Source organism: Amblyomma mixtum, chromosome 9, assembly GCF_055824585.1.
Source record: "Amblyomma mixtum isolate Tamu chromosome 9, ASM5582458v1, whole genome shotgun sequence".
Lineage (NCBI taxonomy): Eukaryota > Metazoa > Arthropoda > Arachnida > Ixodida > Ixodidae > Amblyomma > Amblyomma mixtum.
Window position 1 is genome coordinate 46,385,537 of NC_143020.1, and position 143,409 is coordinate 46,528,945.

Sequence of the window (143,409 nt, forward strand, 5' to 3'; positions counted from 1 at the left end):
GCCACCACGCGGTAAAAAGACCAATTTATACTCCGTTTCATATATTATGTGCATCGCTGTGAAGGTTACGGAAGCAGTCCGCAGAAAAAAAATAAAGAGAAATGTATCACTCCGCGCTGTTTTGTGGCCGTGGGGTCTAACGCGTCGCTCCGGGGAGTCGACAGGTAGTGGGGGTGCGCGGGTTCAAATCCCGGGTGGTGAAACTTTTCTTTTTCGCACTTTTTTTTTTCATCGCAAGTTGAATTTCGCGTGACTTGAATGAGAAAACTCGTTTTGTTCAGAATCGCTTGAATATTATGGCGTGTTCTGAAATGAACTGCATGCATATGTTCATTTGATACATACCGCGTTAATGTGAGCTGTCCGAAATTCGTTGTCAATGAGATCGCAGCGGCTTTTCGTCACCAGTAGCGGCTTTCTTTCGATTCTGCAGCATTGTGACTATACTTTTTAGATGCAAGCGAGAGGTTTGTGCGAAAGATGTTCATTCGTCGGGTTTAATTAATTAGCACAGTGCTGAGTGCTCCGCCGTGGCCCGATTAACAAGTGGCCATCTGTAACTTCCGGGTCAAATTATTTTCACACACACCATCTCGATATGGCCTGTTTTCCCGTGCAGTCAGGTAAAAAGAGTTCCAAGCTGTAGGAGCGTCAAGTAAGAATGCAGAAAAAGTTGTACAACGCTAGGTAAAAGTATTTCGAAAGAGCAAACAATAAATGAGACAGAACAATAAAAAATGCTGACCCCGCAGTGTTTGTGAGAAATGGTTTACTCTGGAAACAGCCAGTAGTGCTTTTTCGAGAGCCACGCTATGATATGTTGCATTGCCCATATTGACAATGCTATTGGCCGGAATGTTTGGCAAAAACTTGTCGGTGAATCACTTCTCAAAGTAGTTGCCATCCATCTCAGAGTGGTAGTGAGCGTGGTTTCCCTTTTTTGCTCTGAAGAAGTCAGCGGTGTCTTCCACGAATCCTGTTCCACTGCTCCCACCATGTACAAGAATCAAACGGGCCTATTTGCCCGAAGATGCAGCCAATAACGTTGTTAAACCTATCAGTAAGGCATCCTGAGATGACATTACACTCTTGTCCTGCCAGACGTATTCTTTTGTGTACCCTGCGTTGACCCAGGTTTCATCTCGGTAGACGATGCACCTGTAAATGCAAAACAACCGAGTACACGAGTCAATGCTTGTAAGTAAACAAACACGCTGCAGCATGTAAGTAGGCAATGCACTGCAACAAACGCACTGCTGACCCCTCTCTCACAAACAGCCGCTCAAAGACACTCGAGAAAAAGAATTATCTAAGCTTAATTTTTCCCTTGTTCGGGCTTATATTTCACGCCCAGGCGGCGTTTGGTAGCCAGTTTATATTCACAGTATGTTTGCATGGGGTACTTGACTAATTCGGCAACGTTTGAAATCTCTTCACTCGCGGCGACTGCGAACAAAAATTGCCAACGTTCGCAGTAGTAGCGCCAGTAACTCGCACCACCGGAGCAACTGGCAGTGTACAGTGGGTGTCCATTCGTTCCTACGGTGACGACGAGATGGCACTAGCCATTTCAGTGCTACATTTTTGGCAGTTTTGCTGTTTTTGCTTGTCGCACCAATTGGGATTTCGCGATTTAATCTGACCCACGCAGACACGTGCGCCACCGAAACGTAGCGCAAAGCTGGTCGTGAAACATCAACGCTACGCAAAAGGTCGGCAATACCAACGTGGTTTAGACGATTTCTTCTAAACGTGCTATCCTGAAGCAACACTCACTGTTCCGACTACGAGGTTGCAATGCTAACATCAAGCTCTATGTGAAGCCAGTTTAAACGTGCTGCGTAAGAAAATAAGCAAGGAACGACCCGTACCTGCCCTGTCGTCGGAATTCCTTGATCGCCCGCAGGTATCTGCGACGCCAGGCAATGATGTCACTTCGTTCGATCAGTGCAAGATTCCGTTTTCTTTTCTGAAATGTGAATCCGATGTCCTTCATCAACCTCCACAATGTGGTTTTCTTGAAGTTCGGCAGGTCATCGTCCTCATTGCCAGCCTTTAGCACACTGCCCAGTGCTGGGACTTCCCTCTTCGCGTACATACTGTGCACTTTCAGACGGATGGCATGGACTGTGAAGCTGTCATTCTTTACTATTCGCGAGCTTGAAATCTTCACGTCGCGAGGTCTTTTCGTCGGAGACGCCACAAGCCCGCACAGACGCTCCGCCTTGAGTTTGGCAACGCTACGGGGAGATACTCCGGTGTCCTCGCTCACAGCACTCAGTACTTCCCGAACAGACTTCTCCGGAAAACGGACCCTGGTGCGGCCGAACACATTCGCAATTACTTGCTTGGCGTGCACGAACCTTCAGGAAAATGCGTACAGGAGAGCTGGCCGCGGCCGCTCAGCTGGACGCCATTTTCTCAAAAGTGAAAGGGAGGCGGACGGAAAGAGTAAACACGGCGGCATGGCGGCATGCACGGCGGCCAGCGGGGACAGCGAAAAGGTGAAATGGAAAAAGACGACAAACGCAAAATACAAAATCACAGATCTCGACCGATTCGCTCGCAATATCATCGCTTTTTGTCACGCTGATGACAAATGTATTATCCACGAAGCCTATCGGCAATGCATTTGTTATTTGTCGCTCACCACAAGCAACGCACTATTTTCTGTCACGGATGCAGGCTGCGCAAAAAAGAGCGCTAGCTTTGACAGCGTTGCACCTGATGTATGAAACGGAGTATAAGGACAAAGATGATGCAACATGTTTAAAAACGGCGCGGTGGGGTTTGAAATTGGTGTTCGCATCCAATTTAGGGCTTAACGATCATCGTTGGGCGTGGTAGTGTAGTAGTATTGGCCTCAGATAATATCGCCAAAGTGTTAATATTTAATATATTATTCTGCTCCTAGCTCTTATTATTCTGCTGCTCCCACACCCTAGCTGCATTGTTAGCAGATGAACAACAGCTGCTATTACCTGGCAGCCACAGATGTTTTTAATGTGAATTCTCTCACTGAATTTAAGAAGATGACACATTTGAAAGGGAACAACCAGCTGAACAACCAGCGCCTTTCTTCCGGCATCAGTCTGAAATTTCTACTCACCATCCACTTTACCCCGGCCATTGGTCTCAAGCGTCGTATCAGCGCTGAAAGAGAACAGCGTGCCAGTTAGAAGCACAAGATTTTTTAACGAATAATTTACTGCCCCTTCTAAACTGTCATTGTTTACTTATTACAAAATGGCGTCGGATAAATGTGCTTATATATTAAATACTACACCGCTCAACTGAAATAAAAAATGAACTCGGAGTGATTGCTATCTGGTCCAAAATGTTTACCTAGATTTCTTCTGGTGGCACCAACTGGAAGAAAGAGTCTAAAGGCGAAGCGGTGTTCATGGCAATGCTAGTCTTTGGGTAGTAACCGAACACGGAATCACTTTAAAAGGCAATACAAATGCAATACCTGCTTAACACTGTTACATCCCATTGTGGACGAAGAGAGAGAGAGAAAATAATTTTAATGAGGGAAAGGTGGACAGGAACATGGCCGGTGGTAACACGGCCCTGGCATTAGTAGAGGCAGAAGTTGGTTGCCTCTCACTTGCGCGCTTGTACCGCTTTGGGACCGCCACATTTTTTCGGCTCTGCTTCGGTGGTTGTCCTTCGCGTTGTACGCTACAGTTTGAGGCGCTCAGTTCACTTCTCGAGCGGCGCACTCCATCCAGCACCAGTAAGCAACTCATAACGGTTCACCAGTGACCCAGCCGCCGTGTCCCCGGAGAGTCGCCTGAATTTGGTCCCCTTCCCGAGCCCACAAGGACGACACAGCCTGGGCCGCTGAGTCCAACAAACATAGCCACTGTTCTCCGCCGTGTTCTACAATATAGAGGGTGTTTCACCTGTGATTTTACACATTTTTTTAAGAATGGGCTTCTGCAGTTTCAAGACCGCGTTTTTGGCATAGCATTCTAAGCTGTGTATTACATCAGAATACAGCTAAGACGTGCTTACTAGCAGGCTGGTTAACTAATAATGAATGACTAACTTTTTAACTATTACCCATTGCCTTATTATTAATTGAGCAGCGAGTAGCCCACCATAAGTAACATCAATTTTAGTTTTCACAATTTGGCAAACGTGGGTACCCTCGGCGCTGTGGCCCAACAAAGTGTGAGAAAGTCAAATATGTTTCCTTCTTAAACAAATGTTAAAAGTCCACAGAATTCAATGTAAAGGCCCATCGCGATGGTTCAGTGGTTTTGATGGTAGGCTTCTACTCTCACGGTGGCAGGTTGTATCCTGGCCGGCCGCAGTGGCCGCATTTAGGCAGGTGTGATGTACAAAAATGACCACGTGCAGTGTGATGTCGGCGCACCGTAAGCACCACGAGGAGATCCGAATTAATCCAGGTCCCCCATTTGCGGCGTTCCCAACAGGCCATCTCTCGCTGTGCGACGGTTTTATCTAAGTATGGAGTTGTTGAAAGGTTGGGGAATCTGGAATGTTTGTCTCAGCCTTTAGATTGCGCGGCTACCGTACGTTCACTCGGCATCCTTTCGAAGGTTTTTCACAAAAGTGATCTTTTTTTTCTTATTCGAGATGTTTGCCATTAGCCATGATCAGAAAGGGAGAGAAAGTTCGAAGAAGGAATGTAAACAAGCTTCGCTTAAATAAAAAATTGGCGGAGGCTTAGCTTTAGTTAAGCCTGATAGGTTGCGAAAGCGAGAACAGCGCCTCTAACGGAAAGAACGCGGCGCGCCGCGTCTGATGAAGGAACGCAATGCGCCGCGTCTTCAGGTCACGCGTGGCTAAAAGCCGCCGCTGCGTGGCAACTCGACTTGGTGGCTCATCTCTCACCCTTGTATTACGTCACGCTATGATGTCACTAAGCATGACATGACGTCATAGGTCATTCTAAATGTCACGCGAGGTTACCGGCCGCCGCTCCGCGACGACTCGACTTGGTAGCCCATCTGTCACCCTTGTATGACGTCAGAGGTGATTCTAAAGGTTAATCGTGGCTACCGGCCGCCGCTACGCGCAAGGCCGTTCATGTGCGTAGTATTGCTATCGCAATAAAAGGGGCAAAAGTCCTCGATAAAGCGATTATCATGTCTCCACTTGCGATACCCTATCGAAAAATCTCATATATATGTGCAATATGTGTCTGGTTCATACGAGATTATGGAATATGTGTTATATGTGTGATATGTGACATATGTGTCATATGTGTGATATGTGTCATATGTGTCTGGTTTACAATTAGTGGGAAAGGAAAGGGAAGGGCTGGGGTGGAATTAAAAGGCAATTAACAATAAAAAAGCGTCCATTCAAGTTAGTGAACTAAAGAAAATAAAAAAAATTGGGCGCGCAAAAAAGACTACGGGTCGTCGCAGAATCAAACCATTGTTCTACAGATCTACAGCTCACTACACTAACCACTACACCACGGCTGACTTTTTTTTTCTTTATTGCATGGAAGAAATTCCGTAGAAAGGAGGAAAACTTCAATCAGACTGCTTCGCGTCTCAAGTTACCGGGCTGCTTAATAGGAGCCCGCCATAGCCCTAACTAAACACTACATCCCCATCAAAACATCAAAATTCAGGTAGGCACACACATGCATCTAGGCACGGTAGCCAGCTTGGAGGTTCTTCGCGTGCAGCATATACACTCCTAACCAAAGCACACTGTTCACGAAACACAGATTTGGACGATCTTGGTGGCTCGGCATGTCTGTCCATCATACGGCTTTCCAAAGACTGAATAGTCCCATCAACACAAACAGATCATAAGGCACAACAGAGTTTTTGCCAATAGGCAGAAATCTAATAGTGTATGGTGTAATTTCAATGTCCTTCTTAAGAGTTCGTTGTAGTATGTCCCAAAAGAACATGGCATCACGGCACAGGATGAAGCAATGATCAATTTTCTCAGGCACGTTACACAGACGGCAATTCACATTCCAGGGTAAAAATATCCCCTTGTCATTAAGAAATGTCTTGACAGGCAGCGTCGCTGAGTGTAGTTTGAAAAAGAACGTTTCAGCGGCTGCCTGAATGCACATCCGCCTAACACGCTTTAGAACACTGATGTCCAAAGACCCCAGATAAGGCTGCCGATACAATGGTGTAGGGAACAAAGACTCAGTGAGAGCCTGGGTCACCTGTTTTCTCGAGAGGCTATACAGGTAATCTAAAGAGAAGCGCACAGTGAGGAAATTGAAAGTGTCAGCAACCTCCTTACGGAATCCCCATAAAGTCCCCTCACGAGCCTGCACAGTCGGTGCGAAAAAGTAGGGCAAATGAAAACTAAGCCGCCTAATGAGCCCAGCTGCCAGAAACGGGTGGTTTGTCGATTTGAAAAAGAAAAAAACGGGAAACAAGTTCATGCACGAACAGGTGAACAAGGCCCACTCCACCACCCTCTAAGAAAAGGAACAAGTTGTCACGCCTCATGGGCTCCCATTGAGAGCGCCACACGAATGTTGCCAATATTCTGTGTATTGCTTGCACTTTCCTCCTCGCACAATGCAGGACTTCAAGGACATGCGCGTGCTTGCAAACAAAAATATGTTACAGACCTGTGCCCTCGCAAACACTGAGAGTTACCTACCCATCCAAGCCTGTGTTTGCCGCCGTAGAGTTACAATTTGTGAATCCCAGTAGGCTGTACTGTTGCGAACTTGGTGCAGCGGAACTCCTAGGTACTCAAGAGGGCTACAGTCCCAGCATATGCCACCGAACTGGCTTGGCCTAGTTCCCCAATAACCCAACCAAAAGCCTTTGGATTTCTCTAAATTAAGAGCCGCGCCTGATACATCGCAGAACTGTTTAGGCAAGTTTAAAGCCTCAAGTACACTCTTTTTATCAGAACAAAAGAGGGCGACATCAACAGCGTAGGCTAAAACTTTAACTTCACATTGAGCCAGAGAGAAACCGCGGATAGCTGCGCTGTTAATTATACTGAGACAGAGGGGTTCCAGATATAGGGCAAACAACAATGGAGACAGTGGACATCCTTGACGAACAGATGCTTCTAGTGGTATTGGTTTCGTTAGCTCCTGATTAACAATAACCCTTGTATAGGAGTTCTTATAGCACAGCCTTATGCCTTTGAGCAAGACGTCACCAATATTTGCATACCCCAAGACCGCGAACAAGAAATCGTGCCGAACTTCATCAAACGCCTTCGCCAAGTCAATTTGAATCAGAGCTACTTGGCCTGTCTCATCTTATACTGTCTCTAATACTGAACGTGCAATATGGATATGTGTTTGAATACTGCGGCCTATAATACCAGAGACCTGATGCGAACCTATCAAGTCCATAATGACGAGCTGCAGACGACTGGAAAGAACCTCGGCAAAAATTTTGTAATCAATATTGCAGAGGGAAATTGGACGATATCCCTCAACAGTTTTCAACCGATTAGTATCTTTGCTTTTGGGAATTAATATCGTGTACCCAGAATAGAAAGTGGGAGGCAGGACACCCACATCTAAGATGCTTGGAAAACTTACATCAAAACAGTCACTAGGAAAGGCGAAAATGTTTTATAGAATTCGCTAGTAATACCATCTGGCCCAGGAGATTTCTGGCTCTGCAGGGCAGAAATGGCTGATTGAATTTCATCCAAAGTGATAGGTCCCTTCACTATAGCACACTTCTCATCGTCAAGTCGAGGGAAGGTTCCGAGTAAGGAACTGTAATCGAAACCCTGATTTGGATCTTCGCAACTGCCAAACAACTTCCGATAATAGTCGAAGAAAACAGCAAGAATACCAGGCGCATCGCCGTATGTGCAATCACCATACTGAATTTCCAATATTTCCTTCGCAAGAGCATTCTCTCTTTCATCACTCAGGGCCCGACGAGAAGGTTGCTCGTCAAGAAACCTTCGGGACCTAGATCTTATCAAGGCCCCCTTATATCTTTCTGTCGAAAATTGTTGAAGCTCTGCTTTTACGTTATTAATCTCTTCGAAATAGGCACCCGGGCTAATCCTCTCTAGCTCATGTAGCTCCGTTAGGGTGCGCCAAAGCTCACGAAGGTGATGTCTCTTCAGGAAAGCGATTCTTGCTGAGGCCTCAATTGCCAAGATTTTGATCTTCTGTTTAAACAAGTTCCACTTTTGAAAAACGGACAGATCACGGCGTGACCATACGTCGTTCAAACAAGTAGGTACAGCACGCTGAAAGATTTCGTCTGAGAGCAGACAGTTATTCATCTTCCGCAACTCCCATCGAGGGTGAAGTACATGCCGAGTGTACCTCCCCATCTGAAGAGACACCGTACAGTGGTCACTGAAGAAGATGGGCCGCACCCAGTAGCCAAACACACTTGCTAACGCATCTACAGAAACGTAAATTCTGTCAAGGCGAGCATTAGAGGAAAACTGAAAATGAGTGAAATGTATACTGTCGCCTTTTTCCTGTCCCACATCAACAAGATTATATTCAGAAACCAAATCGGTAAGTAATGAAGCACTAGGGTCGTATCTCTTACATACCACTGGTCAGTCCTCATGCCTATAAACGCAATTAAAATCTCCCAACAATATAATTTTGCGGTCATTGCACAAATGTTCAACTAATGACAGAAAGAAAAGCCTTCTATCGCGCTGCTTTATGGGGGCGTAAGCACAAATAATCCGCCACTGTACACCTGAAATGGTGAGATCACAGCATATAAGTCGCCCCTCGTCATCTATGCAATAAGACATGGCTGTCATCTCGAGCGTGTTCGCCAGGAATAGCATACAACCTCCGGATAAGCCTGTCGCGTGGCTAACAATAATGCTGTATTCCGACAAAAAAGGCTCGAGAGCAGCTTCTGTCTCTTCATCAGAGGACAACTTTGTTTCCTGGATAGCGGCTACACGCACGCTCCATTTCTTTAAGAGATGCCGTACCTGCTGTTGCCTCCTACGATTACGCATACCCCTAACGTTAAGGGTGGCGACTTGATATGCTCGACGCTCGCCATTTTTGGTGCCAGTCTTAACAAACGCCACCCCCTTGAATGGGGTGGCCCGCCTCCAAATTGGCGGCCTCTCGGGCAGACATCGCCCTCCTCTTTGCCGCCGCCCTTCCCGTGGCCTCTACACATTGTGGCTTGTGGTCAGCGCCATCGATACACACCTCTTCAGCATCTGCTGGACGTTTCAAAGGTGCGGTGCTGTCCATGTCTTCCTCTGAGACAGCCAAGGCCTCGGCCCACGAACCCGAGGGGAGCAAATCACTCGCTGCCACAGTGACAGCCGACAGAAAACCGGACACGCCAGGGATCGACGCAACACACGGCTCACCGTTACCCTCCAACGACGAAGCAGAATCAGCAACAGAGGTGGATCGGCGAGCATTCACTGGCTGTATCGCCTCGACTGACTCCACAGGAGGCATATCCGGACGTTGTCCTGTGGCGACGAGGTGTTCCTGTGCAGCAAGCACAGCAGTCTCTGTAGCACTCACGGGGGGGCCCGGCTCCGGCGGTTTTCGATCTGGATGTGCGGATGCTAGATGGCCAGTCGCTTCCGATTCCGTGTTGATTTGAGGTGTTGAAGCCTTCTGCTCCCTATCTATTCGATGCTCACGACTTAGTTCTCCGGTCGCGTCGACAACCTCAGACACATCCATGATGTGTTCTGATGCCACGTCATCTTCCCGTGACCACTGGCCTTGACGCAGCCTGTCAGCGTAACTCAAGACGCAGTTCTCCACAGTATGGCCAAAGCGTCGGCACTGGGTGCATCGAGGCGTGCGACACTGGCGCCGCACATGTCCAACCCGGCTGCATCGGAGGCACAGTGTAGGCCTCCCTGTGATAAGGACTAATGCCTGCACGCCATAAACATTAAGTGTGTGTGGAATTGTGCTTGCTGACACTCCATCCTTGAGTGTGAGGGAGATTTCACGGTTCGCCGTTTCCATATGCTCCATCCCTGGGCACCGCCACTTTTCACGCTCCACACACTGAATCGTGCCATACGGCTCTAATGCTTCCATAATCCTCCGGTGCTCCATATAGCGGGGAAGCCAAAGGAGCTTAACCTTGACGTTCTTAGAATCCGGGTTGAACACCATGCACCTCAGTCCTTTTACAGGATACTCCGCTTTGTTAACAAGCTTCTGTTTGGAAGAACTACTCTCGCAGGTAACCATCCACACGTGGCTCATTTGGTATTGAGCAATGCACAAAATTTCCAGGAGATCCAATATCTGTGCGAGTGCGTCACGGAAGTCAGGTGCTCGGTACGGGCGACCCTTAAGGTCAGCATGCAGGAAAACGGTATTAAGGACAACATTACCGGTAGGCAATGGGGTAAGGACAACTTTGTACGAGTCCGTAGTGTCCTGAGACGTCGGAAGACCTCGGCCAACGGCCGATGCGCTGTTTCCAGCAAGGAGCATGTTGATGCACAGAACAGTAGCGGAGGCAGGATGTCTCCCACTAGAGGTGATTGCCGCCCAGGAAACTATGCGTACCCATCTCCGCCATGTCCTGCAAGGGAAGAAGCACTTCCTACACCGCGTCCATCTAACTCACAGCAACTCTAGCTTTGGCCAGGCAGTACAGCTTCTGCCCCTTCCTACTATTAATCAGCCACAGAAGCTACTACCTCTGGCCTTTCCTCCATGGACACTCTCTCCTCTAAAGGTGAAGAAGTCCGTTCCAGGTGTGAATGCAAAGAGCCGCATGCCACAGGCAGCGCTTCTGCAAACTACTCTCGCCTACTTATCGGAGGAATATATGCAGCACATCCATATCTTCACCGATGGTTCAACTACTAAAGAAACCTCTTCTTGTGGCCTTTATGTGCCCTCAACAGACCATGCCCTTTCTTACCGGCTGCAGCGGAGGACATCCTCTACGACAGCTGAGCTTCACGGCATTAAGGAAGCTGTTTCTTACATCCTGCGCCGAACCGCCGGCCGTTGGGTTATCTTCACCGATTCAAAAGCATCGCTGCAGATCCTGGCCAACCTGCTGAAGAAAACGAATCACCAGCCAGTTTCCCTCGACATCGGGTATATACATCATTTAGCTATTGCCGCAGGCCACTGCATAACATTTCAGTGGGTACCTGCTCACTGTGCCATTCTGGCTAATGAAAAAGCAGATGAAGCGGCTCGAAAGGGCCACCAACATCGGAGATACATTCGAACTTTTTTCACGAAATCGGATGCGTCCCAAATGGCTAAAAGTTTTGCTTACGAAGAAACGTATCGGCTTTGGAGTTTGCCGACACATCAGTACCAATTTCTTCACTCAATCGACCCACATCTTAGATCAAGACTCTCACCCAGAATTCCTCGACAACTGAAAACACTTTATCACGTCTGAATGCTGCATATACAAACCGCTTGCGATACCGTTTTGGACAAACGAACAGTCCGCATTGTGACAATTGTGCCTCGATAGAAACTGTGGAACATATCCTACTTGTGTGCCCTGCGTATGCTAACGAGCCTGCGTACTATGAACATTGCATGCAGAAGCTCTGCCCAGTGCCCCTAACAATGGACAAAGTTTTAGGTCCCTTAGCCTGCTTCAGGCAACAGAGACTTGCAATGCACTTTCTTTTTACATATTTAAAAGACATTGGACATCTAGATCAGCTCTAAATTCACTTGCACGTTACCTTCATGCATTCTTCATGCAGTGAACTTCGTCAGCCCATTTGTCGGACTATGCGCTCCATCACTGCATAGGTTACATCAATACTCGCCATTGCATCCTTAGTACCCACTTCATGGCCGCATTTTATCTTCGTTTTTTTTTCTTTTACCTCTTCCACGCTGCTCTCCTTCTGTCTTTTTCTCCCAAATTCCACTTCCTACGCAGAGTAGCATGCCAGCGATTTTTAAACGCCGGCTAAATTCTCTGCATTTCATTAAAGAGTCTCTCTCTCTCTCTCTCTCTCTCTCACAGCCGCACAGAACGGCTTCTTCCTCTTCACCATCACTACACCACGGCTGACACGGAGAACGGTTGCGTTATAGTTTGTTGACAAAACTTACGCTATGCTTCCCACTACTTAAGAATTCGACGGTTAGGTGCGAGGTCAAATGCTTATTTGTCAGGTTTAAGGAGCTGAACTACAGCCGATTGCACTTCCACTGATATTGTGAATCTTGATGTTCTCTGTGATAAGCCCTGAAAGATCTGATATTTGTATGTATTTTAACTTTTACAGCGCCTGCACCATTCATGGTAGTACTCTCATTGCGCACCTATTGTTTGCTACAGTCGGAGCTCTTGCATGAAACTACCTGGCGTTATTCGCTCAACAGCTCAACTAAGCCCAGAAGGCAAAATTTGCCTTCTAGCTGAGCGTTTGTCCAAGCCAAGGTGTTATGGTCCAAGCACATTGGAAACGCCTAACGTCATACTGCTTGGATAGGCGCCATTTACAACAAGAGGGCACAAGCAGAGGATCAAGGAGAAAAATATTTAAAACAGGCCAAGAGTTTTTTTTATGCGTTGGTTGGGCACTTGTTAATCGCTTGTTCATCCCTCTTTTGCCGCGTGCTTCAAACAGCAAGGCCCACTCTATAAGAGGCACTCATCAGCGGCTATCTGTTTCGCACGAGATTGATGTAAGCTTATACGATGCATATCAGAGCTCTTGTGTACGCACGAGTGTCGCGTGTCCGCTGAGGTGTGAAACATATGTAATAAGTCCATACAAGTCACATTTCCGTAGCGCGTGAACTACTATATACATGTATGCAGCACATGTGTTCATCCATGACATTTGTGACGCGTATGACCTATACGCGTTCATACGAGACACATTTGTGACACATATGAACTCGTATGAAGCATATGTGCTGATACGAGGCGCATTTGTCGACACATATGGCTTATATGATGCCTATATGAGTCCATACGAGGCACATATGTGGCACATATGAACTCGTATGAAGCCTATATGTCTTCATATGAGGCAGATATACTGACACATATAACACATATGGGCTGCATACGAGCTCATACGAGACACATATCTGACACATATAGCTCGTATGTAACACATATGGAATGTTACGAGACACATATGAATGCATATGAGATTTTTCGATAGGGTGGAGGTCCTTAGTTTGGGACCCCAGTGGCGGTACCAGCGGCAACAAGCCCGACCAAGGCTTGTTGGACATATAAGTGGCGGCCGCTGAGCAGGGTCGCCTTCCAGTCCTCCCGGGTTGGGTTAGGGATGTGGGAATAGCCGGGTTGGAGGGGCAGGCCCACACCATGTGATAGGTGTCAGAAGACATCGCTCTACAGTGCGGGCAGCTGCCGTTAAATAAGGGGTCAAAATTCTACTTCTACTTTGAATCCAAACTTTATTTCACAAATGTGCACATTCTTTAGAATGAGCCACAGGCCAAAAGCTAAAGAAAATAGCTTGAAAATGCCTGTGGCTCATCATGTTTTAGCGCTGCCAGGCACAACAGCGTATTGGTGAGAAGGCGGAGAAGGAGCCGCTCATCCTCCTTCTCGAGGCCTTTACATCGGTGAGGGTAAAGGCGATGAATATATTGATAGTAGGTTTAACATCTTTGAAGGTATAGACGGGATTAAAATCGGGTTCCTGATCGAGTGGGGAGGAGAAAACCGTCCTGTGAGAGAGCGCGCGGGCGGCTGCGTCTGCTGCCTCGTTTCCTGCCAACCCCTGATGAGCAGGGGCCCATATAAGGTAGCGGTGTGCGGGGTCCGTATCACGTATGCAGTTTTAGTAGATTTGATAGGCTAGGAAAGCAGTATAGCCTTGTTTGACGTTCCGAAAGGCCCCTCGTGTGTCGGTATATGTATTTTGAATCAGAATGTGAGGCCGGGAGAGCAGTCGTGACCTCTTCAGCCTGTGTTGCACTGCGGGCTCTGAAGGGGAGGCCGTTAACTGTTAACTTTTTTTTGGCAATTTTGGGGTGAAACGGTAGGCACTGTTTATAAAGCAGGCTTTTATACAGTGTTCAATATACACAGACAAAAGAGACGGTAGGCTACGGTTGCAACAGGCGTATTCACGCCTGAAACAAATCGGGAATTGGTATCCGAGTGAAAAAGTATTACATTTTCAGGGCCTTCTTATTCAAACTGGGGCACTTTAATGTACTAGAGATGCAGAAATAGGCACTAACAGCAAAACTACTCGCTTCAGGTGCTATAAAAACAGCATTAAGCATGTTGTCATGATCCATACGGGCTCATGCATGAAAATGTCGTTGATACGATAGGATACGTAGAAAAATGGGAATTTGCGTATATTCTGGTCTCTAGTATTGAGACAAGCATATTTTTGGATTTTGTTGAGAGGAAATAGTGGAGTAATTGTCTCGCTTCGCCGTGGACACCCCAACTCTCCATGAGGAAAAGAAAGAAGGTGAGAGCGAAAAAAGAAAGTAAGAAAAGTGCCGTAGTGAGGGCTCCGGCAGAATTTCGACCACCTGGGGATCATTAAGGCGCACTGGTTGGGCGCAGTGTAACGAATTCAAGCTGGGAGCTGCTAACGTGAGAGAGGACGCCGCTACTGTGCCAGTGCTGCGCCGCGCTGCCCTGCACCTGTGAGGAGCGTTCGTTCAGTGCGACAGTTTAGAAGCCTCGCACGATAAGGAAGCAATACTGCTCATTGTACTGTTAAGGGCACCCTAAGCGTTATGCAAGTTTATTTCCTCAGTATATCGCAAAATCAATCACGATAAATATTCCATTAAGGAGCGTCGTGATCGTGCTCATCAACAAACTTTCTTAAATGTTCCACTAACCTAAATAAGGCAAACATTAAACTAACGTCAACCACGTAAATTAAGTCAGCAGTTTATTTGGCATGCATGATCCTCCAGTACCTTCGGAATGACAATGAACTTAAATTTTCAGCAAGATCTACTATTTCCTTACCTCTCACTGGAGACGAAAGGGGCATAGATGCAAGCTTTTATGCCTTTTTCTCATGAAGAGAAAACAACGAATTTTTTTATCTATGTGACCTAAGGGCCAAAGAAATGACAGAGAAAAATTGGTTACATACAAAAAAAGCAACGAGTCAAATACAGTGAATATTATTGGACCTAATGTTAAAATTCGTCTGAATTTGCTAAGTTAGTGCACCGAGGAAACTTAGATTGCCATCATTGGCTGAGGTATCGACGGGATGGTGGTTCTATTCGATAGATGTTCGGGGAAAGTAGACTGAAAAAAAGCTTTGGTATGGCATTTAGCCGTGCCACCCTTGTGACTGTGTTCAGCTCGACGGAAAATGCATAAAAGTGACGAAATCTAACAGACGCGCGGGGTGAAGTGGTGAAATAAATTTAGGAATAAAGTTAAACGACAGGTTTTTCGGCGAGATTGAAAGGCTGGTAGAGAACAGTTATCCTTCATGGCTGTAATGCTTGTGATTAGGTTATAATAAAAAGGCTGAACCGAATGCAATTGTTTTAGATAAGATAGAGAAAGTTACACAGTTGCCATGTGCTCTGTCACACATAAATGCTGCGTATCGATGTTTAAGACATGAAGTGTTCTTGGTTTATAGGGGTTTAGCCTCCCTAAGCGGCTGAAGCTACAAGGGACACCGTAGTGAAGGGGTCCAGAAATTTCGACAACTGTGGTTCTTTAAGGCGCACTCACATCGCACAGTACATGATCGTGTAGATATGGCCTCCATTATAACTCGACCGCTGCGGCTGAGATCGAACTCGCCTCTTTCGAGTCTGCAGCAGAGCCCCATAAACACCGAATCCCCGCGGCGGCTTCCTAGCGTTCCATAAAGTAGAGATTTTAAGAATGACGGGAAGGAGGATAGTTGTGATGTCAACACTGTAACGTGCAATTAGCGCTATTAGTTAAGTATTCTACATGAGCAAATCATGTTAAAATTCCTTTGATATTGGGACGAAGACAACGAAGCTGGCAGTGGCGCGGGACGGAGCACTCGCGCTAGGCCAGCGGCCATTAAATCATCTCTTATCCATCCTTCACCACGCCTCATTCTTCGGCTGGTCGCCACGTTACATTAGATGTGAGTTGCTGGGTACCCTTCATCGCCATCCTGGTCCCGGAGCTTCGGTGTCCTGCGCCTGCCGTGGACGTCGGCCGTGAGTGCCTGGTCCGCGCCGCCCGGCAATGCCCCAGCCCGCCCGACCTGAACCGACCTCGCCGCTCACCCCAGCCCCGTCCCCCGCCCGGACCACAAGACACGACGACCCAAGACCCGACCGACCCGAGACCCGACCGACCCGATACCTACACGTGAAGACACCGCCCCCTGCCCCTGCCGTCCGGTGCGTCCACGGACATCGGCCGTCAGCTTCTGGCACCCTCCGGCCCGGATGCTTCGTGGACCGGGACTCATCCTTCGATCATCTCATCCACTGTGGCGGCCAGCACCTCACCACTTTCTCCTTTCCGTCCCACCATCCTCTCAAGCTCATCACCATTTTGCGCCTCTTTGTCACCGATCGGGACGATCGCTCGGTGGCCCCGGGATGTGTGACAAAGACGACGAAGCTGGCAGTGGCGCGGTACGGAGCGCTCGCGCTAGGCCAGCGGCCATTAAATCATCTCTTATCCATCGTTCACCACGCCTCATTCTTCGGCTGGCCTCCACGTTACAATATGCACGCTTAGATACTCTAATCTTGTGACAGAATCAAGCTTACCGCAATTCAGACAATATACTTAAACAATGTTAGATGTGCGGTAGATGGGCATGAACTTACACTTTAAGGTTTAATTCTATTTTTCATGTTTTGCACCATTTAGAGGCCAGATTAAGATCAGTCTGGAGAATGTCTGTGTTGTTCTGACTGATTTCGCGCAGAATTAGATTCGTTTTGAAAAATATGAACGGCAGCAGATACGGCAGAAAGAACATCATTAATATAAATTAAAAACTGTACTGATCTAGAGGTGAATCCTTGTGGTACACCAGAAATCTCGCTAGTAAGCAGTGAGGTAGTGCCATTAGTGAATACAAACTGCTAGTGGTTAAGAAGGAAACACTCAATCCAAGTGAAACGTTAAAATTGGAGATTCAACTCACCTAATTTATGAACTATTAGGTGGCACACTTTATTAAAGGCCTAAAAAGTCTATTAAAATTCAGTCTGAGCAAGATTTGTCAAGTATGCGATGAACATGATCAGTGAATGAAAATATCCTTGTTTCACATGAATATCTTTGACGCAAGCCTTGCTGCGCAGGCACAAAAGTAGAAATGTCATCTCGGGAGGCAACTATATTCTTACAGATTACATGCTGTTGTAATTTGTAGCATGTGCTAGTTAGGGAAATTCAAGGAAAATTTTGAGGCGAATGCTTACCACGGAACTTGCGAAGTGCAAAACCTTTCCGATTTTCAATCGTCATGGAGGCTTTATGAATATAGCTACTGCAGAAAAGGTTTGTTAGTATAATTGAACGATTATCTGCTGCACTCATCAAGAACGTACGGCTGTGTGATGAGATCCAGGAGAAGGATAATGTAATAAACATTGATTTATTTAGGAATGGCAGATCCAAGGACAGTAATAGATGAAAATGGAGAATGCGTGAAGTGGTATATCGGAAAGACAAACAGCTGAGCTAGAGGAAAAGATTTGAATGAAGGTGTACCTTAATGAATCACCACAAATATCATTTGGTATAAGGTTACCAAAGGTATCATGAAATATTATTAAAGGGTGATGTGCAGATTGTAAAACGTGCTAAAACTTTTTAAGGTTTGCTCGTGCGCGTATGCGTCTAGATATCCCTGCGGCCGCGTTTGTCTACCGTAGTTGGCAATCCCCGCCAGAAGAGAAGGTGACCACGGCATACCTTCCTGAAGATGACGTATTGTTGCTGCATAACCACCGCCTAAGCGGTGAGCAGCAATGAAGGAGGTGAAGAAGCAGGCCTAGAGGACTTCGGACTTTTAATGTCCTCGTATTCTCAACTGGCAATCTAATTAAATGACCCGTAAGCTTTTCGATTTTATACTTTTTCAATTTTTTAAGGTGTATGTTTTCTGTTTTATTATACACAAGGTATCAATCAGAATTTTTATTTGTTTTCGAACTCTGTTAATCCCGAAGCGTCCTGAATTCCGACTTCTGAATTTTGGTGTAACAGACATTTTTCTTTTATTTGTTGAAAATGGCTTGGAAATTGTGAGAAATTTTTATTTAAATGAAACAGCTAATGAGCAATTGCGGAAATGAAGCGTTGAGGTGACGTTATTAGCGAAGGATGTTTTGGTGCCAAAGACTGTTTGTCCTTGCAAGCTCCTCCTTGGAGCATCTTCTAAATATCGACAGGCACTGTGCGATGTCAGTGCACGTTAAAGAACCCCAGGTGGTCGAAATTTCCGGAGCTCTTCACTACGGCGTCCCTCATAGCCTGAGTCGCTTTGGGAAGTTAACCCCCCCTAAAAAAAGCCAAACAACTTTTGTGACTCCCCTGGCCGGAGAGGATGCAATGAGAGACCGCACGAAAAAGTGTCACGTGCCATAAGAGTGCCGAATCGTCCTTAGAGTAGGACTAGCGGGATATAGCAGTACCCACTAGGTCATTGTAGTCTAGGCATAGGCTGCGTGCTTCACAAGTAACTGTAGCACCTAGGGTTTGTCCAGAACTATTATTCGAAAAGTAGGCTCCTATCGAAATGCTTCCCTCTCTCACATCATTTCACTTAAGCTAGTTTCTGTAATTTGTTAGCCTAGTGGTAGCATTTTATAATTTATAAATTTTGTAAACATATTTTGTCAATTTGATTACAGTATTTTCGCCTCCTTCCTCATCAACGATTAATATCACTACGTTCAGAGAGCTCTCAGCGCCTCTGAAGACAACAACAAATATATTAGTAGCATGCCAGACAACACCAGACATCCTGAGGACGTCCTCAAATGGTCCAATTTTCCTCAAAGCTTTTAAAAAAATGCTCAATATTGTTACGGAACTTATGCCGGGCTGCTACGCAACTTACGCCGGGCCGCGCTTCGGAGCAAGTGAAGAAGACGAAGGGCGCAGCGGAAGAGAAGAGGACGACGAAGGGGCGCGTACTCGAGACTGGGACTGGCTCGACGCTGGCCGTTCACCGTTTCACTGTTTGCTCCCATATCCCCGTTCATCCTGTAAATAAACCCATTCCCTTCGTCACAATATGTCCTCATAATGTCCTAGGTGGGACTGTCCAGGAATCAACCTCAGAACGAAGTCCTCCGGTCATACGATTTGGCTCATGGTCGTCAAAATGTCATTTCGGGGACATATCTGCGAACACACATGCTTTAAAATTGCGGGTAAAATGATGCATGTAATTTGCATTCTATAATATAGTTCTATGCCGATCTAGTTTTTGAGATGCATTACTGCGAGGCGCTAGCCTTGAGTCTGAGTAGTTCCTCTCCCTTTGACAACCTCATGTAGAAAAGGTTTTTTTAGTTAACAGCAGCAAGCCTAGTCCGCAAATTGCTGCGCGCGGAAACAAGAATAACCCAGTAAGCTGAATGCAGCGCATTCATGCAGGCTCATTAGCGCAAAAACGTTCAACAGGAACAAAGAGCACGCTTGCTGCGTACGAAGTGCAAACGACACAGAGAAAAAAAAATTGTCTGTGGCTTAGCTTGGTTAAGCCTGGTAATTTCGAAGCAATACGTGGATATGCTATTGTGCCGCTTGTGGTGATGCTCTCGTTATGCTTATGCTAGTATGGCTATGGTGATACTCTTGGCTGTGCTATGTTTCTGCTATGTTTGGCATGGGTAAACACGCACAGACAAGAATGACGACACACACATGTTACTCGTTTTCATCTTTTATTCAAACCTATAAATACGCTTCGGTGATCTGTGAAGAAATGACTCTTGTTCTGCACATCAGCTCGTCGCTTGGAAAGCCGTTCTTCTCGTTCTTCTTCTGTCTCCGTAGCTCGCAGATGCTTTCTCTTTGCAACCTGCCGAAGCGTATAGGCTGGAGGCGGCATCTCATGGGCTTGACGAGAAGAGCGCAGTCAGGCCGCGGCCATGGCTGTGCGAAGCGCAAGGCAACGGCGTGAGATGGGGCCCCGTTTTTAAGCAGATGGTATGACGTCACATAGCACGCGGCGCCCCTGGTGAGATGAGCGGGAGTCAGGCCACGGCCGTGGCTATGCGCCGCGCAAGGCGACGGTGTGAGATGGGGCCCCGTTTTTACACAGATGGTACGACGTCACATAGCGCGCAGCGCCCCTGGTGAGAGGAGCGGGAGTCAGGCCGTGGCTATGCGCCGCGCAAGGCGGCGGCGTGAGATGGGGCCCCGTTTTTACACAGATGGTATGACGTCACACTGAGAGGTCACGCGAAAGGTCAAGCGTGGCTATGCGGCCGCGGCACGGCACGGGCTGAGGTGGTAGCGAAGTAGTATTTCTTCGCAATAAAAGTTTGGGGCCGGTCTGGTTCGGTCACGGGGTATGCAACGTCGTACTGAACCTTATGCTACTACCCGTATCGCTGCTGGTTCATGCCCTGAGAAAATCGATGAGCTCTGGTGTCTCGCAGTGGTGAATGCCGTTCTTTTATGCGATGATGCCATCGTGCTAATCATTTCTGCTTGTTGTCTCCTGCCCTCCATTATGTAAACAATGTCGCTAGCCATGCCGCTAGATTTTCCTTTGGCGAAAGAGCCCGAGCCACAGGCATGAATTCTGGGGGGTATGGGGAAGTCTGTGTGCTGCTAGGTAAACAAATTTTGATAAATAATTTGCATTTTGGCAATAAATAATTTATTTCTCATGTAGTGAATCGTTCCGTAATACTTATTGCCTCACAAAATCGCATACCGTCTGCATCCTCATCATAATTATGTGCGGCCAGTTTGCATTCAAGCCAAGCCAAAGTCTGGATCCGTATCGCGACTTTTGGAGACTCACGCAATAGTCAAGACGAGTGACTCGCACGTACGCGTTCGTGTGCGCAAATCATGAACACATGCAAACAAAAATGTGATTGATGCCTTTGTATATTTTTACGATGTCTGCTGCACAAGGAAACGACGCGGTGACGCTAGCCTGTGCTCGGTTGATGCAAATTAGCAGCAGCAAAGCAAAGCAAACAGCAGCAAAGTAACGGAGTTGAACCACCCATTTGCAATGTTGGGCCGATTACCTTTGTTGCTTGGAGCAGCGCACACAATACGTAGTTTTTCCTTAAAACAATTCCACTGCTCTTGCTCTCAGTTATTTATACACATATTTTTTATGTGTACTTTGACAACAATTTTTTTTTAACCGGAGGGCTACATGCTACATGACACTCCTCGTGTAGATTATGAAAGAGCTAAAACTCACTAATCCGCTGCGGTGGCTCAGTGGTTATGGTGCCCGGGTGCTGACCTGAAAGAGTCGTATTCGATTCTGGTCCCGCCGGTTGAATTTCGAAGGAGGCGAGATGCTACAGGTCTATGTACTGTGCGATATAAGTGCCAGTAAAGAAGCCCAAGCGGTCGAAGTTAACAGGAACCCTCTACTATTCCGTATCTTTGAGCCTGAGTCGCTTTGGGAAGTTGACCGTCATAAAAATCGTTCTCTTATTCGCAAAGCCGTTTCTGGTAAGCTTCTTTAACAGATATTCTCTGTCTTACAATCCAATTTTTTTTAGAAAAGACGTGCATATTTAAACACTTTTCTAGTAGTGCAAGCGAAAGCTTTGACGCTTCCTTGGAATACAGGGAAAGCAGCAGTTTATAGCGGCATTTGGTCTTTCCAACTTAATAATTATTGTGTCGAGTTTTCATTTGTCAGGATGTAACGTCCGTAAACATTTGCATTTACGATAATATGTTCATTTATTTAAATTTCCTGCAGCGCCGCGGCAGCATAACTGCAGGGGGGGGGGGGGGGGGGATACATGCGTACATACATGTCAAACAAACAACATGGGCTACCCAGTCAGTGATACACGGCAATAAAGAATAACACAGAAAGAAAGTAGCGGCATCAACTGTTTGTACACATGTCAGGTTTAGTGGTGGCACCAATGGAAGACACAGAAAAGGCGATAAAGTGCAAGTGAGCATTCACGCACACCGCAGGCTCGACAACAGTGGTCGAAATGCATTCCCAGACTAACCTTCAAGAAAAGCATGAGTCAGCTTATTCCGTTTATTGGTGGTATGCGCAAAGAAAGAGTGCTTGAAAGCACCACTGCGGAGTTGCGTCTCGCGTTTTTTCCATTGATGATCGTAAATAGGGTGGCAGCAAATATGTTTTAGGGTTTGTGGCAGTGTCATTAAAATAAATGTGGTAGAGAAATTGTAGTTTAATCTAATTTTAGGGAATTCCACTCCAAACCCTGCTTAATGTTGCTACTACGAACATCTAAACTATAGCTGTTAGTAACAAACCACGCTGCACGATTTTGAACTCGCTCCGGAATAGCACAATGAGTTCTGGTTTGAGGGTCACATACAGAACAGGCATACTCCATGATTTATCTGAAGTTACTAAGACATAAAAGCTCCTTAAGCTTTTGAGGAGCATCCCTAACATTTTTTTAAAAATTTAACACTCTCCACGCCTTTGTTGCTATGTATCCAACCCGTTGTCTCCAGGTAAGGTCAGCCGAAAAGTAAATACCAAGATATTTTTAATCCGACACTTTAGATAAAAGCTGCTCATTTAAAACATACTCCGAGTCAATAGAGGTGCGCCTGCGCGTAAGGGAAACACGGGTGCATTTAGCTTCATACAAAGCCATGCTCCATTTATCGCGCCATTGTTGAATGCGGTCTAGGTTTTGTTGAAGAGGATCTATGTCACATGACGCTTTAATTCAATGATACAAAACACAATCATCGGCGTACAACCACACCCGGCAATTAGCATTTTCTACTATATCATGGACATAAATTACAAACAGCAATGGCCCTAACACAAACCCTTGCGGAACTCCAGAAGTGAATGTCGCCATACCCGTTGTCAACTGTTTACCAAGACACCTGGCTTGCGCCCTTCAAGACAATTTTTAATCCATTTACATACATCTCTTGTTACGCAAAGAAAGGAGAGTTTATGGAGCAACATATGCTGACTATCTGCTCGTGGTAGTCGAAGGCACAGAAAATATATGGCTAAATTCAATTAACTATGTTGTGGATGAACGGCCAGCCCTAAAACAATGTTGGGAGTCTGTAAAGAATTTATTATATTCTAAGTGCTTAATGAGTGAGCTGTAGATCATGTGCGAAATTATTTTACAACAACTGCACGTGAGCAAGATAGGCATGTAATTCGCGACACTATTTCTTGAGTCACATTTGTGAATCGGGAGTACGTTCGCTAGTTTCCACCCATCAGGAACAACGCTTGTACTTAGAGATTGATTAAACAAAATTACCAAATAATGGCAAATCATATCGGAGCATGCCCGCAGGACGTAGGAAGAAATTCCATCATGCCCAAAGGCAGAGCCAGGTTTAATATCTTGGAGTTTTGCGACGCCATTGTGCGTAATAACCAGATCATGCATACGTGTGTTTAGCTACTTATGAACTATTGAACATCTTGGATTGCAACTCTGCAACGTCCTGACATCAGATTTTCAACTTCCAATCCGCCCCGGGCAAGTTCTTTTGTTTTGAGCAGTACATGTGTGTAAAACCGACATACGGCTCCACAATTCTCTGAAGCTATTTACATACACGTATATGGAGAAAATGAGAGAGCAAGAAACTCACAAGGGTTGTTTTCTGTAGCCTACTTTAATTTTTTTTATGCGGGCAACGTTGCAATCACAGAATTGCCTTCAATTTTTTTTTTTACTTTTTCTGTTGAAATGAAACTTCCACATAACAATAATGGTCTGCAGTTTATATATTCACGATGGGCGATAACTATTGCTCTTTAGAGGTCCTTTCGGCAGAGAAAAAAATGCTCATCGGTTAGTTACAGCGCTCATTGCGAAATATTGACAGAACACGTTGGCTAGGTACGAAGTGCCTCTTTCTTTTGTTTCTCATCAACAACACCTCGCAAAAACCCACCGTTCCGCATGAGACCCAATCGCCACCCTCGCGCAGTTTTGATCTTGATGTTGTAATGATGCGCAAGCAACTTGCTTGAGAAATGGAAAGCCACAGTTAGAGCTTCACTATCGCACAATGAAAGAAGAGATCCAGATGGCTGTGAAAGAAAAGTTCATCCGTTTAAGTGCTTCAGGTTAATTACGGCCACCAGAAATTCATTACTTGAACGGATAACGCATTGCAGACGGTCGTGGTTTGCATGGCCCCAAGGAACGCGGCCGCCGGTGACATGATTTTGGTCCCGCATGCATTAGCCCAGTCGCCAATCACTGTAACCACTGCGTCATTATGACAGTCCATGCAGGCGCAGTTTGCACTCCGACCGAGGGTCGGCAGCGGCAAGAGCGAAACGCTTAGCAGATGGGGCAATGTGCTATCACACCGTGCCTTGCAACTCCCCCGCACTCCTTTTGCCTAGTACATGTATCACAAGGCGATCCCCGCGATCACCGAGTAAAATCTTAAAAGGTACCAAACTTTCCACCGCGAAACATTTTATGTATGTTGTAGAATGCTTCAATAGCACATCCCAGTGTTGCCTCTGGCATCATGCGCTACAGACTATCATTGAAAAACAAATCTGAGCGGTGTCGTTAACAGCACGTCTCTGCGGCACAAAACGACACATGGCTGCCCCTGTGAGTCGCAGCCCTCTTCTGACTATTGTTCTGTGTAACTTCTCTCTGCCGGTGTTCTTTCGTTCTGCGACTAGGATACACTTTGCTGGAAGTTCTTGTGCGAGTAGTGCAAGCAGAAACAAAGTGCTCTTCGGGCGTATTTCTCTAAGACTGCCCCCATTTTGATGCTTAGAACTCGCAGGATAGGTGATTCTGCATTGCAACCTTTCACTACAAAAAACAAGCAAATGCTTGAAGCATGCGGGAATGAAGGCCTAATTCATCATTACAAACATTGCTTCGTGACTCGTTAGGACCGAAAAATTCCACAGCTGTTTGTCGAAGGTACCAGTGTGAATGCTCCTCATGGAGAGAGCTCAAAAAGAATGCCATGTAACAGACAGCAAGACAACTTTAGTAACAATAAAAAATAAAAAAAAAATGAATACCGAAAGTTTTAGCAAACAATAAGCACTAGTCGTCTAGCAGCACACGTATCACGTGCTACACACGTGGAAACCGTGCTGCACATGCGGTTCGTTGTTTGTAGAAAATGCTTCACTCATTCATCATGCAGAAAGGGATGCGCACAATCGTCACGCGGTGCGGTCATGTCCTGTGTTACTCTCTCTTCGAAGCTCTGAGCACCTTTGTAATTTCCTGCCATCAGTGGTGGAAAAATATACTTTGTCGAGTGGCTAAGCACGCCCTTGTGCTTGCCTGTTTGCCAACAGGACATCCGCAAGCGGGGAGAGGGGGCGAGCGGCTTTTATTTAAATAAATGACTGTTCTGAAGTCATGGTAATTGTCAGGGAGGCGAAACCCTGTGTAAAATTCAGGTTTATCGACTGATCACCAAGGGGTTATGGCTAGCGCCAAGTGCAGCTAATGTATTCTGTGTCACTGAACTAAGCTGAGATAACTTACTAAAATGCTGTGCGCCACTCGGAGAAATTGTTTCTTAATCTTACCTCTATTATTTTGATATTTTGTCCATTTGCTTAATTCGATGTGGAGAACACGTAAAACTCTACAGGCAGGTAGGAACAGTTAGGAACGCCCATTGTTCGGGTCATAAGATAGATAGATAGATAGATACAGAGAGAGGGAAAGGCTGGGATGCTAACCAGAAAGGATTCGGGTTGGCTGCCCGGCACAGGGGAAGGGAATAAGGGGAATTAAAGAGGAAGGAGAGCAGGAACGGGAAATAATCACAGTCTGTCAATCAAGGCAGTCTCTCTCAAAAAACAAAAGATTGTCTTGTAAGCCTTGATGGCAGTTGACTGTTGTGGCCACGGACCGAGGAGTTTGGTCTCTGTGAAAGGGCGATGATCCAGGCGGTCCAGAGCACAGCGCAGCTTATGTCTTGCGGCCACAAAGGCAGGGCACTCACACAAGAGATGAGTGATTGTCTCTTCACAGGCGCAGTTCGCACAAGAAGGGCTGTCGGCCATCGCGATCCGGAAAGCATACTTATTCGTGAAGGCAACACCAAGCCATAGACGACACAGTAATGTTGCTTCACGACGCGCTACATCACACGGAAGACGGAGGCGCAGTCCAGGGTCCAATGTCTTGAGGCGACGGTTGCACAACTCTCCAGTGTTCCACGCTGAAATTGTGAGCTCCAGCCTCAAGGAACGAAGCCCACACGCTGCGTCAGCTCTCGTCACGGGGATATTAACGGGGATTCCGTCATTGTGGGCAGAACGGGCAGCTTCGTCCGCCTGGTGATTGCCATGAATGCCGCAGTGGCCCGGCAGCCACTGGAAAACTATGTCACGTCCTTTCAATGTGGCGTCATGGTACAGCTGACGGATTTCGGCAACGAGTTGTTCGTGTGACCGATGGTGTAGTGCAGTTTGCACTACGCCGGAGTCAAATTAGTGTCCGTCAGTAGAAATTCTACAAAGTATAGGGCCCACCGATGGTTTAGAAATGAAAGCAGCAAAAGCTCTACCGTTGAACAGTTTCCTTCCGAGGACTGTTTCCCTAATGCATAAACCACAACATTAGGAGGCTGTGTCATGAATCATAAACATTTCAGATGCTCGCGTCTGTGTGAAGCTCTCTCATAGAAACGAAGCCAGGTGACGGGTGGTTTAGGCGCAGCGAGAGCTTTCCACCTACCACCTACTACAACTTCGGCTAGAGCAAACCGCTCGTTATAATGAAGACCGGCTGTTAAGAGACTCTGGCTACAACAAAGCACATTATTAATGAAACACTATCGATAGAAACTTGAAACGGGCATTTAATGACACTTGATAGAGATTGGGTTCTACTGATGATAGGCTCAGTTAAGTTACCAGTGGTTACAGTGGCCGTTGTGGTAAAATTCATGGTCTAGGTCGCTAATCTATAGCACATAGGTACATAAGATAGAGGAGAATTAGCTCAACTGATTGCCTCTCATGTATTTTGTTTCGACGATGCGCCAGCAGTTGGGCGTCCAATATCAATAGCTCCCGTGTGCATCAAAACCGAGAGTCGGTTGGTAATGGCAACAGCATGCTGATGCAGGTACGTTCGCCAGGTCTGAAGGGCTCTTGATGATAAGCTCCAGCTGTCTCTTCCAGAGTTAGCCGTTAGCTCACTTCATTTCCTGCAACAAAAGGGCATAGTTAGCAGCGGCTACTCGAGATAACCAGCATACCCTTCGTGGGCAAAGTTTCATATTGCGACACTATCTGCAGGCTAAAAAGCGCGCTGTTTTCTTTGCTTCATTGTGGTTGCAAATTCCCTGTTTAGCAGCCCCTCAAACGCTTCCGGGTGCAACAGGTAGACTTAACATTTAGCTGTCATTCGAACATAAGCTCTGATGGACCTTCCTGTATGAGTGCTTGGAAGAATATATCGCGGCAAAAGGAAGCGTGAGAGGCTCACTTCTACGTCATCTTCACTAACCGTTGTAGCGTCTTTGTCGTTTATTGAACACGCCAAATACATGACCTCACATTGGGTTCAAAGGTGCAATTCAAGCTTGAAAAATATTGTTGCGATAAAGAAAGAGCTTCAATTTATCAAACACGAAGTCGGGTTTGTTGTCAGAGAGCATCATGCGGTATTCTCCGAGCGGCAAAAATTCTTCTGAGCTCCTTCAAGGAAAGAACTGTGGAGGTTAATGATACGATGCGCACTTCGATCCATTTAGAGCCGCCCTGAATGAGGAGAAAGGTTGTCTTTCAACTCAACCAGCCACGTAGTTCTGTAGACTGAACAATGGATCTCGTGTTAGTTCGGAGGGGTGTACTGCCGGGCGTGATGGTGCATTCCGTTATTTTCAACCAGAAGTACTTGATTATCCATGCCTACCAAACATAGCCTGTTGCGAAAGCTTTCATCGAGCCTATTCCAGAATGCGTGAAGTGCATGAAGTATACCTCCACTAGTCTTAAGAGAAAGGGGGGGGGGGGGGGGGGGTAGCCGAATCTGTTGCACGACTGACCGCAGTAATAGCTGGAGCTTCACAAACTGTTGGCCGATTATACTTAACCTTTTCACCACTCATACATTGGTTTTTGTTAGATGCAGGAAGGGTTACGGAGTTGTCGATTCTGGTGAAACTCGCGAAGTCCAGTCAAGGGCTGCGAAGTCCCTACCTCCGAACGCAGGCCACGTGCGGAGAAGAGACACTTGCAGCTAGAAGGAATACCGTGCGTTGGTGGGAAATATCTAGGTTTCCCTTTTCCGCGCGCTCGCTCGCACTACTGCAACACATGAACAAGCGCCCTTGAATAGTGGAAGGTGCGGCGTCGGCAGCCTGTAGATATAACACACAGATGACACATAAACAACTCTTCGTAAGCACCGGCGCCGGCTGGGCTCTAGCAAGGGAACGCGGACGCTTGAGCGTGCGTATGTACAACTCTCTCGTGCTTTAACTGAATCATTCGTCGCGTTGAGAAGTAAAGCTCAACCAACCTAGCAACACGTTTTGCTAAATATGCTGGATAGAGCCCTCGCGCGTAGATTACAATCCTTCCCACATTCATGATTCAATTTTTTTTTTCTTGGAAATGCACAGAAAGGTATTTTTGCTGCTTTTTCCGAACTGAGTAAGGCTAGGTTGCATGTTGAGTGATAGAGCGTAAGCGGCTCTATCGTTTCTTCGATTGCGGGGCCGCTTAGTGAAGCACTAGACTGCAGGCGATTACACGGACAGTTGGCACAATGAAATTCAAGCGGTAAATTCCACGCGGTCTCCTCTGATTCACTTTAAAGAATGCCTGAAGGTCCTAAAGGTCTTTAATATAATCGAGCAGATTTCTGTACATGTCTAACATTGATGGTCAAAATTTTCGAAAAATTGAAAAACTTTAAAATAATAGCACAAGAATAGTTGAGGTAATAGTTGTTTCTTTCGGTATCTAACAAAATATTTCTTTTATTATGTGTCAATCGCACACATCCAGCAGTTAAGACTGTCATAGAAAAGAAATGGGGAACGCTTTTGACGAGAACAAGAACGTTAACAGCAAAAAAAAAAATTCAAGCCTGCACACGGCAGATCAGCGGATTTATTTATTCTTATGGTCAAAGGTTACAATATACGAAGAAATTGCGCTAATCTATTTTTCCCGCTCAAGAATGCTTTTATCCAGAATCGTTGGGTATGGTAAAATATTTCGATGAGTCATCTAGCAGCACAGGTCCATCAATTAATGTCAGGGATGAATATAATAAAAAAATTCAAGAGTGTAAACAGCACTTATAGCAGGCCTTGTGTAAATGATAAGTGAAGGAGAGCATTACATTACAAGGAATTCTAGTGAGGTCTTGGTAAACAATTGGCATAGTTGTAATGCCAGATATTTGAGTGTTTTTCCGTCGTCCAACCTTAAATCGTCAGTGCTGATGATTTCTTTAGCTCATAGGTTAGAAGCTTCAAAGTTAGAAGATCGCGCCAATTTATTGTAGAATTTTTATGTTGGGTAACAAGAAATATACCTCATCATCTTAAGAGTAAAGACTACGTAAGCGTCCATCTCATCTGAAGATTTTCTCACACAGACTCCTTGGGGGTGAACCTTTTTCCTCTTTCATTCTACAAGACAGTTGAGCAATAAAACTGCCATATCTTCTGAACAGCAACTGCTGTGTTATGTAAAATGAGTTCCGTTAGAAGCGCGACGCTCTTAACAGTCATGCAATATCACCGCATACACTAATCCATCGCTGAAAACGGCGACTGTAATATGTTGTCGAGATGTGCATTATGATGATAGTCCAAGTGTGGAAATGTTTCTTGCTAATTTGAGAGCCTCGCGTGCGAGACCTAAGGAATGGGGTGCACCGCATATGGCAGATTCTCTCAGATCAAGTATGGAAGTGTACCTATACACCTCAAGAGTAAAGTATACAACGGCTGTATCTTACAAGTACTCAGCTATAGGGTAGAAACCTATAGGCTAATGAAGAGGGTTCAGTTTAAGTTAAGGAAACGCGGCGAACGATGGAAAGCCCGCGTTTATTCTCGCGTGTGAGGGAACAAACGCGGGCTAATGACATCCTACTCGAAATCAAGAGCAACACATGCGCTTGGGAAGGGCATGTAATGCGAAGGCAAGATACCCGGTTGTCATTAATGGTAATTAAGTGGATTCCAGGAGAAGGCAAGCCAAGCGGGGGGAAGGGGACGGCAGAATGTTAGCTGAGCGAATGAGGTTAAGAAGTTTGCGGGGATAAGGGGTCCGCAACTGGAAAGGGACAGGTTTATTTGGAGAGACATGGGAGAAGCTTTTGCCCTGCAGTGGGCGTAGTCTGATGATGATGATGATAATAAGGAGTTGGTACACAGCCGATTTCGAAACCTGTGCCTTGAAGCCGAAAAACACCAGACGCAGCATGCTTCCCCGACTAAGTTGTGCGAGCCTTCCTGCATATGATTAAATCATGAATGCTTTTCCACCAATGCTGGTGACAGCAAGCAATACAATTCTCTCTCCTCCCACTAGTTTTAACGTACGCGAATTTTTAATCCAGAGAAGAGCTTGCCACGAGCCCGTATATTTGTTTACTTTTTGGTGGATATTCCATCATCAGTTGTCATTCTCAGCGCTCTGGCCTTTTTTCTGTGCTGGTCTCGTGTGACTTTAACAGATTGTCGGTTCCAGTTCTCGCGAAGAGAACAATAGACAATGCTTAAGTATTAAGTCTAGAACGACTCCTGCCTCTGATCAGATCTTGTATCCCTTTGGTATTTTCAGCCAAGCGAAATGTCACGTACAACGTCACACGTAAGTTCATGAAGTGAACAGATGATATTTACTTGCGCAAACACCTCGGCGCACAAACAGCTCCGCTAGTCCATGCGCTGGGTTTAATGCTACATGCACAGTGTGTATCCTTCACTACATAGGGCTTAAAGTAAAGCCTGAATTGGACATCCCATTAAAGTATCGGACGTAAAATATGCTTTTTTTTATTTTAAGATGTTATGTGGGCAAACTTTGCTTTTAAGTTAATCGTTTTCCTATTCGGCTGCTTACCCGAAAGACGCGGGTTCGAACCCGGCCGCGGCAGTTGAATTTCTTTGGAGGAGAAATTCCGTGGCAACGGAAGGAGATGGCAACGGAAGGAGTGCTCATAAAATTCGCACCAGCACTCCTTCCGTTGCCATCTCGTTGAAAGAGTACAACTACCTGATATCAAATGATTGATGTGCACTTGATACAGCTGCATGCGCATAGTGACTGGGTTTGAAACTTTCCGCTCTTCTCTGTCTCTTTTGTTTCTGCTGACGTGCTAAAGTGTATTTATATGCTGTTAGCATCCGCAATAAACATTTGTTTTCAGTTCAGCGCTGTGTTTGTCCCTTTCTTCCCTTGGTCCTGTGCCGTTGCGCTGCTTCACTAGATACGACGTGTCTGTGGGGTATGAGATCTACTTGTGGGGCCTCTAAGTACTGCTCTTAACTGCAATGGCGTCATTGCACGGATGTTCCTTTAAAGCAGAGACTCCATGACGCCATGCCCAGTGCAACCCCGCGTCAGGGGTCGGAAAGGGGCACCCATTTCAATGTGCCTCATTCTAGCTCCCTCCATGCTCGTGCCGTAGCGCTTGTTTAGTGAACTTCATGCTGGGAAGGGCAGCTAAGCTATCTGCAATCAGCTAAGACTCGTTCGGCGGAACTCAAAAGAGGCGCGCGTCTTCCGATTAGAGAGATTAGCATAGCGCAATAAGCGTCTGCGGTGAGCTGCTGCGCATGCGCATATCTCCTTGACAACGCCACAAGGCGGCGGTCAGCTGTTCGCACGCCTGCCTCGTTGAGACCAGTCAGCGTTTGCGCACTGGCGGCGCGCAGAATCGGGTCGTGCTATGCTAATTCTGTCTACTCAGGCCTGTTTCACACAAAACGTTGAGCACGGCCTTTATCACATGCACCAATCAGAACGTCTAGCTGCCAAATATGCCTACCTGGTAGGCATGCGCCTGGTATACTCTACCCTGTGGCGCCTCCAAATCCTCCTTTTGAGAAGGTCGAGGTAGATCTGTTTGGTCCTTTTCTCTAGTATCATACTTGCAACCACAGGAGAGTCGTTGGTATTCCTTATCATCATCGTTAGTGTTACGCAGCTGCTCTCCCATTGGCTATTGCATGTCTGGTCCCTATCTTCCTGCTGCCCTATGCTATCCTATGGCGTCGGCCTCCGCGAGTGTTCATTAGTGACCGAAGACCTGAGATCACCACATCGGATTTGAGATATTCTAGTCGCTATCATGAAGAAATGAATGGTTTGACACAGCATACCAACCAGACCATCAAAAAGATGCTTACCCGGTACTTCGCCTCTGGCCACAAGCACTGAGACTCCCATAGGCATACAGCACCGCCAGACAAGGAACAACAAGCGACAGTCCGGTCTTACTATTTGTCCGCTTTATTCTACACGAACTCGATGCCATTCTTCACTTCTTTGCCGAAAATATTCCTTGGAATGCTTATATTCTCTGCAATGCTGAAAGAGTACGCTGGATAGCTCGCCTGAGAACTCACGCCTCACAAGAACGCATCAAAGCATTCTACGATGACTTCCACCGCCAAGTCGCGTACCTTCCTGGCGAGTGGGTCGGCGTCCAGTAAGGAAGCGTGGCTGAAGCCAAAATTCTCGCGAATTGTATTGATCTCTACGTTATCTAAGAGAGGATCAGTCGCCTAACGAATCGAATTGCGGGCGTCACGAGAAGTAGTGACGACCGTAATCCGTGCGATGAAACCCTATCATTCTTGCAGAGATGCGTCACTCGCCCTGAAGGAGACGCCTGCGGGTAAGGGAGGAAGAGTTTCGCAGCCCTAGGCAGGGAAACGGAGATGAAGCAAACAAAAAAAAGATTAGGGTCTTCATCCGATTCGATGCTACTTTGCGGCACGTGTACCTGTCTGCTCGATACGTGTCCCTGGTGTGTCGAATGAACTAGAACGACTCGCTTCCACATTAGAGACGTTACTATATATACGTGAGATTTTCAAAATTTTGCCTTAGTGTACAGTAAAAATGGGCCATCTGTACGAATGAGCAGAAAATTTGCATTACCCGTTAACGTAACTGGCCAGCCAGTTTTCGTTTCCACCACTACAAGGCAGTATGCCCGCTTGCACGAGTAATTACCCTGCAAAAATAGAGAAGCACTAATACAGGAGCCCTAATGCCGGGGGCGCACGAGGAAATGTACACCTGTGTTGAGCAACACGGACGTAATCAAAAAATAAAATCTCTGACAGCAAGGGAGCTTTCCGAGGCGATGGCTATTAGGCTTAGGGGTCAGAGTTGCATCAGCAAACCATCTGTTAGATTGCTTGGAAGGGAAGTTGATTGTTTATTTCCGTAACGGCGTGGAAGTGGGCGTTCACTGGTGCATATGTTTCCGGGTCCCATTTTGTCATGTCTTGTACCACTTCCTTCCTTGTATATTTCGTGTAAAGCGGAATAAACAAAAATTGATAGTCAGCGCTGGTGGCCGGTTATTTCTTTTCTCTTGTAAGCTGCCCTGTGTAAAGCCCCTTCTAAGTATGTGCCAACTTGCCCACATCTCTGCCTTAACACATGTGTTGACTGCACATAAATCTCAACCCCATTTCGGTTTCACAAGTGGCATAGCATAGCATAGCACTGCGTAGGATGCCGTATTTTATGCATGTTCTGCTGGGTGCGATAACAATAAAAATAGAAAGCTACAATATATAAAGCGCTCTGAAGAGACGCGCTTCAATCAGTAGTGCGTAAGTTAAAGCCCTGGCGAGAGGCACAATGAAAATAGCTTTTCTCTTAGTGGCTACGCTTGATTGTCTAGCGATGGAGCTCAGTTCCGCTGAGTCGCTTTATTACTGCAATTTTTACTTGTGCTCATTGGATATAAACGTGGGAATTTCACAAAACAGGTTAGGTGTTCATCTTAGGGAACTTAGAACACTTTCAAATGTGTGTTAGGCGTCACTTATATTTCAGTAATTTGACTTTGGCTCAGGTATGTTTAAGAGAACATGCAGGCTTCTAAATCTGGAGCACTATTTTGAGAGGACCTTCGTGAACCCTGGGATCTCTGACTAACATCCACACCTTACGCGCCATCAGCACAATAACTATACACAGGACAGGACTGAGGCCACTGCCATGTTCCGCCATTTAAGCACTTTAGTCCCGCAAAGTCATAAAGCTCCTCCGATCCACTAACTTCAGCCCCCTGCTGCGCCCACCTTCTCTTGGAATTCAACCCTTTACCTTTAACCACCATCGGTTATCTTTCCTTCATATTACTTCGCCTGCCCACATCTTCCTGATATCTCCCAGAATATCAGTCGTTCGCCTTCACTCCTCTTACTCACTCACTTTAATTTCCCAGCCTTCCTTTTGCGAAAGAAGGTATTCATTATTTGCAACTGTTTCTTTTTACTAACCCAAAATTATCAGCTTCCTGCCCTTTCGGACCTGGTGGCATCCCCTGACACCACATCACAAACGTACCGCTCGTGCCTCAGTATCGGATAAAAAATCCGTTATTTTTACTAGTATAGTTTCTGGAGGAATCCTATTAGTACCGGAATCTCTGTTGTCTCATTTAAACACAAATGGGCGATCTAAGAAAAAAGCAGCAGCACTACGGTGAGCATCGCTGAAGAAGCCGAAATATGTCAAAGCACTTGCTAGTTTAAATGAGTAAAACTTCACGAATAAAAAAAATGAGTAAAATGCTTTTCCAAGCTCATGTCCGCATCTTAAATAGTACTAAATGCGTAGGGACTTCCTTGTACCACGATTATACATTAGCGATTTAGGCACTAACAGGGCTGAATGGTTGCAAGCCATTGCTATTAAGTGATGGGTAATCTTTCTAAAACTACACATATTTACGTTTTTTGCGGATGCTCTTAAACTGATTATTTTGCTGTACCGCTGACTTCAATATTTCCTGCGGCAATTAGAGGAATATTTACCTAGTTTTTTGACGCCCTGAAAAATGTAAATTTTCCCCATCGCAAGAGTTGAATGTTGGGATGGAGCCAGGCAGTCACAATGCAATCTTGGTGAAGAGCAACCGGAGCAAAGGAACAGTGAGAATAAATGGGCTCCTCACCTTGCAGTGCGATTGCTTTTCTTACCGCTCTCATCCGCCCGGGAAAATCGGCAGCGAGCAGCGAAAAGCTACCAAGGTGTGCTCACTGCAACTGGCGCTACACCATATACGAGCGCCTGTTAAAAACGGGGTCGTGGCAGTTGCCGCCATTTTCGGCTTGCGAATGATACGGGGGCGGCATTTGGAACAGGGCAGGGTTAATTCGAGAGACATGTGAGAGGTCTTTGCCCTGCAGTGGGCGTAGTCAGACTGATGATGATAATTACTATGATGTCGGGGTGTCATATGCACTCGACTTTGTGGTGGTGGGGGGATGGTCGGGTCTCAGAACTGGGGCGCTATGCCGGAAGGCCCGAGTTTGGCGCTCCCCCTAGTTTCGTCCGAGTTTGCGATGACGGCAGTCAGTGAACGAAGATAGCGCGGAACGTGCGCAGGCAGCGGAAATTAAAATGTAGAGATAAAGCCACGTAAAGGCGATACAAGCGCACCCTGCGCGCCTGTTTCACACTTCAAACACAATACACTGCGCAATACCAGGCCGCAGCGCTACCTGAAGTTATCAGCGCCATATCAGCAATCGGAAAATCGTGACTTCTCTGCTATCTATCTGCACACTCGCCGCTAGCTGTTTGACACGCCTTTTCGGGCGCGTCAAAGGCGTGTCTTCTCTTTCAGGCTCTATCTGTCTCTCCACTTCCGAAGACGAACAGTGCGCACTAGGTGCACTCTTGTATCAACCCTTTCTCTTCTCTCGAATACGTTAAAAGGCAACAGATAATATTATGAACATTGTGTTCATTTCCAAATGTATTTTAAAATCTGAATCCAATGAAGCGTTGTTGAAAAGCATAGCTTTAGGACATTAACAAAGATCTGACACTTTCTGCCGCTAGAGGCGATAGTGAGGCCATTGCTTGCAGCGTGGCTTGCATACGAACTAGAGCGGCAGCCCACCGTGTCGAAAACGAAAGAGCTCCTGCGCTGACACGCCGCCGGTAGCGCTGCCTTCGACTGGAAAGACTGGGAAACTACTACACGCTGAATCTGTCTTATTTTTCGGCCATTGCGATAATATATTTTATTGTGTCGTATATCAAAATATAACAGTCAGGCATCTTCTGGCTTGCATAATAAACAAAAGCAAAACACTGAACTTCACTGCACCCCCGCGTCACTGCTGCTCTCTGCAGTGACCTCAGGTGGAGCTCTCCGCTGCTACGGCCACTGCCGCCCCCCGCTATGGCCAACCATTGCTTTTAGTACGCTCTTGGCGAATCTGAGCGGTAGAAATTGGCCGTGCGAGCGGCTGTGATGCGGTGTAAGAAAAAAAAAATGCTGTTTGGCTGTATTCAATGATTCAGTACGTATGCCTGTTGTGTGTGACGCCTCTTTAGTGCACTGCGGATGCGAAGAGCGTGCTACCCAGCGACAAAACTCATCGTATGTCATCAGATGGTGACTAAAAGCTGTGAAGGGGGGTGGCGCGCGTATCTGCGTAGCGTGCTTCAAGGTTTTGCGGACTGGTTTAGTCACTAACGTGGATCGCCGTTGTATACCGCAGGGACATCGCATTAATATCATTCCTCAGGAGAGGGATCCTGTTTGTAACAATGGAATCTGACTTATAACAGAGAAAGGTGTTACGGTTGTGAAGTACGCAGTGCTTGCGTGCTGAAAATTACAAACACTTTATTGCACTGGGTCTGGAGCAGCGATCGTTTGTCGATCCCAGATGTGTTTGACACATTGATGCTAAGCTTTATCACCGATGAAAGGACGGCCAAGCCAAACACCTGTGATGCGATGTTGTTGGAGTAGGACGTGCTCCAAGCAGCGGTTAATCGTCGTGCTCCGTGTTTGACGCCTTGCCAGCAGGTGTGACGCGCTTTCAGCGTTGTGCTGTGTCTTAAGTGTTGCAACAGGCTATAGTGTTGTGCAATCTTGGTATGCGAGCGAAGAAATCGGCGGCTTTCGCCACGTTGCGTGTCCTTCGCAGAGGTGCTTAGATTTATCAGCGATGACGTCAGTTTTGCCTGTTATATTTCGATGGTCAACATCGTCGATGTCTGTCAGCAATCAGCACAGCCGCGCAGCATACCTGTAGCCGGCAGGGATGTTGGGAGTGGCCCACCCATAGCGCGTATGCCTATAATTTATGTACGGCACGCCGGGGGCGTGACCAATGGTTTTGATTGACAGGTGAACTCGGAGCTAAACTCGTGAACGGTGAAGTGCCCCGAATTCATCTCGGGACTGTCATGGCGGCAGCAGCAGCAGCCTGGGTAATCGCTTCCTCTGACGGCAAATGTCAGTACGGCCGGCTGGACCCGTTTACTGCCTTGGCCGACGACGAATTACAGCGACATTTTCACCTGTCCAAAAAATGGGTACGATGGTTGTGTAAATAGTTAGGCGACGACCCACGCCTGCGGAGAGTGCGCACCGGGCTTCATTCGCTTTCGGTCGAAGAGCAAGTCCTCTGCGCCCTCCGGTTCTTTGCGACCAGGAGCTTTCAGGGCAGCGTCGGCGCAGACCGCTTTATTGGACGCCAATAAAGCACTGTGAGCCGCTGTGTGAGGGACGTCCCCGACGCGCTTATCGACGCGGCTGTGCAGAAGCGGTGGCTCGCTTTGCCCACGACTGCGGCCGAGCGTGCTTATGTTGAGGAGCGTTTCCTTCTGCGCGGCGGCATCACAGACGTCGTGGGATTCGTCCACGGGATCTACATTGGCGTAAAGGCCCCTTCGAAGTCCAGCCCTGACATGGTGAAGGCCAACTATTTCACGAGGAAGGCACATTATGCATTGAACAATGCAATCAGTAAAAAATAATTGTTCTCGCCAAGTCCTTTGGGCTACTCTACAGCACAGTGCCAAAGTCGGTCCTATACTCTTTTGGCGAAGACTAGATCAGCGGCTAACCGGTTCCACAGAACAATTCATAACATGCCAGGTACCTTAAGAGAGGCCCACAAAAAAAAAGTGGGCTCCTCGGCGACGGCGAAATCGAAAGTTGCAGATGGTCACTTCTTAATCGGGCCACTGCAGAGCACTCACCACTGTGCTAATTAATTAAATCCGACGAATGAATGTCATCTTTCGCACAAACCTCTCACTTGCATCTAAAAAGTATAGTCACAATGCTGCAGAATCGGGAAGATAACCGCCACTGCTGACCAAAAGCCGGTGCGAGCTCATTGACAACGAATTTCGGAGAGCTCACATTAACGCGGTATGCATGAAATGAACAGATGCATGAAGTTCATTTCAGAACACGGCATAATATTCAAGCGATTCTGAACAAAACGAGTTTGCTCATTCAAGTCACGCGAAAATCAACTTGCGATGAAAAAAAAATGTGAGATAAAAAAGTTTCACCATGCGGGATTTGAACTCACGCGCTCCCATTGCCTGTCGACTCTCCGGAGCGACGCGTTAGACCAAACGGCCACTGAACAGCGCGGAGGGATACACCTCTCTTTATTTTTTTTTGCGGACTACTTCCGTAGCCTTCACAGCGTTGCACATGTTCCTCGTCGCCATTGGCGGTCAGCTGATGACGGGCGTTGGTAGCGTTCCCTCGCGGTACAAAGCAAAATTTAATAATGCATAAATCATTCCAAAGCGCTTTAAATCCAAATCTTGCACAATATAAAATGCTTATAAAGTGTATTAAGTGCATTATAAAATTCAACAAACCTCGTTTGTCTAATTGCACACGCAGTGCACTTGGTGGAGCGACACACAAATGAAAATTGCACCGGCGGTTGGCTCACGTGACCCGTTCTTTGTAGGCCGCCCAAGAAGCCGATGAGGTGGTGCCGATGTGATGATAAAGCACGGAATATATCCAGATAACCCAATGAAGTTGGAGGCGTGACGAGGGTGGGATTTTGTCTTGCTACCATTAGTTCACTCGTCTGAGGGCGTCGCCAGAGCTCGGGAAGATTCCGAGTTTCAGCAAACTCGGGCTTTCCAGCATAGCGCCCCTGATTTGTTCCACTGGACTTCGACTACTACTGAGCGCCTGAACACCTCTTTGTCCAAGGTCTCCACATATCACGAGCCGACCGGTTAGGTGCAAGTGCTGTGCAGCGAGTTCCTAGTGCTTGTTGACAGAACACAAAACCTGCTCGAAGGGCGATAAACACCGAGGGCCTGAACACCAAAGCAAAGGGTAAAATTTGTACATTGGTTTTTGAGGGAAAAAAATGCTCAGTATCTGTCTCACACCTTCCGGTGGACACTGAACCAGAGGGAAAGCGCATAACTGCCCTCTTGGAACAGCGGACACCTCAATCGTGCTTTAAGTTACCTGGCGGTAGTGAGAGATGTGCGCTGCATGCTTCAGCATTGACAACGTTGTGCTAGAAACGCTGCCACCCGCCAGGGTGGCAGGGTTGGTGACGACTTTGATGTAGATATAGAGACCAGCAGGAATTTCTTACAACATATGCTGGAGAACATCCCGTTCCTCTCGCTCGTAACGGCTCCCGCAGCTGTGACAACCTCGCGAAATACATGTGGAGACCTGATCTTTGAGAACCAGGCATTGGTGCAGCAAGTCGAGCATATATCCGTCTATTTTTCCGTCCACAAAGCGTCCTTCAGATCAATCAGGTACTGTTAGTGGAGTGTTTCTTGAAGAAGGAGTATGTGTAAAAAATAACAAGTAGTCTATAATTGTACATACATGTCTTGCTCGAATGCTTTGCCTCAATCTATCGAAAAGTTGAAACTGCTGATGGGCTGCGATCAAATTTCGCATTAGTCAGTAGCCTAATCCTCGGCAATATTTTTATAGACAGAACTATATGCTTAGCCCCTTGAAGGGTCAAGATATGTGGAGACCAGGGAATACATTTCCCGTCTCAGCGCGCCTGCTTCCATCGGGCGGAGAAGTAAACGGTACTGCTGCCGATGATACTTTCCCCTTCGAGTTCAATCTTTCCAATATTTGTCCACTGGTGAGTCATTTCTCTCAAAATACAAAAATGTCACCGCGTGGATGTTATTACCAAAAATCAGTGAAGAAACAACAGCGCAGCAGCCACCGCCAGTCTTTTTTTCCTTGTTCTAGGCCCCTTCTAATCTCTTGATGGATTCTATATTTCTCATAGGGTAGAGGTTTACCACTCCCGCATTTTTGTGGGAACTGCCTATCCAGCTCCGTAAGTGATCGCTCAAAATGCTACTGTTATGCGCATATGTTAGTCAGCTGCAGCATAACTGCTTGTGGTCACTGCTTGAGGAGATTGAAAGAGCACTTCGCCGTCAGTGGAGAGTTGTGATGGTATCTTTCCAAAACAGTAGAATTGCGTGGTTATTGTGTCGAGTTGTCATGTGTCATCAGCAGACCAGCCATAAATATTTGACTGAGCTAATCATTCAACACATTAGACTTACATGGGCACCACATGTTAAGTTTCGATTGCCAGATTGTGTGTAGAGATACTTTGTTATTTTGAGTGAACTTGAAGATGAACACTAAAATTAACTTGTGTCGCTATGAGGTCCCTTGCATTAGTGCATGCCAAATCGGTCGATACGCCTATTCAATAGTTAAAAATGTGGCATAGATCTTATATGCCTACCTGAAGGAAGCTCTCAAAGGCACTGCAAAGGTATCGATTGTGGCAGGCGTCCTCTGAGAATTTTTCGCTAGCACATCTCATCTCAGCATATGCAAGAGGGCTATGAAGGGTGCTGTAAATAATAAATTAACCCATAAGTAAACAATCATTCAAGAAAGCGATCGGCATGCGGGCGTTGTTCGCTTCACTAGAGCAATGTTATGATAGCAGATAATGTCCACAACATATTCACCGGCAGAAGGTACAGTTTGTATGATGCGTATAATTTGGCCTGTACACTGAAAGGCCTGTACACTGAACTTACGATCAGTGTAGCGTTAAGAGATCGCCTATGTGTAGCTACGCCAGGAGGCAGTTGGAATGCTGCTCCCGACATATCACTTTAGTGTGCCTTCAATATGCTCAGTTCTGCTCTTTAGGTTGGTTCTAAGCACACGAACCTCTTACTGAATAGCACCGAGAATGGTACCGCTGGTAAAAAAAAGCAGCAGAATACCATATGCATGTTCCTCCTCCGGATTCTGCTCATAGCTGTTCTCCTTTTACTCCTGAGGAGGTATCTTATCGAGTACCACGTTTAGCTGAAGCATCGCACTAAATCGACTGTCTTTCTACCGTCATCATCAATCTGACATCTCTATTGAAGACCCACTTAACAAATTTCTGTTAAAAAAAAAACAAAGCATTGACAGCGGCACGGGTCTGAGTCTGATTTGTTCAGTGCAAGAGTGTTATTCATAAAACTTCATTTGTTATCGCTCACCTAGAAAAACGCGCAAAGTCCGGCAGGGGAAGCGTCTTGATAGTTCAAGAAGCTAGCAGTGCTTTAACGCTGCACTTGAGGAGATGTAAGCGTGACACATAACAGTCAAAGTAATAAGGCAAAGTAATAAATCATAGCTTGAGGAGTTCACAGGAAAATTATCATGAATGGCCACGGGCTCATCCCATGACATAGATATGGCCACTATTCCTGTAGGCAGCAGGTTCGTCATTAGACACAAGGAGAAGTGACAGAAAGAAAATAAACAAAAGGCAGCGACACTCTCCTGCCGCAGCCTGCATTCTTTCATTCTTATTTCTTTTCTTTTGAAGTTTTCGAGGATCTGTCAGTCACCGCATTCGTCTTAGCCAATCCCCTCCAGTTGGTACGCGCCAGTATTTCCTTGAGAACAACAACAGCAACGACTGAGAGCGTTTCAGGGGTAGCGGTCGCGGCTGCCAGTTTCGTATTCGCAAACACCGTTTGATCAAACTGCGCTATCTCTGCACCCATTCACCGACATCCGAAAATTCGCAAAGCGTTGACACCAACCGCTCTCCTGTTCGCCGGCAACCGATTAACAGTTCGTTTCAAAAGCCTAAATGCATCTGTTGTACTGCTCTGTGTCACGTCTATTAAAAACTGCTCACCTTTCGAAAGGTTCTCCACATGCAGTTCCAAATTTTTTCTCGTTGGCTGATGCAGTAAGCCAAAGAAAACAGTGGAAGTCAATTCAAGTGCTTTTTTAGCTATACAGTAGTTTTTCCATCTTGACTATACATTCCAAAAAATAACTCAAACAGACACTTAAGATCCGCCTTAACGGTATGAAGCGATAGTGTAATGAGTAAATTCCCATATATGCAGCAGGCTACTCTGTTCCTTACACTCATTGATCCCTGGGAGTCCTCACAGGTCTCCAGGTGCAGTGGTGCATCAGTTAAGCGATGCTTCACTGCCCTGCGATGGCAGGTGCTCACCGCGGTGGGCCTTGTGCGGCCACCATTGCACTTCCAGAGCTGCCAATCAATAATTTATCTGCCACCTTCCATGTTGGCCGTTTGCACACAATCCGGTGGGCAGTTTGCGATAATTCCATAAGGTCACCTGACCTAGGTGCCCAGCAACCTCTCAGATTGCTCTGTGGGCATCATCTACCAAAGTTATGCTCGTGATTTCAACGCGATAACGTTAAGGCCGCCGTGTCACAGAAGAGCCGGTGTCGAGGTCGGCGGCGTTGTCCGTGAGCGAAAAATCCTGGAATCATTAATAAATAAAAGTCTTTCGGGTCGTAGCTTGGCTTAGCCAACAAGGTTTTAACTGATGTAGTGTATTGAGTACCAGGGCGCCCAAACTAGTCATGCAGGCCTTCGTCGGTACGGAAACGTTGCTGCCGCGTTCGCTGGTTGCCGGTGCAAGTTCCCGGCAGGGGGCGGAGAGGGGGGGGGGGAAGAGATCAGCCATACGAACTTCACACACAAAGAATTTATTGTGCACTGAAATAGCATGTCACTGAAGAGAAGTTTATTTGGACCCAGGAGCACGAAAGGGACAGCCGTCCCTCTACAAAAAAGAAAAACACATTACGGCGACAGACATCGCCCGATGCGCACACATCCAATCACAAGCAACGTAAGTGTCCAAAACACAAAGTGTCCAAAGTACAAGAGTTCAAGAGGGTCCATACGTGCGGGGGAAGCCCGCGGGAGGAAATCGCGCACCGATTGCGCGCACTGCACTGACGCGTGACACTACAGCCGCACCGTCACACGGCCCCAGCTTGCGACGATGAAGTGGGTGCTCCACCGCCGCAGGAACTCTTTTTCCGGCAGCGTCACCCTGTCTATGCACGCCTGCTAGAACAGCCGTGCTTGCACTCGCTGCAACATCGGGAACATGGCTCGCTGGAGTCGGCCCTGTAAGGAAGCGGCGCCTTTCTGGCCCCACAAAACAAAGGCGCCTACACACAGTAATAGCCGCACAAGCGTATCGCGCGGCCTGGTGCGGGCGTAAGCGTATCGAGCGACCTGGTGCGGGAGTCGAGAGAAACAAAAAACATACGCGACATAAGTCACCAAAACGTTCTTGCCACTACGCACTCAAACATGGCGTGCTCGAGAGTCTCGGTCTCGCCGCACTGCGGACACCGCGAAGAGGGTGCGATGCTCCACGCTGCGACGCGGACTCCCGTAGGCAAGACCCTGCAGCCTCGCAGCCAGCCGAAGTCGCGGATTTCTGGTGGAAGCGTGTGAGACGAAAAGTCTCGCCACCGCACCCGCCTGATCCACTCTAGCTGTTCAGGTGTAGCCTCCTGGATGGCAAGGAGCTCGCAAACGCGGGAGGCCTGCGTCTGAGAGACGTCTACGTCGGGCAGGGTAGCGGTGAGAGACTCGGCCGTCCGGCAGACGTACCGGAAGAACCCCGGCTGCTGTTCGACTGAAAGACCTGCATGGTGACCAAACAAGAGGCGCCGAGATGTCCCGAGGAGGTAGGCGAGAAGACCTCCCCCTGGGTAGTAAGTGGCGTTGACCAGGTGGTGGACGCCTCGGACAGCGAGCACGCTGCATATCGTGCGCAGGTTGGGCAGGCTAAACCCGCCCATGCGCGTGGGAAGGCGGAGGAGCGCGCGAGCGACGGTCTCCGTCTTTCCCGCCCAGAAAAAGCTGCCACAAAGTGTGGCCAACGAATAACTACGTGACGTTCCAGCGAGACCCCTCGTCGTGTCTTCTCGTACACAAGTCGTACACAGCCACCGAAATCGACCTCGATCTCAACATACCGTACTCGTACGCCATGGTAAGGATCCTTCCCCTTCGCCGATCGGATCCTCCACTGCACGTACTTAATGTATACTGCTCCTCGAAACTGAAGCGAGTGACCTTCGCGGACCTCTTTAGCCGTGCATTTAAAGAGGCGGGTCGCGACCCCCTGCTGATTGTGGGCTACTTCAACGCCCCTAGCCAGCTATGGGGCTATCGTAAGGAGGAAGTGCGCGGACGCCTGCTGGCGGAGTTGGCGTCCACACTGGGCCTCACCCTCCACACCGACCCGGCATTTCCTACACGCGTAGGTATCTCGGTGACCCGAGACACATGCCCGGACCTCATCTTCACTCGCAACATAGGACACGCAGACTGGATCAACACCGAGGATACCCTCGGCAGCGACCACTGCATCATCAACACCAGAGTTTATACACGCCCCCTAAAGCGCCCTACCACACTTGCACGCATCACCAATTCGACCACCTTTCGCCAAAATTTCCCGTCCGACACCAACACGAACATCACAGAGCAGGGATACGCAAACTGGTCCCGGTCAGTCATATCGCACCTTCGCTCCCACGAGAAGCAGATACAGCTCACCGAGGTGGTCACGGACGTGGACAACCACCTCCTCCACCTCTGGGAAGCGTGCCGCGGCCTCACGCGCCGCTGGAAGCGCCAGAAACACAACAAGAAGCTCAAAGCGCGCATTGCGGACCTCACCCGGCAGGCAGCAGAGTACGCGGCCCAACTCGCTGACTCAAACTGGGTAGACCGCTGCAACACGGCGGCGAGGCAGATGTCGAGCCGCAACACGTGGCGGCTCTTCCGAGCCCTCATCAACCCAACACATACCCGTACAGAAACGCAGAAGCAACTACACAAAGCCATGCACTCATTCCAAGGAAATACAACGCAGTTGGCACAGGCGCTCCGGGATCGCTACCTGTGCACAACTCAGGACGCCCGCAGATCGGCCTACTCCGTCGCTGGCAGAGAAAACTCGGAGTTGGATAAGCCTTTCTAGCTTCACGATCTGCGGGCGGGTCTGGCCAAAATGAAGAGGGGCACCACGCCGGGCCGGGACAAGGTCACCGTCAAACTTTTGGCGAACCTTCCTGATTCAGCATACCAGTGCCTTCTAGAATACATCAATGCGATATGGACGGGGGAAACCCCGCTCCCCATTGACTGGAAAACGGCCCTTGTCACCTTCATCCCGAAGGCCGGAAAACCGATCGACACGGACAACCTCCGCCCCATCTCTCTCACCTCGTGTGTGGGCAAATTGATGGAGACGATGGTGCGGGATCGGCTGTCCGAGTAGCTCGAACAACACAACACCTTTCCGGACAAAATGTTCGGATTTCGCCCACATAGATCCGCACAGGATGTCCTGCTCCAACTCGACCGCGAAATCTTGAACCCCATTACACACCCCCAAAACGACAAAATAGCCCTTGCGCTCGACCTTAAAAGAGCGTTCGATAACGTAACTCACGAGATCATACTCAAACATTTGAGTCAAACTCACTGCGGCACCAATACCTTCAATTACGTTAAACAATTTCTCACGGACAGACTATCCTACATCAGAATACAGGACGAAGAGCACGGACCTTTCCTGCTCGGCACGAGGGGGTCTCCACAAGGCGCGGTGCTGTCCCCTCTGCTATTCAACATTGCCATGATGCGCCTACTCGCCCTACTGGGTGCGGTCGAAGGGGTCCAGCACGCGCTGTACGCCGACGACATCACCATCTGGGCTACGCAAGGGCGCCTGGGGGATATGGAGACCAGCCTGCAAACGGCCGCCAGCATAGTGGACCGCTATGCTCGAGACTGTGGTCTGCAATGCTTCCCGCAGAAATCGGAATTGGTGCATTTGCGTCCCTCGCGCACATGCTCGACCCAAATCCATCTCTCGTTGCAAAGCGGTCCCATTCGCGAATCCAAGGAAATCAGAGTCCTCGGACTTTTCATACACAACCAGCGACGCTGCGACACAACACTCGCCAAGCTCCGGCAGGTGGGGGACCAGGTGGGCCGCATGGTCCGCCGGGTTTCCAACAAGCGCGGTGGGTTACGATGCAAAGACGCCCTGCGGCTGGCGAACGCATTCGTGACCAGTCGAATCTTGTATTCGACTCCCTATCTCCACCTGCGGAAACAGGAGGAGGATGCCCTCGAGGTCATCCTCCGCAAAATCATGAAACGAGCGCTGGACCTCCCGGTCTCTACCTCTACCAGCCGCCTTTTGGCAGTGGGGATGGTTAACACATTTAGGGAGCTTCGGGAGGCCCACCTCAACAACCAATACACTCGTCTCACAAAGACAGGGTCGGGTCGCCGCCTTTTAGCCCGAATTCACATCCAGCACACTCAATTCACAGAGGAGAGATGCCGCCTTCCCGTACACTGGAGACGCGCCCTCCACGTGCGGCCTCTCCCCACCAAATATGTCCAAAGATCATAATGGCAGGCGCCTGGCGCGGGCGGAAGCCTTGGACCGCCATTTTCGGAGCAAACCAGGAGTCTTCTACGTGGACGCGTCCGGCCCGGACCCCAGGGGATGGTACACGGCCGCGGTTGTCCACGAGGGTAAAACAGTAGACGCCCTTACTTTCAAGGCCCAGTCAGCAATTCACGCAGAAGAGGTTGCCATCGCTTTGGCAGCCTCTCACACCTCCTCCAAATACATAATCACCGACTCGCGAGGGGCTTGCCGTAAAGTCACGCAAGGGTGGGTTACTCCCCTAGCTTATCGCATTTACCAAAATTGTAGCCGAGACTCGGATCCCGCGCACCGATCTCTCGTTTGGGCTCCAGGTCACCAAGGCGTCCACGGAAATGAGGCAGCCGACGCCGCCGCCCGCGCGCTCTCTCTCCGGGCATTTCCCACGGGACCCGACGCCGACCAGGACACTGATTTCAATCCGATTTATACTTTTAAAGAAATATGCGAGTATTACAAATCCACGCACCAAACTCTTTCCACCCCGTGCAAAGGGCTGGGGAAGGTCAACGAGCGGGTACTCCTGCGCCTGCTCACCAACACGATGTTGTGCCCGGCAACTCTGCAACATTTCGATCCTCAATTCGACGGGCGGTGCTCACACTATGGGGAGGTGTCTGACACTTACCACATGGTGTGGGCCTGCCAGCAGAACCCATCCCTACCCCCTATCCCAAACCCCACCCGAGAGGACTGGGAGGCGACCCTGTCCGGTTGCTGCACCCTCGAGGCCCAAAGGGCCTTAACGCAGCACGCCCGGGCTGCGGCAAACGCCAATGGGGTACCTGTCTAGGCATCCCACCTAGTGGTTGTAAGGGCGTGACCCTTCAGGTCACGACCCCCAACACCTCTCCCTTTGATTTAATAAATGTTTTCACCACCACAACCACCAAGCGACACGTTAAAGTGCGCGGCAGGCATATGCAACGCGAGCGATGTAAAAAATCTCTGCCTCTCCCGTAACCGAGAGTTGAGTAAGCATGAAATGTTTACGGGCATAACGCGGCCCCATAATCATGGCGTTATCGGCCGGGGCGAGCAGTCTTTGGTGTGGCGTATCACTCGCAAAGCGATCGCATTCCGCAGGACGCTTCCTACCTCTCCTTTCATCCGGCTCCATTGCTCGGCTTACGCAGTTGTGACGGTGGCGGCATTCAAATGTAGGACAATGCAGAAGCGTACGCGGACACGACGAGACGCAGGCCTGACAAGAATGTATATGCAGCGCGTTCGAAACTGTCTAGAGTGCCTAGAGGCGAAAGCGTTTTCCGCACCACTTTGCCTATGTGACACTGGGGACGTCCTCACTGGGTTACGTCACAGATGATTGATGACGAAGTAATGACAAATTACTACTTAGTGACTACTTACTGATTAATGACTAAATACTAATTAACTGCTAATTAATGAAGCTTAAGCTTCACCTTTATGAGTGGAACGCGACAGCGTGTTGTAGCGCTGCCAGGCAGTCCACGGAGCACCACCACCCGTTCAGCGCGATGCCTTGCCCTTTGAACCCGACGCTTTTTGAGGAAAGGAAATTACGCAGTAATTCTCCGTCATCTCGGTGGACACCCAAACCGCACCGTACAGGAAGGGAGGAACGTCACCACCCATTCGGAGCGATGCCCTGCCCTTTGAACGCACGGCTTTTTGAGGAAAGTAAAAGGCGCAGTAATTCTCTGTCACGTCGGTGGACACAAGAACCGCAACGTAAAGGAAGGGAGGAACGCCACCACCCGGTCGGAGCGAAGCTAGCGGCGCTTGTATGCCGGTCCTGTAGGAGGGCTTTGAGAGTCTCGTTAAATCTCGTACGGTGCCGGATGCTTTTCTTTCAGCTCCCGGACGTGAGGAATTCCGGGCCCGGATAAGTGGTATTCAGAGCCCGGATGTTGGCTCTCGGTCTCGGCGTGACGTCACCATACTGCCGACAACGGGAGCTATAAGCATTTTATGCTTAAAATAGAGCTTCGCGCACACGGAAAATGTGATGATAAATGCCCGCTCCGACAGCGACAGGCGAAAAGGCGCTGCTAATGTCAGACGCTGCTCTGCGGTCGCTCTAAACTCTGTCCACGTTTCGCGGGCTACCTTCCCTGAGGAGAGGATTTCTCTGGAGGAGAAATTCTAGAGGCCCGTGTACTGTGCGATATCAGTACAAGTTAAAGAACTCCAGGTGGTCGAAATTTCCGGAGCCCTCCAGTACGGCGTCTCTCATAGCCTTAGTCGCTTTGCGACGTTAAACCGCGTAAACCAACCAACTACTCCTAGGGCCTTAACCGCAGAGACCCACTCTACATCGCCAAGCATGTCTGACGAAAAAGCCCCGAAGCACAGGGTTTGGCTCTTGGCCCTGTTAAGCATGGCACCTGAAAGCTCGCTGTATTTCGAAAAAAAGCCGTCAGAACGCTACGTAACTGTCCTCGTCCCGCAAAAACAGGGACACGTCGTGAACGTACGCGGAGACCTTCACCTGGCCTTGGCCCGGCAAAGGGAAACCGCGCACCGATGGACTAGCTGCTATGCGACGCAGGAGCGGGTCGAAACATACAACATACTAAAATGGCGACAGGGGACAGCCCTGTCCAATGCCGCGTTCTAAGCTGAAGGGGTCGCTCAACCAGCCGTTAAACAACGAACGAGCTGTAAGGCCAGAGTACAGCTGTTCTAGACGCTCCACGAACTCCAGCGGAAAGCCGAAAGCCCCGAGGATGCCGAAAAGGTAGCCGTGCTCGACACGATCCAAGGCTTTCGCTTGATTGAGTGAGACGAAGCAACCTGGTATTCCCCTTCTCGAAATGAACGTGAACAAGTCACGCGTCAGTGCGAAAGACGAGAAAATCGAGCGTCCGGGCACGCTCCAGGTCTGCGCAGGGCTTACGAGCACCGCTAAAACCTTGCTCAACCTTTTGGCCAGCAGTGACGCCGCGATCTTGTAATCTGCATTAAGCAGAGTGATCGGGCGCCACGCCTGCGGGTCAGATGGACACCCGCCTGGCTTCAAGATGAGCACTACACGACTGTCTCTAATATACTCCGGCCTTTCGCCTACCCCGACAAAGGCGTTTACCATCCGGAGGAGGTGTTCCTCCAGGATGGTGTAGAACCTTAGAAGCAGGTGGGAATGACGTCAGGGCCTGGAGCGGAGGCGGTGTTCAGAAACAAACAGTTGCGAAAAGTGAAGCGTAAAGGAGTCAGAAATCACAGTCGTACTGTTGCTTCTGGACCCGTCAGGCTCCAACGTTTAGAAAAAAGTTTATTTACATATGTACACATGCCAAGGTTACCAGGTTGTGAGGATCGTGGGAGATGATTGCAGGTCTTATTTTCAACAAACACCAAAGTACAAACAATAAACGAGGCGGCTTTTAACGGAAAGGAAACCAATTACAATATGAGCGAGAAGAAAGGAAAGGAACAAGAGAACAACGCAACAATACACGGGAAAAACACACGGGGGAACAGAACAAAGTGCTTATGATAAATGCAGGAAAAAGAGTCAAAGAGGAAAGTTCACACTACTTGTCTTATTCGAGCAACGAGCGGGGAGGACTGGCTGGGTGTCGGGCAGTCAAGGAGTCTCTTGGCGTTCCAACGTCGATGAAACGCTACCGCAGCGTCAGCGTTCGTGGGCTCCCGGCACGGTTCCCAGGTCTGGTATCCCGGAAAAAGGTCACGTAGGCGCCAGAGGCGGCCTGTGTGGAGCAGCTGACGGATGGACGGAGAAGAGTGGCGCCTGGGCCTGGTGGTTGAGGCTCTCGACGATGGATGTCCAGGTCTGGTGGCCCGGACGTCTGCGGCTAAGGCCCAAGCCCGGAACTCGGGGAGCCAGCAGAACTCGTCCACGTCCGTCGCCCACCGCGCTCTTCTCTTCTCTGCCACGTAATCCTCTTCGACCTGCCCCGCGTTCCCCTCCGCACGCGCTCCTCGTGCTTTGTCTTCTTCTCCTCACGAACGCCGCTGGGTGGCGCTATCTCCTTACAGAAGGCCCCCTCTTCGGAAGTTTTTTCCAAGGGAAAGAACTCAACTTCAGGAGAGCGACACCAGACGCGTTCGACGATCGCAACACAGAACACCGCACCACAGCGCGCACACTACACACCACACACAATACGACGGTCGTCAATGTTCGAAGCGTTCACAGACCTTCGCACACACAGCACAGAGAGCACATGGAAAGTCAACGTAAAGCGTCCATAGAGGGCGAAGAAACACGGAAAACATAAAAAGTAGATAGCCGACACTCAAAAACAAACATGAACAAACAAAAACAATTCCAACAATAGGTGTGGGCTACATTCTTCCGTATTCCATTGTTCCCATCAAACCACATCACCGTCGCGAGAACTTTTCCGGCTAATACTTCCGTTTTCCTTTGTGAAACCGTTTTCTCCACACCGACCTCAGTTTCCACCATGATTTTACATGTTCCCGTCCTATGATGTTATTCACTCTGTTCTCCCTTGCCTTCGACACAGTCTGCTGACACATGTCACACGATCTGACATAACTCTTAATGTCAGCCTGTACACCGGGCCAGTAAAACTCACTGAGCACCCTAGCTATTGTTTGCCGTATTCCATGATGGCCGGATAATGCACTCTTATGTGCCAACTTAAGAACTTGCGTGCGTAAGCCCTTCGGTACCACCGCTTGCTCAACGACTCGGCCAGGACACACTTGGTACGTTCGGAAAAGAACACCGTCAGCTGTGTCAAAAGAGTGGGTGGTCTGTTCCTTGCCATGAAATATTTGCCCCAACTTCCTGCGACACACCTCTAAGGTCGGGTCTTCTTCCTGTTTGAGGCGAAACTCCGGCCGTGACAAGTGGAGTGTGTTCAGAGTGGGGCTTTTACTATTCTCTGAAACCTTTGCTGTCACCATAAGGGAAGGAACATCGACCACACCCGTCATGGCAAGGGAAACTGCCTGATCAGTGAGAACTGGCGGGTCAACCGGGAATGGAGGTTTAGCCCCGGGGACATTGCCTATTATAATGTCGTATAAGGGTGTAGACAAGCAGCGCGCGATGGCCTTACCCGAGAAGTATGGAGAAGAAATCACCACCTCCGCTTCCGGAACTTCTACACGGGTCCCATTGGCCAAGAATAATGTAGCCTTTTTCCCTGTTAGTGCCGCTGGCGGTACAAGAGACTCACGCACAACAATACCGGTGCTGCCCGTATCCCGTAATACCGAACCAGGCTGGCCGAACACCTCACCGTGCCCCACGGGCATAGCAGTTGCCACCGGGTTGGAAGGACAGACCATCTCCCCCAACTGGCCCTCTACGCGCGTTACCACTGCAGTGCTATCGGGATGTGAATATCGAGGTGTCATGCAACAGGCGGACTCCTCACGGTCTCCTGGCCTCTTAGCCTTGCACGACTGGGCATCATGTCCTACCTCGCGGCACCAAGTGCAATACGATTGCTTCGGCTTCGTCCGACAATCCGCCGCCTTGTGCCCAGTCTTCTCGCAAAGAAAACACCGCAGGCGAGATTGTGAACCTGAAACCTCGTCCTTGGCTTTATTCATCGTATGCTCCCCCTGTTCTTTGAAGAACAACAAGTTATTTTGCCGCTGTGCTTCAAGAAAATGATCGGCAGCCTCCGCCAGCTTGGCAACTGTCTTGCCCTCCCGCTCACGTAAGAAAAGGGCTAAACGAGAATGACAGTTGTTCAGAAATTGTTCGCTCACGACCATCTCGCGAACCACCTCAAAAGTGCGGCCTGCTCCCCGCATCTCGACCCAACGGTCAAAGAAGCTAAACAACCTGGCAGCATATTGCGAGGCCGTTTCTCCATCCTGGGGCTTGCTCTGGCGAAACTTCTCTCGGTACCCTTCCGCGGTGAACCTAAACCTCTGAAGCAAGGCAAGCTTCGCTTTATCATAATCCACGGAATCCTCAGGCGAGAGCCGACCGAAGACCCTAAGTGCTTCGCCGCCAAGGCACAAGCTCAACGCCGTTGCCCACTTTTCTTTTGGCCAACCCTGCCCCGTGGCCACATGCTCAAATCTCTTTAAGTAGGCATCGAGGTCATCCCGCGCTTCATTGAACTGTGGTATGAGGCTGTGCGGGTTAATGGAGCTGGTCGATGAGACGCTACGCTCTCCACGGTCACTCGGAGGATTTGCGCCACCCTCCATGAGCCTTATTTGTAGCTGCAAGTTCCGCGCCTCTAACTCCAAGCGTTCCTTCGCAGCCTCTCGCTCCGTCTCTAAATTCCGTGCCTCTAAATCCAATTTCTGCTTCGCAGCTTCACGCTCAGCCTCTAAATTCCGTGCCTCTAATTCCAATTTCTGCTTCGCAGCTTCACGCTCAGCGGCTCTCTCTTCCCGTGCCTTACGAAGCTCGTCCTCCACCCACGCTCGTAACTCCGCGCCGCACAAGCCCATGCGCTCGCCTAAAGTAACCAAATCTGACGCGCTCATACTGTGCCTAAATTAGCACAACAGGCAAAGAAATAATAACCGACCTCGTCCTGTCGTAGTGGACGCCAAATTTGTGAGGACTCTGTGAGATGATTGCAGGTCTTATTTTCAACAAACACCAAAGTACAAACAATAAACGAGGCGGCTTTTAACGGAAAGGAAACCAATTACAATATGAGCGAGAAGAAAGGAAAGGAACAAGAGAACAACGCAACAATACACGGGAAAAACACACGGGGGAACAGAACAAAGTGCTTATGATAAATGCAGGAAAAAGAGTCAAAGAGGAAAGTTCACACTACTTGTCTTATTCGAGCAACGAGCGGGGAGGACTGGCTGGGTGTCGGGCAGTCAAGGAGTCTCTTGGCGTTCCAACGTCGATGAAACGCTACCGCAGCGTCAGCGTTCGTGGGCTCCCGGCACGGTTCCCAGGTCTGGTATCCCGGAAAAAGGTCACGTAGGCGCCAGAGGCGGCCTGTGTGCAGCAGCTGACGGATGGACGGAGAAGAGTGGCGCCTGGGCCTGGTGGTTGAGGCTCTCGACGATGGATGTCCAGGTCTGGTGGCCCGGACGTCTGCGGCTAAGGCCCAAGCCCGGAACTCGGGGAGCCAGCAGAACTCGTCCACGTCCGTCGCCCACCGCGCTCTTCTCTTCTCTGCCACGTAATCCTCTTCGACCTGCCCCGCGTTCCCCTCCGCACGCGCTCCTCGTGCTTTGTCTTCTTCTCCTCACGAACGCCGCTGGGTGGCGCTATCTCCTTACACAGGTACAGTGACATTTTCAAGAACACATGACAATAAGCATGTAAGGCGAGCCAATTAAGCAGCTACCATAAACATCTCTAACTAATAAGAATTGCTCGTGGGCGATGTAAAACAGGATAGAATACCAATTGACACAAGGGTGAAAAGGCAATAATTTGACATTGAAATATTTAAAAGGACACCTTAGCGCCAGTTTGGCCTAAAAACCAAGACAAGACGACTATTACTCACAGAAATGAATGGGCATGACCATTGCCAGAGGAACTCTTCCTCACCCAAGAAAAAGAGTTCCTCGGACAAAAAACTGATGAGCTCCCGTCGGAGACGGCCGAGAATCGGCCACACAGCGCGGCGTCGAAAGCCACCAGCGACCGCGGCTCATCGACAGCGCCATGAACTAGAAAGACCCGCAACAATTAACAGGCGAGCAAAACGGCCGCTGGGGAATCGGCCGCGGGAGACGAAGTACGAAATGCCCTGCCCACGGAATCCCGCATGAACCGCGCGCCAAAAGACACGCGCTACCACGCAGGTGACTGTAGCGTGGCGATTAGATTCCGGGAGCGGGCAATTCGGACAGGTACTGGAGCGTAAAACACCCCATCGCTCTAACCGATCACAAGTAGGGAGCGCTGCCCAGCCAAGTTTCCAGACAAAGTCGCGTAGATGGTCTGGGAGAGGTGTCGACGCTAAGCGCGCCCACTGAACGCGGCGCATAAGTGAGCGGCGAGCCGCCGGCACAACAGGCAACAATAGCGAGCCCATAATGTCCACCACACTGTCTGCGACGATGTTGACATCAGCTGCTACTGCTGTTACATGCCCCAACACCAACAAACCAGAACAAATATTGCTTCCACTAGTTGCTCTCACACACTCGCTTCCCTGCGCCATGATGTAAAACACGCGTGAGTGCCCCGGACATGTTTTAATTTCTACTTCTGATGCTCATCTACACCCTTGCGATCAAAGGCTAGCACTCCACGCTCGCGTGTGATGTCTCACAACCCACGCATCTCTTACTCTGGAGTTGAGGTTAAAGAAACAACAGTTGACATGGCGGTCACCACATGCGAAAGCAATATTCAACGACAGCTGTTAATCCGATATGTTTTGGCTGAGAACATGAGCGCGACCTCTTATCTGTGTTGCTCTGTGTCCATGTGCCACTCTTTTCAATATACAACACATGGTCGTGAACACACAAGCGTATACAGCTCATTCCGTCGAAAAGTTGTCGGCGTCGTAGTTGTCGTTGCCGGCACCACGCGTCGAAAAAAACATGCCAACCGCTTGCCACAGAATATTCGAGATGGTTAATACCATTCAGTGTTTCGAGCAGCGTAAACTTACTAGTTACACTAGAGAGCTCGCCGCAGCAATTCGAACCGGCGACCTATAATCAGAGCTGCGAGTGTCCACCGAGATTTGTGGGACAGTTACATCAACTTCCTTTCCTCAAGTCCAGTTTTCGTTTCCTTCACTACAGCACCTCTTTCTCTCTCTCTTCTTTCACTTCCATCTACCTCGCTTTCCTTACGGCGCGGTTCGGGTGTCCACCGAGATGTGAGACAATTACTGAGCCGTTTCCACCTATTAAATTGTCAGCTATAAGTACTCCGCCACACCTCAACTCTAAAAATGCATTGCGTTCAAAGCTGTTGAACTGTCAAGGCGTCGCCTTGAACGGGCAATGGCGTTTAATGGATTCCCTGGCAGCGCGGCAACGCTGTCGCGTCCCACTCGTAAAGGCGAAGCTTAAGCGCCTTCTAACTTGTTTCGCTCACAACGCTGAGAACGACGCCGCCGGATATTCTGGGTAGGGGGGCCTTTGACACGGTCGTGTTAATAAACGATATGCTGGTTGGTTTGGTTGCTTTATTGGGGTTTAATGTCCCAAAGCAACTCAGGCTATGAGGGACGCCGTAGTGAAGGGCTCCGGATATTTAGACCACCTGGGGTTCTTTAACGTGCACTGACATCGCACAGAACACGCGCCTTTAGAATTCCGCCTGCATCGAAATTCGGCCGCCGCGGTCGGCTTCGAACCCACGTCTTTCGGGCCAGCAGCCAAGCGCCGCAACCACTGAGCCACCGCGGCGGGTAAAACGGTATGCAGAAACTCAGGAATATCAGAAGCCTGTCGACAAGCAGTGACAACAAGTACAGAAAGGAGATGGCGAAGTCACTTTATGGGAAGTGCTCTTGAAAATTACGCAATCCGCTGTTACAGCTGCAGTATGCGCTGGTAGTGTGCGCTTTTGATTCTCGTCAAATGGGAAACGGATTAGTTTTATTAGGAAGAGATTTGAAGGGCTAAAACGAGCAAGAAGGCATGCTTGTCTAAACAACTGAGACGATGGACAATGATTTTGTTTTGACACCTTTTTTGCGTACGCTTATAGGGCCGCAGAAAATTTGGCAAAAAGCATTGCTAGCAAGAGATACCATTCAGGAAACACTCTGCACATAGTCTCAGTTGAGAAATTAGTGCAATATTGCGCGAATAATCCGTGTGCTCACACATTTCTGTGGAGGAAAATGCGGTCGATTTGCGCAATTAGGATAAATGCGAATTGGGCGCACTAGCGGAGCGCTGCTATTGCTTTGCATAGTTTATCTTGGATTTGAATTTTTTTATTCTTCTTACGCCTTGTTATCTATGGTGCTATGCGATTAAAGTGGCATTTCAAGTTTATTCACTGTGGTCTGGGAGTTTGCATGGCAAGGATGAAGCGCAGTAGACGCCATGTTTATTAGAACCCTTCTACGCATGCATATCGGTCACGGCTCCTGTACGGAAGAAAACGTGGGGTAATCGTTGGAGCTGTGTTGTGAACGGAAAAGCAGGTGGGTCGCCCGTCACCTAGGTCACGTATTCTTTTGACGTTATCACAAACCTGTGGACCGCGGCAGATGGCAAACACCTGTCTACTGCGTAGCAACAATGCTCTTGGGTGTAACCAGATGCAAATTAACCAACCTGTACTCTGCGATGTCAGTGCACGTTAAGAACCGCAGGTGGTCGAAATTTCCGGTGCCCTTCACTACGGCGTCCCTCATAGCCTGAGTTGCTTTGGGACGTTAAACACCAATAAAGCAAACCAAACCAAACACACGCGGTCGCGCGCGCACGCACACACACACACACGCGCACGCACACACACACACACACACACACTCACACACACACACACACACACACACACACACACACACACACACACACACACACACACACACGCGCGCGCGCGCACGCGCGCACGCACGCACGCTCGCACGCTCGCACACACACACACACACACACACACACACACACACGCACGCACGCACGCACGCACGCACGCACGCACGCGCCCGCAAAAAAGCTGTTATCCGGCTTAGGAGAGTGCGGACCGCTCGGTGCTTCTTGTGGACCACCGGGCACGACATTCGGAACTCGTAGGCTCGGATCCCACAAGCAGCATGTGGTTGCTTCTTCTTCTTATTTTTAATTAAGTTTCTTTTGCGGTAAAATAACTGTACTATTAGCCTCTCATTCAGCAGCGCCACAAATAAAAGAAAGAAAGGAAGCGTCCCATGCTTCTTGGTTTCGGTGCCTTTTGCTTCTTTTGCATGCGTGTCATAATGAACCCGTCATTCAGCTTTCGTTAGATCTGCTCAACTGCATAACGAGGCCTTTGGTTCCGGCACTCTTCATGCCAGATGTAGTATAAGAGGGTCCTCGCAAAGCTTGCGCACTCATCATTTGACAACGCTTTACCTCACACTGGCGGTGGTACGTCCACCTCTATGAACGAGTGTGGCGCTGGTGGACACTCTCAAAGTTAGGTTAACGGAGCATAAACACCCCCGAAAGTAGAATATTGGGAGGCGCACGCCTTAGCTGAGTTGGAAGAGCGTCGTGGGTTTGGATCCCACTGGTGGCATGTGGTTCTTTGCCTGCTTTCAAATTAATTATCTTTAAACGACAAAATAACTACTCTCTTAATCTCCCATTGATCAGTACCACAAAAAAGAAAAGAAATATCACACACGCTTCTTGGTTTTCAGGTCTGACGGCTTACCTGAGAAGTATATGCAGGGTGGTTATTTTTAAGCTTTGTTATCCGGTCTTTAAATTATGTTTGCCGGCAAAGCGTATCGAAATATAGCGCGTCGAAAATGCGCATTTGAAATCTAGAGGAGAAGGCTTTCTGCAATTGCAGATTGTGTAAAATGGCGTCTCTCGCACTTCTGCGGCATCGAATGCAGGCACAGTCAGTGCATTTGATGATGTAGAAGAAATTAAGTTCATTTTGGCAACGATAATGCGGTCTGCGACACGATTTATAATTAGGTAATGCATGAAAGGCAACTCAACAAGGTTTAAACAGGCGTATTTTAGACTTTTAGACTTTCGATGTTTCGAACCACACTGAAGATTAAGAAAATTTAAAAACAGGGGTAACCTTCAGTGCAAACAGCAGTTATTTCGATATATAATCGTGCCCTCTGAAATAAAAATAAAAGCTTTCTTGGTTTATTGAAGATAATTATTGGTTTAATCATTGATCCAAATGATGTACAGCCGGCCACATCTTTATCTAGCGTGCGTGACGGCCGCTATTACTGGGCGCCGGCGTGTTACGAAGAAGCAAACTTGTAGAAAGCTCAATATTAGCGCGGGCTTAGTGAGACTGTGCTTAGATTTGATATTTGATGTTTAGTTTTGATAGTTTTGATATATGAAGTTTTCTCCGTCTTAAGCTGCAGCAGCACGGAAAAAACGGCCTTCACGCACGCCAGCTAAAGATTTGGCCGGCTGTACAAAAGACCGCCTTGCTGTAAAATCTAGCTCAACAGACCGCACCAATGTATCTCTCGCAGGGTTTAAATTACATTCTGTAAACGGTTAAAAAAATGCATAGTATGTAATGGGGGATAATTATAAACTTTCCAGATATTTATTAAAAAAATACATTAAAAAAGTTCAAATAAGAACTTTTTTCGGCAGAGGAAAAAAGATGGTTTGGTGTATGGGGTGTTAACGTCCCAAAGCGACTAAGGCTATGAGAGACGCCGTAGTGGAGGGCTCCGGAAATTTCGACCACCTGGGGTTCTTTAACGTGCACTGACATCGCACAGTACACGGGCCTCTAGAATTTCTCCTCCAAAGAAATTCAACCGCCGCAGCCGGGATCGAACCCGCGTCTGATGTTCATCTGTTATTTGCAGCGCTCATAACGAAATAGTAAGATAGAACACGTTGGCTAGGCACGAAACCCTGCTTTCGTTTATTTCTGAACACCAGCCCCCTTAAAAGTCCAGCATTCCGCTAAACATCAAAGCGCCACCGCCGCATTGTTTTGGTCTTCATTGTGTAATGATGCCCAATCAACTTGCTGGAGAAATGAAAAGCCACCGTTAGGGCTTCACTATCGCACAGAGTGAAAGAAGGAATGCAGGAGGAAATGAAAGACAAGAGCGTCCAGTTAAGTGCTTCAGGTTAATTATAGCCATCTGAAATTCAATACGTGAACGGATAACGCTTTGCACTCGGTCATTCTTTACATGTACACCGTATAGAAATGTGGCCACCGGGGCCGCGATTTTGATCCCACGTACGTTAGTGCAGGAGCCAATCACTGTAACCACTGGGTCATTATGACAGGCCACGCACGCGCAGTTTGCACTACGACAGAGGGTTGGCAGTGGCAGAGGAAACACGCTTAGTAGATGGGGCAATGTGCTATCACACCATTCCTTGCAACTCCCCCATACCACTTCTGTCTATTACAAAAAGGGCAAGGTCATCCCGGCGATTTCCGAGTAAAAGTTAGAGGAAGTAAACTTTGCACAACAAAAGAATATATGTTGTAGCATACCTCACTATAACATCTCCCTTTTGCATCTGACATCATGCGCTGTGGACTATCATTTAAAAACAAATATGACCGGTGTCGTTAACAGCACTTCTTTGACGCACAAAACTACACACAGCTGTCCCCGTCAATCACAGCCCTGTTATGACTTTTGCTCTTTTTAACGTCTCTCTGCAGTTGTTATTTCGTTCTGCGACTGGGAAAGACATTGCTCGAAAAGCTTGTGCGAGTAGTGCAAGCTGGAACGCAGTGCTCTGGTGAAACAATTTAGATGTTGACAACTCGTACTGAATAAGAAATTCTGCATTCTACCTTTCATTACAAAAACAAGCATATGCGTGAAGCATGCCGGAATGAAGGCGAAATTCATCATTACAAACATTGCTCCGTGACTCACTACGACCCATGAATACCACAGCTGTTTGTTGAAGGTATCAGCGTGAATGCTCCTAGTGCAGAGATCACGGAGCTCAGGAAGAATGCCATGTCACAGACAACAAGACTTAACTTTCATTACAATGAAACTTAAAAATGAAAAACAAAAGCTTAAGAAACGACGACCTCTTCTCGCCTCGCAGCCCACATATCAGGTACTACTCACATGCTGCTCAATTGTAAAACGTGCCAAATATGCGGGTTATTGTTTCTAAAAAAGGCTCCACGCATTGATCATGCAGAGAAGGTTGGACACAATCGTCACGCGCAAGGCTCATGTCATGCGTTACTTTCTCTTCGAAGCTCTCAGCAACTGAGTTATTTCTTCTCATCGGCGTTTGCAAAATATGCTTTCCCGAGTGACTAGACACTCCCAGCTGCTTGCCTGTTTGCCAAAATTATTACACACAATCAAGAAGAGGGGTTGAGTGGCTTTCATTTAAATACCGTACTATTCTGAAGCCATCGAAACTGTAAGACAGGCGAAGGCCTGTATAAAAAAAACAGATTTCTCGACTGATCACCAATGGGTCATGACTAACGTCGAGTGTAGCTATCTAAGAACTAAGGCAACTAAGATGAGATAGCATTAAAATGCTGTGGGACACTTGGCGTAGCAGTTGCTGAATATTCCCAGTACTGTTTTGGCCACTTTGGCAAAATTCGATGCGGAGGACGGACAATATACTGCAGGCAGTTGCGAACTGTTAGGAACGCACATTTACGTGTGAAGAAAGATCAATCATATAAGTATGTCTGGAGGCTGGCCCTCTCGCACAGTGAACATCACACCTTATATTGCGCAGAGAACAATTTTTTTTTACACTATGACAAATGGAGCCAATTAAGGATCATCTAATACTCAAAGGAGAGCATCAGGAGGCTGGGTCATAAATGTCAAAATTTTCAGGCATTCACGGCTGTGCGAAGCCTCCTCATGGAAACGACGCCAGGTGACGCTTGGTTTAGACGGCGCGGCAGCTGTTCACCTTCCATCTACTACATCTTCCGCTAGAGCAAACCGCCCTCTATAATGAAATACCGGCTATCAGGAAACGTTTGCTACAGTAAAGCGCATTCTTACTGAAACACCGCCGATAAAAACACTAAAAGGCCACTTTACTGACAGGTGGTAGAGACTGGATTCTAGTGACGGCCGAGGCTTAGTGAAGTAATCAGTGGCTACAGTGTTCGTAGTGGTACAGCTCGTGGCTGCTGAACTACTGCATAGAGGTACAGGAGGCAAAGGAATCTTGTCTCGCATTTTCGATCGGTAGTCAAATTCATTGCTTATCATGTGTTTTTGTTTCGACGATACGTCAGCATTTGGATGACCATTATCGCTATTATAACTCCCGTATGCATCTAAACAGGGAGTCGGTTGGTAGTGGCGAGGGTATCCTGAAGCACGTAGGTTTTCCAGGTCCGAAGTGCTCTTCCTGATAAGTTCCACTTGTCTCTTCCAGAGTTAGCCGTTAGCTCTCTAGGTATCCTGTAACGAATGTGCACATATAGCAGCGCCTCCTCCAGATGACCAAAATTCATTTCGTAGGCATGTTTCTTAAGGCGACATCATATACAGGTTAAAATGCGCGCTGTTTTGTTTGCTGCGTTGATGTTGCAAATTGCCTGCTTAGTAGCCCCTCGAATTGATCTGGGCGCAGTGGATTGACTCCTGTTTAAGCTGACGTCCGAACATGAGCTTTCAGGGCCTTCTTCCTGTATCAGCACTTGGTATAATATTTTTTGGAAAAGTAAGCGTGCAAGGCTCATCTCTGTTTTCTTGGCTTAACTGTTGTAGCATCTATTTCGTTTAGTTTACAAGCCACTCTACTTGATCATCTAAAACTGGATTCAAAGCTGCAACTCAAGCTTGACGAATGTAGTTACGATCCAGAAACAGCTACAATTCTTCGAAAATGAAGTCGGGTCGCTTCTCAGAAAGCAACATCTGGCATTCTCTGAGTTGCAAAAATTGTTCTCACCTCCTTCAAGACAGCAGTAGTGAAGGTGAATGAAACGATGCGCACTTCAATCCATCTCGAGCAGCTGTAAATGACGAGAAGAAATGCTTTTCCATCAAATCGACCAGCCACCTAGTTGTGTAGACGGAACTATGTATTTTTTCTAGTTCCCAGGAATACACTGCGGGATGTGGTGGTGCATTTCGTTATTTTCAACACGCACCTCATTGACGGACTCGCTGTTAGAAGTATTTGATCATCCCTGACCACCAAATATAGCCTCTTGTCAATTCTGTCATCGGGATTCGTACAGATTAAGTGAAAATCAGGAAATGTACCACAGCTTGCCATAATAGAGGGATTACAGCAAATCTGTCGACAACTGGTCATAATCATTACACCAGGAGCTTCACAAACTGTTGGTCGACTAAAACTTAACATCTTCACCATTATGTCTTGGTTTTTATTAGACGTAAAACGCGTTACAGAGATGTCGTTCCCGGCGAAATGTGCGGTCTCCTGATAAGGGCTGGGAAGGCACCATCCGAGAATGCGAGCCACAGGCGGAGAGGGGATGCTTGCAGCAAGCGGGATTACCGTGCGTTGCGGGGAATACCAACGTCTTCCTTAGCAGCATGCACTCGCGCACCACTGCAACGCATGAACAAGCGCTCTTGAATCGTGGAAGCGGCGACGTCGGCAGCCTCTAGATATAACACACACATTACGCATACCCAACTATTGGTAAGCACCGGCGCCGGCTGGGCTCTAGCATGGGAACGCGGACGCTTCATCGTACTCATGACAACTGTTTCGTGCTTTAGCTGAATTATTTGTGTCGTTGAGAAGTAAAACCCAACCAACACGGCAACATATTTTGCTAAACATTCTGGATAGTGCCCTTGCGCATAGACTAGAATCGTTCTCACATTCACGATCCGAATTTGTTTCCTTGAAAATGCAGCGAAAAGATCATTTTGCTGCTTTTCCGTCATGAGTAGGGCTGGGGTGTGTGCTGAGTGATAACGCGTAAGCGGCTCCATCGTTTCTCTGCATGCGGGGACGCTTTGTGAAGCGCTGGACTAGAGGCCATTATACTTACAATCGGCAGAATGAAATTCAAGCCGCGAAATCTGCGCGGTCTCTTCAAATAGGCTGCAAAAAATTGTATGAAGCTCATAAAAGACATTGAAATAATGGAGCGGATTCCTGCTCATGTCCAATATTTGGGGTCAAAATTCTCGAAAATTGAAAAACTGTACAATAGTAGTATTGAAATATTGAAGGTATTTTTTCATTTTTTTATACGTTGCAAAATATTTTTTATTGCGTTTCCATTCTCGCATCGAGCAGTTAAGGCTGCCATAGAAAACCAGTGGGGAACACTTTTAACGATAGGAGAAATGTTAGTAGCAAACAAAAAAGCGCAAGCCTGCGGATAACAGATCTGCTGATTTATTGATTATTATAGTGAATCCTTAGAATATACGTAAAATGGCATTCATATACTTTTCTCCGCTCAAAAATGCTTTTGTACAGAATCGTTGTGTATGGTGAAATATTTTGATGAGTAATCTAACAACACAAGCCCATTAAATAATGTGAGTGATAAATAAGGGAGAGCTTGACCTTACAGGGAATTCGAGTAGTCTCTTGATAAACAATGGCAGATAAGGCAAGTCTCATATTAGATTTTTTTCCTTCGTCCAAATATAAATCGTCGGGGGTGATGATTTCTTTAGCTCATAGGGTACAAGCTTCCCATTTGGAAGATTGCGCCAGATTTTCGTAGAATTTTTTTGGGAGCAACGATAGATATAGCTGATCATTTAAGAAGCGAAGGTTGCGTAAGCCTCCATCACATTTGCAGATTTTTGCATACGGACTCAGTGGTGGGAACGTTTCCCTCTTTTGTTGTACACGATATCAGCAACAAATCTGCCACATCTGCACTGCCACTGCTCTGTTATGTGAAATGATTTCAGTTAGAAGCATGAACGTTCCTAATAGTTTTGCAATGTCACCACATACACTAAGCCATTAAAAACAACGACCCCGATAAGTTGCTGAGGTGTGTATTATAATGATAGCCTGAGTGTGGAAATGTTTGTTGCTAATTTGAGAACCTCGTGTGTAATATTCCTATTGCGTTCGTGTCATGAGTGTGTTATTGCGTGCAGTTCACGTATAATGTATTGGCTTACCATGTAATGTTTTAATTATTTCATTTCCACAATATATATGAAATTTACGCGCATTAGTTATAGATAATCCATATATAAAAATAAAACCACCTTACAATTCATCCCTGCGAACAGACGCTACAACTTACATCTTTCTCGTAACATTCCTGTGTGTCTTAAACAAGCAGATGCTTTTCAGCGGCAGCAATCATTCGTAACCTTAATCGCTGATTTAGTCGATAATAACTTTTTGGGGCAATAACGGCCTTTATTTAGCTAGTGCTTTTAATCGTTATCAGTGTACTGGTGTGACATAATTTATTACAACTTGTGCACGAAGGAAGAATGGCGTACGTTCGTATGAATTTTGGTAACCAGAAGCCTAGGGTAGAGGCGCACATTAACTTCTTTTCTGAGTATGGCCAGTACACAGTGTAAGAGAGAATTACTTTTTACCAGGTGCATAAAGTGGCGTTCCGACACCCTATTAAAGAGGCCCGCCCCGCCGTGTTCTCCGCCACATATTAGGACTGAACATTGCGAGCAGGGCTGATTATCATGAGTTCTTTTAGATCGTTAATATGGCCGGATCGCAGAGATGGTAGCGAGCCGATTTCGAAACCTGTGCAGTTAGTCATAATGACGCCGAGAAGGAACAGACAGATCATTCTTGCTGACTAAGTTGTGCGATCTTTTGCGCACGTGATCAGATCATGAATCCATTTCTGCGAATTCTGACGCCCCAAGCGATACAATTCTCTCTCCTCCCGCAAGTTTTAACGTATTCGAATGTTTGATCGAGAGAAGAGCTTGCTACGAGCCGGAAAGTTTATTGACTTTTTGATGTTTATTGTAACATCGATTGTCACTTTCAGTGCGTTGACATTTTTTTGCGTACTGATCACGTGTGACTTTAACAGGTTGTCGGCTCCAGTTCTCGCGAAGAGACAATAGACAATTCTTTAAGTAAAACGTCTAGAACTACGTTGCCAGGGATCAGCGCTTCTTTCTCTTTGGTATTTTAAGTCAAGTGAAATGTCACGTAGCACATCGCACATAATTCTATGAGCTACCGCGGTGGCTCAGTGTTTACAGTGATCGGCTGCTGACCCGAAAGACACGGATTTGATCGCGGCTGCGGCAGTTGAATTGCGATGGAGGTGAAATTCTAGAGGCCCATGTACTGTACGATGTCGGTGCACGTTAAAGAACCCCAGGTGGTCGAAATTTCTGGAGCCCTTCACTACAGCGACTCTGATAGCCTGAGTCGCTTTGGGACGTTAAACCGCAATAACGAAACCAAACCAAACCGTAATTCTATGAAGGGAACAGATGATATTTACTTATGAAAACACGTCGGTGCAGCAAGAGTTCCGTTGATCCATGCGCTGTGCGTAATGCTCCATGCCCAGTGTGCGTGCCTTACCAAATAGGTCTTTAAAGCAAAAGCTAAATTGTACATTACACTTAAGTATCGGATGTAAAATATGTGTTGTTTATTTTAATATGTTATGTGAGCTAGCTTTGTTTCCAATTTAATCGTTTTACTGTATAAAGACACTTTTTATACCTCTTTTGATTTTCTGCCTTGACAGTTTATAGCAATTAGGTAAAGTAAGCAAGGTACCTAGGTTGTGTTATTTTAACCCATTAGGGAGCAAGAAAAATGTAACAGAGGGATTTTCTTCATTTTTAGCATATAATACTCTCATATAAAGAAAAAGAGATTGCTGAAATTTCGTCACGATTGCTTTATTCCTTCCAGAGGTTACACAGGTGTACTTTTTATAGTACACTGGGTCTTCCCCATAGCACATGTGGCTACTTCACTGGATTCCTATTGGTGGCGTGAGTTTTGTTATTATGTCTGCGGTTTTTACGCAGGGGGATATAACACTTCTTGCAGGCCCTCATGAATAATTTCTGGCTATACTGCCACCGCAGTTATCCTACTTTGCACGGAAAGCTTTCTCCTTTTCAAAGAAGCATCAGATACGATTGAGCCAGAGTGTCTGAAAACCGCTGGATACTGCATGTCAAGGTGTAGATAATAATGAGTAACGTTCTTACCAAAGCAAAAATAGTCAGCAGGCTCGTCTCTAGCAATTTGGCAGATTGTTCAGGCTTTCACAATTGCAAAGTTGAGCTTTGGTGTCAACAACCACTACCACTTTTTGTCCCTGATGCTGATATACTGGCAGTAGATGGCTTGATGCGAAAGGTCAACACCTGCCATACCACTGTTGTAAAAGGAAAGGCATTTTGGGTTTAAAAAAATCTGTTTTTCTTGTGCTATAGGCAACCACCACTCTACAAAACACGTAGGCTCACTGCTGTTATAGTTGAAAGCCCTAGTTACTATACTGTTGATCGTAGACTTCAATAAAAGCGTGTAACCTATACTACTGAAGCAAGAATCGATGTTTCGTGGCTGCTTCTATTTCATCGCTTTCTTTGGCCCGAGTGGATACTTCCTAAACCCGTTTTGGCGAACGGTTCCTCTAGCCCTAAATTCCTCCTAGTGGAGCGTTACAAGAATGTCTTGAGAAGCAACAAAATTACAAAAAAAGATGAAATGGTCACTAAGCGTTGAAATCACCTCAGGTGACGACAGGACAACACTCGCTTCCAAAAGTTTCATTTCTGAACTCAAGTACTTTCCGCAGAGGGTGTGAATGGCATAACAGTATCTGTCTGCTCTGCAGAACCTTCAGTTCTTATAACCAAACTTTATCTTAAAATCATACCATCATAATACTCAAGACCGCTAGCGGCAAGTACAGCAGCCTCCGACACCTTGCCGAGCAGACAAAGTGATTTTTTCCGAAAAATTGGAAGGAACCATAAGATCTGTGAACTGGAATAAATAGGCGCCGTTCTGCACACAGGAAGGCCCAGTGTACTATGGAAAGTACAGCAGTTTATAAATCATCACAGAGCAAAAAACGCCAAAGGTGCGCGACATTCAAAGCATCCGTTGTTTACTTTCGTCTTTCGTGCTGCTCTGTACTTGAAACTAGCGTAATATGTACATAAATGCGGCCGTGAGAAAATTATAAGCAAGCAACTACCGGTGCAGTTCGTGGGAAACAAACATCCTGAAGTTTCACCACGGAAAGCTGACATACTGAGCAGAAGAAGTGCGCCAAATTAGTTAAGAGTGGTTGGCCAATCCCCTGTTGACCAAAGCATGCCCTACTTAAAAATAAAATTCCAGTCTTTGGTGGTGAAATTATAACAAAATTACCTGTACTTTCAAAAGTACGCTGGGCGCTAATGGGTTAAAGCGCAGCTCTTAGGTTCCCGTTCCTGGGTCGTCGTCGGCGGCGTAACAGGCCCCCTGACAGGTGGCGTGCGATGTTGCAGCATGTTGCAAAGCAGCAAGAGAGGGAAACGCCACCTGCGACAGCGAGAGCCGAGGAAAGGACACCCGAAAGTGGACACCCGAAAAACGTTTCAACTCATCGCGGGCGCGTCAAGTGACTGTGAAGTACATGGCGAATTGTGTCCACTGTGCAATTCACAAAGCCAATTAGTAGAAAATGCGAATAGTGGTTTTTTGGCCAGAAGCGAGTAGTAATTTTCTTCGAGTACTTTCCAAGCGAATATTTCCAACTCTTCAGGCAGACAAAAATAGAGAATGCCACAATGGCGATTTTCAAAATCATGTTTTTTTGCACATACATGGCCGGCACATCGAAAAAAAAGGCATAGAGAATGTTTAGTAATTGGAGTTAGTGCCAAATTACGTAGTTGTGCTACGTAGACGATTATGGGCGGGCAGTGCCCCGAGACGCAGTGCTTGTGATAGTCAGCCATAGGTTCAGCTGCGAACAGAGAAGGGAACAGACAGCGCACCATTTTGGTTTTAGTTGGTGCCAATAAGATTATTGTTTACGCGCTGTAACAGAGAATGCATTGAGGCTTTAGCAGGCTCACTGAAGCTGTATCGGCTTCGCGCAAAACTGGCCGTCAGGAACTGGAGGAGCCTACCTCTACGCGGTGCCGACTCGTCTGTAAGGTGTGAGGTGTTTATGTGGAGCCTCCGAGTACTGCTCCTAATTGTGACGGCGTCGGTGCACAACGGTTGCTTTTGCAGTGACTGCATGACACCTGCTACAAGTATACACCGTGTGTTAGTGCAATCACGCGTCAGGCGTCGGAAAGGGACACTTATCTCCATGAACTGTCAAAGTAGGCAAATTTGAGCTAGTTGGTGCATGGGAAGATTTAACAGCGCACACAGGACGAGGACACAGAATAGAAGCGACAAGACACGAGCGCTGACAGGGGTAACATGTATGTGTACAAAATAACAATCTGACAACGAAGTGCGCCTTTTCGCAAACAAGATCACTGACTTTAGGCAGCTTTGTCCAGATATGCGATTTCGCGGGGATGAATGATGACCGAAGCGGTGCTTACGCATGTGTCAGAATTCTTGTTAATGACGTACGCTTCTTTTAATTCTCTAGTTCATTTTTCTCTGTGCATGTACAAGGATGGGGCATCATTGAACAAAGGCATGCACGGAGAGTGTAAAGGGGGCTTGTGGCTGCATTGCATGGGAAGATTGAACAGCGCACACAGGACGAGGACACAGAATAGAAGCGACAAGACACGAGCGCTGACAGGGGTAACAAGTATGTGTACAAAATAACAATCTGACAACGAAGTGCGCCTTTTCGCAAACAAGATCACTGACTTTAGGCAGCTTTGTCCAGATATGCGTTTTCGCGGGGATGAATGATGACCGAAGCGGTGCTTACGCACGTGTCAGAATTCTTGTTAATGACGTACGCTTCTTTTAATTCTCTAGTTAATTTTTCTCTGTGCATGTACAAGGATGAGGGCATCATTGAACAAAGGCATGCACGGAGAGTGTAAAGGGGGCTTGTGGCTGCATTCCTTATAGTGTAGTGCTAGGTTCGAGGAGGGCACTTTTCCAAGGAGTTTTCACGTTCACGTAGCCTAATGTTGAGGCACCTTCCGGTTTTAGCGATATAATTTTTGCCACATGTGAACGGAACCCTGCACATAACCCTAGAGGTCGTGTCTTGTCGCTTCTTTCTCTGTGTCCTCGTTCTGTGTGCGCTCTTCAATCCTGCCTTATCTCCATGAGTCTCATGATCGCTACTTTCGTGGTTGTGCCGTCGCGCTTGTTTAGCAAATTTCACGCGTAAAGGGCAGCTGCGGAAGCTGCAACCAGCTCAGCTTCTTTATGCAAAACTCAGGAAAGGCGTGCGTCCTCCTATTAGAGAGATTTAGCACAGCGCGATCCGCTCAGCGGGAAGCTACTGCGCATTCGCAGGTCGTCTGAAAACGCCACAAGGCGCCTGCCAGCTGTCTGCACGCCTGCCGCCTCTGAACCGGTCACGTTTATACCATTAATACACTGGCGGCGCGCAGAAGCCGATCGTGCATAGAAATTTCTGTATGGATGCACGGCACCCTACCGGTTACAGCATGTACCGGTTGCAACGCTGCCGCAGAAGCGCGGCAGGTACAGATATGGTCTTCGCGCTTCCGTTTGCTCACGTTTGTTGCTGCGAGCATGAGCAGCCCGGTCTACGAGGCAATGAGGCCGCTGATGCGGCCGCCTGAGCGCTCACACACCGGGCTCCTCATCCTAGCTCTCCTGGCTCAGAAGCTCAAAAACCACTTCTGCGGATCCGCGAAATCCTAATTCATTATTGCGACAGCCACCGCCTCTACCCGGAACCTGCCAAAGGGCTGAGTAAGGCGGAGGAGCGAACTCTGCGGCGCCTGCAGGCAGGAACTCTTCTCTGTCCTGCCATAGCAAAACACTTCGACCCGAACACAGATGAGCGCTGCCCGCACTGTGGAGAGATCTGCGATATCTTTCACATGGTGTGGGCATGTACTCAGAATCCTCGCCTTCCCCCTCCCCCACCCCCACCCGAGAGGCATGGGAGGCTGCCCTCCTCAACTGCTCCACACTGGAGTCCCAAAGGGCTCTAGTAAAGCGGACGCGAGACGGGGCCTCGTCGTGCACTGTCCCGGACTAAGGATACCGACCATGTAGCGGGGTCTTGTGATACCCAAACTCTCTCTGAGTATTAAAAATGTTTTTCACCACCACCTCGGCATTCGCGAGGGAGCACAGTCAGGAGTCACACGCTGCGATGGCATCCCGAAAGAGGTACGCCGAACTAAAACCACACACAGCAAGTGTTCCACAAAAGTTATGTGTTCGAGAAGAATACTTAGGATTTTTGAATAGCAAGCCGAGTGATACAGACGCATGCTTAGGTGCTAGAGAGATTACGGGCGGTGACCGAGACCCTACGGGCTGATGACAGCGAGAGCGATGTTACTGCGGCAAAAAGATGAGTGATTTCTGTTAATATTTTTAAAGTAGAGTTTGCTTAGATTTAGGCTAGTTATGGGAAGTGCAGGCAAAAGGGTAAAATTTAGGTCAGGGACCTATGACGGCCGGGTCAATTCTGGCCGCCAGCCTTAGATTTGAGCGCTCATTTGTGAGTTGACTTCTTCATAAATGCAGTTATACCTTTTCTAGGTGATCGGCATTTGCGGTTAGCAGAATTTTATGTGAGCACTTGTTTGTGAGTGTTTTTTTGAGCCTGTATTTATTCTAGAACTTCGCGGTTGCAATAATCCAGTCCTGCTGAGATGGTGAAGCAAGTAAAGGTTATATGCAAGGAGTGCGTGGCGTCAGTAAATTTGAAGAAAACGTGGTTCGATTGGGTACAGGAGGCCGAAGGCTCGAATTTTTATCCGAAAATGTTGCGTATTAGGTACATGCCTCGGCAGGGCTAACAAGCGAGCACAAAACTGTGTGCCTGCTCTATAGAGACAGCTACAGGTAGAGAGGCTATTAGAAGGATTATTAGATGTATGACTCTGCGCACGTGTGCCCATTTTTGTAGGTAGAGAGAGCAGAGAAGGGCGAACTTCAAGAACAGCTTGGTCAGTTGGGAGCGAAAATGGCTGACACCGCCAAAGGAAGCCACGTTGGCGGACATTCTAGCGCCAGCCGCGTCGATATGGCTTGCACTTGCGTGGACAGCTATAAAAAATTAAGTCGGGTAGGTTCAGACAGGAACAGCTACGCACAGGTGGCATCTAGGAAGTCTGGAGGCGATGGAAAGAAGGGGCCCAAGCTAAACCCGAAGAATAAGGTTGCCGTCAATGATAAGAGGCAGACAGATAAGGAAGTTAGGAGGGAGGGAGAGAGTACCCCAGTGCTTATCGCTGGTGACTCAAACATGAGGAGCTGCAAAATTGTTATAATGGAGCGTGCAAAGAGTGATAGGCGGGTAGCCCTCCGAGTATTCTGGGCCGCCTAGGTGTCTCAGTGGTTATGGTGCTCGGCTGCTGACCCGAAAGACGCGGGATCGATACCGGCCGCGGCGGTGTAATTCCGATGGAGGGGAAATTCTGGAGGCCCGTGTACTGTAATATTTCAGCGCACGTTAAACAACCCCAGGTGGTAGAAATTTCTGCAGCCCATCAGTACGCCGTCTTTCATAGCTGAGTCGCTTTGGGACGTTAAATCCCATGAACCAACCAACCAGTAGGGGCATTCTCTGTGCAGAGAATGGATGCGGTGCTCAGATATACGAAAAGTTAACTTTCTGAGAACAATGCAGGGTCTAATTTAGTAGCAGCAGCGGTGGAGCTAAATGATGTCCTGAATGGTGACGCCACGCAAGTAGTGAAAACTTTAGCTAAGAGAGTTGACGATACAAGTGCGATAGCACACCAAGGGCAGATCGTGCTGTGCACTGTGCTGGAGCTGCAAAGGAGGAACGGAGAGGTCGCTAACGACGTTGTGACTCTCCATGAAGATATAAGGAAGTTAAACCTGGAGAAACGCTTTGGAGTGGCAGTCAAAAACAGGGAAGGGCACAAAGCAGGCTTTCGCAGAGGCTTTACACCAGATGGCACCCATTTTAGTGGACGGATAGGAGCAGAGATCGGCTGGCGCCTTACAGGCTGGGTGGTAGCTCTTTTAGGGTGTCCACAACGGCTCAGGGCGTAGGAGTAGGTAGAAGAGAAGTAGAAAGTGTAACAATGGCAGCTGATCCCAACAAAAGGGCACGAGGAGGCCCAGGAAGAAAGCTAGTAAAAAGAAATTTAATGCCAGGATCAGTTACATAAATATGCAAGGGGGTAGAAAGCGAGTGGAATGGCTAGAAATAGAACAGCGGTTAAAGGACGAAAAAGTGGGTGCGTGCGCTCTATGCAAAAAAAATATGAGGGATCTAGAAGATTCACCGTTAATTGATGGCGATTTCTGGGAAGGAGCAACAGAACGGTGAATAACAACGGTGAATAAGGAAAGAACGTAGGTATGCTGATACATCAAGGAACAAATTGCCAAAGAATAAAATCTTCATTCAAAAAGCCGATCTGGGTATCAGGTACAATTGCTGGTAAAAGGGGCAAATGTAGGTGTAGTTTGTTTAGGGACAGGGGAGAGAGGCAGGAAAGAAAACAAAGATCTTATTAAGTGTCTCAATCACGATATAAAGCAGTTTGGAGGCGGTGCCGATATTCTTCTGGTGGGTGACATGAATGGCCACATGGAGGATATTTATGGATACACAGATTGTAACGGGAAGTTACTGCTAGACTTCTGTGAGCGACACAAACTAGTTATTCTAAATAGAAAAACTAAATGTGGGTTACAAATCACGTGGAAAATCCGAAGAAGGCCTAATGTTGCTAATGTTGTTGAGACGAAGACGACAACGAAGTTCTGGCTGGGTTCTCGGTGCCGCTCACAGCTGCTCTCTTCGTCTGTGTAACAACTCCTGCCTAATGTTGCAGGGCATCTGTAGCAAGCTCACAATAATGAAAACAGACGAAGAGGTGAAGTACAGCTTGGGAACTGAAGTGATAAAAAAACACATTAGTCTGCAGTTGGGAGCCCTGATCAAAAGAGAATTGCAGAAAAGTAAAAAAAGAACACAAAATTAAACGATGAACAATAGCGCTTTTAGGAGCCGACATAGATGAAACAATGGAGAAACGCCCCATTTAAACATTATATTATAATCAGTTACAACTACTCATCAGTACAAAAATGAAACAAGTAAAAGGAGTAAACCACGGGAGAGGAAAGAGGAAGCCACGAAGCTGGTGGAATATTAAAACTAATGAGTACATCAAACAACGACGTGTGGCTTCTGGATAGCGCCTGGATAGCCCGCCAGAGAACTCATGCCTCACATGTATGCTCCATAACTCTCGACGATGACTACCACCACCAAGGTACCTACCTTCCTAGCCAGTTGGTCTGGCTTCGGCGTCCAGTAAGGAAGCGTGGCTGAAAACAAAATTCTTGCTAACTGTATTGGTCCCCATGTAATAGTAAAGAGGATCAGTGGCGTGACGAACCAGAATTGGTGACGTCCGCAATCCATGCGGATGACACCCTGTCCCAATCGCGCAGATGCCTCACTCGCCCAGAGGAATACGCCCGCGGTGGGGGAAGGTTTTCGGAGCCCTAAGCAGGACAGCGGAGAGGTAGCACAGAAGAGGAAGCTGACGGGTCTTCGCACAATTCGATCATGTTGAAGTGGGTAGACGACGACAACGACAATGAGCGATGGAACGAGCGGGAGGAGACGAAGACGACAACGAAGTTCTGGCTGGGTTCTCGGTGCCGCTCACAGCTGCTCTCTTCGTCAGTGTAAATATCTGTAAATATATTTTCCCCGCAATATATTTGGTGGAGGTGCGGATTGCCTTACGCCTACCGACGACGGAGCTCCGCAGCGGTCGTCAGCTGCCTTCGCTAACCATGAACCAAGACGCCTCCCAGCAAACATCAGCACCGGCCATACCATCTCTTGTCCTTTCTCTCCCTCGTGACCCTCTCTCCCTCGGATACACATGTACAAACACGTGAGTACCTACAACCGCTGGGATCCGACCGTTATGCTTGCAAATGTCATCTTCCTCCTAAAAGAGACCGCCCGAGTCTGGTATGATATCCACGAAGATGATTTGACCAGCTGGGACGTGTGCAACCAGAAACTACGTGAACTGCTCGGACGGCCGCTCGGCCTAACGCTTGCCGCCAAGAGGGACCTTGCCTCCCGAGCTCAAACTTCTACGGAGTCGTATGTTCCGTACATTCAGGACGCGTTGGCCCTCTGTCACAAGGTTGGCAGTAACATGCCCGAATCTGACAAAGTGAGCCAAGTGTTAAACGGGGTCGCCGACGATGCCTTCAACTTGCTCGCTTACAAGAACTGCACTACAGGAATGTCGACGCTTAGAGGAAGCCAAAAGCAGGCGCATTAGGCATCCATGTACACGCCTCCCCAACATGACTGTGGCTTCCTCATGTGCAGACCTGTGGCACCGGAAAACTCCAGCGCCTCCAAGAAATGCGACCTGCATCATTCGACGCGAACTCGAAGCTATGTCCCCTACCACCTGCGCCTACGTGATGGCGACAACCACTTGCCCACCATCTCTCTGGTACAAGCTGTGGTCCGTCAAGAGCTTGCAAACCTTGGTCTCCAGCCCGTCAGCCCCGTACGTCCTTCACCACCACCCGAAATCACTGCGATTGCTTCTGGACAACCTTCGTGCTTCACTCCAAGTCGACGAAACGCTCACTACAGGCGGAAAACTGACGATAGGCCCATTTATTTCCTCTGCCACCGCACTGGACACATCTCCCGTCACTGTCGCAATTATTGGTCCCGTCGTAGCACATACACACCTCTAAGCTCTCACTGCGACGACGAAGAGCCCAGCCACTACATGCCCCCTCCAGCCAGCACAGTGATACCGTCGACGGCCAGATTCCCCGCTCCAGCCGCTCCTCCTCCCCCCTACGCCAGCAGTCTCGCTCGCCCCAACGCCGTCGCTCCTCTCCTGGTCCCTGCGGATGCTCGCCAGCGGAAAACTAGACGCTGCAGTGTCTGGAGGTCATGGTTCAGTACAGCCCCAGTACCGAAATCCTCGCTTAGCTCTTTTCGCACACCAGAATTTGCTCGCCATACATGTCGATGGAGTCTATATGAGAGCCCTGGTCGATACGGGCGCGCATGCATCCGTCATGAGTTCAACCCTGCGACGCCACCTCAGAAAAGCACTGACCCCTGCACCAACAGCCGCTGTCCGCGCTGCTGACGGCAGAACGCCTCCTCTGGTTGGACTATGCATAGCCCGTGTGACAATATCCGGCTGCCATACATCCGATCTATTCTTTGTTCTGGACCAGTGCCCTCATGAAGTCTTTCTTGGCCACGACTTCCTGTCTGAGCATTCAGCCCTCATCAACTGCCCCGCAAGTGTTGTTCAGCTTGACCTTCCTCTTCCTGCTTAGTCTCCGTCCCCAGTTATACTTCGTCTTTGTGCTGTCGACTTTGTCCGTCTACCGCCTCAAGCCGCAACTTACACTTCTTTCTCATCTGTTCTCCCTGTCCCTGATTGGCGCTACGGAAGGTCGTCCTCACGCGAAACGTTGCGCTTGCGCACACTGTCTTTACTATGCTGGCGAACCGAGCGTTCGTTCCGGTCCAGAAGTTTGGCCTGTCCATCCAACCACTCCCGAAAGGCATCTCACTCGCCACGCTGTGCCCTGATGCCGAATGTCATATCAGTGGTGGACAGCTGCCTACCTTCCACTCATCAATGCCGGTTTGCTGCAGCCACATCAACAGAGAAACCAACGGACTGGTAAGCCGACATGATCGCTTCTGACCTACTGCCAATACCAGCTCACGATCTTTGTTGCCTCTTATCATCTTTTTGCGACATCTTCGAATTGGATCCCCGTATTTTGGCTCGTACCTCTGTGGTGACGCACCGCATAAACACCGGGGATGCTGCTCCTCTCCACAGACGTGCGTACCGAGTGTCCAGCAACGAACACACCATCATAAACCAAGAGGTGGACCACCGAGCCGCTGGTGCGGCGGCGCTGCTCAGGGAAATTCTGGAATAGTATTGCAAACAGCAAGGATTTTTCCCGCGGAGTAGTCGGCCAGGTAGCGTACGGACTGGAAACTGGCACTTCTAAGCAGATTTCTGCGCTGGCGTGTCGTTTGTTGCCGTCTTTTACCTGAGCTATCATCTATGATAATTTTAGGCACAGGAATGTATATTTATTGATTTGACTCAATGGTGTAGTAACTGGATAGGCGAGCTGCAGACTGAAGGTTGTCCCGACGAAGCGCGTGTTTTCGATCACCTCCTTGCGCTGAGCTTCCTATAGTTACCAATAAACACATTTCATGCACAGGACTGTAAGCACGATCGCTACCGATTTCAGTTGCTCTTTCCGCACGCATGTCATAAGAATAAAAGGGGGGGGGGGTATAGGGTTTACCGTAGTGTCTTTCTGCTTTTGCTATCTACCTTAATCATAGGAAAATATGCGCGATTTTAATACATTCATTCGCACTTAGCCAAACACCGACGTAACGCTGTCACAAGCGGCGAGAGCTACCGAATAAAATGAACGCGAATTCGGACCTCAGAATTCGTGAAAGCTGGATTCGCTGTTAATATCTATTCAAACTTTGATCATTTGAGCAAAAGTACGTTTTTATGCACCAGGTTGCATAAAACATGACAAATTTTTTTTTTGTTGGCGCTGCGACTGAGTTAAGCTCACAGCGGTAATTTGTTGATAAACTGGCGCATCACGCATGCGACAAGAAAGCCCTGTTTGTGGGTGGTACTTTATGGCCGAAGGATTAAGAGTGCATGAGAATTGGAACTGCATGCTAGCCGCACACCTAATACTTGATATTGAACAAAAAGTATTTTTTTCTTTTGCAGTGCAGCACCAAGACGGTAGCGATATAAGCACGAGCGCGTTCTCAGCGTCAGCACAATTCACGTGAATGTCAAACTAAATTTCATTAAAACGCATAATGTGCTCCCTTTGATAACGTTATACTTCCTGCAACACAGCCACGCTGCGGAAGTATGCTCGGCAATGTTTTTTTAGCACCCGCAGCGCGGCTATATGAAGGCGCGGCCGCGGAGCTGCCGCAGCCCCGCAGTCCCCGAAGAAACGCCCGCACCGCGGCGCACCAGTCGGCGGAAAATGGCCGCGCCCAGGAGCGGCTCTGGATTCTGGTCTATAGCCGTCACAAACTCGGTCAATGCAGGAAAAGCGGCGCTTCCATCACAATGTTTTTGAGAAAACACGACTGCCCAAAACTCGTGCAACGAGGTATCTTCGCTTGTAGGGATATCAGCGTTTCTTAAATATCGCCATTCGGTATCCAAAGATTGCAAGGCTTTGCCGGAGACTAAAAAAAGTAGCAGCTTTTGTTTTTGTTTCAGTAGAAAAGCAAGAAAATCAGTAGATTCAAGTCCTTTATCACTGAATCAGCAGAAAATTTTAAAACTCAGTAGATCTACTGATAAATCAGCAGCCGTGGCATCACTGCCACGCTCTCCGCTGGCTGCATTCACTAAAAATCCCACCGGTCGCCTTGGTCGCTGGGCTCTGTGCCTCAAAGAAAATTCATACTCCTTCGTGTACAAGTCAGAAAGTCATCACCAGGACACTTACTGTTGATCCCAATACCCTGTGGAGCCTCCTAACCTAGAAGACGATGAGACCCTGCCCTCCTTCTTAGCTATCCCTGATTTCACCGATATTGCCAACGAAGAGCGCTACAACTCATCTTTACGACCTATCATTGATGGTATCCTCTCTGCAAACCGATCTCCATCTCTGAACCTTTATGTGGTCCAGAATGGCATTTTGTATCGCCGCAATCTAAGCTCCGATGATCGTTCGCTGCTACTCGTCATACCCCACGTCTACGCTCTTCTTTCCTTGAAGAATTCCATGATTTCCGACAGCCGGCCATTTTTGCGTGGCCCGTGCGTACGCTCGGGTGCGGCACCGCTTCTTTTGGCCTGGTCTGTATCGTTCCGTCAAACGTTACATTGCCGCTTGCGACTTGCGTCAACGTCGAAAACGGCCCTCCACTTTTCCTGCCGGTATTCTACAACCCATAGACGTAACTCCAGAACCTTTTCACCGTGTTAGCCTCGACCTTCTTGGCCCTTTTCCCACGTCCCTTTCAGGCAACTAGTGGATCACTGTCGCAACTGATTATACGGCTAGGTACGCCATCACGTGTGCTTTGCCTACCAGCTGCGCGTCCGATGTCGCCGATTTTCTTCTACAAGATGACATTCTTCACCATGGCGTCCCTCGCGAACTGCTCCCCTACCGTGGTCGGTATATTCGGTTTAGAATAGTTCATGACATTTTTCGTTCGTGTTGCACGCAGCACCAGCTCGCGACAGCTTGCCATCCACAAACCAATGGGCTTACGAAAAGTTCAACCGCACGCTCACCGACATGTTATCCATGTACGTCTCGCCAGACCACCGAGACTGGGACGCCGCCTTGCCTTATGTGACGTTTGCGTATAACTCTTGCCTTCATGACATAACAGGCTATTGCCCTTCCTACCTTTTGTTTGGTAGGCATCTCACCTTGCCTTTGGACACACTCATGCTGCCTTCTTCAGTCCGCACCACTGCTTACGCTCTGGACGCCATTGCCCAGGCCACACTGGCGCGCCAACTAGTCCGTAGTCTGCTCCATTGCTCTCAAGCTTCCCAGAAGTCCGCTTACGACCACTGTAACCGGGCAGTCTAATATAACTCAGGATCACGGGTCCTTATCTGGACGCCGTCTTGCAGCATCGGTCTCTCCGGGAAGCTTCTTTTCCACTACCGTGGCCCTTACCGTGTGGTGCGCCGTGTCGCCGACGTGAACTATGAAATTGGTCCCCTTGCGTCCTCGCCATCGTCTTCTGGCCCCACCATCGACATCTTCCACGTATGCCGTCTTAAGCCTTATCACGAAGCTCATATGTCGCAACCTCAACGCCGAGGCGGTGTTTCAGCAGCCAGGGGTCCTGAAGCGGGTAGACGACGCCGACAATGAGCGATGGAACGAGTGGGAGGAGACGAAGACGACAACGAACTTCTGACTGTGTTCTCGGTGCCGCTCGCAGTTGTTCCCTTCGCTTGTATAAATATGTGTGAATAATTTTTTCCAGCAACAATGCCATGCGGCATCCATGTTCCTTCCTGCTGGCTGTGTACCGCTGGTCTGCCGATGTCACAAAATTCGGCGCAATTATGAAAACAAAGAAAGAAAAAACAGCGCCGCGCCGGCGCGAGCCGAACGGGGGAGAAGGAATCCCCCGCGGAGTGAATAGCGTGTGCGTGGCTCCCTCTCCCCTCCACCACCGCTCACCAAGACGGCGTGCGCGGAGGAATGAGTCAACCATGCCGAAGATTTCTCTCGAACGTCCGAGTAGCTTCTACTGCTAACCGGGGAAAAGGATGTAGCCTTGCGTGCGTTACATGTCCCCCTCCTGTGCGCTCGGACGTCGGTGAAGGCGCCATACCAGAACTAGCCCGAACCTTCGAGATGCGGGCCCCGACCTCTGACCAATGGGGACGCGCGGCCGTCGAGAGAAAGGGAGGGTGTCTGCACAGGCGACACGGCGTGTATGTGCGCACCTACTCTGGCGCGCAGAACAAACAGACGTGGAAGCGAGCCTATAAAGGAAGGACGTTGACCGCTGTCAGATTAGTCCGGACCGCCGTTTAAGCTTCGGAGAAGCGCGCCCGTTCGACTCCCGGGGAAAACACCACTCGGCCAGCCACGGACGAACGAGGCAACGTGCGCCAGTCTGCGGGACGGCATCGTCGTGGACCTCTGGTCGTCGGACTCGTCGGACCTCTGCCCGGCGAACTAATTGTGCTTGGTTTGTTTACCTCTCTCTCTTGTGTTAGCGCACTTTAGGTGCAATATTGCCTTTGTATTGTATTCTCTCTCGAGTTTAACTTTGCACGAGTTGCATTGTTTTGTTAATCACTTTGTATGTGTTTGTACTAGTGATTGTGAAATCCTCTGTATCGTCTCATTGCTGTATAAACTTTGTTTTGCTTGTGATCCTTTGGCTCCGACCCATTCTCTGGCTTGCGACCGGCGAAAGCTGGGCACCAAACACAAAAACCTCTTGTCACTTAGTAGCTGGACTCCGCTGAGCTTGCCACGCTGAGTCGAGGGCATCTCCTTTGAGTCCGAGACCACTGCCCCCACACGCTCTAAGGGTGTCTGTGAGCTTCACGCTTAACAGTGCGCGAAGTGTAGGTGACAGGCGAATTGACAAGAACGGCGCATCACTACGTTCGAGACTAATCTATATATGCCCGCATTTTTTGAAATATTGCCTCAGTGTGTCATAAAAATAAGCTCCTTGTACCACTGACAAGAAAAGTTGCATTACCAGTTATGTAACGGACCTCGGAGTTTTTTGTTTCCAACCATATCAGGCAGTATGTTCACTCTCCCGAAAAATTACCCTGCAACCGTATCGAAGCCAAAATGCAAGAGTTCACCGCACATAACATTCAACCCCGTTTGAACTGGGTTAAAGTTTATTTTTTGACTCCCTTTTTTTACACATGTACCAGGAGTCGTCTCTATTGAACAGATGTTTTGATTTGAAGGGTGCTTATGATGTATCGCATGCCAGTGCAATGCTTGCCGTATTCTTTATGCATCTTTTATTTGCGGCAATAAAAGAAAAGTAGAAAGCTACAATATATAAAGCCCACTGAAGAGACTCGCTTGACTGGGTAGTGTGCAGATTAAGGCCCTGGAGAGAGGCAGAATGAAAATAGCTTTTCTTTTAGTGGCCATGTTTGATATTCTAGCAGTGGAGTTTAGTACCGGTGAGTTGCTTTATTAGTGCAAATTTTTCTCGTGCTAACTTAGATAAAACGTAAAACGCTCACAAAACAGGCTAGGTCTTCATCTTAGGCAACTTCGGCAGCGTTCATAAGCGATTTAGACATCACTTGCATCTCAGTAAATGGTAGTTGGCTCAGTTATGTTTAAGGGAAAGTCCAGGTTTCTAAATCTGAAACCATATTCTGAGGGGGGGGGGGGGGGGCGGATCTTTTCCAACCTTGCAAATTTCTGAAAACGCCACCATCATACGCTAAATCACCGTAAGAACTATGCCCAGATCAGGATTGCTGCCTCTCGCATGTTCCGCCAATCAAGCATTTTAACGCCGCAAACTCCTTAGCTCCTCCGCGCCCCTTATTTCCGCCCCCTTCTACGCTGGCCTTCTCCTGGAAATCAAGCCCTTATCCTTGACCATCGGTTGTCTACATTTTCTAGCTAGATTTTCTTTCGCTCGCCTCCGCTTCTTTACCCACACTTTCCCTACCTCTTAACGTTACACCTTTCATTTTGTTTACACATCGCTGCACTGACCTCAATTTCAGTTCAACCCCTTTCATAGCATTTATGTTCAATGCCCCATACGTGAGCACTGGTAAGGAACAGCTGTCATGCACTTTCTTGTTAAGATATATTCGTAAACTGGTTTGGTTTATGGGTTTTAACGTCCCAAAGCAACTCCAGCTATGACAGACGCCGTAGTGAAGGGCTCCGAAAAGTTCGACCACCTGGGTCTTTAACGTGCACTGACATCACACTGTACTCAGGCCTCTAAACTTTCGCCTCGATCGGAATTCAACCTCCATCGAAATACCTTGTAGAAAAAAGACACTAAGCTGACCGATCTACAGTTTTTCACTCCCGGCACGTCCCTTTATTTATGGATTAGGACTACGTTAGTGTACCATTAGATTTTGATACATTTGACGCGATATCAGGCGGTACCTAAATGTCGGAACGAGCTTTGCGCATACCTTCCGCATTCGCAAATCTTTAGTGGCAATTTCATTAACTTGCCTTTACGGAATCTCCAACTCATCTGCAATAAGTGTTTATTAAAGCACGCACACATTCAACATTAGCGTCTTCGTTAGCATGATGATCATTAGTATCTTATACCATCTTCACATTCATCAGCAAAACCATGATATAATAGTTCATACCCTTCCTTTAGCACCCTGTATGCTTCATCTTCCCAATTAACCTCACTGATCTCTATCAGATCCGATTTATTTCGCGTTAGGTCATCGATACTGATCGCTTGCATTTATCGACCCCCATCTAGTGAAAGTGCCGAATTTATCAAGTTTGCGCGTGATCTTCTTGAATATGCTTGTATCATAAATATCCCTGTTGTTTTGGTTGGAGACTTTAACATTGATCTTTTGACAAACAGCTCCCCGCGACGTCTTTTTTGTGAAGCCATTGATGCATTTCTCTGCACCAATGTTATTCAGTCACCAACAAGAATAACCTTAGAGAGGGACTCATTATTAGATTTATGTGCTACAAATCATGAGTTATCAAGAGTGCTATCAGGTGTGCTTACATTTGATTTGAGCGACCATCTGCCTATATTCTGTTTTTTTCCTCGGGCGATAAAAAAAAAGGAAGCAAGTACCAACTCCCCAGATAGTATATCGCAGTTTCAATCAAGAAAACTTAGCTAGGTTTAGATCCATGATAGAAAGCACTGCCTGGAGCGAAGTTTACAATGAGTTAAATCCTAGTATAGCGTACAATATCTTTCTTAAGTTAGTAAAAAGCAAATATGATACCGCATTTCCTTTGACAGTGGGAAAAACTCACAAAAAGTCTCGAAAGCCGTGGGTTACGAGAGAGTTATATCGACGAATTCAAACCCGTGACAGGCTTTTTGACAAATTCATCCAATCAAAAGATCCAGTCATACTTAAGGAATACAAAAAACTTAGAAATAAGTTAGGCTCTGATATTAAAAAAGCTAAGAAACAGTATTATCAGAATAAATTTTCAGCAGTCTCCAATTGCCCTAAGAAAATATGGGATTGTTTGAGCGACCTCATGGGAAGGGCGACAACCCATATTCCCAGCACATTAACATTCAATGGTGTTGAATACAGTGGCGCTGCTTTGGCAGACAATTTTAATGCTCATTTCCTATCCTCTGGCGAATCATCTCAGAAGCAGGATAGAAATCATGAAATTGCTCAGTATATTGCCTCTCCAATTGGTAGTTCCATATTCTTGAATCCTTGCAGTGAACATGAAGTATTCACATTCCTTAGAAGCCTAGACAAATCCAGTGCGGCAGGCGCAGATGAAATTAAGGCCGAGCCTATTATTGCTGTTGCCGATCTAATTAGCTTGCCCTTGCAGCATATATGTAACAACGCGTTAGTTCAAGGTATTTTTCCTGATGGTATGAAAATTGCCAGAGTGGTTGTTTTACACAAAGGTGGCCCTTATGACAATATAAACAACTGTAGACCTATATCTGTACTCCCTTTGTTTTCTAAACTGCTGGAATATTTGATCAAAATCAGACTGTGTAAGTTCTTTGACGACAGACAAATTTTTGTTAACGAACAGTTCGGATTTCGTGAGAAGAAGTCAACAGAAATGGCATTGCTTAGTATAAAGGAAAAAATATTTTCTAATATGGATGACAAACAATTTACAGTTGGACTTTTTTTAGATTTTATGAAGGCATTTGATTCAGTTAAACATGATATTTTATTTAATAAGCTACCGTTTTATGGCATTCGAGGAGTTGCCTTAAATCTGATCCGTACTTATCTTTCCGGTCGCGTGCAGTATACATGTTTGAATGCATGGTCATCAATCACAACCTAGACAATTAATATACGGTGTTCCACAAGGGTCTATTTTGGGTCCAATATTTTTCATTCTTTATATCAATGATATAATAGCCATCCCTCGAACTCCCATAATAATTTTATATGCAGATGATGCCAGTGTATTTTTTTCTGGCATGCATCTTAGTAATATTCAGGCTGAGGCAAATGCATGGTTACAAGAATTGTCTTTATGGTTGAATATAAATAAACTACAGTTAAATGTTAATAAAACAAAGCTTATTGTATTTAAGGCACGTAACAAGCCTGATAACAGTGAAATCAAGCTTACATTCAAAAATAGCGTAATTGAGCGTGTTTCTTCCTACAAATTTTTAGGCATAATCTTTGACGAACACTTGAGCTGGACCCTGCATATTAATAAGATTCATGCCAGCATATCAAGGTCATTATGTGTATTATATAAACTTCGAGACCTTGTTCCGAAATGGCTGAAGTGGCAATTATATTATACCCTAATTCAATCACATCTTCATTATTGTTTACTTGTTTAGGGATCTACAACGAAAACTAACCTCACGAGGCTGATAACATTACAGAAAAAAGCAATACGATATGTCGAAAACCTTGCATACAATGATCATACAGGTTTGTACTTCTCTAAGCATTCTATTCTAAAAGTCAATGAATTGTTTGAGTTGAAACTGCTTTCTTGTGTGTTTAACTATTTCAAACATCATCCCACTAAATATGTTCAATTAAACTCTAGTAGTGACGCGCCTTATAAATTAAGACACGTCAGTTACAGAGTACCATTCGTAAGGACTAACTATGGAACCGAAATGCTTTCATATTTAATTCGCAGTCTTCTAAATAAACATACACAGGCCATAGAAATTATTCAGAAATCTGTTTCCCAAAAGTCTTTCAATAGAAATGCTAAAGCTTACCTCCTTTCTCGCCGGAATGATTAAAGGGTTGTTCACGCAGAAATTCTTGATGTCCCTGTGTTTTCGTCAACTCTGTGAATTCTCGTGTTTTTCTTGTTGTGATGTGCCTTGTAATTATTTACTTTAATTATGTAATTGCAAAAGTATGCACCTTCCTCCTACTTTTACCTTGTATAATTATGTTTTCTTTAATGTTCTTGCTTCTTGTAATGTTCTTGCTTGTAATGTAAGTTCATGCTTCGTTTGCCCCTTGTCCTGTACATTGTGTCGGGTGCTTGGGCCCCGTCAGGCAGAGTGCATCTGCCTTTTGCCCCTGTATCCGTGACCTTGTTGTCTGAAATAAAGATCTATATCCAGAACGTCACTGCTAGACCAGCCTCACTTGACATGGTTCCAGCGTGAAGCGCTGCCTGGTTCATTTTCTAATAGCTGCCTGTCTAGAACCAGAAATTCTTAGACCCCACCGCTACGTCACAAGCCTCATCGCCGCCTGGCTTGCTGCACAGCCGGTATGAAAAATGAAAATGGCGGGGGGGGGGGGGGGGCGGCATTTGCTATTTTCGTACAAGAGGTGGTGGCCAATTGCTTAAAAGGGTGGCCAAATCATGTTCTGTTAAGTGAGAGTGCTGGCGGCTGAGGTCAGCGAGTCAACAAGTGGATTTTTGTTCTTTTTTGTTCATGGGGAATTGTGCATGGTCTTCAGGCACGCAAGTTGAGTGTTCTGCCTCTAGGCTATCAATTAACATTAATCTCTAGTTCTTCCCAATCAAGTTTTCCGAATGCCTAATGTCAATACGGTGGGAAAGTACCACACCGACCACGTCTCCTTACCTCAAAACACATTTTATCAATATTTAATCACTCCCGTTGTGAAGGACAACGGCCGCTGGGCAACTATTGGCTCCACCCTGGCCACTGAAGGAAACTACAGATCTTTCGAATTACTGAAACGCTTCCTTATATTCAATGGAAACTGACCCAGCTGTTTCTCCTAAGAGTTCTGCAATTTATAAAAAATGGCTTGTTGAGTGTGATGAGTGCTCCTTTCGGCATGACGTTCTCAGTAGTGTAACTTGTCAGAAAGAATTTTGATAGATGCTAATTAGTTGGCTGGTTAAGTGCTATTGAATAGTTAACTTATTTCAATACTTTTGCTTTCATATTTATTGAAAGGCCTGCAGCTATAACAATATCGGTTTTTATAAATTCAACAACGAACTTATCCTTGGTTCTGTGTCACAATAAATTTTGGCTATTTCGATGAGTTACAAGCGCTCAAAGGGATGCCTCCCTTTCATGCTTTTCATCTGCGCATGTATTTTTGCCCAGTGCGTTCAAAATTTGTGGTTCTAAAACACGGAGGGTAAATACTTTTCGAAATTCTAATAACTGATAGGGGCATTACTTACGGTGGGGCACAAGCCTTACAACAAATAGATTTACAGTTAAAAAGTAAGGTATTCAATATTGCATAATCAACCGACTAGTTAGCAGCTCTTAGCAGTATTCTGATGTGCTACACGCTGGCAGTACTGGTCTAGATGGTTTAATGTCCCAAAGCAGCTCAGGTTATGAGGGACGCTGTAGTTAAGGACACCAGAAATTTCAACCACCTGGAGTTTTTAACCTCAGTTCACAGGGGACAGTACAAGGGCCTCTCGAATTTCACCTGCATCGAAATTCTACCGCCGCGGCCGGGATCGAACCCGCTTACATCGGGTCAGCCGAAATTCTAAGCCAAAGAAAGAGCTCTTCTAGCTCAATATGCCTATATCATCTTTCCTGGTGCATCATACGCCTTTGTTTGTTATATTCTTGGGTGTCTTAATGAAGTTAGGTGTCTGGTTGGTCTGTGGCTCGATTCTATTTACGGAATCAGATGCGGGACGAAAACCGCAGCTCTTTTCCCTTAGGAGGAGATTGTCGAAAAAAAGCTTAAAGCTGAACATTTGGAGCCGAATGACTTGTATTAATTTTGAGCGAGTGAGTGGAGTGGACTATAAAAAGTCTTCTCTTAAATCAAAGTGCATGTTTTGGAATTTATGGCCAAATGCAAGCATGCTTTCATTTACCTTGGAAGGGTCGATTTTGACTATTCTGACCGCTATTTTAGAACGGCCCAATGAGGTAACCAAGATGGTCGCGGTTGGTTGAAGCTATATGTCTAATTAATCTAAACAGAGCGCGATAAATTTTTTGCGATTAGTTTTGTTTTTTCGCAGGGATTTAAGGCAAGAAAAGCAGGTTTTCTGGTGCTTTGTGTTGTTCGCGTCAATACTGGAAGCCTTTTGCTCAAAAATATCCTGTTTAATTTAACTGGTGTCTATCGGACTTGTGTGTCAGGCCGTTCTTAAATCGTGTGATTCAAGAGCATCTACTCGGTTCGAATAGGTGGTCAGTAGTGTTTAATATCAAGCTTGGGTTGTTTTCGGTTGGTGAAACTAGCAACGCATGATTGCGTAACAGTCTACTAGTCGCTCAAGAGCATCGAGAAAGGAAAAAAATTAGTATGGTTCGAGCCCAGGCTTAGGCTGAACGTCTTTCTAAACCAATTGTATTACCTCAGAAGGTAGATGCGCGGCTAGCTCGTAACATGAAACCTGAAGCAGAGCACGTCATTTCATGTCGGAGGGGCACGACACCGCGAAAAGATAACGGCCACTTCTAGCCTCCTTAACAATGCAGGTAAATAACCTAAAAAGTCAGCACATTCTTGTAATCGGTGTTGTGCCCCGACGAGATGACGTCAGTGCGCGGGATAAATACTGCTTGTCCTGTTCATGTGATCGGAGATGTGGTTGAAGGCAGCCGTTTCTGGGCGACTGTATTGTCTGTGCGAAATTTCGCTGGTCTTCTTGATTTGGGGCTACAGATGACTTTTCGGGTGTCCACGAAGTTGAGCCCGGGTAAAGCAGTCTGGACGACGGAGAGAGACCTTGGAAGGGGCACGTACTAGGAAGGGGTAGCTGAACGTATGCTGATTTCGAAGTTAGTTTTTTTGTCCTGTGTCTCTTTCATGTTCTTTCTCGTGCGACGCCCCGCTACAGATTATAACATACTAACTAGCCCAAACTTCCAATTTCCTCAGGGCAATGAGATGTGGAACTGTCTTTGGCAGGCGTTTGGCCACCTACCCAAAATACGTGTTCCAGGCTCCTTTACATAGTTGCGCCCACTTTTCTTGAGGGGGTCGCGTGTACTGTGCGTCGCGTTTTCATCGGCAATTTCGCATCCTTTTCACCGCCCACACTATCGTCGCTGCCTTTACGCGATGGCAACAGAAAAACTGCAAAAGCCGCCTCTTTCGGCGAAACTCGGAATTAGCAAGCGAGTTGAATGATGTTATAAGAAATGCGAAGTCGCCGCAGAGCGTATGATTGGCAAACGCCCCGAGTGCTACTCTCAATAGCAAGTCTGACGTTCCGTCTGAACGGGATAACAATCCCGTCACTCGCAGCGCCAGACGTGTAGGCACTATTGCGTTTGAATATGTTGTATTTCTTTCGTGGGCGTTCGATCATAAAACATTCCCCTCTCCCGCCCCAAGACTGAGCAGCAAGCAAAGGAATTTGCTTTTGTTCTCAACAGACCCGAATTCCACAGCGGCTCCGGTTGGCTGCCACGCTTTACAGAACGTCATGAAATTGTCGGTGAGGCAATCACCTGCGGTAGCCCGGCAGCGGGCGTCAGCACCGTGAACAAGTGGATTGAAGAAACTTGGGGCGACATAAGAGCAAAGTAGCAACCGTATAATATTTTGATGCAAAAAAAACAACTTTAATCAAAGCACCCAGATTATACTGCTCTATTTTGACAAATGCTCTCAAAAAACTCGCAAGCATTTGGTGATTTCTAGTTCCTGACGCCGAAAATGAGCAGAACAAGAATATAAGTGTTGTTCACCATCTGCATGGACGGATAGATGAGGCTTCAACCATTCGGTATCAAAAGAAACAGGCCTATGCGATTGTTGCTGCGCCTAAGTATTCAGTGACATGCAGGTGCAGTTGAAAACCGTGGACCACATGCGAACTTTACCCCAAGTGGCTTAAACCCTGGAGCAAATATCGTGTAGGCCAAGATCGAAACCCCTGCCACCTCTAGACAACTGTTTTGCGCACTGCAGCCACACAGGTTTCTGGAGCGATTACTTTTGCTTCTTGCCGCCGAACGATACGTCGGTGGTTCAACCACTGGACTCGGGTGATAATCCGCGCGATAAAGGTTAGTTATAGAAAACGCTTGATTGAGGGTCTTTTACGTATCCTGAACAAAGATTGGGCACTAAAAATCCTACCTTTAGAGATTCCATCTGTGATGAGTGGATTGTTGAATGACGTCCAATATGAAACTATGAAGAATTATTTCCGACAATCTATCTTTTCCCAAAGAGACAATGCAAATTTGTTTTTGCGATTGCCTCGATGACGCCTTCGCTGATACTGATATTTTACAGAAACAGTTGTTAGAATCTCCAGCTGATATTGTGATAGTTAAACAGATGGTGAATTTTGTTTCTGTGAACAACTTAGAGACCACGAAGGTGCTTGCGAACGTCGCATCGTTGCCGCTGTTGCGGCCGACCAATACGATACTCAAGCGAAGTGTAACGAGTATTATACAGATCTTGTACTAACGGGCTTCGACGTGCATTGTGTGGTGATATGCTTCGAATCTACAACTCGGCGATAGAAGACAGCGGCCCCAGTTGATCGGAATCAATGAGAAACATAGAAAAATGTGTTCTCTCGGGTCAATGAAGATCAAGAGACATAAAAAAAAAGCCACGGCTGTTTTCCTGGGTAACCTGGACGCTGTGACTATCACAGAAATGCACTTTATGCATCTCAGTTTGCTTATATGCTGATAAACTGGTTGATTCATATAGAATTACACGTTACATGAAACCCGTAAGCTTATTTATTGCGCGTTCTATACAGTATATGTGAGTTCAATTGTGTGACGCCTGGCCGGAGCTTCCAGAGCCCTAATCGCACAAATTCCTTGCCCAACAGCCATACAGAGATAATGTGCGAAAGCCTCGGCACCGCGAATAGCCTATAAACAACCTAACCTGCCGCAACCTTCGCAGATATTATGGCACCTGGTACATAATCACTAATTCACCATGAACCACTTGCTCACCGAGGTGCGAAGTCAACTCTCACGGTACTATAATCAATACAGCAGCTCCATTGGCTATCTCGTGATCACCAGTTTCCTTCACAGATTATATGCGATTGTCTGCATTGCGAAATAACTTTATGTACATCTGTGGTGAGGCTTCTGGTGAATCAGTTATCTAATTTTATGCCAATTGTTTTGCAACGCTTGGTGGCGTAATCAAGCATATGCGTTTCCGGGTGTGTCTCATGGTCTGCATTGAAATTCGATGTACCTCTGAACCGACCAGACTTCTCCACGAATGTTCGAGGCCACAAAAGCCAGTGTTCGTGTAGACAAGCATGAGGTGTGGGCCACCTTGCTTTAGGAGCAGGGTTGCCGTTGGGAATTTTTCAAAAAGATCCAGAACTGAAGCTAAAAGTAGCCAAAAGTAGCCACGCCACCTGATCTTGGCGCCAAATTTGTAGCCAAGTAGAAAAGAACCATTATTATAAGCCACTTTTATTAATGAACAATAAGTAATATCATTTTGAATCAACACAAAAACACAGAGTAAATAAAGAACACGGAATTTTGGGCCTCTTGCTCGGCCTTTTTCCATTCTTCTCGAAACGTGCGCTTTGCTCTTGCATCTTATCCCATGGTAGACGCCGTTGTCGGCAAGCCGAAGGCACAAAAACAGAAGCTTTGTCGCCTTGCGGTACACAAGTGTTATTTCACCGGTACCGTGCTGCTCGTTCCTCTCCTGGTGTCATGCCGTTCACACGGCTGCACCTAAGCGCATGGTTTCGGATGCATGATCCTAACGGAGAAAGTACTCTAGATGAGCGTTATTTTCACCAGATGCCGCGCAACGTCCTTGGAAATAATTGTTCTTTGTTCTTGCTTACTATTGTATATGCAATTGCAAAAAAAAATGGCTAGTAAATGCGCCAAAATAGAAGTTCAAAGTAGCCGGAAAGTAGCCAAGGAGCCAACGTGAAATTTTCACCGCCAGACGGGGTCGAAAAGTAGCCAATTTGGCGCAAAGTAGCCACCAACGGCAACCCTGTTTAGGAGGCCGATTCCTTGCAAAATATACAGGCTTCATTGATTGCGCGTCTCCATCTATGAACAGTCATGATGTGAACGATGTTATCCGCTCGCGAAGGGCGGCGGTGCATGTTGACGTGCGTTAAGAGAATGCTTCCCTCTCCCCAAATAATTGGTGTGCTGTATTTACTCGCATATAGGTCGACCACGATTATAGGTCGACCCCTATACATTGGGCACTCCGAGAAATAAAAAAATATGCGAATATAAGTCGACCCATATAAGTCGACCCACTGAACTAGCCCTTTTGCAAGATTTTAACTGACGCAAATTTTTCATTTTTAATGTATGTGTTATGCGCGACTACGGTTTCGACATGCATGCCGGAGCTTTTGTTTTGATCACGACCCCTATATAATCTATAATACACTGCCTTTGGTACCTATTTAAGCGCCAAGATATGCTGCTTCCCAAGCTCTCTACCACGATAAGACCACAGAAATGAGCGAAAGAGCAATGCGGGTGCGCACAGCAAGTTGCTGTGCACATTTGCGAACACTAATGTTTCCACCGCCGCGATGGCTCAGTGGTTATGGTGCTCGGCTGCTGACCCGAAAGAAGCGGGGTCGATCCCGGCCGCAGTGGTTGAATTTCTTTGGAGGAGAAATTCTAGAGGCCCGTGTACTGTGCGATGTCAGGGCACGTTAAAGAACCCCAGGTTGTCAAAATTTCCGGAGCCCTTCACTACGGTGTCCCTCAAAGCCTGAGTCGCTTAGGGGCGTTAAACCCCCTAAAACCAAAAACCAAACTGATCTTTCCTTTATTTTTTATGTGTATATACTGCGACCATACAAAGTAAGTACCAGTGTAGCCGGCACTGCTTGTAAACGGTGGGTGTGACAACAGAACTCTATTATGATGAGGAAGTTAGAGCGCAAAAAAAAACAAAGTGGAGACGTGGACGGGACAAGCGCTAGCTTTCAACAACTGCTTTATTGAAGCGCGGGAAGGGAACCTAGCGGGGCCGCCGCGCATGCGCTAAACCTCTTGTCTCCCTAACTTGCTGTTGTTAAACACTGAGGCGAGTTTGCAGGAGGTGGTGAAGGCATACATGTTTTTTTTTTAGCGCTCTAACGTCCTCATCATGAACTACCAACAGGCCCCAATTTCTACTGTGCAGAACTCTATTAGATTGGTACTTTTGCTCTCTTTGGTCACGAATATAGCTCGAGGTTCTTTGGTCACGAATATATGTCGATAACTAATTATGGGCAACATTTCTGAAAAAAAAGGTCTACCTATATGCGAGTAAATACGGTACCTCATATTAGGAGGCGGTAACAGTATCTATCAACTGTAGCTCTCATGTATTACTACGTTAGGTAAGCCGCTGGCCATTCGTGTCAAGTCAACCTAGGCTGGATATTGTTACTGTCTTGGTGCTCAGGATTGGCTGCACGTGAGATCAGCATAGTTGCCCTCATTCTATGTCGCGACGTCCCTCTTCTAGCCCTTGGGATAGTACTGCTTCTCACGCCTTGGAGGAAGCGTTCCTCCTCCCGTTCAACTATTCCGGTTCAGTAGCGGATGCTATTGCACACAGTGTGGCATATGAGCTGGAGATTGTGTGGGGATGGGCTCTCATCATTGATTTGTGGCACTGGACCTCGATTCCTGAGCTCCTTAACACCGCTATTGCCCTAGGTCCTTACGCATCAGAGGCCCATCGGTTGTGTGCAAGCGCTGTGCAGCGAGATCTCAGTGCTTGTTGACTGCACACAAAACAAGCTCCAAAGGGCGAAAAACACCGACTAGGCAGACGTCGATTGACCATGCCCTAACATCGGCTTTGAAATCCTGTGGGACGCTCGGCGACAAGCACGATTTGCAGCTGTAAGGGAATCTGATTCCCCATACAAACTCACAGGTAAAACATCTCACTGCTTGGCCCGACGATCAGACGATACTCTCGCGGCGTAAAAGTCATGCTTTCTGCTAGAAATCCTCAAAAATAAATTTGAAGATGTGACAGTGCGGCTGTTAGGCGGCCGTTTCTGGGGTTGAGATTCGCGGTTTAGATAATAACATCTTCTCCACAATATTTATTCGTTATATGTGATGAAAAGCCTTCCCTAATTACGTTGACATCAAAGAAAAATGCCCCGGGCCAAGAAAACTCCGCAAAAATTATTGCTTGTTCTTATACAGGGGATAAAGAGTTCGTTGCTACTATCTTCTAAACATGATCTTACTTCATAAGCATCCACAAAAGCAAGATTTTGATAACACTGGAGTGAGATAGAGATTAAGGTGCGAAGAATGCGGATCTTGTCTGAAACAGAGGAAGTGCTGATAAAAATGTAACACGAGGACGTACCCTCGCCCTTTCTCTGGCGGTCGGACCCGCGTATTCCCCGTGGAAAGGCAGCACAGCCCGCGGTGCTGCAGCCAGGAAGAAATCTCGAGTCAAGCTTCCTCTAATGAACTGTTACCATTCATTGCGCTTTCCGGACACACAAACAGTTTGTTGTTAAGGCGGTCCTTCCCACCTCAACAAGATAAAAAGCGGAAGATATTGGATGCAGAAGAATTTTCACTCCTTGACTTGTTGAGTAGAGCAGGAATGCAACTTCAATTTTCCTTACTGCTGTGATCCCTTGAATGGATTAGTAACAGCTGCCGACAGTGGGCTTTTACTGCTAGCTTTTTTTTTGCACCATGCACATTATTATACGGTTTCTTAACTTAGTGGTTGCGGGAATGACAACAACGCCGTATCATGTCAGATAATCTGCTTGCAGTGGTGCCACATTGTTCCGAAAGGCAACATTTTCGGCTCCTGTAGGCCACGAGAGCATCTACTATAGATACTGGGCGTACAAAATATTGTGTAAGATCGATGTTTATAATCTACCTGTGCATACCAGATATCTAAGCAATCCATGTGATCTTGAAAAATTTAGCGCGACACACAAGGATCCATGTGAAATGCACTCACTACTGTAAACCGAATAGTGGTTGTCACCTCCGTAAACATAGACGCAGGCGTGAAGTTTCTCTTGGCGCTGCCATCACGACGGCAGACCCGTCCTCGCCCTGCATGTAAATGCCATGCCGGGTCTGCACGTTGCCGAGGCCCTGGCAAACGCGATACGCACAGGGAAGGAGCAGTCAAGCGGACATATGAGGTTGAAAATGGACGCATGGACGCAACGTAACACACAGTCGACGTGGCAGAAAAGGGCTTTAAAAATAAATTTCATACTAAAGACGATTTGAGTTTCGATGGCTCGTCACCGCCAAATTACTTTGCTTGTGGCGCCCCGTATGAGCCAATCCTGAAAGCCAGCACCGGCTCCTTCTTGTGCTGTCCATACAGAGGTGATGCAGCGGTTACTGCGCAGTGCTTGTGAACGCTTCCCGTCAGCTTGGTATTTTGCGGCGTTCCTGAACTGAGAATACGGTTGGTTTTGTCTAAGTAAGGCAACAAGCCAGGTAATCCGAGTAAGAGATCGTAAGTGCTGCATAGCGGTAGCGGTTGTAAGCTGCGGTAGCGTCCACAGCGACGCCGCGCTGCCTCCCCCGAGATGCCTCTAATGTATCTTTCGGCGAGCCCATATTTCAAGTTATGAATTGTAACTCGAACCGCAACTGTGCATGTGAGCAACTGCATGCGCAGCTACTGATCGCGCGATGCAGGTGTACTACCTCACTGCAGTACACCTCCATCGAGCACTGATCATCTCGCAGTGCGACCTGTTTCATGTAAATATCTAATGATGGTACCTGTCACCACTAAAAGTGGGCTACCTTCATATCGCATGAAAGAATTTGAAGTTAATCAGGTCAAGTACCATCCGCATCGTTTACTGCTTGTTTGGATTGCCATCATGTCCTGGTCCAACTAAAACCATACGTCGTGCCCTTTACTTCCTAGGCTATGCTGTGGCACTGGAGTGCTGATTTTCTTCATCCATCTAGAAGTACTGAGTGTGCGCTGACGGGTGTTCGTGCATCTCTTCCTGATCAAAGTCGGTAGTAGCGCTTAACGTCAGCAGCAGGAAGTCTCCCATTTAACGGACGTTGATCGGAAACAATCTGAGCATCGAGAGTTTGTACTGAAGTCACGCTACGAACATTTTAGTGTTCTACGGGAATGACCACTAGTGCCGAGATGATGCATGAGTTGTCTTCTATAGAAAGTTATTTCTATATTCACTGTATCATCACATTCTTTCATCACTTTTTACAGACGGCCCATCATGCAATCATCTTCTGAAAGTTGTCGAATTGGTGGATAACATCAAGGGGTGTCTAGAAATTTGCAGTGGGCATATTGCAATTGCAACGCACAAACGAGGTCGCGTTTACGGACGTGCACACAATGCATTAAAGTCTGGCACAGCGCCGCAATAACACCTCTGATAACCAGGTCAAACGGAACCAAAAACAGCGGTAAATTTACCATGGCTCTTACGACATGGTCTCAGTTTTTTTCATGGCATCAAATATAATTCATTAAACAATGCAGGACGCGATAAAAGTAGAAAATTCACGTGCCCTGCGCTTGTATACCAGGTACAACACCGGTAGCGGACTTTCTTCCGTGCGCCTACCATCCACGAAGTGCGTTGAACATCTCCGAGAGTTCGTAATTAGTGCGAAGGCTCTACCGTTTACGCAAGGCGTCTACTGAGAGCTTGATTCACGGTCGGTGGGAAAGCGGCGTGGAATAAACATATCGCAACCGCATTCGGACTGCCTTTGCATCATTCTCGCAAGAGCGCTCGGTGATCGCCTTCCGGTTTCTTGGATTATCTGTGCAGTCCCCGACCCCCTTGTAACCGAGAACGGCATTCATGACTGCAATGAAAATCTTTAAAACTGAAAAAAATCTAACAAAAAAGGCTGCCCTCCAATGCATAAAGCGCGCGTCAGTACAGCCCAGTTGAAACTGGCAGCAATGAGCAGACGGAAACGGAAATGGCTGTGCATGCCCAATGCCTGGGGTTAGAGATTGCTTTCCTCCTCTCCAGCTCGCGTTCAGTAAAATGATGCACACGTGAGTGCCACGCTGCCGCTGTCACTAGCACATACATTGAGTGATCATCTCGAAAATTTTCTAAGCTAAGCAACTCTGATGTCACATTTACAATGTCAGCCAACTCAGTGCGGTGTCGGTTAGCGTAATAACTGTTAGTAGCCAAAAGTCAAATAGACGAATTCCAAAGGCTGGCTGCACATCAATTTACTTGTAGGGAAATTTAATTTTCTTTTCTTAACAAAACCTCAAAATACACTACACGCATTTACAATTTCTTACCAAGCCCAGGCATTAGTGGAAGGAAGGGCACTGTTTCGATGAAGAGATCAGTTTATGGTGGTTTGTGCTTCCAGTGGCTAAGAATCTTCTCTAAGAGCTCATTTATCAATCTTCCAAGCTCAAAATACACCCCGAAGAGCAAACCCTAGCACTTGCTAGCCTAACCGCTAATGCTTCGAGCATGCGGCATTTGGTTTTCATCAGGCCAAACAATGAAAGCCGGTTGCAAGCTTCTTAGAAGCTTCTTAGTCTTAGCGACGCAGTATTTTATTCATCTCTGGAGTGTCGTTTTGTTTGCCGAAGCTGAAGCGCAAAACCCGCCTTCCTTCAATATTTTGTTCCCGTTTAGTGCAATGAAGAATACAATATTGTCACGTTGTAGTGACGGCTCTCCAGCGGTCAGGAAGACACCAGAAAGACTTGCAAACGAAGCTCTTTATTCGGGCAGACTTGCGCCCGCAAAAGAACTGAATCACTCGGTGGCGGCGTAAGCAACAAGCGTGCACGTCAATCTTCGAACTACGAATGTCCGCCGCTCGCGGCATCGCTCAATTTAAAGCCGGCAAGGAAACATCCAGATAGCAGGACAAGATCATCTACAGTAATCTGGAGAAGCCTAGATGCAGCCTTTCATGGCTGTGATCAGTCGAGATTAGACTGGTCGCTTCTCGCGTCACGAACAAATCTGATAACAGCCCTTTTCCTGCAGCCTTCAGCGTGAACGAACAAACACTACAATGATACGTGGCATTACCCCCCTTCCAAGGAAGCATCGTCTCGATGCTTTAAAATGAAAATAAACACGGAGAATGAAAACTTCGAGTCCTTTAGCGTTCATAATATGGCTTCAGGCGTACGACATGTACGACTTCCGGGCGTGGGCGGCGTCGCTGAGATGCTGCCGTGCCGTCGAGGATGACTTCATAGTCGAGGTCACCGATGCGACGGTGAACCCTGTACGGGCCAAAGTAGCGTCGCAGCAACTTTTCGCTCAACCCACGGCGGCGAACTGGCGTCCATGTCCAATCCCGATCACCTGGCTTGTAATGCGTGTCTCGTCTGCGCAGATTCTAGCGTCGGGCGTCGGTGTGCTGCTGGTCTTGAATGCGAAGCCGCGCAAGTCTTCGGGCTTCCTCGGCGCGATGAAGGTGGGCGGCGACGTCGAGGCGGCGACGTGCGGGAGCATTGCGTCGAGTATTGTCGTGGGCTTCCTGCCGTATACCAGCTGGAATGGAGTAAACCTGGTTGTCTCCTGGGCGGCAGTATTATAGGCGAAGATCACGTAGGGCAGAATAGAGTCCCACGTCTTGTGTTCGGCGTCGATGTACATGGAGAGCATGTCTGCGATGGTCTTGTTCAGACGCTCTGTGAGACCGTTGGTTTGCGGATGATAGGCAGTTGACCTCCGATGGCTTGTCTGGCTGTACTTTAAAATGGCTTGCGTCAGCTCCGCTGTAAATGCCGTCCCTCTGTCTGTGATGAGCACTTCGGGGGCACCGTGTCGCAGGAGAATTTGTTCGACAAAAAATGTTGCGACTTCTGTTGCGTTACCATTAGGCAACGATTTTGCTTCGGCGTATCGCGTCATGTAGTCGGTGGCCACGATGATCATTTGTTACCTGAAGATGAAGTCGGAAATGGGCCGAGGAGGTCCATTCCTATTTGCTGAAAGGGCTTAGTTGGAGGTGGTATGAAGTTCAGGAGTCCGGCTGGTCTAATCGGAGGCGTTTTGCGTCGCTGACACTCACGGCACGTTTTCACATAATGGGAAACATCGTCAGCTAGCCGCGGCCAATAGTACATCTCCTGGATGCGGTGCAACGTGCGAACAATCCCGAGATGCCCCGCAGTCGGCTCATCATGACATGCCTGCATAACTTCTTGCCTAAAATTCTTGGCCACGACAAGAAGATGTACTGTTTTGTTGGATGTGAAGTTCTTCTTTAGGAAGACATTATTGTGAACGACGAAGGACGAGAGTTGGCTCTTGAACCCTCGGGGAGGTGATGCGGTCTTGCCTTTCAAATAATCAACTATGCTTTGCAACTCAGGATCGGAGCGCTGCTGCTGCGAGAAACTGCTGGCGCTTCTTCTTCTTCTTCCTCACCATATAAAAATGGCACATACCCACGCGGGGGGATTGGCCAAGGTACGGTGGTGGCTCCTAAGAAAGCATCCTCGTCTTCTTCGCTTGCTGCGTCGACGGGGGCTCGCGACAAGCAGTCTGTGTCGGAATGCTTCCGGCCAGATTTGTAGACTACAGTTATGTAGAATTCTTGAAGACGCAGGCTCCAACGACAAGGCGGCCGGAGGGATCTTTCAAATTGGCTAGCCAGCACAGAGCATGGTGATCGCTCACAACCTTGAATGGTCGTCCGCACAGGTAGGGGCGAAATTTCGACGTGGCCCAAATAATGGCGAGACATTCTTTCTCGGTCGTCGAAGCTTCGGCTTTCGACAGTGAACGGCTAGCGTACGCGATAACTTTTTCCTCTCCACCATTTTTCTCAACGAGCACCGCTCCTAAGCCCACACTACTTGCATCGGTATGGATTTCGGTTTCGCCGTTTTCATCAAAGTGCCCGAGCACAGGAGGGGACTGTAAGCGGCGCTTTAGCTCTTTTAAAGCTTCCTTTTGCGGCATTTCCCATTTAAAAGGCACGTCCGCCTTGGTAAGTTGGGTGAAAGGCTCAGCGATGCTGAAAAGTTCTTGACGAATCGCCGGTAATAAGCGCACAATCCAAGAAATCTGCGTATAGCTTTCTTGTCATTAGGCTGTGGAAACTCTGCGATCGCAGCCGTCTTCTGAGCGTCTGGGCGAACTCCATCCTTGCTTACGACGTGACCAAGGAACAGCAGCTCCTCGTAGGCGAAGGGGCACTTCTCTGGTTTCAGTGTTAGGCCTGAAGACTTGATTGTTTGCAGCACGGTCCGAAGCCTTCTGAGGTGGTCTTCAAAGCGTGTGAAGAAGACAACAACGTCATCTAAGTAGACTAGACAAATTTGCCACTTCAAGCCTGCGACCACCGTATCCATTACTCGCTGGAACGTCGCTGGGGCAGAGCAGAGGCCGAATGGCATCACCTTGAACTCGAACAGTCCGTCTAGTGTGATGAAAGCAGTCTTTTCGCGATCTCTTTCGTCGACTTAAATTTGCCTGTAGCCGCTCTTCAGGTCCATCGATGAGAAGTACTTAGCGTTGCACAGCCGGTCTAGTGTATCGTCAATGCGGGGGAGGGGGTAGACATCCCTCTTCGTAATGCTGCTCAGGCGGCGGTAATCGACGCAAAAGCGAAGGGTGCCGTCTTTCTTTTTCACTAGGACGACTGGTGCTGCCCAGGGGCCCCTCGATGGCTGGATGACGTCGTCACGAAGCATTTCCTCAACTTGCTTGCGGATAGCTTGGCGTTCTAGCGGCGATATGCGGTAGGGGCTCTCTCGCAGTGGTCGGGCGTGTTCGTCTGTGACAATGCGGTGTTTGGCAAGCCGGGTTCATCGCACATTCGATGGTGATTAGAAGCAATCGCTGTACTTTTGAAGAAGAGCGCGTATTTGGTCTTATCTGCTCCGTGGTAATGCTGGGTTGATATCAAACGTTGGTTGATGGCGTTGGACAGATGGTTCTACGGGTTGGTCGGGTAGGGCAAATATGTCTCTGATGTCTGCCAGCTCGTCGAGGAAAGCGATCGTCGTACCTTTGTTTAGATGCTGGTATTCCTCGGTGAAGTTGGTTAGCAACACCTGGGCTTGGCCATGTCGGATTTCGGCGACTCCGCTTGCGACGCCCAATCCTCGATCCAGGAGTAACTGGGTGTTCCCCTCGATGACGCCTTAAGCATTTTCGATGTCTCCAGTACCTATGCAGGCGAGGACACTTGATGGGGGCGGCACGCTCAATGCTTCGTCGACGACGTTTAAGGCAACGTGATGAGTCGCGCTCGTCGCAACAGGTATGGCTTTGTCCGTGGAAAGCTTGATCGACTTAGATCGAAGGTCGATGATCGCTCGATGTTCATGCAGGAAGTCCACTCTCAAAATCACGTCTCGCGACCACTGCTGTAGGATCAGGAAGGTTGTCGCATAGGTTCTCCCGTTTACAGTAACTCTCGCGGTGCAGCGTCCTGACGGCGTAATCAGGTTGCCACCTGCGGTGCGGATCAGCGGGCCATCCCAAGTTGTTTTTACCTTCCTGAGTCGGACAGCGAGCGGCCCACTCATGACGGAGTAGTCAGCTCCGGTGTCCACCAAGGCAGTAACCGCGTGATCGTCGACCATAACTTCAAGGTCACTTGTTCGCGTTTTCTTATTGCACGTTGTCTTCGGTGCACGGTCTGGGCTTTGTCGGGCAGTGAGACTGCGGTGGGCGTATTCCGACGTTACTTCTCTGGGCGGTGGTATAAGGTTCAAGTCCGGCCGCGTCGTCGTCGTCGGCGTCGTTCGGTGTAGTCGTCGTAGTTGAGGCATGGTCTTGCGTTTTCGTCGATGGAGGATCTTTGTTCTTGCGCTCAGAAGCAACCTTACCTCCAGAGGCTGCTTTATTTAGTTTAACCTTCGGGTGCTGGGGGAGCGTCCACGCACTGCGTAGGCTCGGCTAGCAGATATATAGCGCGGTGACGATCGCGATGGAGAACGCGATAGGATGCTCGGCGATGAGTATCCTTCCCGACGCAAAAACTCCTCGATTTCGGCTGGTCGCTGGCCGGGTCGGGGTCGTGGAGCGTCGTAAGAGAACCCTCGGATGCCCAGTCTTCTGTATGGGCAGTGGCGGAGGACGTGGCCGGCTTCGCCACATTGGAAGCATAGTGGGCGGCGCTGGTCGGGAGTTCTCCACTCGTCGCATTTCCTCGGCTGTGTGCGATGCTCGTAGGACGGGCGGGTTGGGGCGAGAGGGCGGCGGTTCAGCGCAGCTGGATGAGGGCGATAGGGACGTGGGTCCCGTCGTCGAGGTGCAGGAGGGCGCACTGCTGCGGCGTAAGTCATGGCTGGGGGCTCCGCAGGCTGCGTGGTGGTCGGCGTCACACCCAAGGCCTGTTGAACCTCGTCCCGAATGACGTCAGTGAGGGATGTAAGCTGCGGTTGCGTTGCTGTTGGCAGCAATCGTCGGAGCTCTTCTCGCACAACTTCACGTATAACCTCCCGCAGGTTATCGCTGTTAGCGGTAGCGGTATCCAGGCTGCTTGCTGACAAAAAGCGCTGCTGGCGGTCAGACTGGCGGCCTCTGGCATCAAGTGTTTTTTCCATGGTAAATGCCTCTTCGACGAATTCCGCGATGGTTATCGGTGGGTTCCGTACGAGGCCCGCAAAGAGTTGGTCTTTAACTCCTCGCATAAGCAGCTTGACCTTTTCTTCTTCCTTCATGCTTGAGTCGGCACGCCGGAAGAGACGCTTCATCTCCTCAGTGTACACTGCAACGGTCTCGTTTGGGTGTTGTATGCGAGACTGTAGCAGCTGCTGGGCTCTCTCCTTTCTCACGACGTTCGTGAAAGTCTTGAGAAGCTGCTCCTTGAAGGTTTCCCAATCCGTAAGGCTACCTTCCTCATTCTCAAACCAGACTCTTGCTGGTCCCTCCAAGACAATGAAAACGTATCTAATTTTCATGGCATCGTCCCAGTTGTTAAAGACAGCCGCACGGTCGAACTGAACCAGCCATTCGTCGGGGTCGGCGCCAGGCGAAGCGTCGAAGGTTGGTGGCACCCGCTGCTGCAGCAGAATGATTGGAGTCGTCGTCTGGGGCAAGCTAATGGTGGTTGTTACTGCTGGCTTTCGCTTCCGGGTAGGGTCCGGCAGAGTCCCGAACTCAGGTGCGTCGCCTAGCAGACGTCGGCTTTCGCGGTGGACTGGAGTCAGGTCCTCCGGTGAATGACTCAGAGGGCTGGCGTCACGACTTTCTGGGGGTGTTCGGTACCTAGAAGGCTACCCCGCACCTCCAACAAATGTCACATTGTAGTGACGGCAGTCCAGCGGTCAGGAAGATACCAGAAAGATTTGCAAACGAAGCTCTTTATTTGGGCTGACTTGCGCCCGCAAAAGAACTGAATCACTCGGTGGCGGCTGAAGCAACAAGCGTGCTCGTCAATCTTCGAACTACGAATGTCCGCCGCTCGCGGCATCGCTCAATTTAAAGAAGGCAAGGAAACTTCCAGATAGCAGGACAAGATCATCTACAGTAATCTGGAAAAACCTAGATGCAGCCTTTCATGGCTGTGATCAATCGAGATTAGACTGGTCGCTTCTCGCGTCACGAACAAAAATGATAACAGTCCTTTCCTGCAGCCTTGAGCGTGAACGAACAAACACTACAATGATACGTGGCAATATCTGAGTCGTCAGGTTTACAACCATGAAAAAATTCGTCGAGGACTGTACCGGAAATGATATGCGTGAACAAATTAGCCTAATGCTACAGCCGGCTGCCACTCAGTCCTCAAGTCGCAAATTCCCGTCAGAAGCGGCTCTAAAGTAGTTGGTGTCGATCTACTGCCACGACATAGAGTGGTCCAGCAGGCGCAGGACTGTTATAGTAAAACAGTGTCATTGGCCGGACGGTTTTTCTGGCTGGTATTAGCCTCTTTGTTCTCGAGTGGTGTTCGCCTGTATGTAACATCGATAAATGTCGTCGCTGATGAAAAAAAACAATGTAACGCGTTTTTGCTTCCTGCGTGATTTTTTTTTCCTAAGAGAAAATCTCGGGCACGTGAGATTGCTGGAACTTCATGAAACTTTCATTTTTTTTTACGTCCCCAGGTGTCCTAGTATATCCGAAGATCCTGGAACCTAGCAGGGACGACAATACTCTACAGATGCATATTCACGACGGCCTGACCCTTAACCTGCAAAAAAGTTCCATCCTTGCGGAAGACTTCTACATCACTTCTTCAACTGGCACCGACTTTGACTCAATAGTCGTGAGTGCGGTTTAACACAGCTACAGCATTCACGTATACGTTTGAAATAAAAGCCTGGGAGTAATCAGTACTTTTGGCAGAGCAACAGAAAGAGCACATAAAAATATTATATAACACAAATATAGACTCACCATTTTTTTTCGCAAATTTTGTTTTCGAATTGGTTTTTCGCACGTTACAGTGGAAATCATTTATTATAACAATTTTTAGAGACGAGCCGTTTAGGGTTTACGCGGTCGCAGATTTCAATCAAACCGTTAAGTACGATTGCGCATGTAAGTGAAATTGAAGAAATTTCTTATGCTGCAGTGCTTTTAACGCATTTAAAAATCATACCTTCAATGCGCACGAGCCATGCACTTACACAGGTTTAGAACGTGGAAAATTTAGCACCCTGCATAAAGCGTCTTAGCTCATTTGTTGCAGCAAAAATGAATGCAGTACGATCGTTTAGGTATATTTTTTAACCGTTTTTCAAACGTCAACGCTCCCTCGACAGCAGTACAAGTGAAAAAAATTTCTTTCTCGCTATCTGTTCTGACGTGAAAGCAAAAGCAGCCATTGATGATGATGAGGAGATCATCATCAGCCTTACTAATCCCACTGCAGAGCAAATACCTTTCCGATGTGTATTGAAGAAACTCTGTTCTTTGCCAGCTGTGGTCCCTGCAAACTTCTTAATCTCATCTGCCAACCTAACTTGCTGCGGCTCCCTAATACGCTTGCTTTCTCTTTGAATCCTCTCGGTTACCCTCAAAAATCAGCGGTTATCTTCCTTTCGCAATGTATGCCACGCCCAAGCCCTTTTCTTCCTCTTGATTTTGACTAAAACATCATTAACCTGTGTTTTTTCTCTCATCCACTCCCCCGTTTCCGCTCTGTTAACGTTACTCCTTCCATTTTTCTTTCCATAGCTCGCTGCGCTGTCGTTAACGTAAGCTGAACCCTTTCATTGGCTTCCACGTGTCTGCCCAATAGGCTAGTACCGAAGAAATAGAGATGTTGCACATTTTTCTCTTGAGTGATATTGGTAAACTGTCATTCATGAGCTGAGAAAACTTACCATAACTGCCACCCTCTGGTTAACACTTTAGAATTTCTGTTTATTAATAACTATATTCTGATTGATGACGAATTGCACACCTAGTTCGCGTCTGTGCGCTAATTGACGATAGCCGGCCAATGATAGACTTGAGAATGATTGGTCAAACAAGGACTTACAAAATATGGTTGCTGGCATGAATGCCAGAGCTCCATACAATCAATCAGGATTTTATATTTACACGCTCGCTTCTTTATTCTTTTCATGAATTGTGCTGTAATTTATAATCATTTCAAATGCCGAGTATTTTATGGATTGTTTTGTAAATGCCAGTCATATTTTCAAAACAAATTTTGCACAATCCATGTCATTACTCTGGTGTTTTTCATGTCCACTGGGAAAGACTGTAAATATTGAAACCTCATGTGGCACGTCAGTCTACATGTTTACGCTCAGGTATTACCATTATGATTGTTAATTTCTTTCTGTGCTTTTCTCTGGTGGGCATTTTCGAAACAAATTTTCTGCATGACCTAACCAGCAGATAATTCATCTACAAATATTTATGGTTTGGTTTAGCAGTGTGAAGTGATTAAAAAATATTGGGAAGTATTTAAGGAAAATTGACGGATCGGTTGTTCTTTTTATTGCAATTTCAAGTTGTAACGTGCAATTTGCATTTGGAAGATGAAAAAGAATTTCAGAAGCAAATATACCAAGAGGCGCTTGCAAGCGTTTAACACTAGGCGCATACATGCAACTTGCTGATGTGTGCATCAGAGAAAGCACTCCTTTAATGAACCACAGTTCGCGTTTCTGTTACTTGTTTAAGTCAGTATTACTTTCTGGAATTCTTTCTGCAAATATATTTTATTTAGAAGCCGCATGGTGGCTCAGTGGATACGGCACTCGCCTGCCGACCCGAAAGACGCAGGTTCGATCTCGGCCGTGGCGGTCGCATTTCAGTAGAGGCGAAATGCCAGATGCCCATGTAATGTGCGAGCTTTAGTCGCTTTGTGGTGTTAAACCCCCTAAGCCATAAACGACAGATTCATTTGACACTACTTTCTCAGAAATTAATGAGATCAGCGAATGATTGTTAACAAGAACTTCAAATACACACGTCTGGCAAGCAATCATCAGCCTAAAAGCAATGAAATTTTAAAACAAAGCCGTCACATGAAATTTAATCTTGGTAGCCATAATGAATTGTTGTTTAAGGCAAAATTAGCAAAGCTGGCATACTGTCGTTGCCTTAAATTATGAAAATAATCGCGGTAAACTGCATCTTCGTCGTAACAATGCTCTCATGAGGCCAACAAGTGCTCCTGAATTCCTAACTTGGACAAGAAAACGGTGCGAAATGTTCATTGGAACATCAGAAGTGAATAGAATGTTCTAATAATGTTAAAAACAGCGGGAAATAAAGGACAAAGAAGAGAAACAACCCGCACAGCTGCGTTGTCTGTGCCGAGTTTCACTCTGATTTCGATATTCATCATGAACCAACTGGCCCAACAATTCTCCCTTTTGCGGTAGAATGTTCTGTTTTAACTACATTTCCAGCGCACATTTTGTTTAATTCGTGCAAGTCTTTGAATGACGAAAATAAAGTAACCATCTATGAAACGTAATATTGCACGACTTAGAATGACTAATGTTCGCAAATAATGGTGTACTGTACTCAACTGCCACATGAAGTAAGAAAACATTAAGGCCGGAAAGTTGACTCTGCCTTGTGATTGCGAGATGACAGGATTAAACTTTTTAAAAACGTAAGATTGCTACGATGTCAACCGTAAGCTTGGAAGTCACACGGAGACAGGAGTTTTTGTGTTAAAAGAAAAACAGGCCTTTTTTATACTACTTGAAGCAGGAGGAAAATATTTTCAGAGAAATGTGCTTGATGACCAAGTCCGCTTTTGGAGATCCCTTTAATTAAGTTTATTTATTGCTTACTGATATAAATTTACCACCATTTTTCACTAGCCTCCTCTGTAAAATGGTTGCTTCTAGAATTGTACTGAAAGAAAAGTTTTCACTGGTAGTATTTTGCCTTATTCTTTAACAGGTAAATGGAGCACTACTGGAAAAGAACTTATACCATGACAGCGAGCGGAAGGCATCTGTTTATATAAATCCACTGGAAGACGGCTTGGAAATCGTATGTATCTATTCTTCATCAGACGTGCAACATAATTAAACATTACTTTGTCATTTTTGTGGCACTAAGATCATAAGTAGCTTCCTTGCCAGAGATTTCCTTAGCAAAAACATGTCAAACACTCTCGAACAAAAGTTTTGAAAATTGTATTATTTTAAGATATTCTCATGGAAATGTTAAAGGCAATGGTTCATTCTTCTGATATGTAGCGAAATCTTAAAACCGTTTCCATCGATCGCATCGTACAATTAAGGCTGCCTAGAAAACCGATGGGGAATGCTTTTGATGACAGCAAGAACCGTAATAGAAAAAAAGTACAACACTTCTGTGCGGTGATCTACGAATATAATGATTGTTATGGTGAAATTTGATATGAAAAAATTTTGTTCATAAATGGCTTCCAGCTCAAAAATGCTTCCGTCCAGAATCGCGAGGTATGAGAAAAGGTACTTGCGCCTAGAATTGCTAAACAAAGGTGCCGAGGGCAATTGGTAGCTTCAGCTGTTTGTGCATTTCGGGCGATTTCAATTTCAAATTTCTACAAAACGCCAAGCGGAAAATACAGAATACGCCCTCTACGAGAATAAACGAGAGCGGAGGCGGATGAACCAGTTCAAGGTATAAATTTTGCTATGCTAACAACTAATAAGAGCGGCACATCAAACGAAGTTTAAGACATATTCCTAGCGCGAACTTCACTAGCTGAAAAAATTGGTTCTTAATGCCTGCTAGATGTTTCTGCCCCTTGTTTGTTTTGATTCTAAATTTCCGTACGAAGTTTTTACCATACAACTCTTTTAGATATTTGTTTTTTGTTGTTGTTGTAAGAAAACAAGATTACTGACATGTATGTAGTCACTCTCCTCATTAAGAAAAGAGCATTAACGTAAACGCCTGCTTACACATTATATAGAGGAGAACTTCAGGGACATTCCATTTCTTTATTTTTACTGCTATTTGATAAAGAGTGAAAACAAAAGAACTTTATTTGTTAAACCAGGTTTCTATCGCTAGAATGGGGTCTCCTGCTTGTTCACACCAACGCAAAAGTTTCCTAATGCCCTTTAGGTGTTCCTCAATGGAACTCTCACCCCTATTGAAAATATTGAGCGTGAATTCTGCGTGCCTATCTTTGCGTGTTTATTGCCACGCAAAATGCGACGATTGAACGAGGTCGCAGAACGCGAGACATATTTCACATAATTTGCGCAAGCTGAGCAAGCTCGCAAATGCGAGACATCTCTCACATAAGTGCGCAAGCCGCGTAAGGCTCGTACAGCAGGAGACATCCTCGCGTAATATGCGCAAGCCGGGTGAGGCTTCCAGAATGTCCGAGAGCCAAGGGTGAGTCCCAGAATGTTCAAGAGCCGAGTCTGGCTCACAGAGCACTAGACAGTGTCTAATGGAGTTACCATCATGATGCCGATAATACCTTGCATGGCTGCAAGGCTCCTACATCACTGCTCAACACGGTACGCTAATGTACTGCATTAAGGCCTCCTCATCTGTCTGTCACTGCCTCATTCAGCATGCATGTTGTGAGATAACAAACTTTGCAGAAACGGTGCTTCGTGGGATGGCTCTCATGTGTGTAGCATGCTTGCAAAAGGACATAGATAAGGTCACCTTAACTGGCTTTATTAATGCCACATCCCTCATGATGGGTGCCACACAGTGGCTAAACAATTTCTTCAGTTTCTCCAAGTCCAGCAGGTTGGAGTCTTGATACAGGTTCTCACTATGCAGCACCTGCGAAAAGGTAGGAGTATATGCAAAAAAATTCAGTTAATCTGTTTTCTGGAAATTCCAGAAAAGGGCACAAGTACTTCTTCCATTAATGAACTAACGATGATTTCGAAAAGTTTCAGGTTTGAAATACAGACACTGGAAAACCCGACTCAAGCACGCAGACTGCTCAGCATCAAACCTGCACAAAATCTAATAACCGTGTCACACAGGCATTTTGAAGGCTTTCAAATGGCTATTAACTCAGTGGCACTTGAATACAGCTAAATGGGCATTTCCAATAGCCACTGAGTCCCTAGAACAGTGTGAACATCTATTATTATTTTGAGGCTTTTCAGTGGTAGAAATTTGCACTCAGACATGGAGCACTCGCAACTATACACTAAGCAATAAAATCAAAGCAATTTAATCGCTGAAAGAATACTCAACATGAAATTTACAACTTATTTGACTAAAAAAAAGAAGGCTAGCCACAAAACACTGCAGCAAGCATATTATCACTGTTGCCAATAGCACAAAAACAATGAATACCACCTTTTCAAAACTGTGTGAGCGCTACAACAGCTTCCCAGCAAAATTATCAACTGTGACAGTGGCGCCACAGCAGCTTGGTGCGAGATGATGAAATATCTCTACGGCGATCAAGTATTCTGTGTAGCAGCGGCATAACTCCCGAGTTGAAGTGCAAATCTCAAAGCTCAATCTCCCACCTCAACTGTTATCTTTAAATACATATTTAAATTCATTGGAGCGTGCTGCAGAAGTAGGTCGTCAGATCCTTCGAGAGGATACCTGCAAGGTATCTCAGGAGACGAAAGGTCTGATGAAGAAACGCCAAAGCATGAGGACGTCTAACTTCAGAGATAGAATAGAACTAGGAGAGCTATCGAAGTTATTTATAAGTGCAAGGTAGCCAACATAAGAAAGTTTAACATGGAGAAAACCTAGCATGCTCTAAAGCATGGAGGTAGCCTAAAATCAGTGAAGAGAAAACTAATCACAGGTAAAAACCAGATGTATGCGCTAAAAGACAAAGAGGGCAATGTCATAAGCAATATGGATAAGATAGTTAAAGTAGCCGAAGAGTTCTGCACAAATCTCTACAGTAGTGAATGTAACCAGAACGTTACGGAGAGAGGCAGTAGAGCATAGCAATGGGACATCCCGCCAGTAACGAGGGAGGAAGTAAAGAAAACCTTAGGAGCAATGCAAAGGGGTAAAGCAGCTGGTGAGGATCAGATAACAGCAGATTTGTTGAAGGACGGAGGAGAGATTGTGCTAGAGAAACTAGCCACCCTGTACACGCTTGCCTCGTGACCACGAGCATATCAGGAGCTTGGAAGAATGCGAACATTATTTTAATTCATAAGAAAGAAGATGTCAAGGACTTGAAGATTTACAGACCGATCAGCTTACTATCCATTGTCTACAAGGTATTTACTAAGGTAATCACTAATAGAGTCAGGACAACCTTCAAATTCAGTCAACCAAATGATCAGGCAGGCTTTCGTAAAGGATACTCAACAAGAGACCACATTCATGCAATCAATCAGGTGATAGAGAAATGGGCAGAATACAACCAGCCCCTATATATAGCCTTCATTGACTACCAGACAGCAATTGACTCGGTGGAACCACAGCTGTCATGCAGGCATTGTGGAATCAGGGTGTAGAAGAATGTTATGTGAAAATATTGGAAGACATTTATAACGACTGCACAGCTACCATAGTTTTGATTGAGAGGACATAGTAGTAGCGCTTAAAAAACAAGGACGACAGGGTAGAGAAAGACGGCACAGTTGATGTCTAGCGTCTGTGCTGTCTTTCTCTACCCTGTCGTCCTTCTTTTTTAAGCGCTACTACTATGTCCTCTCAATCTAAACACCAACTAGCCCAGCTGTCTTCCTTAAATACCATAGTTCTCCATAAGGTCAGCAATAAAATTCCTCTATATTCCGAGTTTTCTAACACCACCATCATTTTTTGGCACCGTGACCATATCATACAAGAATGTGAGACCTACTGCATACCTAAAGAAAATATGTGTGTAAGCCAAGCATCAGCCGTTGTATGTAATAAGAAGTCTAAGTGAAAAAGATTCTATGTAAATTAGAGAAAGCCTTGCCATTTTTGTACTTCTGCTTCTATGACTGCTTGCTGGATTTTTTTCTTTAGTTGGAAGCATTCTTCCATCCCTTATCTCTATACACTATTCCTCTGCCAATTGACTGAGTAACCCAAATAGCAATTCCTCAGTAGGGAGGGGGCCTTCCACAGTGACCACACAGGGGCCTTCAAGTTCTTGCAGCAATCAAAACATCCCTTTGTAACACTGGCCTTGAATGCACCACTATACGTTTGTGGCAGGCCAAATACTTATACAATTTATGTTTTAAAACCACACAGAAATCCACAACTGCCATTATGAAAACAACCTAGTAATGTAACCATAAGCGTACCTGGCCAGCATGATCAGCATGGAAAGGCGCACAGCTTGTGTGCAGCTCCTAAAATGAAAGCAAATTCACATGATTAATTGCAATTTCCACAAAGACATTCTTGAAAAATCATGTTTTTGCACCACTCAGCCTCAAGCCTGCCTTGTTGCTCCAGCAGCAATGAGGCAAATCTGAGCACAGCTTGGGGTGAGCTGGTGGTATCACATTACGCACCTGACACTACATGCATCAATCCATTTGTATGATAGAATTTCAGAATGGCGAAAAGACACATACACAGGAAAAAATGGTGGGTGGATGAGATTAAGAAGTTTGTGGGGATACAGTGGCCGCAAGTGGCAAAGGACAGGGTTAGACATGGGAGAGTCCTTTGCCCTGCAGTGGGTGTAGTCAGGCTGCTGCTGCTGCTGATGATGATGATGACAGCCTGAGCACACCTACAAAGTAAAACTGTGATCTCGACCCAGCAGCACTTTACTGTGTTGAAAGAGAACAGGTACAATTGAATTACTGCATTACCTTGTTATTATCATTAAAAAGTACAGGGCTCTAAGGACTTCCTAATTTACATCGAAACGAATGGGTTACACTGAACTTTCACGGATTACACTAACAGGCACTGAAAATACAACACAGCTACCCAAGAGAATATTAGGCAGCCGCGCTAGCCTTCTTTTGCGCTATGCTACCTGATACCAGATTAAAATTCCAGAGCAATTTACTCATACTCTAGCACTGGGATACGTTATGCCCCAGACTGATGCAGCTGTCTTACTAAAGGCAGAGAAGCTTTCAGTGTGGGTCATGTGTGCTGTGGCGTGAACACATGCACAGCATCGCCTGCTACCATTCAAGTCCTCTGTGTACACAAATGCAGGTACAATAGAAAACCCACATCACAAATTTGGCTAGTCTGGTCGGCCAAGCATGGGCCAGCTGATAGCACGAAGCAGCAGGTGCGACACATACCATCATCATCAGCCTGACTAGGCCCACTGCAGGGCAAAGGACTCACCCATGTCTCCACATTAACCCTGTCCTTTGCTAGGTGTGGCCACCATATCCCCGCGAACTTCTTAATCTCATCCGCACATCTAACTTTCTGCCGCCCCCTGCTGTGCTTGCATTCTTTTGGAATCCACTCCGTTACCCTTAAGGACCAGCGGTTATGTTGCCTTCCCATTACAAGCCCCACCCAGGCCCATTTCTTCCTCTTAATTTCAAGTAGCATGTCATTAACCCGCGTTTGTTCCCTCACCCACTCCGCCCCCTTTTGGTCTCTTAATGTTAGACGTATCATTTTTCTTTCCATAGCTCACTTTGCTGTCCTTATCGTTTGGCACGTGTTTTTTTCTTTGTAATAAGGCATAAAGTATTATACACGGATTACCACACGGCATCCTCCTATGACCGCTAAATAATTTATAATCAAATTTCTTTCTCCTGCTGTATTTGTTTCGGTTTCGACAGCTGAATGATGGCTGTGACGTCAAAGCGAGGTTATTGGCCATGTGAGGCATGAAAAACTGCAATACAATTGGTACTTCTGGCTCTTAAGGAATGCTGGCGTACGCTGCAGCGAATTAAAATGATGAAGCAGCGATTATAAGTGCAGTTTTTCCACGCCTCACGTGACCTATAACCTCTCTTTGATGTCATAGCCATAGTCAAATTGTTCACCGAAACAGGATGGCAGAAAAAGTTGATTATAAATTATTTAGCGGTCTCACGCGAATACCAGATGGTGATTCATGCATAGTAGTGTCTTCCGCATCATTATAGAGAAGAAAACATGCCACCAAGATTAGGTGTCTATACTCTTTTAAGCTGAACTCTCTTCATTAGCCTCCACGTTTCTGCCCCAAAAGTGAGAAACATGCAGGCTAAAGAAAAGATTTCAGCTTAAGTACCAAAGTGGCTCTAATCACACGATGAAGCGGAAAAACTCTCGACACTTGAACAGAGAACAAATAGGAATTCCAACAAAATTTTAGATTCTAGTAAGGCTATCAAGCATTTCTGAATATTGTAAACTGCACTTTCACACATACAGTACGCATGTATGCCAAGCTCACATTCAGTAGCCCTGTTTACCGGCTGTAATTATCACGGTCTGAGCTCAGTTACAGATTTAAAACCAGCCAAAAGATGCAACACAGGAAAAGAGAAGAAAACAGGTTCGACTATCAATTGAATTTTTTGTGAAGGAAAAGAAGGCTCGCATAAAGATGCGCCACACATGACCCACACCAGCGAAAGGCAGGACAACAAATAACTGTCACTGATATACAAGCACGTCATCTAAAAGAGAAAATTCTTTCCGTTGAAGATTGACTAATGGCTTCGCTACTCATACAGCCGTTGCCTTGGAGATATGCATCAAACACCTTACAGATTTGTTTACCACTTCTATACACCACTGAAGTGTCACAGAAATCAGGCGTACACACTGATGGGTCATCTTATGATTTACACTCACGACATTGGCACTGTAGTGCCAGATTAGAAGCTGCCTTCCCCCTAACGAGTTAGTGCTCACTCAGGAACACATTAAAGACACCTGCACATATCCCTGAAGTAGTTTCTTGCACAAGCTAGCGGAATGTGATAAACCACTTCCTGCAAGTCCTGAACCTAGTTTTATGGGATACCATACTGCTATCCAGGTTTTTAACAGCAGCGCAAAGGCCATCAACACATTGATTGGCGCAAAAATTACATTTAAAAATTTTCCCGCCACTCGATTTGAACTCATGAAGTCTACACAAAGGACTCCATGATAACTGTTCTGAGGTGAATGGCAGTTCAGCCTAGCCTCTGGAATCTGCCAAAAAAAAACGGAGTCAGCGCATCGCAATTTGCTTCCGAAATCAGCCGGTGCTGATGAAAATTGTATGTTTTGCTTTCTCTGGCTTATAAAGCTCCACTTTCAGAAAAAGTGTCGTCTTTGTGGTTAGGATGCGGAACTTCATCATCACAGGTGAACTTCAGCTTGCCATCAGTGTCCCTTTAATGCCTCAAAGTTGAACAATAGCTCCATTCATGAGGAGGGCTGTGCATAAATTTCGACCACCAAAGATTCTTTAACATGCACTGACATTGCATAACACACGAGCAAATATGCATTTCGCCTTGTCGAAACGAAGCCACCACAATTCAATCCCGCGTCTTTGGGCTGTAGCCGAACACCAATGCAGTAGGCCACAGCAGCAGGTGAAAAACAAAAGAGAGCCCTTAATAGGCAACCTAACTTGGCAAAATCAACATAACGAGGGGTCACACAAGTAGCAGTGGACTAGGAAAATAAAAGCTACTTGTGTCGGAAGATGTCTTCAGTGTTTACCTCAAAAGCCTGCTTGCTTGCTGGGCATCCTAGCACCAAGTGAAAGGCTGGCACAGCTATACTGGACAGCTTGGAAGAGGCATTGCTGGTAAAGCTATGTGGAGATTGCTGCAAGGTAAAAAGACACATTTAACAGCAGCACAGTGCAAAAAATGGACTAGAATCAAGCATGTAAGGCAAAGTGCAAGGCACAAAAAGGAGCCGGTCGCAGAATGGAACACAACTGTTTAACCACATTTCGAAGTGGGCCAGGCAACAAGAAATTCATAACCACGGCAGTCATTCACAAGCTAGCCTCAGACGAGACATCACTTCCATATCGATATCCAGCATCGTTTCTACAATACATGCCACCATTCAAAAGAACAGACCCACAGCAGAACGATATTTTCAGTAGAAGGCTGGTTTGCTTCAAATTCTGCATGCGTCCCTCAATTTGAAATCTGGCATGATTAGCACTGATTTCACATTCTCACAGGTATGATGAATTAATAGTGCCAATTGCAGAAAAACCACACTTTTTCCTTTAACATCAAATAAGGTATTGGAGAGGTACCTCAGCATATTTAAGTCAAAGTCAGATTTATTTGCGCCATTGGTTATAATCATGAAACAATCAAGTTTATTCTTCGTACATATTAAAGGCTCAATTACCCTTAAATTTCACTGCAACTTCGGGATTTAGGGCAAATGGAGCTAGGGCACCTGTGTGCATTTTGCAATTGTTTGTACCTTTTCAGCTCCGAGCCAAAGTATGAAAAAGCGAATGCCAAAATAGAGGCGAAAAACTTCAGAGCAATTTGTTTTTATCTCACCGTTGTGCTATTCAAGGCTCGACTACACTGGCTAGGCTATAAGTACGAACGCAGCTGGATCATATGGAGCTTCGTACCTTAAATACACAATTTATAAAAGTACAAGTGAAATACAAGTGAAAGAGGAGGAAGCTCAATCCTAACGCATACAGCTGAATCGCAGTCTACGTAGTTAAACTGCTCGAGCGCTGTTACTTCAATTACAGCGTAACATGCGGCGAGAATGTAAAGCCCGGGCCGAAGATCTATTGGTGGGCACATATTCCATTCTCGGCGAGAGATGAATGGCAGTACGGCGGCAGTACGGCGGCAGTACGGCGCCGATATCGTGCACCCCACGATCGGATCAGCTGTGCATATTTGCATGGCATACTGACCATGACCGTGTGACCACTGACACTACACGCGCATTCATGCCCGTGTGCCGCCAGCAAACAACCTTTCAGCGCTGCGTGCTGCCGCGATAGGCACTGCGTCTTCGCGTCTCTGTACTAGCTGTGTTGACGTGGCCAGTTGTGCGCAAAGGCTTTGAAATAATGAACAGGTTCGAAGAAAATTAACTTACCCCCAAGATGCGAGATGTCACCCGGGTAGTGGTCTCCCACCAGCTGCTCCGCCATGGAGGAAATGAGCCCCACCGTCAGCATAGCGTTTCCAGTGAAGGCGCGCAAAGGACGACGCGCTATCCGTCGAGCCCGCTGACGCACGCTATAAACACAGGTTTACTCAGCACCTTACCACGTTTTCGTACATCGCACCAGCGAATTTCACTGCTGTCGGCACATCACATATCGGAAGAGTGACAAATGCTCATGCCAGCGATGGTTCATGCCCTCGGCACCACAAAGGACCATGAAAAACGTAGTAACGCTGACCGCCATGCTGTCCCTCCCCAGACGCTGCGTTCGTTGGCTAGCGCTTCGGCCAGTTCCGGCTTCCTTCGGCCCGTTTAGAAAGGCATCGCCTCCAGGCAATCCTCCAGGTCGTCTCTTTCGGGCTCTATGCTTTTGGGCAGTGCGATAGCAAAGGACTAAAACCAAATGAAACTTTCGTTACAAAAATAATTAAGTTCTTATGCACATATTAGCATTAAAAACTTGAGAAATTTGTGACGCATGGACGCATTAATATGCGTGTCGGTACATTCGTGCGTGCGTGCGTGCGTGCGTGCGTGTGTGCGTGCGTGAGTGGGCATGGTCTAGCGCGTTAAATCCAAAGCCTATCCGACATGCCAACGTTGCGACATGCTGCATGGTTTCTGAGATCACCGCCGTGAGCTTCGCTTGTTTTCTCGTGCTGCTGCTGGGCGGTCTTGCGCGCCGCTGTTACTGTGCTGGAATCGCAAAAGAAGAAGGATTACCGGTGTGTGCTGCCGGTGGGCGCGCTCTCATCCAAGAGTAGTAGCAGCTCCCAATTAAGCGATCCGTCGGGGCATATGTGCTATGGATGTCTGGTCGATAACGATAATGAGGTCAGCAGTGCGGTGCCGTCGTTTGATGAGTCGAACCTTTCGGCCTATTGCACTGCTAACTTCGTTGCAAAAATGCCTGGCTCATAAGCAGCGACAGTGGCCATTGTTTCTGTGGTGTGTTTCGATTACAAGACGGCGCCCTTCTACAGTGTGGCTTCCTTGGAAACTTAGTCGGCGGTGTGCCTGCAACGCCTGTCGCTGTCAGCTCAAACTGACCGCCTGCGAGCGCTGCCTTCTTTTGCGATGTGAACGGTGACGGGACACTTACTGCATGTGGCCGGAGCTTATAGCAAAAGCGAAGAGTGTTTTGTGTGAAGGTTTGACGAAGTGCGTGTGTCAGTCTGGACCCTTAGCAAGTCATACGAGATGCGACATGCAAAAGTGGTCCACCAGTCGCTTCAGCAGAAAGGAGTGCGGATGTTTTTTACGTTACTTCAATCGAGAACTGCCCATGCAAATATTTCTACTCGTCTCTTGCCTATACAGCATAGTAAAGAAGCTAAAGCAACAAAACTGCTGTTTCCATGCTGTATATTGATTCCGCACTCGTGCTAGAGGTGGGAAATATGTAGCAGTTATTGGCGGAGTTACAGCCTATGAAGCACGTGCAGCTTCATGTAATTGCAGGTTAGGATATGCGCCTTACTTGGTATTGACTTTGTAACCAGACATAGCCATCTGTCAACTAAAATAAATTTTCTTGCTATAGGATTCTGCAGCATTATGTATGCTTCTGGACACTGAATACCGGGTGCGTCACCTCTCTTGAAAGCACTCAGATTTGTGTACTTATCAGTAAGTTCGAGATGAGAAAATTTTATCAGCTTCTTTTCTTTATTTTATAATTAGCTACACAGCATGTCGCAAAAAAAATGTTTTAAGGGAAAGTATTTCAGTTTAGAGTAGAACAGTTCAACAAAGTTGTTTTGGGCATTCTGGTAACTTCAAGATGGTATCTGATGGTTGCATACAGACGCGCAAGTCAAACCTCAAAGGGCATCAAACTTAACAGTACCGCTGAGCTTATCCTTTCGTTCTTTTTATGTGTGTGTAGATCACCTGGGGAAGTTCAGTATTGGATGTTGGATTTCATAGTTCTGCTACAACTTTTATCTTCCTTTCTACACATGAAACATGACTGAACTCGATTACATTCCCCAAGCAAATACCTGACGCCTTACAAGCGTTCCTTACTGTGCACAGTTGTCCCAGTGCATTATATCCACTCATGTGCAGCACACTGTTGTGTTGTTCTTGGTCTCCGAATGTGACTCTCAGCAATATGATGGAATCATAGTCCATCCAGATGGTCTTTGTGGTAGTGCAAATTTCAAAACAGATTGAAGAAGAATGAAGAGTGTGATACTTCGTCATGCATCATGCAATGCTGGTGCTAATCAGGCAACATGTGTGGTATATATACTTCGCACATTTGAGATTCATTGGATTTGTTCTGGAGCCATACTGGGAATTAATTAATCGATCTGTGATTCGTCACTGAAATTGAGAGAGGGCACTAATTTCTGAACTTTTGACACCAACTGTGAATTCAAAACTGTCTTTTCGTGTAGGCTTACATGGCCTTTTTACGTGTATGTAAATTTATGCTAATGACTTTGGAAATTGCTTTGGAAATGGTTTTGGAAATTGCCTCGTAACATTCCTGTTACAGCTCACAATTCGCTTTCTTCACGTCATGTTTGATTGAACCTGATTATATCCCCAAGCTTGTTTGTTGCACCTAACAAACACTGTTGCCCTTTCAGAGTTATTCCATTGATTGACTCCTTTCGAGAGCAAGCAACAAATGGTTGTGTTGCTTCTGATTTCGAAATATGGCTGTCTGCATGACGGGCAACAACATAAGTGCTCTGGATGGCTTTCATCATGCATCTATAAGATATCTGTAACTTTCAGAATTGGTTAAAGGAAGAACTGAAGGATGCTGTAAGAGTCATTAGCAGCTTGTTTTTTACATTATTTTACAATGAACTTCCAATGTTGACAAGTTCTTGCTCAGTGTGCATGTTGTCATGTACAGGTCCCTGCAGTATCGAAGGGAACCATTTTGCACTAAAAGATAATTTTTTGGTTATTTGTTTGCTGAAGTTGAAAATGATTAATGGGTACTTACGCCAAGACGAAAATTATAAAACAGCAAAACGTGAGCTTATTGCTCATTATTGAGAAGTAATCATTAACTGAATGCTCGAACTTTGTTTGCTTTCACCCTAAATGGGCCTTTACAGTCTCGACAAGTTGCTACTAAGCAAGCAAACGCACACATGGCCACACGCAGCCTCACTGAGCTTGCTCAGTATGCACATAAGCACGCACAGCTTCGGCAAGCCCCCTCTCAGCACGCAGATCTCCACGTACAGAGAGTTCTCCACGAGAGTCCACGATTTCTTACACGCAAAGAGTGTGCGTGAACGTCTATCAGCTCACAGTACGCGCATATGTACACACAGGACGCACAGAATGCGTACAGGTAACGCACAATTTCTGCGCATTCGTGTGCAAAATGAACGTGATCGTACAAAAATCACTGTTCTCGTGCAAACTCACGCAGAGTTTTTTCAATAGGGACCTCCCGAGGTATAGCAGTTGCAACACAGGGACAGATGTTTGAGCAATGAAGTTCACTAGGCTAGCCCTTGTCGAGATGAAAACATCGAAAACGACCCATGCAGCTAGAGTTCCAAGACGCTGAAGAAGAAACTTCACTGGGCTATTTGGCAGATGAAGAAAAAAATGTGTACGTTGGCTCAGCCGTACTGAAGAGGCAGTATTTTTATGCCAGTATAGAGGGCAAAATCAAGCGTGCAAACTTAGCAAAGTAATCATCACAAATGGTTCACTCTCGACAGTGCTGTCATGTATTCCTGCAGCACATTATGGGAACAACTAAAAGCGCTCCATTCTGTTTTCAGCGAGGCATTCTTAGCCAGGACATGAGGATTGCTCCCGTTGTTGGTGCCCTGAGATCCGACGAAGGGATTATACAGCACCGACTGGTTAAACTCCGGGATAGACGAAAAGCTCTCCTCAATCCAAGTAACATTTAAATTTTCTTCAAAGAATTTTCAGCTTGCACGCAAAAATGTGTATATCGCATAAAGCCATTCTTGTTTCAGAACGACTGTGCGTACTTTAGCACACGATAATAAATTTTCAGCCTTCAATTTTGCTGGGAAAGCCCGTGCGCTGCAACCTGTCCCGGTGCCCAAGAGCAAAATGTCTCAAGTTGCGCTGTCTTTTTTCCAAGTGTAATGTCAGCAATATCGCTGAGTCTTTGCTTAGGTTATAAGGTCACCCTCCGCTGCACTGGGTCGGGAACCGACAGTTGCCATGCAGAGATAGCATGCTGGCGTCATGTGCGTCTTAGCTGGCCAGGCAATGCGCATTGACGGCTAGTGGCGCCAGAAAATGGCGATGATAGACAGTACCTGCTACCCTTAAACTAAGCAGTTTAACTCTTTCCCTACCATGGGGAAAATGACCATTTTCTGAAAGTTTCAGTACGTTTTTTTTCTGTAAAAACTACTGAATTCAGTATTGATTGCGATACCTAAAAACAAAGCTGAATAAAGGTGCTTTCTATTAATTTACGTTGAAACAACAAATTGCAGGTTGTAACAAAAATATTTATTTGCTAAAAACGAGACTTTAGAAAAAAATTCAACAAAACTTGCAAAAACACGCTTGTAAAATAAAAGAAAAATGTTAAAAATTTTCTGAAATATGCAAAATGTTTGTTTGTCTACTGGCCACTCTCTGCAACAAAAAAAAATCATTTCTGTCTTGAATAGTACTGTTGCCACAAAAGAATAACTGGAAACCCTATCGTTGTGCATCGGAGCGCGCCCGCCTTTGTTTCAGGCTGGTTTCCATCATCACCGATGTGAAAACTGAATCATCTTCAGCACCTTACAACATTTTCAGGCTCGTTGTTGCACACGACGTCGATTAAATCACTCGCAGACGAAACGGAGTCCTGAGATTTGCTATGTCTTAGAGCGCGTGCCGCGCGTGCGGAGGCTGCCAAGCGACTTCGATGGCACCGCATCTTTGGTGTGGTTTCAAACAATGCCGTTTTGTAGGGGCAAAAAAAAAACTACAAAGTCGAGCGGCGAAGGCGTCTTCTGCGGGCTATATGGCAGGCAATGAGCGCAGGTCCGCGTCTTCATTTCTTCGCAGCGCGTTAAAAAGTGACCCCTCGCGGGACAAAAGAAAACTACATCGGAAACAAAACTTTGGTTCCTGGCCTACAAACTACATCTGCAGCGTGGTCATTAGTAACGTAGAAGATTTTCAAATCGGGGCATGAAATTATGGTTAGCGGGCTAACGATGCTCAATGGGCGCGGTAGGGAAAGAGTTAAATGTGTGTCACCTGCGCTTACCGCAATCTCCATACCTTAAGGTAAAACTGAAGGATTTTAGGTCATCTTATAACATATACCATCGGCGTTTACAGCACTCTGCAACCGCTAGTTTGCAATCGCTAATAGTGCCGGCAGTGTAGAACAAAGCAAGCTGCTTGTACACATGGAACCCCTAATCTCCCAGCGTACGTGCGCTGGCAGTTGACGGCCGCTTTAGCGCCGGTGATAGATGACATGGGCTACGCTAAAATATCTCGTCTCTAACTCTTCGCTGGTACAGCATTCCGGTTATACAGCAGGTCATCAATAATGCTAGCAGGTCATCAATAATGCTAGTCTCACTCTATGAATCAATCTAGGCCAACTAGTAGACGTGCTGAGTGCGACATTCTCCTTTAGATATCTTGCGTTAGTTGTGTTTGGATATCTTCTCTTGTTCTTCTATGGTAGAAAGCAGCCGTTTCCAACCTTTCGAGAGCGTGCCTCCTCCGGTTCCAAACCCACAAATTGTGTCAAATCAATTATTCGCATCACTGCAAATTCCTTGCTGATAACCTATTGAGATGGTATGTCGTGATGCGTTGTCTGTACATCACTTTGTCCCCTGTTTGCACATGAATTAAGTGTTGGTCGCCCTCACTGTAATGCCACTTGGGGAGCCGTGGGACTCGCATAAATATATAAATAAATGCACTGGCAAGCGGTGGAGCACTGCTGCCTTCCAACACGTGGACGTACAAGATAATTCTACCAGGCGTATAGATGAGCGATTATAACGATAATAATTTTGGCCATCACACATACTGTCACTGCAGTACACGGCACCAGCTGTGCATTCAGGCAGTCACTTCAAGCGCGCCTGCAGCACCGCAACTTGAATGCTCGGCACTGAACACTCGCGATATGGATGCACCATTTGTTCAAGGGAGACAAGTTACAACCGCTTTATATTTGGATGATAGATGAAAATGTGTTAGAAAACACCTTATGTTCAGAATAGCCACAACTTTGAGTCAAAATAGACGGCCGAATCATGTCCAGACTGTCATAAATTATCATCCTGTTGTTGCGACGGATTTCTCCGCAGTATTGTACTATTTTTTCAGAGTTCTGTCGCTACAAAAAGATATTGCATTAGTACAGGAAATTCGTCCATGCCCCAACATATTAGTTAGAAATGGTTGTATCGATAGAAAATTTTGGTGTAGTTTTTCGATAGGGCAGCTGAAGTAGTGAATCCTGCCATGGTCCAGGACTAGTTTGTTTTAAGGTGGCGTCTTTTCTGCAGTCTGTAAAACACGCATGTTCTAGAACCACGAGGTTGCGTTTGTGTAGTAGAGGCATCATGGGTAGAAAGCAAGCAAATGCGCCCCTCTGACACTCGAAGGGAGCGCATTCATTGAATTTGGGGGACAACTGTAGTAGAAAAGTCCTAAAATAATGAAAATTCTCCGGTCTGAAAGAAAAGTTTATGCAACTAAATATTGCCGCGAATCTTTGTAATATTCCTTTGTTCATGTTCGAAGTCACCTGCACGCCTGTTACGGCATTGTAATTAGAGAAACAACCAAATATCTGTAGAAAAGTTGTTGTCACGGCCATTTGCTTCTACGATGTTTGTATTTCCACACGAACTTTCTGTGCCTTATCTCAAGGTCATATCATTCGCTCTACAAACACGCTCGACGTCATACAACCAAAGGTAACCAAAAGACAGAACTTTGATATCGCCCCCTACCGTCAGAGACCAGCTGCGCACCGAAGCTGTGTGGTACAGCATACTAACAAGTAAAACGGAATACAATAGAGGTGCAAGAGGCTGGGTTTGGACACCCATTCGCCATCACAGGCTCAGTAAAAAATTGCGCCGCCGGTTAGCACCGTACTTGATTCTGCTTTGGTTTATGTTTGATTCATGCGAGTGAAACGTCCCAATGTGAATCAGGTTATCAGGGACGCCGTAGTGAAGGGATCCGGTAATTTCCCCTCAAGGGTTCTTTATTGCGCACTACATCGCACAGTACTCGGGCCCCTAGCATTTCGCTTCCAGCAAAACGCGACCGCCGCGGCCGTATCTAACTCGCATCTTTCGAGTCAGCAGCCGAGCGTCATAACTAGAGCTACCGCGGTGCCCATCATCCTGCGTGGGGTTGTGGGTTGCGTTGGCTTTTATGGCATCTAGGCAACTAAGGCTGTTATGTGCCATGATAGACTCTGGAAATGTTTGCTGCATATTTCTATAGAAAGGTGAAAAATCACCGGTGGTATAGAGAGCCTGAAAGAATATTTTATACTACCTATAGTGGCGACAAATAATAAAATTTAAAAAATGGCTGCTGCTAAGATGATTTAAGAGGGCCCGGGAACCTCAGCAACGATCCTTGGGTGGGTGAGGATCGTGAGGCTCCCAACAAACTGAATAAAGATATCAGCCTTCTTCGCAAGATTAAGAAATTGGTTGCGGTGTATCATAAAATCAAGCGATGGATTGGGAGTGCATGATAGCGCCTAGACCAAAAAAAGAAACACTACTAAGATGCCATTCCCGACACGATCAGAGGATCTCAGTGATGCCATGCGCTCACAGAAGTGTTACATATCTGCAGCCGAAGGCGCAACTATGGGCGCTAATGAACTCAACTCTAGCTTTTCTATTTACACCGTATATTTCGGCTATCTTTCGTTTCCTTTAATCCGTACAGCCGAGGCTACTTTAGGAGGTGGGTAACCAGGCGTAGTACTATATTTCTTCTATTTATCACTTTGTTTCTGCTGAGAGAATCGACCCTATTTCTCTGGCGAGTTTTGCAGCCATGGTCAACTGCTCCTGCAGTGTTCAATATTACAGTTCTTCACCGATTTCAAATGGAACGTGGTTGAGAATCGTGGTGGTTCTGTGCTTAATTGACTACTGAGCGAACTAACCACTGTTGCCGAACTGTTTGCGCTGGCTAGCTCAAGATCACCCATTAAACGACGTTCAAGTCTGACGCAACTCTGCCGGTCTACCTTATCGACAGTCATGTGTCAGCAGTCCGTGATATTATTGCTTGCTACAAAGCAGGCGACGAAGTCGCCGGCAGTGGCGTAAGTTGGAGCAGTCACGCTCGAGCTAATTAAATTCCGTCCTATTATTTTGTTTCATCATCATCATCAGCCTGACTACTCCCACTACAGGGCAAAGGCCTCTCCCGTGTCTCTCCAATTAACCCTCTGCTTCACCAGTTGCGTCCACCGTATTCCCACAAACTTCTTAATCTCATCTGCCTACCTAACTTTCTACCGCCCCCTGCTACGTTTGCCGTATCTTGGAATCCACTCCGTTACCCTCAAGGACCAGCGGTTATCTTGCCTTCCCATTGCCTGCCCTGCGCAAGCCTATTTCTTCCTCTTGATTTCTACCAGGATTATTTTGCTTGCCACCGCCTAAAATCTTGCGGGTCGACTGTCCATCTTCATCACAGCCCTAAAGTTTAGACGCCTTTTGTCTGGCTCAGTCAAAGGTTGAGCACTACTGGATCCCACCACCCAGCTTCACCTAAGACCGACCTGACCTCAACAAATCTAGCCACTCTTCGCTGCCACACCCCTGCACCGACGATTCGAGACCATGAAGAAGCGAATATCCTACACGGTACATCAGACGGCCTCACCACGAATGGACTGCCGCCACCACACTGCGAAAGCAAAATAGACGGCGCCAACCGCCAATGCTTGGCAGGGCATCCATGGGCCATCATTACCTTCGGCGCTTGTCGTCTGCGGGTCATACATCCCCGGGGTCAAGAATATTTGAGATCAGCTCCTCATTCATTGACGTTCTGTTCCCTCCATTCTCTTCTACCCTTTATTCATGATCTCCATAGTCTCGACATCAATCAGAATCGAAGTCACCAATCGGGACAACTGGTTGCGGCCCCGAGTAATTATACGAGCAAATCTACGACGAAGCAAGCTTTGGCGCGGGGCGGAATGATCGCGTTACACCCTTTGGTCATTGTGAAACTTTTTGCCCTGACAAGCTCTTGAATATTTTTTCTTTAGTGCCACAAAATAAAATTTATTGCACTTATTCAAGCAATATTCACATAATATTCCTTCTGAAACTTGGGCGCACTCGGCATGTTTTATCGATTACAAAGACAAAATATGAAACATTTATTTTGTCGGCGAACAAGGAATCAGCCGAATGGAGCTAGTGTATAAGCTGTTTTACAGAGAAACTGCGCTTCTGTGATCATCGAGAGGTTCTTTATAAAACAGATGACTTTCTACAATTAGAACTTGTCTAGATTGTCGTGTACGCGCTCATCTTGCAGACAAATGAACAGGACCTTGTAAGCAGTTAGCAGAAAAGGTAGGAAGTAAACATGCAGATCACAATGAAAACATGAAGCAAAGGCATGAAAAATATTTTATGGCGAGTTAAGAACTGGTAATTATCTCAATTTACCATGTGATCGAAATGTTTAAATGTTTAGCGTTATTCCAGGTGTATCTGAACATAATTCCTTGGCCTCGATATGGCAGAAAGTGTTGAAGGGAAAATGCAATTTTTTTACTATGAAACTTGTACAAAGAATGATTTATCGACACCAATATTTAAAATTATGACCATTTGCTGATATTATGTGTTTCACAAAGCAGAATATTATGTATATCCGCCGCCACTGATATCGCTCTGAGCAATCATTATTATTCACTTTCGTGCCCGGGTACACTGCCACAACAAAATGATTTGTGTGTTTGCCACGTTCTGATCCAGAAATCAAAGAGCGCGGACTATCGGAGCAAGAGGACGCTTATGAAGCTTCTGGTAAGGTTCTAAAATGCATGTCGTTCTTGTTACGAAACCCCCATTCAAAAGTAAAACCAGTCAGGTTATCCTATGGAAAACGTGCTGGCCTAGCAAAATTATTTCGATGGTAACATGATTCAACTAAAATTCTCCTTCCTTATATATTTTTAACATTTGTCCTACTGTGCTGAAGAACATCAACTGCGCTGACTATAAACATTTACTATTTGCAGCGCAATACCATCGATTATTTTTTTAGTGAATATACATGCCTACGCCGGTGGGCTAATAGTTTCCACAAAAATTTTGCCGTTAAATGTACGGTGTGCAGGAAGCTCAAAAAGTTAATGTGACTAACATGCTTATCTCGGCGTGCTTGCATCAAATCTGCGCGCTATTTTGGTACTTCTACGGAATGCATTATATGCGTCTTCGTTGTGACTATCTTCCTAATTGCCGCAAATCTTGTGCCACTCAGTGGATGAATGCGCTCGAAATACTTCGTTATTATACACGGTTTAGACGTTTGTCGGTAAAAAATGCTGCTGATGGGGACACTAGCCCCAAAGTGCTTCCAGTATCGATGGCACGGTGTATGAAGGTTTGCACCTGTGCAGACGACGCGTCTCCCGAAGCCATTTAAAAAGCGCTGATTCAAGCAACGCGTGACGCGCTGGTATTTATGAGGCACTATGGCAAGCGCTGCATTTGGCGCGGTGTTTGATTAGGCGCCGGTGCGGGTGACGCGCCAGCTTTTGCCGCTTCTCTTTAAGCACGAAGTGGTCTGACGCTACATTACAGTGTTCCCGGCACAAAAAAAAAATGACCCTTGCTTAACTCAGCTAAGCCTGGATACACAAGGAACAGCGTTGTAATGCCGTGGTTATGCCTGATTAACTCCTGTTTAGACAGAGACAGACTAAGATTAGGAAACTCCATAGCTACAGCCTCCAGGTCTCTTCCTTGTCTTCCTTCGGCGTCTTTCAATCGGCGCTGAGCCAGGTGAGCCAGGTGATGCTCTCGCTCTTCGCCCCGCCGCGGTGACTCAGTGGTTACAGCGCTCGGCTGCTGACCCGAAAGACGCCGGTTCGATCCCGACTGCGGCGGCTGAATTTCGATGGAGGCGAAATTCCAGAGGCCCGTGTGCTGTGCGATGTCAGTGCACGTTAAAGAACCCCAGATGGTCGAAATTTGCGGAGCCCTCCACTACGCCGTCCCTCATAGCCTGAGTTGCTGTGGGACGTTAAACCCCAATAAACCAATAAACTAACTCCCGCTCTTTGTCAGTCTCTGCCGCCATCTTGGTACCTTTCCGCTCGATTCTATTCGCTAAATCCATCGAATGGTTGGCAATGTCAGCTGGATGATCAGACTCGGCTTGCCGCCTGCGAGAAGAAGACGTCGTCTCCAACCGGCTCTCTTTATCCATACCGAGAAACTGGCAGCTGCGCACGCGAGAGCGGCGCCTTCACTTTTTCAAACGAACAGAGTCGTGTGGTTAGGCGCGTGACCACAGCTAGCAAGAAGACGGCGGGCGCAGCGGCGGCGGTGGGCAAGCGGCTGCAGCTGCGGCGAATCACGTGGTTAGTCACGTGACCGACGCACCCGCCTACCGGTAACCATGGCTCCTGCGAGGCCAGTAAAGCTGTCGCTTCAAAAGCGTATCGACCAAACCGTGCATAGGCTTACGCATTTTTTTAGGGTGTAAAGAATTGCGACCTTATCCACTTCTTTGTTTATAATTAACATCGACCTTCTTTTATTTGTTTTCACATGAAGTCCCTTTTGAAACCTTGTCAGCGAAAAATTCGGAGATAATTTCTTGTTATAAGCACGGGATACAGGTTCATTTTTTATAACAAAAGCAGAATGACACCCCGACCTTCGAAAGGCATGAATTGTTAAATAAGTTTGGAATTCTTTCGTTACTTCCTATTTTCAATGTATGGGACACGTACATAAAAAAAGAAACTGGGTTTTAGCATGAAGACTTGTCGTCTCAAAGGCAATTTTCGTTTCTATAAACGAGCTGATGGACAAAAATTTCAATAAAACCGAGGAGGAAAGCATATTCCAGTATTTGCTCGTAAAATATGTCAGCGTCACTTTCTAGAATACTTTTTATTTAATATCGTAGAATAGTAGCACCTAATTCACGAAAAAGTGTAACAGTGCCCGCCGAAAATGAAGGTTGAGAACAACTATTAGCTTACTAAATCAAGCTTTTGATAATGCTCAAATTATTTTACAAACTATCATTCTAATCGTTCCTCTAAAGGTATGTTCTCCAGTGAGTGTATGCGCATCATAAGGCATGTATAAAGTTTTAAATAAAACCTTAACATTGCAAGCAAAATGAAAGGAGTCAAGAATTATTACGAAGAAGGAGTGTAATCCTGAGCTGCGGGATATTTTGTTGGTAAATATGTCTTTTACGGTTGAAAAAATAACCAATTTCATGGAGGAGGAACGCAAAAGGTGCCCATGTCCTGTGCGATATCAGAGCACTTTAAAGATCTCCAGGTGGTCAAAATTATTCCGGAGTCCACCACTATGGCACCTCTTTCTTCCTTTCTTCTCTCACTGCCTCCTTCATCCCTTCGCTAGAATTTCGTTGGCGGTCGAATTTCGATGGAAGCGAAATTCTACAGGCCCGTGTACTATGCGTTGTCAGTGCACGTAAAGACCTCCGGGTTGTCGAATTTTCCGGAGCACTTCACTACGGCGCCGCTCATAGCCTGAGTGGCGTTAGTACGTTAAACACCCATAAACCGCATGAGCTGTCGACATATTTTTCTTCTCTCACCAAATAATAAATTTTATTGCCCTATTCAAGCAATCTTCACATAATATCTCGTGTGAAACTTCGGCGTACTCGACGTATCTTAACAATCAGAAAGAAAAAATTGAAATATTTATTTTCTGTACGAAGAAGAAATCAGACGAATGGAGCTGCTGTAAAGCTGTTTTACAGGAAAACTGAGCTTCTGTGATTATCAAGAAGTACTTTTTAAAACTGATGTCTTTATACTATTTGAAAGTCTCTAGGTTGTCGCGTACGTCCTCACCTTGTAGACTCATCAAGAGGACCTTGCAAGCAGTTGAAAGAATACAGAATAAGTAAAAATATCGATCACAATGAAAACATGAAGAAAAATATGAAAATATTTTATACAAAGCGACAAATGTGTAATTATGGAAAGGTCTCATGTGGTCAAATTTTGTGAATGTTTTCAGCATCATTCCAGGCTCATTTGAATAAATTTCCATCGCCTCAATACAGAATAAAGTGGTGAAGGTAAAACACGAAGTTTGTGCTATGAAACTTGTTCAAGCAATGATATTGTTACGGCTATAATCTTTATAGCCGGGGTGTTCTAGCTGGAGAAACGCAGCTGGAGATTGGAGAAACGCAGGAAGGGCAAGGCCGGAGAACAAAGGAAAAAGAGGTTGAGAGTGTTGTGCCCCACTGGACGCTGATTCCCGCTCGCCGATCGAACCTCTCGCCGCTTGCCTGTTGAACCAGCTAGAACACCCCGGCTATAAAGATTATAGCCGTAACAATATGTAGATTTTAATATTTAAAATTATTACCACTTGCTGATATTATGTGTTTAACAAAGCAGAATTTTATGAATATCTCTTGCTGCTTATATTGCTCAGAGCAATCATTATTATTTTCTTTTGAACGCGTACACTGCCACAGAAAAATGATTTCTGTTTCTGCCAGGTCCTGATGCAGAAATCGAAGAGCGCTATCTATCGGCGGAAGTGGACGCTCCTGGTAAGGATATGAAAAGCATGTATTTTTTTTTGTGATGAATCCCTCAGTCAAAATTTAGATTCCGGTTATCCTATAAAAGACGTGCTGGCCTAGCAAAATAATTTTGATAGTATCATAATTCAACTGAAATTATGCTTCATTATGTATTTCTAAAATTTGACCTACTGTGCTGAAGAGCATCAGCTGCGCTGATTAAAAATTTACTAAATGCTCCGCAATACGCTAGATTATTCTTCTACTGAATAAACATTGCCAGTGGGCTATTAATTTTCACTCAGATCTTGTCGTTAATGTACTGTCCGCAGGACGGTCACAAAGGTGGTCATGAAAATGATTAGCTCGGCGAGATTGCACCAAAGCTGAGAGCGATTTTGGTGCATCTACGAAATACATTATATGCGCCCTCGTTGCGACTATCTTCGTAATTCCAGCAGATATCGTGCCACTCAGTGGATGAATGCCCCAGGAAAGCGTCGTTGTTATACACGTTTTAGACGTTTGTCAGTAAACATGGCTGCTGATGGTGACATTAGCCCCAAAGCGCTTCTGCCATCAATTGCACGGTGTGTGAAAAGGTTTGCACCTGTGCAGCAGACGCGTCTCCCGAAGCCATTGAAAAAGCTCTGATTCAAGCAACGCGTGACGCGGTGGTTTTGATAAGGCAGCATGGAATGCGAAGCATTTGGCGCAATGTTTGATTTGGCGCCGCGCCGGCTTCGCTGCTTCTCTTCAAGTAGGAAGTGGACTGAGGGTAAATTAAAATGTTCCTGGAACAAAAAAACTGGGTGTGGCTTAGCTCAGCTATGCCTTGATGTACAAGCGAAAGCGTTACTATGCTGTGGTTATGCTTGATTAACTCTTGTTTAGTCAGCGACATAGACTAAGATTAGAAAGCTCGACAGCTCTTTGTTGTCGACCTTCGGTGTCATTCAACTGCCGCTGGGTCATGTGATGCTCTCGCTCTTCGTCGGTCTCTCCTGCCATCTTGGCACTTTTCCGCTCCCTTCTATTCGCTAAATCCCTCGCATGGTTGGTAATGTCAGCCGGATGGTGAGACTCGGCCCGCCGCCTGCGAGAAGAAGACGTCGTCTCCAACCGACTCTCTTGGTCCCTACCGAGAAACTGGCAGGTGCGCACGCGAGAAGGGCGCCTTCAGCTCTCGGAGTCATGTGGTTTGTCACTTGACCACAACTGGCAAGACGACGGTGGGCGCAGCAGCGGCGGCGGGCACGCGGCGACAGCTGCGGCGAACCACGTGGTTAGTCAAGTGACAGACCCCCCCCCCCCCCCCCCCCCCCTCGGCTACTCCTCTGCCTGAAAGTCAAATATGGCCTCCCGGTAACCTTGCGTCCTTCTAGGTCAGTAAAGCTCTCGCTCAAAAGCGTTCGACCAAACCGCGAATAGGCTTACGCATTTTTTATGGACTGAAGAAATGCGACCTTATCCACTCCTTTGTTTACATTTAACATTGACCTTCTTTTATTTGTTTTCATGGGCAGTCTTTTTTGTAACTTAGCCATCAAAAGATTATGAGATAATTTCTTTTTATAAGCACGGGATACGCTTTCATTCGTTACAACAAATGCACAATTGCGCACCAATTTATGAAATGTTATAAAAGTTTGAAATTTTTTCGCTACTTCCTATTTTCAAGGTATGGGACACGTACATGGAAAAAACTGGGTTTTAGTATGAAGACTTCTTGCCGCAAAAGAAAATTTCATTGCTATAAAGGAGCTGATGGGACAAAAGTTTCAGTAAAACCGAGGGGGAAAGCATATGCCAGTAGTTACTCGCAAAATATGTGTGTCTCTTTTTCGATTATATTTTATTAAATATCGCAGAATAAGGTACATAATTCACAAAAACGTCTAACATTGCCCACCAAAATGAAAGTTGAGAACCAATATTTGCTTATTCACTCGAGTTTTTGATAATGCTAAAATTACTTTAAAATCTATCGTTGCAATCATTCCTCTAAAGGTATGTTCTTCAGTGAGTGTATGCGCACCTTAAGGCACGTTTAAAGTTGTAAGTGAAATCCTATCATTGCAAGAAGTATGAAAGCAATCAGTAATTAGTACGAAGAAGGTGTGAAATCCTGAGATGGGGAACATTTGGCTTGAGAACAAGGCTTGGGGAACAAGGCTTGAGATGAACCACACGAATATCCTCGAAAGTGTTAACAAGATTCTTACAATTCATATTGGCTTGCAAAATGAAATGAAGACTTTAAACGATCGTGTGCATGAACTTGAACTTAAAATCGAGTCTATTCCAGTTCTTCAAAGTGACTTACTGTCTTTAGCTACCCGTGTGCAGGAACTGGAACTTAAAAAACAGTCAGTGCCTACCACAGTATCTGCCACGAGTTGTACACACGATGTATCTAACATTCAAGTAAAACTTGACGACCTGGAAAATCGTTCCCGCCGGTCTAACATTCTTTTTTATGGTGTTCAGGACACTGATGAGTCTGAAACTTGGGAAGACTCTGAGCGTCTTGTGAACGAATTCTGTTCTAGCAAACTTGGTATCACGTTGTCTTCCTTAGCCCGTGCTCACCGCATAGGCCGTTTTTCTCAGGAAAAAAAGAGACCCATTATTGCAAAGCTGTTCAACGAAAAAGAAGTCGAAACGCTTATGAGTAAGGGCTATAAACTCAAAAATACCGATTTCAGCATTTCGCGAGATTACTCGAAAACGGTTCGTGAGAAACGCAGCCAACTGTGGAAGTATGCCAAATCAGTAAAAAAAGAAGGTGACAAGGTCCGTTTGTCTTTTGATAAACTGCTTATCAATGGTGTCTCGTATTTCTGGGATGATCAAACCAGTAGCGCAGTGCGCGTGTCCCTTGCCCGACGCATCCCTTCCAATTCTCGTAAAGTGGCTGGCAAACCACCCGGGCGGCCAAACGCGCAGCGTTGCTCCAATTACGATGTCAGTTTTCTGTACACTAACATAAGGAGTGTTCTTGCTAAAAACGTAGCTCTTTCTTCTTTAATTGATTCATGCTGCTCCTCGGTCATCGCGCTTACCGAGACTTGGTTAAATGACATGGTTCCTGATGATGTCATTTTCGCCTGTGACTCCGAATTCAACATATTTCGTTGTGACCGCACGGGCCGTAGAGGTGGCGGTGTCCTTCTGGCTGTCAGTAAAGTGCTCACTGTTGTGCCTATCGAGGTCACGTCGTACATAGAATCGGTATGGGTTCGGTTGAGTTGTGGTCCCACGGTCGCCATCATTGGCGTTATTTACCGCCCTCCGGACATGAATTCTTCATTCGCAAGTCAGTTTTCTAATTTACTAAGCGATCTTACTTGTCGTTTTCCGAATTCAAGCTTACTTTTACTTGGTGACTTTAACTTTCCGGCTATTAACTGGTCGTCTTTAACAGCTCCTGCCAATGATCCCGAAGCTCAGGCTTTCCTCCAGTCCTGTCTCGATTTCTCTTTGCAACAACTTATTTCTGAACCTACGCGTCGTTCCGCCACTACAGCCAATATTCTCGATCTTATATTGACAAGTGATCCTTGCCTTTGCTCCAACATTGCGCTCTTAGAAGGCTTTTCCGACCATTCCATAACCACGGGTAGCCTGAATTTTGTGCCCCATAAAAAGGTAACTCGTACTAAACAAATAAGGTGCTACAACCGAGAAAACTTCGGCGAAATAAACGCTCAGTTGTCAGTCTTTGCTGATCATTTTCTTCACGATTTTTCGTCACGCTCCGTGGAAACGAACTGGAACCTGTTCAGCGTGAAACTTGCTACTCTCATTGACAGATTCATACCCGTCATCAGTATCCCCTGCACTAACACAGCACCTTGGTTTAATAGGCATCTACGTCGCCTTAATAACAAGAAAAAGCGCCTTTACAGACAAGCCGACAAGAACAGACACTCCGAATCTTGGCAACGGTACAAATTATGTGATAAGGAATATCAGTCTGAGTTGATATCTGCACGTAGGCACTTCTTCACACACGATCTACCGGCAATGCTAACAAACAATCCACGGAAGTTCTGGCAGATAATAAACCCCGCTAATCATCCTGACATTACTCTTACTAACGCGGAAGGCAGCAGTGTTACAGTGGCCGAATGTGCCGAACTTTTCAATAACGCATTCACATCCGTTTTTACCCGTGAAGATCTCCCTCTACCTCCTCTTTCTGTCAGCACTTCTAATACATCAATGTCCGAAATATTTATCAGTGAGACCGGTATCTTATCCTTACTAGGGAAGCTTAAAACAACATCAGCATCAGATCACCTTGGCTTTAATAACAAAATACTCAAAAATTCATCTGATGGTATTCATCGCATCTTGTCCGCTATTTTTTCACAATCTCTATCATCAGGCGTGATTCCGCTGGACTGGCGCCTAGCTAAAGTTGTGCCAATTTTCAAGTCTGGCGATCGTTCCTCACCACTAAATTACCGACCCATTTCATTAACTAGCACTGTTTGCAAACTTCTTGAACACGTAATTCACTCGCAGGTAATTAACACTCTTGAAGAACATAACATTATCTTTAAATATCAACATGGGTTACGTAAAGGCTACTCTTGCGAAACGCAACTTGCCGGATTCATTCAAGACATACATTCATCGATTGATGCTGGCATTCAAGTAGACTCCATATTTCTTGATTTTTCTAAAGCTTTCGACAGAGTACCTCACAACCGGTTATTAATGAAACTAGCACTGCTTAATATTCACCCTCTTGTCATTGCATGGGTTAAAGATTTTCGTTTTCCAGGTCTCAATTTACAACTGTCAATAACCACAATTCGTCTTTCAGCCAAGTACACTCTGGCGTCCCACAAGGAAGTGTGCTTGGCCCCTTACTTTTCCTAATATTTATCAACGATTTACCGGATTCCATTTCTTCCCATATCAGACTTTTTGCTGATGATTGTGTAATTTATCGCAAAATTTATTCTAACACCGATTGCCAATCCCTTCAATCTGACCTGGATTCAGTAACAGCATGGTGCTCAACCTGGCTTATGCAACTTAATCATTCAAAAACTAAATTGATGTCTTTTACTAACCGAATGTCTCGAATTCAAACAGCATACTCCTTAAATAATAGCTCACTCGAGCTAGTCACCACGTATAAGTACTTAGGACTTCACCTTCATTCAGACTTAGCATGGAACCACCATATTAACCTTATGCTTGCATCTGCTAATCGGTCATTAGGTCTCTTAAAACATAACCTAAAGCATGCTCCTCCTCACCTCCGTGCTCATGCCTATACCACTCTAATTCGACCTAAAATTGAATATGCCTCGGCTATTTGGGACCCTTACCAATCTTACCTAATAAATAGCATTGAATCATTGCAGAACCGCGCCGTTCGTTTTATTTACTCCGATTATTCACGTAACACCAGCGTCACAGCCTTAAAGAAACGCGCAGGTCTCCAGGATTTATGTCTCCGCCGTAAAATTGCACGACTGTCACTTTTTCATAAACTTTATCATCATCCATCACTTCATAACGACTTTTTTTCTTTGCCTACTTCGATTTTTGACCGCCGCGATCATCCCTTTAAAGTTAGACGTTTCACGTGCAGGACATTTATCTATGCGCATTCATTCTTACCACGCACAATATCTGACTGGAACACTCTGCCTTCACATATCGCAACCACCACTGATCCTGATAAATATTTTAAACTTATATCTTCAATAACTACTGCTTAACTCTTCGCATACATTGTTATTTTATTTGTTCATGGCTTCCTTTTTTGCAGGGTTTGTTACTAAAAAGATTCATTGTATTAGTGTTCTGTTTGTATAATTTTAATAATGCAGTAATCTTCGTTCTTTGCCGCGCTGCCATTCTTTTGATTCTTTTGCTTACTTATATGTCATGCAAAGTGTGTTATTTGTGCTTTTGATTGATTCTTTTGCTTACTTATTTCATCCAGTGTGTCTTATTTGTGCTTTTGTTGTTTGTTTTATATTTGTGGGTTTTTTATTATTCTGTTCAATTGCCTGTGCCCCCCCCCCCCTATGTAATACCCTCTCGAGGGCCTTTAGGGGTATTCTGTATAAATAAATAAAATAAATAAATTTCGTTTATACACCGTCTCTTTAACGGTTGAGAAAATAACCCATTTCGTAGTTTTACACAAATTGATTGCTAGTACGCCGGCAGGGCCGGGTTTCAATAGAGGCGAAACGCAAAAAGCACATGTGTTCTGTGCGATGTCAGTGCACGTTAATGATCTCCGGGTGGTCAAAATTAATCCGGAGTCCTCCACTGCGGCACCTCTTTCTTCCTTTGTTCTCTCATTTCCTCCTTTATCCCTTCCCGAGAAATTTGATGGTGGTAGAATTTCGATGCTGGCGAAATTCTACAGGTCCGTGTGCAATGCGATATCAGTGCAAGTGAAAAACCGCAGGTGGTCGAAATTTCCGAAGCCTTTGACTACGGCGCCGCTCATAGCTTATGTTGCTTTAAGGTGTTAAACACCCATAAACCGCTGAAACTGTGGGCATTTTTTTTTAAGGCGAAAGCCTTTAATGCCTCATACTATCGTCACCAAGGAATGTTAGGAAATGTTTCCGCGTTTCGGCGTCACTACTTTAAAAATAAAAACTGGGTCGAGGCTGGGAATCGAACCAGTCCCTCTGGCATTAGAAGTGTAGACGCTACAACTGCGCCACTAAGGCTCGACGTTTGGACATGAATAAAGGACGCATCTGGTGAAAGCATGGGTTTCATAAATAAAATAAAAGTAACAAAATAAAATAAGAAAAACAACAAAAATAAGAAAAAACGTAACAATAAAAAACTGGAATTATAAAAGAAAAACAAAGTGCGCCAGGAAACACTTGCGCCTTGAGCCACTTTAGAGAGCCAAAGTGCCCCCTGAATTTTTCTTTTTTTTTATTTGATACCTCGAAGGCCCCTGGTATGGGGCATTACATGAGGGATAGGCATGACAGTTAAACAATAATGGTCTTGATGGCGTTCTTAACATGGCGTTCTTTTGCCACCACGTAATAAAATTTCTTGCCCTATTCAACAATCTTCACATAATATTCCATTTCAAAACTTCGGCGTACTAGACATATTTTACCAATTCGAAAGACCAAAATAAAATATTTATTTTGTCTACGAAGAATGAATCAGCCGAATGCAGCATCTGTAAAAGCCGTTTTACAGGAAAACTGAGTTTCTGTGATTATAAAGAAGTTCTTTACAAAACTGATGATTTTATGCAATTTGAAAGTGTCTTGGTTGTCACATACGTGCTTATCTTTGACACTCTTCAACCTGACCTTGCAAGCAATTGCAAGAAAACAGGGGAGGTAAAAATGCAGAACACAATCAAAACTTGGAGGAAAAACATTAAAATTAATTTATAGAGGGTGTCAAACCTGAAAGTATCTAAAGGGCCCATGTGAGAGAACGTTGTAATTTTTTTTTAGCATCATTCCAGGTTTATTTCAATATAATTTCTTGGCTTTATTATAGCAGAAAATGTTGAAAGCAAAATGCAATCTCTTTTTTTATGGGAAACATGTTCAAGGAATGATTTATCCAAAGCAACATTTAAAACCAGTGTCAGTTTCTGATATTATGTCTTTCGCAAAGCAGAATATGAATATCCCCAGCCGTTTATATAGCTCTGTGCTGTCATTATTATTCATTTTTATGCACTGGTGCACTGCAGCAAAATAATTTGGGTTTTTGCCAGGTTATGATCCAGAAATTGAAGAGCGCAAGTTATCGGAGGAAGACGATTCTGGTAAGTATCTGAAAAGCATGTCGTTTTTGCTACGTATCCCTCACTTAAAGGTTAAACAAGTCAGGCTCTCCTATAAAAGACGTGCTGGCCTGGCGAAATTCATTTCGATGCTATCATGATTCAACTGAAATTCTGCTTCCTGATATATTTTTACATTTGTCCTACTGCGCAGAAAAACATCAACTGCGCTAAGTAAAAATTTACTATGTGCACCGAAATACGCTGTATTATTCTTCTATTCAATAGACTTTGCCTACGCCGGGGGCTAATCATTTTCACTCAAATCTTGTTGTTAAATGTACTGGCCGCTGGAAGCTCACACAGTTAACGAGACGAAAATAATTAGCTGGGTGAGCTTGCATCAAAGCTGACCGCGATTTTGGTACTTTTACGGAATGCATTATAGGCGTGTTCGTTGTGACTATGTTCGTAATTGTTGAAAATCTCGTGCCACTAAGAGGATCAAGCCGTCGAATGCGTGGTTGTTATACACGGTTTAGACTTTTGTAATTAAACATGGCTGCTGATGGTGACACTAGCCCCAGAGAGCTACGGGTATTGACGGCGCGGTGTTTTAAAAGGTTTGCACCTGTGCAGATGTCTGGTCTCAAGAACCAATTCCAAAAGCGCTGATTCAGGTTACGTACTGGTTTTGGCAAGAGAAGCATTTGGCGCAGTATTTGATTAGGTGCCGGGGCAGGTGACGCGCCAGCTTTCGCTGATTCTCTTCAAGCAGGAAGTGGTCCGAGGCTCAATAAAAATATTCCCGGAACAATAAATTTACTGTGGCTTAGCTCAGCTATGCCTTTATATACAACCGAAAGCTTTATTATGCCGTGGTTATGCTCGATTAACTGCTGTTTAGACAGAGACATAGACTAAGATTAGAATCCACCGCAGCTGCAGCCGCCACCGCTCTTGTTTTTCTTCTCCTCACTAAACCGTTCTGGTACTTCGTCGTCTTTCGATTGCCGCTGAGCCAGGCGATGCTCCCGCTCTTCGTCGGTCTCTGCCGCCAGCTTCGCACATTTCCGCTCCCTTCTATTCGTTAAATCCCTCAAACAGTTGGCAGCGTCCGCCAGATTATCAGACTCGTCCCGCCGCCTGCGAGGAGACATCGGCTGCAACTGACTCGCTTCGTAAATTGGTTAAATTGGTTTTTTGGGGAAAGGAAAATGGGGCAGTATCTGTCTCACATATCTCGGCGTACACCTGAACCGCGCCGTAAGGAAATGGAGGAAGGTGGGAGTGAAAGAAGAAAGATAGAAAGAGGTGCCGTAGTCACTCGCTTCGTCCATAGCGAAAATCTGGCAGGCTCGCAATAGCTCGCAAGCGAGAGCGGCGCCCTCGCCTTTTAAAGCCAAAGGGGTCACGTGGCTATTCACGTGAACACAGCTGGCAAGACGACGGTGCTCGGAGCGGCGGCGTCGGGCGCGCGGCTGGAGCTGCGGCGAACCACGTGGTTAGTCTCGTGACAGACACGCCCCCACCACTCCTCCGCTTGAAGGTGAAATATGGTCTCCCGGTGGCTTTGACTCCTTCTAGGCCTGTAAAGCTTTCGCTTTCTGGCGTTCGGCAAAACATTGTATACGCTTACGCATTTTTAAGGGAGTAAACATGCGACCTTATCCACTGCTTTCTTTTTATCTAGCATAGAACTTCTGTTTATTTGTTTTGATGGGCAGTCCTTTTTTGCGACTTTGCTACCACAGGATTGCAAGACCAATTCTTGCTCTAAGGACGGGACACATGCTCCTTCCTTACAACAAAAATATAACCACGCACTGACCTGTGTAACGTTTAAAATCTCATAAATGTTAGGACTTTTTTCGTTATTTCCTGTTTAGAAGGTTTGGGACACATGCAAAAAACTGGACTTTAGCATGGAGACTTCTTATCGCAAACGCAAATTTTCATAGCAATAAACTAGCTTACGGGGTAAAAATTTCAGTAAAACCGAGGGGAAAGCTATATGGGGCTATTTACTCGCAAAATGTGTGTCTCTCTCTCTTGATGGATTATATTTTATTAATTATCTCACAATGCCAGTTATTAGTTCACGAGAAAGTCTAACAGTGTGCGTCGAAAATGAAAGTTTAGAACAAAAATTACTTTAGAGAATCATGCTCGTGATAGTGCTCAAACAATTTTAAAGACTGACATTGTAATCCTACTGGAGGTATGCTCTCCAGCTAGAGTAAACGCATCTTAAGGCTTGTATAAAGTTGGAAACGAAATCGCAATATGGCAAGCAGAATGAAAGATTAAAGAATTAGTACGAAGAAGTGAAATAATTAGGTGAGGAACATTTTGTTAACGCAACTTGTCTTTTATGGTTGAAAATTAATCCGTTTTATCGAGTTACACAAATTGAGTGTGCGCAATGTGTACTGATTTCGCACAAAACAAGGGCGCCTTTGCGTTTCGCCTCAGGTCCGCTCCCGAAATGATGATCCATGATAAAGAAATGCTTCGGCTAACTAAAGGTCCTGTGTGAGTTGCTGCGGTCATGCGACAATAAACCGCGTTAGTGCAGCTTTAGAGAGTAGGTTAAGACAGAAGTGATCTACTTGCAATCGCGTTATACTACATCCCGATGGCTCGCGCTGGTCACCTAGCGCGTGACCACGTCCGAGCAGTGTTCTAGCCGGCATTCCCCTGGTACGCTGCTTTCGCTGCCGTTATCAAGTCATTACTGCAGCGATCACATGGTACAACCCTTGAGCAACAGTTCGGTAATGCACAGATGCACTGCACAAGCACGCTTCTACATCACTAGAAGAGAGCGTGCGAAATTTAAATGGCTAAGAAGGGGCCATAGAGCCTCAAACAGAGTAAACTCTCTGGGCGCAGAACCTTCTGGAAGTGCAAAGCAGGATAGCGACAGGTGTTCATCCAGGAGTCGGAGGCGCCGCTGGTCGGCGATCGGCTCCGCAGTGCTCACGAGAGGCACGCAACCTCCACTTAGCTGCCTCCAGGAAGTTTTAAGGAAGCGGAGGCAGCCTTACCCCTTGTCCTCTACAATACCACCTCCCCTTCCTCCTTAGCGCCTTCGGCGCATTCTAATGTGGAATAAACGTGGGTTGAATCAATCAATCGAACGGCATGTAGCGCAAAAACATCACTTGTCGACTTTTGAAGGGAGAGTTTTCTAATGAACGCTTCATAATATCGCTGATAAGCCTGAACTGCAATTACTGCATTGCCAGAGAACGGTTTTGGCTTTACAACTTCTTGCTCATGCGGTTATTTTTCGCAGCAGGTAGCTGTAGTTCTAGACGGCGTAGAGAAATGTCCACTTATTTCTATTATTTGTTACGGGTGGAGCCGTTCCGAGTGCAAGCGAGAGGCCTTTTTGCGGTTGTTGTCATTTGTCGTTCTTATATCAGCTGCCTCATAAAAACACAGTGTACAAAGCAACGAATGCGCTCAGTAGGAGCACCGAAAGGTTCCCATGAACATCAAGATAGACAAAGTGAAACTCAGGCGGTTATTACGATTTTGCATTTGTGCTAAAAATCGCCATGCTTACACTTGCTGAATGTTTTTATAGCTGATGAAGACAACTCCAGCGAAGGGGCATCCAGAAACCAGACAATTTCAACTGCTGGTGAGTCCCGATTATTACATATTTTATTATTTGTAACATTTTCAGCGACTCGGAGACACATATGGCAAGACCTACGTGGTACTCTTAGCAGCCTCGACAGCTAGTACATTTCTCGTGCTGACTTATTTCCGAATTTCGTGGGCAGGCAAGTACGCACTGCGAAAAAGAGGCGTTCAGTTGCAACGAAAGGAACAAGAGACCTTCAAAGGAATGATGAGAAAGAACTTTGTTTCTGTTATAGTTTCAGAGCATTCCATCCTATCTTATAATGATTCGCGCAATTTCTCACAGCGACACCGCTTTGTAAGCAGCACTCAACGAGTGTCCACGCGTAGGATTCATCCCGTTGTTTCCCAGGGATAACACCTTGGTCACGTTCGTGGGGACGTGGTCATGGGTGAACGAAAGGCCCACTTCAAGATGACAGGATGCGCGATGCATGGCGCCTGGTGTTGCAATAATTTGAAAAGTGTAGGAGCAGACGCGCAGTCGCGGCAAGCAAATCCGCAGGAAAAACCAGGGCGGAAGCTTCTGCTCGTCGTTGCGCTGTACATCGAGGCTCCAAGGGTCAACGCAAACAAGCAACAGGAAGCTTATAGGTATAATCTATCTGCTACTCCATTTATCTACTGCACCTTGGGGGATCCCGCTAGACATTTAACGAACACTGTTCCCACTTCGAGTTATTGATCAATTCGCTCTCGCCCTACCATAACCTTTCCTTCCCGGTTACTCAGTTGGTAGAGCGACTGCTCCGCTGAAGCGGTGGTCCCGTGGTCGAACCCCGGACCAGGACGAATTTTTCTTTAACTGCGACGTTTCTGAGAAAGCTGATAGCTTTCCTTTGTTGCCGTAATGCTGCGCTTGTGTGGACGTCAATGAGTAATTACTTCCTTATTACAAATCTACTCCACCTTGGGGGATTCCCCTAGACATTTGACCGAAGCTGACAGTTATGGTGCCAGGTCGAACTGTACCATTGGTTGCAAGGCACCGCTGCCCGTCAGCGACGAATGCGGCGCACGAAGGATTCTCTGAAGGCTTAGGCTTTGTGGATGAGCTCACCACAGCACCTGCAGTGCCGCCTGGTAAGCGCGGAAGCCGTTGGATGCACATGCGCAGGGCCCCAGACTTCGGTCCAGCGAGAGCATTCAAGGACACCAGCGACAATTGGCGTTGATAGACGACAGTAGGGCACGCAAGATCATGCTGCCGCTGGTGTTGCAGGTGAAAAACCCAAGGTTTGCAACATATCACAACGTGACCTCTGAATGCGAGCGTGAGAGGCGTGAAAATGTATTCAGCCACGCGAGGTCGATCTGCGATACACTGGTGCAAACAGAGTGCTTAGACCGCTTGTGTCGCAAATCCCGAAGGCCGTTCTAAACGCGTTTGAATTGTGTGCCACGTACAGCAAGTGTGTGGGAAATGGAAAGCTGCATTTCTTCTCTGTCTCCGTCGTCTACGAATCCGCCAAAGCCGCCGCATCTGCCGCCATCAAATACCGTCTTCTTAACAGCGTCTTGGCCGCTTTCTCTTACCTGAGCACATCACGCAGCGAAGCGCAGCCTACGCATAAATATCCTTTTTTTAGTGCTCAAGGCCAATTATTCAAAGACTGTCCGAAGCCCAGCCTATAAAATGCTTTACTTGATGAACACTCAACATCACTGACTCTCGCGTGGCAGTCATTTTAGTCTGTTTTGTGCGGATATTTTGGGCTCTTTCTAATTTGCCTTACGGCGGCAGTTCTCCGTACTGTTATTTATGAAATCGGCCGATATAGAGGGAGCATAGTGAGTTTTCTTTCTGCTTAGTAAGGCTGTATAACTCGTAAGAGTGGGAAATCTGACTGTGCGGCCTGATCGTGCACCCCCCCCCCCCCCCCCCCCCGGCAACGGATCCGGGCCGGTGTAGTTTCGGCTACGAGGCTTTGTTCCGGTGCAATGCCAGCAGTGGGGATGGGACGGCCGGGACCCATCCTCTGGGGATGCAAAACCCCATGGGAGTGGCAGCGACTCCCAGGAGACGCGCGTGAGGTCCGATGCCTGAGCGGTGGCAGGCCTGGGTTCATACTCAGGGTGGACCCGCGAAATCCGGCACGGAAGGCATGTCAAAACATCAAAAGGCTTCAAATACATGCTATCTCCTTCCGCACGCGGGCGCGTGCAAGAGAGTGTCCTTTTACGAGTTATACAAAGATTAGGTGGGGGCAACCTAAAAGGAAATAAAAATAATAAGCATCTGCCTGCACCACATACGTACCAAAGGCTTAACTCAATTCGAAAATAAAAAAATAGGCCCGTAGGCAAATTGTATTTTCAGCACCGGTAGGTGGAAAAGTAAAAAGAAAAGGGAAAAGCTGCTATAGCGACCCCCAGCCGGGGGAGCGGGCCCGTGGAGACTCCCCTGATCTGCCCTGGGAAGTAACGGAAGGGGTGGAGAAATGGATGGGATGAATGGTTGTAGGGAATGGGTTGGAAGAAAGGCTGTGAATGGGGACAGCGAGATATTCTTTTATTTTCGAATTGGGTTAAGTCTGTTGTACGTATGTGGTGCAGGACGAAGCTCATTATTTTTATCTCCTTTTCGG

At 46.6% G+C, this 143,409-nt stretch overlaps 2 protein-coding genes across 2 annotated transcripts; both read right to left on the reverse strand.

Annotated features, from left to right (window-relative positions):
• Positions 1-9,010: 9,010 nt before the first annotated feature.
• Positions 9,011-10,420, reverse strand: LOC149328891 (uncharacterized). The gene has a single exon (XM_089559129.1). The coding sequence runs from the start codon at positions 10,418-10,420 to the stop codon at positions 9,011-9,013; it is 1,410 nt and encodes a 469-aa protein (XP_089415255.1).
• Positions 10,421-43,355: 32,935 nt separating this feature from the next.
• LOC149328892 (uncharacterized) lies at positions 43,356-114,739 on the reverse strand. Its single transcript, XM_089559130.1, has 4 exons — positions 114,175-114,739; positions 110,832-110,879; positions 108,277-108,375; positions 43,356-43,460 (listed from the first exon to the last, which is right to left on the reverse strand). Exons 1-4 carry the CDS (start codon positions 114,301-114,303, stop codon positions 43,356-43,358), a joined length of 381 nt encoding a protein of 126 aa, XP_089415256.1. The 5' UTR covers positions 114,304-114,739.
• Between the last annotated feature and the right edge of the window lie 28,670 nt (positions 114,740-143,409).

Bases quoted from the DNA above. Each gene is read 5' to 3' on its own strand.
- LOC149328891 (XM_089559129.1), bottom strand. From the start codon at position 10,420: ATGCTCCTTGCTGGAAACAGCGCATCGGCCGTTGGCCGAGGTCTTCCG.
- LOC149328892 (XM_089559130.1), bottom strand. From the start codon at position 114,303: ATGTGTCTTTTTACCTTGCAGCAATCTCCACATAGCTTTACCAGCAAT. The intron at 110,880-114,174 runs GTAAACACTGAA...CTTTCATTTTAG, and splicing joins CAAGCAAGCAGGCTTTTGAG to GAGCTGCACACAAGCTGTGC. The intron at 108,376-110,831 runs GTACGCTTATGG...ACCTTTTCGCAG, and splicing joins ATGCTGATCATGCTGGCCAG to GTGCTGCATAGTGAGAACCT.